Source organism: Patella vulgata, chromosome 9 (assembly GCF_932274485.2).
Source record: "Patella vulgata chromosome 9, xgPatVulg1.2, whole genome shotgun sequence".
In the NCBI taxonomy this organism is placed as follows: Eukaryota; Metazoa; Mollusca; class Gastropoda; family Patellidae; genus Patella; species Patella vulgata.
The window spans coordinates 29,202,604-29,304,184 of record NC_065887.2 but is presented as its reverse complement, the minus strand read 5'-3'; the positions used below and the strand labels follow the sequence as shown (position 1 = coordinate 29,304,184).

The 101,581-nt window shown below is 34.9% G+C and overlaps 8 protein-coding genes and 2 long non-coding RNA genes across 16 annotated transcripts; 5 read left to right on the top strand and 5 right to left on the bottom strand.

Moving 5' to 3' along the window:
- Window positions 1–5,838: 5,838 nt before the first annotated feature.
- LOC126807751 (F-box/LRR-repeat protein 4) lies at window positions 5,839–23,775 on the bottom strand. 2 transcript variants are annotated; one of them, XM_050532525.2, is made up of 15 exons: window positions 23,321–23,775; window positions 21,141–21,231; window positions 20,697–20,826; window positions 20,373–20,465; window positions 19,506–19,824; window positions 18,547–18,617; window positions 17,632–17,701; window positions 16,849–16,964; window positions 15,569–15,678; window positions 14,939–15,068; window positions 12,399–12,491; window positions 10,925–11,032; window positions 10,575–10,661; window positions 9,834–9,938; window positions 5,839–7,492 (listed from the first exon to the last, which is right to left on the bottom strand). In XM_050532525.2, the coding sequence occupies exons 1-15, from the start codon at window positions 23,522–23,524 to the stop codon at window positions 7,363–7,365; spliced, it is 1,857 nt and encodes a 618-aa protein (XP_050388482.1). In that variant the 5' UTR covers window positions 23,525–23,775; the 3' UTR covers window positions 5,839–7,362. The 2 variants fall into 2 exon arrangements, with proteins under 2 accessions (XP_050388482.1, XP_050388483.1); XM_050532526.2 differs by lacking the exons at window positions 21,141–21,231; window positions 23,321–23,775 and having other exon boundaries at window positions 20,702–20,799.
- Window positions 23,776–24,013: 238 nt separating this feature from the next.
- Window positions 24,014–28,262, top strand: LOC126807754 (uncharacterized). 5 transcript variants are annotated; one of them, XM_050532530.2, is made up of 6 exons: window positions 24,038–24,105; window positions 24,139–24,194; window positions 25,539–25,990; window positions 26,660–26,838; window positions 27,465–27,546; window positions 27,843–28,262. In XM_050532530.2, exons 3-6 carry the CDS (start codon window positions 25,552–25,554, stop codon window positions 28,055–28,057), a joined length of 915 nt encoding a protein of 304 aa, XP_050388487.1. In that variant the 5' UTR covers window positions 24,038–24,105; window positions 24,139–24,194; window positions 25,539–25,551; the 3' UTR covers window positions 28,058–28,262. The 5 variants fall into 5 exon arrangements, with proteins under 5 accessions (XP_050388490.1, XP_050388486.1, XP_050388488.1 ...); XM_050532533.1 differs by lacking the exon at window positions 24,139–24,194 and having other exon boundaries at window positions 24,014–24,123; XM_050532529.2 differs by having other exon boundaries at window positions 24,014–24,170.
- An 850-nt stretch (window positions 28,263–29,112) lies between these two features.
- Window positions 29,113–37,872, bottom strand: LOC126807750 (tripartite motif-containing protein 2). Of its 2 annotated transcripts, XM_050532524.1 has the most exons (7): window positions 37,595–37,872; window positions 36,624–36,903; window positions 35,378–35,562; window positions 34,262–34,582; window positions 33,779–33,877; window positions 32,876–33,053; window positions 29,113–32,260 (listed from the first exon to the last, which is right to left on the bottom strand). In XM_050532524.1, exons 1-7 carry the CDS (start codon window positions 37,808–37,810, stop codon window positions 31,947–31,949), a joined length of 1,593 nt encoding a protein of 530 aa, XP_050388481.1. In that variant the 5' UTR covers window positions 37,811–37,872; the 3' UTR covers window positions 29,113–31,946. The 2 variants fall into 2 exon arrangements, with proteins under 2 accessions (XP_050388481.1, XP_050388480.1); XM_050532523.1 differs by having other exon boundaries at window positions 33,779–34,582.
- A 2,478-nt stretch (window positions 37,873–40,350) lies between these two features.
- LOC126807749 (uncharacterized) lies at window positions 40,351–45,482 on the bottom strand. Its single transcript, XR_007674158.2, has 7 exons — window positions 45,270–45,482; window positions 42,990–43,144; window positions 42,392–42,513; window positions 41,493–41,553; window positions 41,286–41,368; window positions 40,760–40,901; window positions 40,351–40,442 (listed from the first exon to the last, which is right to left on the bottom strand). It is a non-coding gene; the product is annotated as an uncharacterized LOC126807749 (long non-coding RNA).
- A 68-nt stretch (window positions 45,483–45,550) lies between these two features.
- Window positions 45,551–60,943, top strand: LOC126807747 (inversin). The gene is made up of 18 exons (XM_050532521.2): window positions 45,551–45,642; window positions 45,834–45,893; window positions 47,245–47,362; window positions 47,760–47,926; window positions 49,074–49,247; window positions 49,558–49,623; window positions 50,378–50,479; window positions 50,908–51,006; window positions 52,216–52,291; window positions 52,881–52,987; window positions 53,162–53,330; window positions 53,967–54,174; window positions 54,779–54,859; window positions 55,157–55,253; window positions 56,011–56,117; window positions 56,773–56,890; window positions 57,396–57,487; window positions 58,094–60,943. Exons 2-18 carry the CDS (start codon window positions 45,846–45,848, stop codon window positions 58,914–58,916), a joined length of 2,652 nt encoding a protein of 883 aa, XP_050388478.1. The 5' UTR covers window positions 45,551–45,642; window positions 45,834–45,845; the 3' UTR covers window positions 58,917–60,943.
- Window positions 60,944–61,742: 799 nt separating this feature from the next.
- Window positions 61,743–66,847, top strand: LOC126807748 (inversin). Its single transcript, XM_050532522.2, has 7 exons — window positions 61,743–61,982; window positions 63,555–63,695; window positions 64,283–64,420; window positions 64,981–65,084; window positions 65,392–65,478; window positions 65,964–66,041; window positions 66,569–66,847. Exons 1-7 carry the CDS (start codon window positions 61,951–61,953, stop codon window positions 66,589–66,591), a joined length of 603 nt encoding a protein of 200 aa, XP_050388479.1. The 5' UTR covers window positions 61,743–61,950; the 3' UTR covers window positions 66,592–66,847.
- Window positions 66,848–68,135: 1,288 nt separating this feature from the next.
- LOC126831775 (acidic mammalian chitinase) lies at window positions 68,136–77,530 on the top strand. The gene is made up of 8 exons (XM_050562418.2): window positions 68,136–68,342; window positions 70,230–70,593; window positions 70,997–71,132; window positions 71,397–71,521; window positions 71,968–72,103; window positions 72,599–72,769; window positions 74,569–74,688; window positions 75,352–77,530. The coding sequence occupies exons 1-8, from the start codon at window positions 68,219–68,221 to the stop codon at window positions 75,484–75,486; spliced, it is 1,311 nt and encodes a 436-aa protein (XP_050418375.1). The 5' UTR covers window positions 68,136–68,218; the 3' UTR covers window positions 75,487–77,530.
- A 1,000-nt stretch (window positions 77,531–78,530) lies between these two features.
- Window positions 78,531–79,709, bottom strand: LOC126831776 (deubiquitinase OTUD6B). Its single transcript, XM_050562419.2, has one exon. It carries the CDS (start codon window positions 79,646–79,648, stop codon window positions 78,740–78,742), a length of 909 nt encoding a protein of 302 aa, XP_050418376.1. The 5' UTR covers window positions 79,649–79,709; the 3' UTR covers window positions 78,531–78,739.
- Window positions 79,710–83,216: 3,507 nt separating this feature from the next.
- On the top strand, window positions 83,217–89,280 carry LOC126832159 (MOB-like protein phocein). The gene is made up of 8 exons (XM_050562864.1): window positions 83,217–83,326; window positions 84,292–84,354; window positions 84,517–84,617; window positions 85,086–85,128; window positions 85,737–85,826; window positions 86,049–86,128; window positions 86,529–86,640; window positions 87,452–89,280. Exons 1-8 carry the CDS (start codon window positions 83,255–83,257, stop codon window positions 87,575–87,577), a joined length of 687 nt encoding a protein of 228 aa, XP_050418821.1. The 5' UTR covers window positions 83,217–83,254; the 3' UTR covers window positions 87,578–89,280.
- Window positions 89,281–98,657: 9,377 nt separating this feature from the next.
- On the bottom strand, window positions 98,658–99,750 carry LOC130014365 (uncharacterized). The gene is made up of 3 exons (XR_008789347.1): window positions 99,587–99,750; window positions 98,845–99,048; window positions 98,658–98,767 (listed from the first exon to the last, which is right to left on the bottom strand). It is a non-coding gene; the product is annotated as an uncharacterized LOC130014365 (long non-coding RNA).
- Window positions 99,751–101,581: the final 1,831 nt, after the last annotated feature.

The following is a 101,581-nucleotide window of genomic DNA, read 5'->3' as shown; positions in this document are numbered from 1 at the left end:
ACCATGTGAAGGGTTTTCCTATGCCGCCACACATATGGTTACTCTTTCTATGGTTAAGTGTGTAATGCTAGACAGTAGAATTTTCCTGTTAAAATACTCAAGCCCAGGAGTGCGCCTCAAGTATTTGCCACTTGTCTATGATTTAAATCAATGAAAACAACCTGAATTTATATTTTCAAACATTTTTAAAGATACATTGTCCCAAAAGTATTTATAGGGTGGTTATTTCCAATAAAAGTATGGCAAATGTGGTACAAATGGAAAGTATAGACGCCCAATTTTTCTAGAAAAATAGGATGGAGGATCTGACAAGGACAACTGTCTAGTTGTTCGGATGGGACGAAAATTGGAATTCAATATAAGACCAGGCCGTAGTGCCACTCTCCAGGCCAAATTTCCCTCATAGCACACTGTATGGCGTATGTCCGTCTTCGTTAGCCAAGTTCGGAGCAGAACAATAGGACATTAAACACCATTTCATTTCTAGAAAAATACTGGATTAACTGAAAAACACCCACAACACAGGCACTGAGCAAAAATGTCAGGGTATCACTAACTGGCAACCCAACTGTTGTCTGCCAGCTTATTGTGTGCTAGTTTGACTGAGGGAGCAGTTGTTATTTCTTGATCAAGTGGTTAGGTGGTTTTGGGGTGTCAACTTACAATTGAAATTAGTGCCGAAATATGCAGAGTATTATGTGAGGGCCTTGATAAGATGTACAGAGTTAAAGCAAGATCAAGCTTTCGATTGAAGATGATTAACTGGCAACCTGACTGTGGTCTGCCAGCTTATTGCATGCTAGCTTGACTGAGGGAGCGATTGTTATTTCTTGATCAAATGGTTAGGCGGTGTTGGGAACAATCAGGGGTTTCAACGTACAAAAGACTCTGCAATTAAAGGTCAGAAAGAGAAGTTGATAGGAAGTAATTAAGAATTTATTAGGCCTCAATATGTATGGTAAATGGACAGTAAGTAATGGATCCTCCCTAAATGAAGTTAGGTGACAAACATCGCATCTAACAGGTGATTTACAGCTTGAGGTATCCCCCCCCCCCCCCCCCACGAATACAAAGTTTTGAGATAGATTTGAAGCAAATTTTTAATTGATTAATTAGTTTGAATATGTTTTTAGTCCAAATATATCATCAAATCACACAGTTTGTACATGTGAAAGTATCTTTAAGTCCACTGTTTCGTTTATTTGGTTGGTATTGAATTATTTTACCTCTCCCAGGTACCTATCAGAATTGTAGAAATTCATTAAATTATCTCTAAGTGGCGGAATGGGTCTAAATTTTTTACCAGACAACTTGTTATAAGACACACTTAATTGCAAAACATAAAGGAATCAAATCTTCTCAAAATCTACACAATATTTTTCAATTTCAGAAATTTCCTGGTATTTGGTCAATACTTTTTCTATTCAATGAGCACAGCATCTGACAGTATTAAAATTTCCAAACAATCAATGATAATTGGTGATCCTAAAGTGTTATTATAATGAATTGACGAACAGGCTGATAACAATATATATTGACCATTAAAAGATGGGGTTATTAGAAAAATCTTATAAAATAGGGCATGAAAGAGGTTTATTTCTACAAAACAAAATGAATAGAATATATAAAATATGAACAGTTGTAAATAATATTATTAAAATATTCACTAGTCTTAAAATAATATCACAGTTTTATTAGTTTATATGCATATCATACAATGTACAATAACAAGGATTATAGGTTACTAGAAATAATAATAATTAATTACTTTTATAAATAAACAAAATCGGTTTAACTCAATAATAATAATACAATAAAAGAAAAAACAATGTTAGTAATTAATATCAAAAGTTGCAGACAACAGAAAATTTGGAATTAAAGTGATAGGTTGAAATTCAGTATATCCAAATGGTATCTAATGTCAGATGCATGTTCCTAGCCACTTACATATAGCTTGGAATTTACAAATATCAGCAAGTCTGTGCGTTCAAAAATATTAGCCAGTTTGATCCTTTTTTTCTTTTATTGCAGTAAATAACACAAAAAATCATGTTCAACTAGAGTCTAAAACAAATTTTGCAAATATCTTTTTAAATTTGATTATGTTTATTTAGTTCAGAATATACATGTATATTTTAACAGCCTCAGAAGATGAAACTTTAAATTAATATTTATACATTTTATGGCAAATTGTACGGTTTGTGGTTTTGGTGAAATAGCATTATTTCAATAAGCGGTAATCAGTATATTTTCAACAGTAACAAATGACAATTGTAGGTAGAAGTCCTAATAAAATCTCAAATATGTGTAACACATCTATTTAAGCCAACATTAGATCACACAAGTACACCAAAATAAAATAAAAACTTTTTCTTTTAATACACAAAAAAAAACCCCAACTCTCCATAACTTAAAATTATCAGAAAAGTAGAATGAAAGAAGTAGAATAGAATGTGAAAACTCTTTTGTATTCTCTTTTATTCTCCGTTAGTCTTTTAATCTCTCTTAATTAGTTCTTACATTTCAAATAGAGTTACCTAATTCTGAAATAACTCAAATCCAAGACAATTGAATTGGTTTTGGATCAAAACTTTGTTACAACTCATGAAGGAAGGTAATTTTATTAAAAGAAATTTCTATTTTTCAAGTAAGATGATATTTTATGGATTGGAGAATGCCTGGTGTAGATCACTCCAGTTTTAATTTTTTCAGCTTTAAATATGTATAGTGTCAAAGGTCATACAGAGATTCTTGTAGATCCTATGATTATTTGAGAGGAAAAGTGATCTTCACTTTGCATTAGGGTCTATTTTAAGGTTTTTTTGGCGAAGCCTGGTTTCCGGTGTTTTGGTGTACCATGAAAATTTCCAGAATTTGACTTTCGATAACACAATATCACACTTACACTTTTATAACCATAATATAACAGAATTAACCTATTTATATTTATAATCCTGTGTCAGTATCATTAACAGTCCGTCGATTCAAAGGAAAACAAAACATCACTGTGACCTGCACCTGACGATGTTTTGCTATGCAATTTTCGTGTTTTAGGTGGTGGTGGGAATACAGAAATCGAAAGTGACCGATGATCATAATGATAGCTAAGTTTCCTCATACAATCGTGCCAGATTCAAAAGACTGCATAGTATTTTTTCAAAGCACAGATTTCAGATTTTCAAAGCACAGATGTTTTATCCAGAGACATGTTCGTGCCTGTAGGCACATTAAAATTGCTAACTGGTGGATTGAGACATTTCCCATAAGTCATTGTGTGAACTGTATATACAACCTACAACCTACAATACCAGACTAATATTTGTTGTAGTGGTTATGAGATAATATAGGCTGAAGTAATTGAAACTACAGAATACTTTACATTTTACATCAGAACTTGGAAGATTCATTCTGATCGTACCGGATTTAGAGTGAATGTAACTTTCCATTGATCATTTCCAGTTTCAACATTTTCAAAAGAATAATTATAATAACATTTCAATTGAAATTTGGCTTTAAGGATCCTATTTTTGTTCTATTTGTTCTATGTATGGTTGGGCAGTTGGACTACACTTCCATAAGAAAGATAATAAAGCATAGATTTGTCTGGACTAGATATGAAGTGACTGTTTCTTTCATGGATTGAAATAAGCAAAATGTCATACAAAAGAATCTAGATTTACAGAAATGATTTTGTACCAGCCAATATTATGTTCAACTGCCTTGTCAATTACATGTCATTTACTGATGATAGACACTGAAAGTGATTAAATTATATATATGCCAATTATAGATCAAACAAGGAATTAAAAGTTAAATGACAGCAAGAGTTTCTACCCCCTTCATTTATACTCACAGATAATATTTACAATGATAACCAAAACAACATCTTTAGTACAACATCCAAATTATTCATCCAATTAAAATATTTAACAACAAAAAAAAAACATAAACAAATTATCGTTGTAAATGAATGTTGACATAATGAATTGTGTTATTTTAAAATTACTCATGTTATCTTAAAGTAACAAAATCTCGGACTTATGCATTAATCTGAATAAAATCATAATAAGTCTCCCTGATAAAATGACCAGAACTCTTTAATTAGAGGCAAAAATTGCTTATTTAGCTCTTCAAAATCATACAGAACTTAAGGTAGGTGAATAATAGTATTTGAAACATTAATACATTTGTGTCTTTTGTGCTTGAGAACGATAAGACAACATTTGTTGAAAGGTGGTGCTCTATGTGTAACAAACCAGTGATTGTATTCCATATATATTGTGTTTTTATTGGCTAAAATGCAATTAAACTAAATGCCATTAAACTAAAAGCCATTAAACATGCATTATGTAAGAGCTAAATCTGCCTATTGCAAGTCTTTCTTTAGGCCTTAAATGTTATATAAACTATTAATTAGACCATAATTAACTCTCGATGCTATCGTTAGCCTGCCATATTTAGTGGATTTGAATACGTTTGGTTGTGGATGAAATAACTGTAAAAATTGATAATTGAGACTGTTTATTGTCGTAACAATGGTAGTAAGGCTAGACTAAAATTGAATCGCTAATATACTATTCAAAAAAAGTAGGGGATATTTGATTTTGGGGGCATAATACTAAAATATGCAAATGACTAAGAAAAAAGTCACTAAAGAACCTAACAGAAGAAACATTTCCAGTTACATGTGACGCCCAAACGCACCAATAGCTACCGCATGGAATGCAGGTGATGCTTGGGATCATCATGGGGGTCCAACCCAAGATTTGCACGACTCTGACTTTGAATGTTACAGTCATTGTGGCATTGAATTCCAGGGTGGAAACATCAGTTTAATTGTTTTAGTGACCAGAAAACAAATTTTGATATGCGTCGGCTTACCCAAAATGAAAGGTTACGTGCCCTTGGCATGCTACAGATCGGCACAACACAGGCGGTTGTGGCACGGACGATGAATGTTTCTCAGTCTGTCATAAGCAGGCTATGGTCCAGATACCGTGATACACAATCTGTACAGGACAGACCACGCTCAGGTCGACCAAGGGCGACAACTCAAGCCCAGGATCGATTTATCCGTACCTTGGCCTTGAGAAATCGTGTCATCACAGCAAATCAGATCAGCGCTCGTCTTCAAACAGACACTGGTGTGAGAGTGAGTGGCCAGACGATTCGGAATCGACTGCATAGGGGTCACCTTCGCGCCCGACGTCCTCGCGTGATCCCTTGTTTGAGAGATCATCACATTCAGGCAAGACGTCGTTGGTGTAGGGATCGTCAACACTGGGATAATCGACGCTGGAGCAATGTGATGTTTTCAGATGAGTCAAGGTTCACTGTTGATTTTTTGGACAGACGTAGGAGGGTGTGGCGTCGTCGAAACGAGCGCTTCCAAGACGTTAACGTCATCAGACATGATCGATTTGGGGGTGGTTCTGTTATGGTGTGGGGAGGCATCACTGTTGCTGGAAGAACGGCTTTACATGTTGTTGCAGGGCGTGTTACAGGCCAGTACTACCGGGACAACATCTTGGCAGTCCATGTTGTGCCGTTCGCACGACGTCATGGCCGCCGTTTCATCTTCCAGGATGACAACGCAAGATGTCACAGGGCCAGGATCGTTACAGGTTACCTCCAACAACAGAACATCACCACATTACGTTGGCCAGCACTGAGTCCCGACCTCTCCCCCATCGAGCATGCCTGGGACATGCTTGGACAGAGGTTACGTCAACGTCAACAACGTCCTGCCAATGTCCAAGAACTTGCTGCTGCGTTGCAACAGGAATGGGACAATCTGGACCAAAATGACCTTAGACGTCTCATTAGGAGTATGCCACGTCGGATCAATGCTTGTTTGGCAAACAGAGGAGGATTTACCCGTTACTGACTTGGTTGTGATGCTGTGGTAACTTTGCTGTTTGACCCCGGGTATCATTTTACCCTTATAATGGTCAGTCTGTGCCTTACTTAGTCTAACGATCATTTGGAATAAATCGATGAATGTGAACTTCATTTCATTTTGTCATTTGTTTCTTCGTCAGTTTCATTAGGTGACTTTAATAACACTTAAAAATCAAATATCCCCTACTTTTTTTGAATAGTATATCTTGGTTCAGAGTGAAGTAATTTGACTGAAATTTTCAGAATATTCTCATTTCATTATCTCTATATTTTAACTATTATAACAAAAACTGTCAGCTCTTTATCTAATCTTACCTAATGCCCCTTTAAAGGATTATCTTCACAAGTTGTTGCCGATCACCGAAAGATCACATGGGTATATTTTACGGTTACAGTCTCAAACTGGTCAGATTGGTCTTTATAAATTTGCCAATATTATCATCCAAAAATAAAATCAATAAATATTCATTTGAGATTTACAAACTGTCCTTAAAACAATCAATTGTTTTATTGAAATAACTGGAATTGATTTTGACTGAATATTGCCATAATGATCGAAGCATCTTGCTAAGTATATTTCACAAACACATTCTTACTTACTTTCCGTCTTGCTCTTTTCTTACAATTAACGCCAGTTTTTAAGTTTGTACTTATGTATACATACATGCCAATCGGAAAAATGAGACCCAGGTGTTTAATTTGGTGAAAATCGTCACACGAATCTTGTGAATTTCTTGACTAAGAATTTAAAACAATCTGTGTGGACTAGAAATAAGGTGATCATAAACAAGCTACTGTTTCATAAAACATTAAATTATGCATAACTAATGGTAGTATTTTGAAATAATTGCATTATCAAGATGAGGAAGAATGATTGTCCAGTATCCTATAATCCAAAAATCAACAGTCAGGACTGGTAACTCTTCTTAAATTTGATGTAAGGATACATCGGAAAAATGAGACCCAGGTGTTTAATTTGGTGAAAATCGTCACACGAATCTTGTGAATTTCTTGACTAAGAATTTAAAACAATCTGTGTGGACTAGAGATAAAATAATCATAAACAAGCTACTGTTTCATAAAACATTAAATTATGCATAACTAATGGTAGTATTTTGAAATAATTGCATTATCAAGAAGAGGAAGAATGATTGTCCAGTATCCTATAATCCAAAAATCAACAGTCAGGCCTGGTAACTCTTCTTAAATTTGATGTAAGGATTCATCGGAAAAATGAGACCCAGGTGTTTAATTTGGTGAAAATCGTCACACGAATCTTGTGAATTTCTTGACTAAGAATTTAAAACAATCTGTGTGGACTAGAAATAAGGTGATCATAAACAAGCTACTGTTTCATAAAACATTAAATTATGCATAACTAATGGTAGTATTTTGAAATAATTGCATTATCAAGATGAGGTAGAATGATTGTCCAGTATCCTATAATCCAAAAATCAACTGTCAGGACTGGTAACTCTTCTTAAATTTGATGTAAGGATATTGTAGTTCCCAGTGTGTTACATGGTTATCTAAAATCCCTCCGCAGAAGGAAACATCAAAGAATTTTAAATTTTTACACTTTTCAAGAACCCTGTAAAAAGAAAGATAGGTTGCCAGGCAACGAAACATACGCCCACAGCAGCTAAATCGTCCGGGCAGTCAACAACAGTTGACGCATATTTTTACTTTTTTCAGTAATGAAACATTTATAATACACTAAAATCTGATTAAGAGCAACAACTCATGAAGTAATTATCAGAAAACCATTAGAATTTATTTGGTTTTTATAAAGTTCTGCCCCATGCTAACGTTTTGTATACAAAACTTTTAATATCATGAATTTGTTAAAGTCATAAAAATTCATTGAAAATCAATATACTTGTTCGTCTCAAGATTTTAAACTCTGTGTATCAATCTGAAGTCAATCGGATAATAACTTTAGCCTTTAGAGCGGAAATCGTTGAAAATCAAGGGCCATAACTCTGGCAGTAATTATCGGAAATCGCTGAAAACCAATAGGCTTCTTCGTCTCATGACCTTAAACACTGTGTATAAATTTAAAGTCAATCGAATATTAACTTTGGCCTCTAGAGCGTCCACAAGATTTTTTGAAGTGATCAAGGGCCATAACTGTGGCAGTAATTATCAGAAATCGCTGAAAATCAATAGGATTCTTCATCCCATAACCTCAAACACTGTGTATAAATTTAAAGTCAATTGGATATTAACTTTAGCTTCTAGAGCATCCATAAGATTTTTTGAAGTGATCAAGGGCCATAAATCTGGTAGTAATTATCGGAAATTGTTGAAAATCTATAGGTTTCTTTGTCTCATGACCTTAAACACTGTGTATAAATTTAAAGTCAATCAGATATTAACTTTGGCCTCTAGAGCGTCCACAAGATTTTTCAAAGTGATCACGGGCCCTAACTCTGGCAGTAATTATCGGAAATCGCTGAAAATCAATAGGATTCTTCGTCTCAAGACCTTAAACACTGTGTATAAATTTAAGGTCAATCGGATATTAACTTTGGCTTCTAGAGCGTCCACAAGATTTTTTGAAGTGATCAAGGGACATAACTCTGGCAGTAGTTATCGGAAATCGCTGAAAATCAATAGGCTTCTTCGTCTCACGACCTTAAACACTGTGTATTAATTTAAGGTCAATCGGATATTAACTTTGGCTTCCAGAGCATCCACAAGATTTTTCAAAGTGATCAAGGGTCATAACTCTGGCAGTAATTATCGGAAACCGCTGAAAATCAATAGGCTTCTTCGTCTCAAGACCTTAAACACTGTGTATAAATTTAAGGTCAATCGGATATTAACTTTGGCCCCTAGAGCGTCCACAAGCAATTGTGGGCGCCGGACCGACGACAATATACGACCACATTTCAATGTGAGCGTATAAAAACAGTTTTTGTAATCATTGAGTCTACTTCACAGAGATTCCTTCTTACGTGTATCCAAATGAAAGGAAATAAATTGAAAGAAAACAAAGGTAGCAAACGAAACAGAAGTGAAATGAATTTGGGTTAAGTGTTTGCTACATTTCTGCACCATCCAGGCTGTTTTCTATGCGTGAAGTTTTGTCCGGACAACTGACTTAACGGTTCTTTTGCGACCAAACCAGCGTTTACACAAGGGACCTTAGCTTTCCGTATCATCAGATCAACTAGATGTTGTTTCTTGCTAGCCCCTCCCCGTCCAGCATCAATGTCAAGGGCAAACCAACCACGAAGATCCCAGGGAACTTTCTTGGTCAGCACCGGGAGCCATTAGGGCTCCCACAAAATGACACGGAATGAAATGAAATAGGATGAAAACAAAAGAATAAATGCCTTATAATTCTGCTACATCACTACACTGTTGCAGACTATATAAACAAGCCAGCATCCCCTATAAATGTTGAGCAAAATTTTACGATTGGCCACTTATTAATCCGATTAAGAGAGAGAGAGAAATGTGGTTTAACGTCCACTCGACACAAACTAAATCATTTCGGGACTAACACATGGTTCAATTTTATTTCACTAATTCGCTTGCGCGTAGGGGGTCTTTTTACCAGTGGGAGGAAACCGGAGGACCCGGAGAAAACCCACGAGGTTGAACAGGCGACTATACTCCTTGTCACGTACAACCGGGGAATCGAAACCCCGCCAGTTGACTCAATGTCAGACCGTATGATACAGCACGCACATGCTAACCATTCGGCCATCCAACCCCCCTATTCCGATTGAATTGAGCTGTCCAATTATCTACCGATGATATACGAAGTTTAACACTATTTCATTATATATTTGGGTTTTCTTTATTAAATATCAAACAATCAATTGGAGTATATTTTATCCTGGATAAAATCATGAAAAAAATTAGACAGTATTAAGAATGGATCAGTGGCTTTAAGTATAAATTGATAAGAATGTTTTTACCTATTAACAGCATCTGGTGTGACTTCTCTAGTACCCAATATATCTATTTGTTCCATATAAGGACAATACTGAGCTATAGCACGTAGATCACCATCACAAACAGTTCTAGAGTTAAAGAGAGAAATGGAGTTTAACATCCACTCGACACAAACTAACATATGGTTCAATTTTATTTCAACAATTCCCATGCGCACAGGGGTCTTTAGTAGTTGGAGGAAACCAGAGAACCCGGAGAAAACCCGCAAAGTTGGACAGAGAGGAACTGAAACCATGCCACTAGACTCAAAGACAGACCTTACGATTTAATGTGCATATGTCAAAAAATTTGCCCCCACCCCAACAGTTCTAAAACAAACCATAGAATAAAATAAAACCATACATATATTTACTAGGGTTTTTAAAGTTAACTGGGTCATTTGTACCTTCTCCAAAATAATTTAAATTGAAAGTATGATATTTTGTACACAAATAACAAGGTTTGAATGTCATAAACAAAAATTCTTCAAACAAGTTCAGGAAAGTGAGAAAAAAAACTTCATAAAACTCTGGTTTGTAGAAAGATTAAAAGGTTTTGATGACAAGGGCAATGACTGAAAATAACTGAAGGCATTCATCAAAAGTTCTTCGAAGACGAAAAATAAATTCAAGAATTGATAATTTTTATTGTTTAATTGGCCCAGTGGTATTAGGTATTAGGAAATTTGTTTCATACAATATATGATAACCTAATAACATACTCACCTATTAGCTGTTAAATATAATTTACGTAAGTTACGACATTCTTGTAACAGTGTTGTAAAACATGATGTTCTAGATCTAAGTTCAGGACTGAAACATACAGTAGATATAAAATATAAACATTAAAGACACAATATCCCAGAAAAATCCTGACTAATAGACAAATATACACTTTCAAACCATACACATTAAAAAGTAGTCTTACCAAAGGAAATATTGGTCCAAACATAAGTTATGGCCATCTAAAGATTACTTTATATCTAATGATTCATTCTTGTGATCTTTTTCCAATCTTAGAATTGAAGTCTGCTATGAAAGAATAAGTCATTTTGATCTTTAAAATATGTACTTACCACCAGCCTAGATCAAGTTCTTGTAGTAGAGGACAACCATGTGCTAGAGCTTTTAATCCTATATCAGATAGTGTACGAGCCTGCCATAAATCTAGTGTTAACAAATTCCTGTAAATAACCAACAGCAAGATGCATATTTTATTTCTTTGTCTCAACAATCCAGTTATTTTACAATGAAATTATCCAGGAGATGGCTACAATTATACATATTTGATAAGTTTATCTGGCTTATGACATCACAATAATTATGGCTAGTGAGACAGACTTCTCGTTTCTTAATCCGTAAGTTATGAACTAGCTCCAAGAACATTTCAGGAACAACCTTGTCTTGGTGAGTATTGCACCGTTTCCTTATTCACATGAGACAAAAACTGGCAGCATGTTAACGATCCCATGAAACGAAAATGAAAATAAGAGTAGGTCATCTAGCATCACTGTAATGGTGTTATTTCTATCATAGCACATTGTTTGGCATATAGCTGTCTTTATTATCCACATTGGGTCACAAAGCCCATCCTATTTATTTTCATGATATTTTATCAAGTCCAATAAAGTATCTGTCAGGGTATCTATTAGAGCTGGCGGAAATAATCGATAATTGCCGATAATCGTCGGTAAGTGTTTTGAAAATCGATTATCGATACAGTTTTAAAATATCGATCGCGCAATTATAGGTACTTCACTTGCAAGAAGAAGTCCATAAAAATAATCCTTATCACTGTATTCTTTGCAATGCGTGCTTGGGCCTAGAACTGTAATTAAACAGAATAGTCATAATAAAACACACGTTTGTTGGTTTTTTTTCACGCGAGACGCAACCAGTGAGAAATGTTGGCCGCTTATGTCATGATGAGAGTCAATGGTTTCACTTAACATCCAGTTGTGTCCCTTATTTTAACTCTTCAGTTCTTTCGTCTTCTCTGTTTCTAAGTCAAAAACGTACTTTCCCTTTATAAAATTTATTAATTTATTAAGAAATTTGCGAAGAAATGTCTGAAGACGAGATTTTTAATTTCCCCAGTGCAAAGAAATCACTGCAAGAAATAAACTGTTATGGCGAACTGAAGAATTCATTTGATGTGATCAAAGGGAAATAACTACATTTTACTCAGTATTATTCAGGTCATAAGCGACAAAGATATGGCGAGCAGTGGCGGGTTCTGTCTTCCAAACGAAGTTGATTGAGTTTTTTTCTACACCTTGGTTTTGCTATGGAATGCTATTATTTTATTGTCAAATGTCAAATTAACGGGAAAAAAAAAATTCTACATGTATACAGAATGATATCACAGCATAAACTCGCATATAATTCGTGTACAAATTATGATTGTTTTCAAACCAATTCAACAAGTCCATTGTAAGTCAAAATAATTTGCCGATATTATCGATTATCCATCGGCGGATGGTCCACGATAATCGATACTTGAAACACGATCGATTGCCAGCCCTAGTATCTATTGTAAAATATACTTACTTGCTACATTGACCTAATTCTATTAGTACATCATCAAAACAATTTATCCTTATACATGATCCGAGATTTAAATGTTCTAACAATGGACATGATCTGAAATTTAATTAAGTTATATTTAGAAAATACACAGGCAATATCTGAAAAATACACAAGGATCAGAAAAATACACATTAAGTATTCTAAAAAATACACAAGTATCCGAAAAATGCACAACCAGTATCAGAAAAATACACAAGTATCCGAAAAACATACAAGTATATGAGAAACAAAAGTATATGAGAAATTCACAACTGGAACAGTAGTTTTGATAGTCTTGCCACAGTAGCAAATAGAATGTTAGTTTTACTTATTCAAAGGTATATCAAAGACTCAAAACGTTTTATATATAATTAAAAATAATTACTGTAATAATGTACCAATAAGTTAACGTATTCGTATGCATTACAATGAATTTTGTAAATAGATGTATATATGTTTATGTTAGTTAAATTAAAAAACAATTCGCCATATTATTTTATATAAAAGTTTGACTGATTTTTTGGGAGAAGATTCATAATTTGTTATAAATTGTTCTTATCCCTTTGTAAAAAAATATTTTTGCAATAAAATATGTTTTGATGAGCAACTAGCATTGTCCTGAAACAACTAATCAGACTTTTTTTCTATTTTTTTTTAATACTTGTATCATACTTCTGTGTTAGATCGCAGTCAGCCTAATATCAAGACAGTGTGATATGGTTGCTATAATATGCACTGAAGAATCATAAATTCAAATATTTACAAAAGAATGTGACAGGTGCGATGTGAAATGAATGTTCGATATATATAATAGTTGATTAAGCCATGAATATGTTGATGATTTTCAAACTGATGCAGACAGTCAGCTTAGAAAAGGGTGACAATGGTAGTAGGACTGAGAAGGTCAGTTTATTGCTTTGAATTACTATACTATTCAAAAAAAGTAGGGGATATTTGATTTTTAAGTGTTATTAAAGTCACCTAATGAAACTGACGAAGAAACAAATGACAAAATGAAATGAAGTTCACATTCATCGATTTATTCCAAATGATCGTTAGACTAAGTAAGGCACAGACTGACCATTATAACGGTAAAATGATACCCGGGGTCAAACAGCAAAGTTACCACAGCATCACAACCAAGTCAGTAACGGGTAAATCCTCCTCTGTTTGCCAAACAAGCATTGATCCGACGTGGCATACTCCTAATGAGACGTCTAAGATCATTTTGGTCCAGATTGTCCCATTCCTGTTGCAACGCAGCAGCAAGTTCTTGGACATTGGCAGGACGTTGTTGACGTTGACGTAACCTCTGTCCAAGCATGTCCCAGACATGCTCGATGGGGGAGAGGTCGGGAATCAGTGCTGGCCAAGGTAATGTGGTGATGTTCTGTTGTTGGAGGTAACCTGTAACGATCCTGGCCCTGTGACATCTTGCGTTGTCATCCTGGAAGATGAAACGGCGGCCATGACGTCGTGCGAACGGCACAACATGGACTGCCAAGATGTTGTCCCGGTAGTACTGGCCTGTAACACGCCCTGCAACAACATGTAAAGCCGTTCTTCCAGCAACAGTGATGCCTCCCCACACCATAACAGAACCACCCCCAAATCGATCATGTCTGATGACGTTAACGTCTTGGAAGCGCTCGTTTCGACGACGCCACACCCTCCTACGTCTGTCCAAAAAATCAACAGTGAACCTTGACTCATCTGAAAACATCACATTGCTCCAGCGTCGATTATCCCAGTGTTGACGATCCCTACACCAACGACGTCTTGCCTGAATGTGATGATCTCTCAAACAAGGGATCACGCGAGGACGTCGGGCGCGAAGGTGACCCCTATGCAGTCGATTCCGAATCGTCTGGCCACTCACTCTCACACCAGTGTCTGTTTGAAGACGAGCGCTGATCTGATTTGCTGTGATGACACGATTTCTCAAGGCCAAGGTACGGATAAATCGATCCTGGGCTTGAGTTGTCGCCCTTGGTCGACCTGAGCGTGGTCTGTCCTGTACAGATTGTGTATCACGGTATCTGGACCATAGCCTGCTTATGACAGACTGAGAAACATTCATCGTCCGCGCCACAACCGCCTGTGTTGTGCCGATCTGTAGCATGCCAAGGGCACGTAACCTTTCATTTTGGGTAAGCCGACGCATATCAAAATTTGTTTTCTGGTCACTAAAACAATTAAACTGATGTTTCCACCCTGGAATTCAATGCCACAATGACTGTAACATTCAAAGTCAGAGTCGTGCAAATCTTGGGTTGGACCCCCATGATGATCCCAAGCATCACCTGCATTCTATGCGGTAGCTATTGGTGCGTTTGGGCGTCACATGTAACTGGAAATGTTTCTTCTGTTAGGTTCTATAGTGACTTTTTTCGTAGTCATTTGCATATTTTAGTATTATGCCCCCAAAATCAAATATCCCCTACTTTTTTTGAATAGTATATTAGATGAGATTAAAGATCATATGATTTAAAAGATAAATATGTCATACAATTTTAACATACCTTATAACTGCTATCAAGGAATGCATATCAACCATAGTTCGATAGAGATTTAATCTTTTTAATTTACTAAATCTTAACAACAATAACATGGCCACATTATCCACCTTACGACAACAACTTAAATCTATCTCTGAAACAAACAAAATGGCAGTAAAAATTATATGCTACATCTGTCACCAATATATATTACACAGAAAAACTACTTCATTTCTTAGAGAAATTAATGCATTCTGTACATCACTGCGACCTTTGACTATTGTTGTTTTTTTTTACCCCTTAGCTTTTTTTGAAAGGGCTTGCCCACAACATTGAAATAGGTTACTCTTAGGGGCATTCTCATACTTAACAGGAAAATAACCATAATTCATTCTCTACCCGCAAAATAAATAACATAATTTAATTACCACTAGAAATTGAACATAATTCATTCTCTACCAGCAAAATAAGTAACATAACTCAATTACCGATAAAAATTGAACATAATTCAATTTCAAAGAGAAAATAAATATGATTCATATACCAAACAAACAGAAACATAGTTCATATATATTCAAAAAAAATAAACATAATTCACCCCCATAAAAAATAAGTTAATTTAATTTAAAAGAAGAACATTTAAGTTATATTTACCTTCAATATTTGGACAATTTTCAGAAACAATTTTTAGAGTTGTAGAATCAACAAACTGACAACAAGCTAGACCAATATAAGTTAACGTATTACTACACACTGGTAGAAAACTAGAAAAAAAAAAGTCATATATTTTGTTGAATACATGTATTTGAGAATAAGAAATACATGCTTCAGAGGTGGGAACAAGTTGCGGGACCTTGAGTCCAAGTTATGTCCGAAGTCACTGACTTCAGTCCCAAGAGTCAGCAATTCATGGCATATAAGTCAAGCTAGAGTTATGTTCCCTCACTACAACTCGAGTCATTAGCCCTTTCAAGTCGCAGGTTGAGTCTCAAGAAATATTTCAAGTTGAGTCACAAGTCAGTTTTTGATTTGAGTCAGACTCGAGTCTGAGTTGTTGGACTCATATTCCCACCTCTTATATACTTACATTTCATTGGCACTAAAAATGATAATTAACATTTGAAATTAACTTTCTATGCTGTTTTTCAGCTTAAAAGAAATAAAACTCTCTGGTTCCATATCCATAATTTGTCAGGTGGGGCCCTATATAGCTGATCAGTGTATCTAAACCGTCTATTCACCATTGATCGGTGTTATTTTTCGATCATTCATTGAACAAGATCTATATGTTTAGACTGTATTAAAACAGAGGTAAGTTTGTTTACTAATTTTAACTTTAATAATTCATACCAACATTTTAACTTTAATAATTCATACCAACATTTTTTTTCTACCGGTATCAAAGAGGTCTTGTCATTTTAATCCTAGCTACTGGAAATAATTTCACACCCCAAACAAAGGTTTATCTAAAAATATTTGACTTTTAAAACTGCATATTGTATGAGATGATATGGACTAATCTTTGAGGGATAAAATGTGCTGCATTCAGGAATGCAGGTCTGTCCTGGATTGGGTGGAGAGAGAGAGAGAGAGAAATGGGGTTTAACGTCCACTCGACACAGACTAGGTCATTTCGGGACTAACATAAGGTTTTAATTTTATTTCAATAATTCACTTGCGCGTAGGTGTCTTTAGCAGTGGGAGGAAACCGGAGGACCCGGAGAAAACCCACGATGTTGGACAGGCAACCCTACTCCTTGTCACGTACAACCGGGGATTCAAAACCACGCCAGTTGACTCAATGACAGGCCTCGTGATACAGCGCGCGCATGCTAACCATTCCGCCATCCAACCCCCCGTCCTGCATTGGAGGTCTGTCCTGGAATGCATGTCTATCTGAATAAAGAGTCATTAAATAAGAAAAAAAACCTTACTTGTTTAAACCACAATTAGTTAATATTCCACCTTTACCACACCATGCTAAGTTTAATCTTTGTAAAAGTTCACACGAACATGTTGACTTCAGACTATTTAAAGTTGAATCTCGAATCTAATTCCATAGAAATAAAACAAAACATAATATTAAATATAGATATGACATGCAATTCAGAATCTTGTCAAATCTGTGAAAGTTAATAACATCATAAAAAGACATCAACAGGGTTTAACATGGTGAGAACCAAGAAGAACTTCAAATTAAAGAACACAGGGACTGTGGTAGACAAGTGGTTACAGCAATGGACTCTCAACTAGACTGCATCAACTTCTGTGGTTAAATGGAAGGCTTAGACAATATGAATAGAATCTTTATTAGTGAAATAGGAAACATGCTTGTTATGTGACAATATCATGAAATCATCCTATCACATGACATATTTAATGGTACTGTGTATGGCACGCAATCATTGCCAAAAGTATTTAATATCAATGTACAATGTAAGCTTTATGCTATTGGGTAAATTCATCACAAAATATCCCAGGTTTTAATATCCCAGAACCTCATATTAAAGAACACATCATCTGGACTGCTGTAGTTGGGTGCTTACTGCTTAGGACACTTGACTCTCAATTAGAATATCTTGGGTGTGAATTCCAGCAAAGATCAATCAAGAAAACTCAGTACTTCTCAAGACTAGCTTAAAATGTTGCCTATTCAATCGGATGGGACAGAAAAAAAACCAAGGTCCACTAGAGAATACTTTGAAATTATTAAATACCTGTGTCCAGTGTGGTTGTAAATTTAATTCTGTATATAATAATGGATCACTACAATGTTTCCGTAGCAACCTAAAAACATAAACAAAATATACTGAAGGAGTTCACACCAAATAGTATCCTGCCTCTAACTTTCCTGATGAGTACACATACATGTACATAATAAGCAAAAATGAAAAACAAAATGTGATGTTAAATAATTATTAATTATCTGATATTTAAACTAGTGTGTGTGTGTGTTAAAATTACCAAAATTTACCCAGTAATATTAATACAAAAGAGGACATATAGCAGATCACATTAATTTCAATATATATACATTCACACCAATCTGATTAAAAGACAGATCTAAATTTCAGTTCTCTTTTTAAAACTTTTCATCCACTTTATGGACATGACTGCTTTGTGACAGGGGGGGTTGGATGGCTGAATGGTTAGCGTGCGCGCGCTGTATCATAAAGTCTGTCATTGAGTCAACTGGCGTGGTTTCGAATCCCCGGTTGTACATGGCAAAGAGTAGGGTCGTCTGTCCAACCTCGTGGGTTTTATTGAAATAAAATTAAACCATATGTTAGTCCCGAAATGACCTAGTTTGTGTCGAGTGGACGTTAAACCCCTTCTCTCTCTCTCTCTTGCTTTGTGACAGAGGACAAACAGATCCTTCCAGATCCTGCTTTTTTTGTGAGGACTAGTAAAAATAAAAATACTTCACGTCAATAAGTCAAATTTCACATATGTGACCCCCCAACATGACCTCTCTCACAAACAAGTCAAATATATGCAATGGGTGCCATAATATGCATAAAAAACAAACACAATTTGGAACTGTATTTTAATTAGACTGATATTGGCCTCGAACAGTGTGGCTATAAATAAAGTTGTGTAGAAGTAACTAATATAAATATTAGTGTTTTTACCTGCAAGTTTGAGCTAGATTACATAAATCTGGTATATCTAGAAACTCTAATATCAGCTGTATTATTTCACCCTATAAAAAACAAGCCAATTCAATTATCAAACAATTTCCAGATTTGAATATACAGTTTCATCAGGCAAGTTCAAATTAGATTATGCGCAAATGAGCCAATCCATTGCTGTAGTCTTGTAAGATAGCATTCATTACATGCAAAAAGACCGATTCCGATCATCTTCATGATCATATCCACAATTTGACCCTTATTCTCAAAACTAGAGCTGTAGTCGATCAGTCAGGGTACTGGTCTCAGGAATGTCCTGGGCTCAAATTATGGTGTGGGGGCAATCGTAGTTATTCACTGCTCAACTCGAAATAAAAAAATAAAACTCACAAGAGAAAATAGACATAATCTCCAGTGGGAATGAGACAATGAAGAAGGGCATACGAGGGAATATTTGCCGGACCAGAAATTGATTTCCAATTTTCAAATATTCTTTTACGTGCATGCCATTGTATACACAGTAGTGCTGGGTATTGCTACAGCAGTCACAATACAATATGTATTGCGTTTCAGGGGCTATGATACGATTCGCATCACGTTTCATAACCAGGTCAATATTTACCAAGAAAACAACAGGATAAATGAATAATTAATATTTTTAGTACTGCTGATATCGAAGAAATAAACTAATGTGGTTCAAAATAAACACCAAAACAATTTAAGAGTGTTTGTGTACCCATGGATAATGTGTGATGTTGATAATTAAGAGTGACAGGTTACTTACTGAAGCCACAAAAGACATAAAAAAAAAGAATCGCAATACATCAATTCAACGATATATCATGCCAGCACTAGTATACAGCACCTCCCTTTTTTTTGACCGACTTGATGCTGATCCTTGCCAGACCTTTCATTCTACACCACTGAAGAATGAGACAATACTATACATGTATACTTACTGGTAAACAGTTAAAAGCACCATTTTCAGTGTATTCAATTTCTTCTTCTTCCTCTACATTAGGTATACTGGAATCTTCATCTGATATTTTAAAGTCTTGAAGTGCTAAAGATATTTTGTCTTCTGGACAGACATCTTCAAGCTCTGGACTATCCAATGTACGTAGCAATCCATTTTCAATTTCATGACTAAAGCCACTTGAATAAGCTTGAACCATTCCTAATCTGTCAGAACTATGTTCCTTGACACCATGAAGTCTAATACTATCTAACTCAGTATAATAATCCACTAAGTCCTGACATATTTCTAGTCGAATGAGACTGAAAAAAAAAAGAATATTTAATTTTTGTGATCATTTTCCATTAAAATTTGTAGAGAATTATTTCCTCTGCTTCGACTGAATAATAGGTTGCTAATAAGCCATTAAATTACCCAATAGCAGCTTGATCTGCCCAGTTTATAAAGGGTTTCGCAGTATGATTCTTTGTTGCACAAGTCGTAAACATTCAATGCAGTTCAGACCATTTTCGTCGATATAGCATTCACAAAACTTATCAAAGTGACCGAGGGCAATAACTTTAGAAGCTACTGGCTGAAATTGTAGAAATTTGATAGTCTTTTATGTATTACCAATCTGGAAAATGAGAGGAAAGTTAACGCCACATTTCATCTTTGCAGCACTGGAAGTTTACAGAATACAGTGGATTAAAGATAAATTTGATGGCCTTTTTGATTTTGATAGCAAAAAAGTTTTGCAATTTTTAATAAATACCAAAGATGTGTGACACAGTTCATTTCATTTCTTTCGTTTGTCAGTACATCGGTAATTGCATGTAGTACTTTCAAAGATATAACTAAATTCACTCACTCAGTCATAAATTTCACTTTCCTCAAAGGTGGAGAAAATATTTTTGCTTCTTTTACTGGAACTTGAGGTTGACCACTCCATAATGTCACCCATCTGAAATATTAATGTTTTTTTAAATGTGAATTTTTTTTATATGAATTTGATGTTGAAATATAAATCTACTACAAATAAGACTCCATCTACTCAGATAAAATCGTATTACAGAAAACTACAGTTTAAATTTATACAAATTAATTTTCACAGGTTTTGTCTTTTCATTAGTAGGATTCAAGTTTAATGAATATTCTTCAGTATTTGTTAAAGAGTTAAAAAAAAATACATTACTGTACTTTTCCGGTATCTACATCAGTACCAGCAGTAGAATCACAAGCGAGGATTTTAACAATACAACCTGGGTTATATGTCTCAAATACTTCAATTTTTGTTGGATATACTTTCTCTTCAAACGATACTTCTAAAATTAAAATTACAATGCAAAATTATGTAGCGATAAACTCTCAGCTTAGTATTATGGGCCTGATACTGGATTTTTTTTTCGAAATTCAGGGGTGGGGAAGTGGGCAAAGCGAGCAACTGGTGCTTGGCAGACGAATGTATATTTATAGTACAGAGAGAGAAATGGGGTTTAAAGTCCACTTAACACAAACTAGGTCTTTGCGGACTAACATGCAGGACTTGCTTGCTTTTTTAGTGTTTACAAGGTTTAAATAGTTTACTGTTATAATAGACAACAGAATTCCTGATTTCAAACAATGTTACAAATCTTACCAATGAAGTCAAAACTACAAAAGTCATCCGGTGTTTTTTTAAACTTTTTAACAGCTGACGGGGCCAGTTTCCACCAGCGTCCATATGTTCTCTGCAGAAAGAAAAAGTGAGACAGCTACACTATGGCCTATGGGCTGTTTTATTTATCGTAAGTACATTAATTAAGAAAAACTTATGATCGTACTGTCGCAGTCCCTTTAATAGACCAGTGCTAGGGTAGTAGAAAACCGAACACTGTTTAACAAGACAGTTGGCTAACATCTCAAAGTCAAAAAATATATCATATTTATTTGAAGAGTGGACTGTTATTATTATTTTATTAAGCACATACACAGTAAGAAACATAAAATGAATGTGTGAAATCAAAAGATAACCTTTAATGCCTAAAGTTAGAACTGGTCAATATGAATACTTTTTGGACTTTTAACAATAAATGTATGACTTTCACTTTCAACTATAATAATATTTAATAATAACCTTCATTCTGACATGTTGGAGCTTTAAACTCTATTTTATAATTACATGTAAAATAATTCATCTGATGATCAATGGGGTAATTGTATTGAACATTACTCATTTGCCTAATGACAAGGAACAGCAGAATAGCACTAACCCGCCGGGTAGGCCTACCAATGTCTATACTTATATGAATATATTCCTTATGTTTAAAGTAGCAATGCCTGTATTAATCAACCTTTTGTCATACTAACTGAATGTCCATTTTAATCTAGAATTTCAAAGAGCTTCAGGTTTAGTGTTTGTAAATATTCTTAAACGATGCTGACTTTTTATCTCTGAATAACATCATTTATTTTATTCATGACTGTAATGTAATACCGTACCGTAAAGTGTTATTTTGGCTGCAAATCAAGTTTTTCAAATGCTGTAATTGATAAATGTAGCGGTTTGCAATTTTATTAAGTTTGTATATAATATAGTCTGTTTAACTCCAGGTAAGCAAAGTATGGTTGTGGTTTGTTTATATGAATTATTTCTATAAAAATGTAGCTTTAGAGATACATTGTCCCGAAAGTATTTATCGGGAGGGTTATTTCAAATAAAAGTATGACAAATTTAGTATAGATGGAAAGTATGGACACCCAATCTTACTAGAAAAATACTCGATTACCCGAAAACCACTCATGGGGCAAGCACTGGGAAAAAATGTCAGGCTATATCTAACTGCATGTTTCTGAAACAATGATGTTGCTAGATTGCCTACAATTCCCAAACTTATAAGTTATGGTCTACGTTATGTCAATTTACTGCAGACACGTGAACAGTAGCATCCAATCAGGGGTTGTGACACAAATCAAATATAGCAACCTCCACGCAGTCCACGTAAACCTTGACATTGAACGAACCTTGAACTTTGCAACACGGTTATCACAGGTAGACATTTCAGCTGGAAAGCGGAAAACGATAATTGTGATAATTGACGAATCTGATAGGCTCTCAAGCTGGGTGAATGCCCAATTGAAATTAGTGCTGAAATAGGCAGAATTGAAGGCCTTGATAAGATGTACAGAGTTAAAGCAAGATCAAGCCTTCGATTGAAGATGATCTAACTGGCAACACAACTGTTGTCGGCCAGCTTATTATGTGCTAGCTTGACTGAGGGAGCGGTTGTTATTTCTTGATCAAATGGTTAGGCAGTGTTGGGAACAATCAGGGGTTTCAACGTACACAATTAAACAACGGAAAGCGAAGTTGACAGAAAATAATTAGGAATTAATTTAGGCCTTAATATGTATGGTAAATGGACAGTAACTTAGTAAGTTTGAGTAAGTAATGAAAAAATTATTGTCACCTCAATGAAGTTAGGTGACAAACATGGGTTCTTACAACAGTTTATTTATAGTGTGAGGTATCTCCCGCAATTACAAAGTTTTGAGAGGGATTTGAAGCAAATTTTGGATAGATTAATTAGTTTGTTGAATATGTTTTTAGTCGGAAAAATTATCAAATATTTGTATGCTGCCTCTATCTCTAATGGGATGTTTAGATACAATAAAATCTTATCTTATCTTAATCTAATCACAGTTTGTATGCGGGAAAGTATCTTTAGTAGGCCTAGATGCAGTATTCACTACAGTACTGCAGGTTATCATACTGAAATCCGGACTAAGATACAGTATTCTGGTCAATAATGATAGCCAACAATTAGCAAGTAAACTTACAAAAACACAAGCTTGTGTGTAATCCCCGTAACCAGGGTAAATAGTTTCTTTTCCTGCTAAATTTGAGGCAGTGTACGAAATACTTCTCTCGCTTCCATACTGAGAGCTAAAATCTACCACTTCTTTTCCAACTTGAACGTAGCAGTCGCCCGTCAAAGTCTTGTCTTGTAACCAAAGACATTTCATTTCTGTTTCCTCGGCCATTTTCCACAACTCAATCAAGGCTAGAAGACATTTCGTCCCAATATATCATTGTGGCGACCGCTCTGTTAATTTCGCACCAGTTTATCACACTTTTTTCTCTCAAGTTATTTTCCAAAGAATAGGACAATTTCTGACGATCTTATCCATTTTACGGATACTTCTACATGGATTAATATTCTCTGATTTAAAAACCGAGGAGATATTATTCGTACATTGCGGCTATCGCTGTGTACACAAATTTCACGCCACATTTCAAGTTTAAATTAATAATCCTGCATTTTTCTAATATTATAAATACTGTGCACACCGTTTCTTGGATCTAATCACTTTCGGGGAATAGAAATCGAAATGGACATCCATCTTCTAAAGCAAAATTTGCTCTAATGTAAGAAAATAATCTCCACGTGTACAGATGTCGAACACTGAAACAACCCAATAAATTGGGCACGAATTAACTGAAAATAAATGAGTCATTTCGTTACATTTTGCGAGACCCTTCAACACGACGGATTCGTAATACGATGCTTTACCCTAAGACGACCCCATATCGGGATAGTAATATTGAAACTTTCCTCGGGAGAATTTTGTGAGCGTGTAAAGTAACAACACAGTTTGTTTTGATAGGATTGCATGAAGCTGAAGTACCGTAACAATCGCTTAGAAATAACAGGTCAAACCCAACTGAACACGTCATTGATCCATAATCCAGCAAACACTATCATTGCATTTGAAGTCCATGATTAGGATTTTCCCTGACATATTTATATTAAGTATTGTTTAATGGTCGAGAGCAAGACATTAAGTAAAATATTTTAACAACAATTAAGAGGACCGTCAGGCCCGATCGAGTGTTTTTACAATATATTATGCAATGTCTTAAAGCTCGAGACCATTAAACAACTTAAAATACAGACACCACGTGCTTTGCAATGAAATACGTCACTTGGGTTCAATATTTTAGCTAGTTACACTTGGCATACCTTATTTGAAATAATGGTACGAAAACATCAAAGGATGACGTCACATCTGTATTTTAAATGCAAATAATATATATATTAATTGCATATATATTAAAGTGGCTAAGTCTCTAACTCAATATCATCCAAAGTGTTCGACATTGAAACACGAATTATTTGTCAATTTAAATCAACATTGATGTTGTGACCTTACCGGGAAAAGGTGGGCTTCTGATATCCAATATATCAGCCAAAATAAACATTTTACCATTACCATGCGTGTAGGCTACCATAATGCGTTTCAGTGCAATTTGTAACAACGGACTCGAAGAACAAGGCTACACATATTTCACAAGTCATGTCAAATGGTGTCTCCATATTCTTATCTCGAGAGCATGCGCAATAAATACTATCAGTGTAGACTGGAATAACCAGACGCTAGAGATTGCCATTCGATTGAGACTTCTGGCGTATGTATTTTGCCGAACATAACTGATCTGAAATTAGAATAAAAACATTCTAGGCCCCAAATGTTAGCGATTTAGCTCCTTAATTCCATGACAAATTCTGTCACAATAATATTAAGATTGCTTATCAGAGTTATGTGTCTAACAAATATAATGAAAATATATTGGCCCTATACATATATCTATCTATAGGCCCTGCTAGCTAGAAAAGTAAATCAATAGAGCCAGATCAGGGATGCATCTTTATAGAAAAGTAAATGATACAGCTTTCTAGCAATGTGTAGTATAAGGTATGCCAGGGTTGGAGTCCACAAGAAACTTCTCAAACCTCCTTTCAACCTCAGTAAAAACCGACAAAAGTCATGCCCTACCTTTCTGACTTCTACCTAGTAGATGTCACTTAAAGCCTTTGAATAGCCATCAAAAAGACTGAGGAAAAGGTCAGATTTAAATTGATGGGGGCTTAATTCTTGGCAACTGAGCTAATATAGACTACAAATCGCAATTTCGATAGCTTGGAGATAAACAAGTAACCTACTCTCAATAGACAATGGATTAAAAAAAAAAATTTATATCATTTTATAATTTCAGATCTAAAGAAAGTATGAACAAAGTATTTACAACTATTCTCCAGTGTGGAAAGAACAAATTATGTCAGTGTTTGTGTGGTAGATTACCAAAGATCTGTGATAATAAAATTGTGAGTCTTGGAAGAAGGGGGGTCATCACATGGAATTTATCCAATCAGTCAAATAATATCAAAACTTATCAACACAGGCATATTTTACGGAACAATCGAAACCTATGTCAGACTCACAAAAGTTATTCAAAACAGGAAGGCAGTAGAAATAATACTATTGAAGACCGATTAAAAGATAAAAACAGACCTTCAGTTACAGGGAATGCAAAAGATGAAATTTTTACAGAGGAATTCAAAGTAAAGTCTTCAGAAATAATAACTGAAGAAATAGAGGATGTTGAAGATTTCACTGATACAGAAGATACTGAGCAGATAGAAAGGATACTACCCATTTCCCTAAATAGTTAAGTCTGGTGATGGTTACGAATAGTTTTCTTAGGGCCATTTTAACTTGTAAAGGAGTATATGGATTTGAAAAATTTACTACCATTGATCATTTGAAATTAAATGATGGCTTATTTAGGATAATGGAATCAGTATTCTATATAATCACCATTTAAAAATCATCCAAATTGGGGTACAACCCACTCAAAACATAATAGGTCGTGTAAAATTCTATGTCGATTCCGAATGCCTAGGATATAATGATGTGTGCGATGGATCACAAGGTCTGTTATTGAGTCAAGTGGCTTGTGTTTGATTCCCCGCTTGTACATGACAAGGAGTAGAGTCGCCTGTCCAAGCTCACAGGTTTTCACCAGGTCCTCCCTTAGCTAAAGACCCCAAATTATTGAAATAAAATATAACCCTGTTAGCCCCGAATGACCTAGTTTGTGTCGAGTGGACGTTAAACCCCATCTCTCCCCCCCCCCCCCACACACACACACACACTCCCAAAATGATAGTTGACTGACTGAAAAATCTGAGCAAATGACGATTGTATCCTTTTGTTAGAAAAACAATGCATTCAGCAAATAGAATACCCTTTGTTCATTTGTTAATGGGTTTAACACCATAAAGGGTGAAATTGCATACAGGTATGCTTTTTATTAAAATCTTTTATCATTTTCAGGAGGTAAAGAAGGTGTATTTGACCTTGATGACTTTGTGACACTGTTGAAGGAATCAAATGTGAAGGATCTGTGTGTTTTGAAAATACCTGAAAATATTCAGTTTATTAATTATATGGTTATTGTATCTGCTTTATCCTACAGACATATGCTGGCCATATCTAATAATATCAACTATGTTGTAAGTAGCAATGACCTCATTTTTATATCCCAAGCTTAAATCCATTAATATTTAGACAGGGACCAGACAACCTAACTGGAAAAGTACCATTTGCATTTCTATTTAAAGATACATTATATAAAATTTAGATAAAGAGCTGGCCGTTCTTGCTACAATAGTTCAAAAGTAGATAATGCAAAATGAATATATTGAAAATTTCACTCAAATTACTTTATTCTTAGCCAAGTTATCACTGTTTGTAGTTTTGACAAGATGTCTACATTGATTGTTTATTTTAACCACGGTACTGGTATATTCAAGCCTTCGCCTCACTTCTCCATTTTGAAATTAAATCATTAAATGGCCGAACCGAAATCTCAAGCATCTGATGGCATTTAGAGTTGATTTTGGTCTTGTCATGTTAATATATGTCTAATTAATATAACATTTAACACTTACAGAAAGAAAGGCAATAGGCAAATTTAGCTCTTAATTAATGTATCTTGAAGTTTGTTTTTTTTAGTATATATTTTGTTACTTTTCGATTTAAATAATTTTAAGAAAGTGCAGATTTTTAGCCTCTGCAATGAAGCAGCCAAATTAAAGAGGTTTAGTCATTTTAAACAATATCTTTTATTTTATTTCAGTATAAGAAAAGAAAGAATCGTAAAGACAGGTTTTTAAATATTGAAGGAATAAATACCAGAAATTGGTTTGCGATTGATATGGGTTAGTAATAGCTTTTATCAAATCAGGGATGCTAGACCATGGTAAATCCAGCACTGGAAAAAACTAGGTGGTGCTCCGCTTCCTTTGGTGTGCTAAGCTATTGCTTATTTTGATTAGTGGTTAATCAGGGGCTAAAAAGGTCTAAGACTTGATCATTTCAATATAACAGTTGAATAGTCAAATGGCATTTGAATAATGACTTAGCATATTTAAATAATATTATGAGTATTCAATTTACCCACTATATATTCTACAATATAATGTAATTTTTGTGATTCCCTTTAATTTATTTTCAGGAAATATATTGTTGCACATATTCATGCCGGAGACGAGAGACGTGTACGATTTAGAAACTTTATGGACAGTTGGAACTCAATTTGATTCCAAGGTGGAGACACAGAATGAACTGGATCTAATTATGTCAAGACTAGGATTAGACATGTCTTTATATAGCCCAGATGACACAAATTTAAAAAATTCTGAGATGGGATTGGACAATAGACCAAAATAGAATTAACATATCTTTATAAGTTAAATTTTGAAAACAAATATAGTCTGTGCAAGCCAACTTATTAATTGACAGCAAGGATAGAAAGTTATATAAATGAAATATTGTTTTGATTTTTAATAGTGGGTTATGTTTAATGTACCCAGCTATTTTTATATTCTGTACATATAGTACACATGCATGAAAGAGAGATGATTTATTCAAGGCAGCAATAGTTTTGTTTTGTTTCAATATATGTCAGTCTTAAAACATGGTACCACACACAATAGCGTTAAATGTGCGTTTATATGTGCCCTGTCCATAGGTTTGTCTTTGTGTAATTGTTTGAGTGCACTTACTATAAGACAGAGTAAGGATGCCACAGTGCCAACAGAACATATATTTCACTAAACTAAATGTCACCCGCCCCTCGCATTAATTACACTAAACTAAGCTGCTCATCTGCTGGTTACATAAATTTCACTATGTCTCTCTCATCCAGGTTACGTTGATTTCACTAAACAATGTAAACATTTCTATTTTTGCACTATGTTCCATATCAGTGTTCACCAAATAGTGAGTAGGGTCCTCCAGTTTCCTCCCACCGCTAAAGACCCCTATGCGCAAATGAATTATTGAAATAAAATTGAACCATATGTTAGTCCCGAAATGACCTAGTTTGGATCGAGTGGACGTTAAACCCCATTTCTCTCTCTCGCCAAATATTGGCAAGGAAAAGTCTGTTTTCAGTCACATCGGACAAATAACCCACGAGGTACCATGTATACCATTGGCAGCACATTAAACATCATCTGACATTTGGAAATAGAAATAAGGCACACCAGGATTTTCAGCAGGGGAGTGGGTCAACAAATTTCAAATCTCTATATTAAGTGATTTGGTGATAATTTGTGAATGCAAAAAGTGCACAACTGGTTTGAAAAAAAAATGGAATGTTGTAGATGCCATTTCTAACTATTTTGGATCCATGGACCCCCTAAAATGAACCAAATCCCCACCTCACAGCAAACTGTATGGCTTATGCCCGTTTCATTAGCCCAGTGTTGAGTGTAGAAAAGTAACATGTTAAACTATATTTATTAAAAAATATAAAATACAATTTTGGTAATTTCAAAATCAACAGCATGGAATTTTTTCACGTTTTTACCGTGATGAGCACTTCACTTCGGCCAGACAGACCAATTCAATGTCTTGTTTTACATATACTGAGCGCCATGGAAAACGCATCACTTTTTTTTTCCCAAATATTTTATTACTAGGTGGTTTTGTGTGTATAATATTATGCAATACTATGAACTATTGTTTCACACAATGCTCCCAAACGCAAAAAATATCGACCTGTGAGCAAAAAAAAAATTGCACGGGATGCACATGAAAAACCCAATATTCACGTGCAGCATTGTGTGTGAGCCCTTTAAAAGCATGTTTTCAACTTAATGTGCAGTACATGAACTGTGAAACGTCAATCTGTCGTAATTTTTTCTTGGACGTGTGAAGGAATTGAGCTAGAGATGCCAAGACTTACTGAAAATCAACGGAATGAAGCCATGGGAATGTCCAGGACTGGCATGTCTACACGTGCTATTGCCAGACACTTCAATTGTCATCAGTCCACTATTGTAAGGTTGGTGGAACGTGTTCGAGTTACTGGATCAACACGTGACCGTCAACGTCCTGGTCCACAACACGTTACAACCCAGGCTCAAGACCGCTACATCCGGGTGTGGGGAGGCTTCACATTTCATCACCGGACCGCCCTAAACATTTGCAGGGGTCGCGTTAATGCTGTAGCCTACCGTGATGATGGCCCGTGGAGGACACATGCGCTACTGACATCTGTGTCGTACTTTTGGTTTTGACCCCTCTGATTTTGTACCCTTGATTACAGATTAAACATCCATAAGTGTACAAATGTTTTGTTATTGATGTGTTCCCATTTGAATATTGTTCACAATAAGAAGCAAAATAAATAAGATATGTTTACAGGATCATTTTGTTATATGAAAAGCTAAGTGATGCGTTTTCCATGGCACTCAGTATATATTTTTTGCAAGGCAGGTCGGAAAAGGATGAAAAGATAGAAAGAACCAGGTATTGAAGATGCACAAAGTATATCTAAATGTTGATATTACTATAATAAATCTCAGGTGTATATCCAAAATACAAAAGGTAAAATATCAATTTTATATCAAAAAAAAAACCTGCTGTCCTACCACATTGGTAATATTGCATTTTATTTCCTGATCACTGTTTAGAAAGTAATCATTATACAGCAATAGTCAATTGAGTTGTTTATTTTTGAACAGTGATCGAGAAATTAAACAGTTGTAAATTGCACGCTTATTATCTATATTGAATGGTCAGCTTTAAACTGGACATAAGTACAAATTAGATATTGAATGAATGTTGAAGAAATCAATGAGAAATACACAAGATTAAATGATACCAAATTCAAACATTCTACCTCAATTAGAAGGAGAGTCATTGTGTCTCAAAAAGTGTGACGGGCAAACAGAACCATTTTAATAGTTTCACTAATTCAAATGATGCATATAATTTTCATACAGATCGAATGATAACTTTTGTTGTTCAAGCATGCACAAGGTCCAACAAAGTAAAACAAGCGCCAGAAGTAATTAAAGGAAATTGCTGAAATTCAATTGGCTTCTTCGTTTCACTAATTTAAATGATACATATAAATTTCGTACAGATTGGATGACAACTTTGTCAATCGAGCATTAACAAGGTTCAACACTTTAAACAAGGGTCATAACTTTAGAAGAAATTAACGGAAATTCAATAGGTTTTTTTGTTTCAATAATCTAAATGATGCAAATAAATTTCATACAGACTGTATGATAACTTTTGTTGTTCAAGCTTTCACAAGGTCCAACAAAGTGAAACAAGGGCCATAACTCTAGTAAACGTAATTAATGGAAATTTCAGAAATTCAATTGTAGGACATTTGTATGATGCCATCTAACCTCTAGGCTCCTCAAACAGGTTTACTTGCACAATGCTTCCTACTGATTTTTGGTGGACCAAGGACTCAACAAGGTATCAATCAGTAATTACGCATGCATGTCCTAGCATATTCAATGAGCCCTCATTGAACAATGATAAAATTCACTGACAAACAAAAGCTGTCCAGTAAACAGGTGTATCCAAAACCATATAAAAATATATAAACTTTGTTGCATGGAATCCTGTTCTGAATTTGAATTTGCTCAAGTCCTACTATCGGCACTCTAGATTATTTTCTGTTTCGTGGTTTGAGGTGATTGTCTGTGATGAATTAAATTAAAAATGACAATTTCGGATAAAGAACAGCATATTATCAAATATTGATATAAATCATTGTGATCTTATTATTACACATTCTATATTGGGGGGGGGGGGAAGCTTGGGAGCTTGGCCTATGATACACCCACCAGTAACAAGGTAGCTCTATGATACACCCACCAGTAACAAGGTAGCTCTCGCTAGCTCTAAAACCGTTTTTATTAAAGGTACTGTGAAACCTGTGCCCAGTAAAATGTGAATTGTGATGACATTAAATGTCCGCATTAAAAATGAGAATATAAAAATGAGTTATAGCCTTAAATCATCATGATGCCTTTACAAAACAGCACAATAATATGACATCTTGAATGATGGAAGTGCAACAAATAATAAAATGTAAATGAATCAGCATTAATTTTCTTAATAATTCACTGTTTATCCGGGACTCTGACAATACTGTGTGACAAGGACATTTTCATGCCATCAATCATTTAGGAATTATGACATCTGCAAACAATAGTGAAAATTATGCTAAACAGCATGAAAATGGCAAATTATTTAAGAAATTTCATAACCTAGGAATAATGGAAATGTCGACCATTTGAGACAATTATAAAATTATCGGGTAATTGTCATCTGAATTAAGTTGGGCAGCAAACCTTCTTTGATCTTCTAGTGAAGAGATCCGAAAATGAATCAAATAGAAACCCCCAAATGAATCAGCAACCCACATTCCATCTTTTGAAAATTGTATAGCTCTTGGTTTACGGATGCCAATAGAACTGATGTGTATTAGGCTGATCAGCCTGCCAGTATTAATATTCAGCTGTAGAATAAAACTGTTGCCTTCATCCGAGACATGTAATTCATTATTAACGGACATAGTCAAACCCTTTGGTACAAAATTCCTTGGTTGATCCAGTCCTGAAAAAAAAATGTAATGCAAAGCTTTACTAATAACTTAATGTATGTCTGATGATGGTGGGGGTGGGGGTGCATTTAAACAGTTGAATGCCAGATATATATATATATATATATATATATATATATATATATATACAGTGAGAGAGATGGAGTTTAACGTCCACTTAACACAAACTAGGTCAATTAGACGCAGAGTTATCATGTTCCAAAATCTCTACAAATCAAATTGCTTATCACTTTGCTTAACCTGAGTACAAGATGTTCTTCATCGAACTTCGTCAAGGTACTGATGATCCATCATTTTACCCTAATTAGAATCAAAGTTATCATGTTCCAAATTATTGATGAATCAAATTGCTTATCTCTACCTTGCTTAAGCAGAAAATGTTCATCATCAACCGTAGTCAAGACATACATTTGAACATTCTACCTCAATTAGAAGCAGAGTTATTGTGTTGCAAAAAATGTGACTGACAGACAGATGGATCAATACATTTCAACAGTTGAACAGACAGGCAATCATATCAAAATATATTAAAATCTGAAAGCCATGATTGGTGTCAGTCCATGCAAACACATCTTTTTAGACATAATTTTCATATTTAACTGAATTACCTTCTCCTTTGTAGATATGTTTTATATAAAAAGTACCACGATTTTCCTGCATGATAATAACTTGTTGACTAACAGGATCACAAATAACAACTGTCAGAAGACCTCCTTCCTTGGTAACCATAAAATCATTTGGTTTCTTCAATCTTAATTCTTGGTTATTTCTAAACAGCCACGTTTTCTTTAAAATAAAAATTATTGGTATAATAATTATAACATTTAAAAGATTGATTTCTATTAACAAGATAATTATATATGTGACGAGTCTTGATGATTCAGCCTATAATCCTAACAGAGTTATCTTCTCTCATCACGTGACTTTAAATCATACATATTGACATTTCTTGCCAGGCCCTCTGTCCTTTACCAATAACAAGAGGATACTAGGCTGGAATATCTAAAGGAACTTTCTTGGTCAACTTCAGTATCGATTCTGGGACCTTCATTAAAAAATTTCTAAATACCTAGATATTATTCAAAAGGAGATAGCTTATTGTGAATGAAACAGGCCTACGGTCAGTGTTTACCACAGAAACTGCTTGATAACTAGGGATACACTTTTAGAACAAAATCGTTAAGAATAGAACAAATAATCAATTTGATCAAGGGCAATAACTCCAACCATAATTCGTTGAAAATAAGACTCTTCATCTTAAGAACACAGACATTGTGTATAAATTTTAAAGTAAAACAGATGTAAACTACATGTAAGTCTCAAGAGCATTACAAGCAATTGTGGACAAAGGATGGGGTTGACAACAATATATGACCATATGGAAAGTTTTAGTCTAGGGTACATGTAAAGCAGTTTTGCTGTTTTGCATGCAGTCAGGTGAGACTGGGTCGTATTTTTAGCGTCAAATTTATTAAATATTTTTTTTTCTTGTTGAAAGTGACAAAAGTTACCTTATCGGTATTCATTACACCTTTTGCTGAACCTTTACCCCAAATCAGCACATAAACTTGACCACCATACTGATAAACTGCTACTGGAGTATCTGGTAACTGAAATCGATGAGACTGTTCAACAGTTGGGTCATAGATGTGCTCCAAATTAAACAAAACCTTTTGACTCGGGCAAGAAATTACCATTTTGTTACTTGGTGCCGGCAATAGTGCCAATCCTGACACATCCTTCCCAGCAATGGCTAGTTTCTTCAACGTAACACCGTTCTTGTTGATCAATTCCAGATTGGGATTGATGGGATCAAAATTTACCCAAACTCGCCCTTGCGACTCTGTGCTAATACATCTAATTATGTATTTATTCATGCCTCGACTCCAAATGGTTCTTACTAATCTGGGATGAATGGGAATGGGAGGTAACTGAGCCATATGATTATTCGAAAAAGGAAAAGCACTTGTTGAGACATCTATTGTGTTACTAACACCATTAGAAACACCATGTTGTTGAGAAATATCCTTAGATACAATTTCTCCCATAAAATTGGAAATCATTTCCCGTGCCTTTCCGTTCTGATTTGCTGCTCGTTCATAAGTTACTTCATTAGTATCAGGGTTAAATTGTGGTGGAGTTGAATCAATGGTCTTCATTTTTTCACTGACTGTTGTCTTTAATTTCAGCAAGGTCTGAACATCATGCTTATTTTGTTCCTTGTTGATCTGTTCAACCAAATCTTTCATTTGTTTGTTGTTTTTTTCTAAAGTTTTCTGGTACTGAATAACTTTATTGGTCTCTTTTCTCTGACTCTGAAAATGGAAAACATAGCAATATGGGATATAACGCCCATAAAAGCCAACAAAGACATTAAAAGACTAATAGTATAGTCAATGCACCATAAAACAATGAATGGATGAAATATGGTTTATTGTCCTACTTTTCTGAACCGATCCGGCTAATGAAATGAAATGAAATGGGGTTTAACATCCTACCCGGGCTAATGAAGGTTGAGATAAAACAATAATATAGGAATATAACCAAACTAGATACAACTGTCCAGATATACAATTCAAACAGGGAAAAAACAACATTTGTTCAGTATACCTTTTCAACATCAATTAAATAGAAATGCAATAGGGTTTAACTTCCACTCGCAACAAACTATGTTGTTTTAGGACTAACATACAATTTTATTCTAATAGTTCATTTGTACGTAAAGGTCTTTAGCAGTAAGAGGAAAGCATTCAAACCTGAAAAAACCCAAAAGCTAAGGCAGGTGAACCTACTCCTTGTCACTCACAAGTGTGGAATCAAATCCACGCCACTGGGCTCAATTACAGTTCTTCTGATCTATAGTGCAGGTGTTAAGCGATTTGGTCACTAAACTCTCAAGAAATGCAATAAATCCAATATTAATAGTACAAGATAATGTACCATATTTCCAACCGGTTGACTAATAATTGGGCGGCGTCGAAATGATGAAAGAAGTATAAAGGTTGGAATGTTAAAGGAAGACTACTCCAGACCATGAAAACTACATTTCTGATGTACAACACTACTGTTTCTGGATTCCTATGTTGATGCCAGTATCTGAAATCACTAACCTTTGTAATCATATCCAATAAAATCTTTTTCCTGTTATCCACCAAATCATGTAGATGTTCTGCATTTCCAATAACCGAAGCTTTCAATTCCTGTAATTTATGGTCCATTTTCTTTTCTATTCCTTCTGCCGATTCCCTTGCTGCCTTGTATTTTAGAATAAATGATTGAATCGTTTCACTCTTCTCTGTAAAATACAAATGCTAAAGAGTGGAAACTATTTGTCAATTAAATAAAATACAAAGATAGAGGTAAATTATAAGCTTTTTGACATTCTCAAACGAGAAATGATATCTTGCAACCTGATTAAAATACAGATCCTATTTCGTTTTGTTTTTTATAGTTCAAAATTTCGTTTTACTTGTCTTTACTACACTAGGATCTGGAAGAGTTGTTATATTACCAGCATTTTGGTTGAAGTGAGGGATAAGCCAATGAAACGGTCTGTTACTGCGACTTCTTGGCGTGCCATGCACAGAACTGTGGGAAAACCACTAGAAACGTCAATGCTGATTGATTAATCAATGTCTGACGTCATAGGGGCAAAAGTCGCTCGTACGACCCCTGACACGACCTTCGAGTACAACTTGTCAGATCTTCATGTAGTGTAGGCCATCGAAAGTATAAAAAAAAAAAGAAAACAAAATATAGATCTGTATTTCAAAGAGATTGGATATCTCATGTTCTAGGTGGGGTAAGTGTATCTTGTCTAGTGCAAAATATTTAATTTTAAAGTGACTTTTTCATTGGTGCGCTATGGATTTGCTCAGCCATAAAATACTTCATTTGTAAACCACCTCACAATGTCTTTCCATTGATCATTATTTGAGGGATTTTGAATCCCTGGCAAATTACAATACTGAGAAATTTGAATCTAGGAATATCAATCATTTAGTATTTCACTTAGTATTAACAATCATCTGATTTTGCAAAATTGATATCCTCTAGCTGTATATGATATTAACAAGCCAGTGCCATCTGTAAAATCTGTTAAAATCTTTTACAAGAGGAGATATTTTGGTTTTCTTTTCTTAATTAAATGTGAAATAACCAATTTGAGTAGGCCTACATCTTTATTCATTTGCGTGGATTAGATATAATTACCTGAAAATTGCAATGATGATCAGAGCCTTTATTGTTCAAAAGCATGGCATAGTATACATAAATTCATAGCCAATCATTCAATACTTGTGGGGTGCGGTTCAAATGGGGAATCATATAAGGGCTGATTTTAACCTCTCATTTTACCTTTTAACTCGTCTTTAGTACAGTGTAATATATCTTCCAAATCTCTCGTATCGTGTCCTTCATGTGAAGTTAGTTTACAGTGTAGGCAAATTGGAATGTCACACTTGGAACAGTAAAACTGTAACATCTGATTCTGTTTGCGGTGTTTTGGACAAGGTTGTTCAAATAAACAGCCATCTTCACCATCTTTGCCACTGTTACTGACAACAGTGCTTATCTCCAAAAGGCGGGATTTCAAAAGCTCCTCTGATGACCTCGCAGCAATAACATAAAAATTTGTCTGAAAAATAAAATTAAGTTTCGGTTGCCAGTCATAACCCTTACAACCACATAAACCAAGTCGCAAATGTAAATTGTCACATTTTTGTTCTTTAGAGGAAAATGGGAGCAATTAAAAGACACTAAAAATTGATCAAGGGCAATAACACATGAAGTAATTTTTAGAAACAATTAAAATTTGACAGGCTTCTGGTTCTTCCTACATCTAGCACTACCATTAACCAAACATACAACTTTCATCCAAAATTGTAGGAGTTCATATACATGTAATATTTTTGTCTTTCGAAACTAGACACTGTGTATGAATTTTAAAGTCCATCGGACAATAACTTTATACCCCCCAAAGCCCGAATCTGTAATCTACTGGATACATACAGGGTTATGTCGAAAGTTCATGTAAATTGTAATTTGTCTTATCCAGTAGGCCATGTGCAGACTGATAAAATTTTAAAATAAGGAAACATGTTATAATTTCTTTGAACATTTTCTTGTAAATGGCAAACTATAATACTGACAGTCAAAAGAAGATGTAAAGAGTTTTTTATTTACACATTTTCATCTGTGTTTTATTGTCTCTGGGAAAAACAGATGTTCTTTGCCAACAACTAACATGCTGACCATAATCTGCAGCACACCATAAGACAATAAAAAAAGCCACAGATAGCTTACTTCATTGCATAATATTAAATCACCTGAAATCCGTCTGCTTCTTTTGGTGGAACTTTAACGTGTGTCCGACAATTTGGACAAGGAAAAACATTTCCTTTCCTTTTGTTCCTTTTGATGTGAGCTGTCAAACATTTCTTACAAAAAGTGTGGAAACAGGGCAGAAGCTTAGGTTCATCAAAAGTTTCCAAACAGATTGTACATTCAAAAAGGCTGTCATCATTAATCGGTGCAGCAGCCATACCTGATACATGTACAAACCAATTAGGATTGTATTTGGATTGGTGTCCTTTCTTCTTTTGTATCTGCCTGAAAGAAAAATATCTTTTAACAAGAATGAGCAAACTATGGACCTGGAATCTATCATGACGTCATCGCCTCCGTCTTGGAATTGTGACTTCATATCAAAAATCGAAGTCTTTTCAATTGATGTGCAATTGTACAAGGAACAACCATGTCAAGTTACATGTTGATTGTACCTGAATTGACGTAGAGCCTTAGGTTTTTTCGAAGTGCGTTGCCCCCAAGAACAAGATGAGTAGTGCTTGAGGCTCAGTTCCTGATCCAAAAATAGACCCTTAATGAAATTTGAAGAATGAGTTAGCGTGATAAAGCCCAGGATTAATTTTTAAAATTAACCAAGCAACAATGAGGTCAATGTACCCCGCCCTAATCCTAAAATAAATAGATGATACTTTTTAATTAAATGAGAGATGTTAAAATATGGAGAAGCTATATCTCAACTTTAGGTAAATTAATATTCATTAAAGAGAATATCGTAAACTCTGGTCATAATATTGTAGATTTCATTTGTCATAATTCAATTAGTGCTCTGAAAGAAATCCTCATTTCAAAGATAGGCAGGTATCGCATATTTTGTCGTGTGTAGATCTTTTGTTAGTAATTTGCAAGTAGGCCTATTTATATACACCATTCACATATTATTTATAAATAGTATTTCAGGAGGATATCTCTCAACATAACTAATTCAAACATCCCAAATTTTCAGATGTTGCCAGTTACAGTATAATAACTCAATAATTAGTAAACCTACAGGTAGTCTATCGATAGTTTCATTAACAGGAGTGCATATTGTGATTGTTTACATAACATCTATTGGAAAAGGGAAATACACATACAAATTCAATAAGTAACCCTGTGGGTTAGTCTGTCATTACCGAGTGCATATTGTGATTGATGGCACAATTATAATTCAGTTTTACTATACATGAATCACCCATTCCAAAAAAAGGGTGTGTCACTGTTGCATTGTGGGAGATCGGTGAGCAAACTCACTCATAGCCGCCATTACTTTGCATTGGATTTCTCTGACCAAATTGTAGTGATGGGGGATATGTCATATGATGTGATAGAGACACAGATGGTTGATGCACATAAAGAATACCTCAGAAAGCACATTTTGAAGTATACAGATCTCAAAAAGGTAAAATTAAAACTTCAAAACAAACAGCTGTCAAAACTTAACCATACAACAAGACTAATAAATAGATAGAACTCAATGACCCTTGAATACCGCTCGGGTTATTCAATGGTTCAAGAGAGTGTATCCCTGCGCAAGTATTCCACGAGCGATAACGAGTGGAATGCGGCAGGGATACACTCGAGTGAACCATTGAATAACCCGAGCGGTATTCAATGGTCATTGAGTTCTGTTTTTATTCTATAACTACATGCAAATCTTAAAATACACTGTACTATCTAGATTACTATCTAAAATTCATCATAGGTTCCGCCCTTTTTTCTTTCTTTTTTACAAAAATTGTGGTTGCCTAGTTGTAACGTCATTACAGTTTGACGTAGTTCTGTAAGTGACGTCATTATGGACAAAAGTAGTACGTTTTCAAGCCATTGAATACAACTATAGGTTATTCAATGGCTGTATTCAATGGCCGTATTCAATGATATTTGCTTGTATTTGCATGTAGTTATAGAATAAATAATAGTAATTAATTTTAAAATATATAAATGAATAATACTGAACGTAATAAGCATTCTTAATGTACCCTGTGCTATTTATTTCTATGCAACACTGTACACTCACAGTTTGAGTATTGACCTGCTAAAAGTGACAGCGATCAGCTGATTGACAGCTGTTTGTTTTGGAGTTTTCATTTTACCTTTTTGCGATCTGTAAACTTCCACACGGAATCAAACACATTTTTTGAAAATACTTGATGAAAATTTGGTTGTCAGTTACCGTAATTCTTGCACTTCTTAAAAAACACAATTGCTAAAGAATTTGGGACATTTAGATCGCAAGATTGATAACTCAGTACATAATTATCCAAACTGTTATAGGATTCACTATTAGTCCAATACAATTATCACCTTAAAATTTTAAACAATAAATATATCTGTTTCAAATGGAAAATAGTACTCACATAAATATTCTAAATCAAACAGTTTTTCAAAACTTTTAAAACCTATTTTTTTGGAATTCATTTTTTGATGTCAATTAAAACTAATTAAAAGAAATAAAATTTTGGTAAGGAAATATTTAAAGGAGCCTTTTGAATTACATGGATGTTGAATGGGATTCATATGATGTGGTATTTTGATGAGTGATGGAGAAAGCTCTAAATGGTTTAACATATCAATAAATAGAAAGCAATCAAATCAAATTTTTTATATTTGACCCTTTAAAAGAGGGAGCACCTTTTAATACTTAATTGATTGAAATTATTATTCGGTACTGTATAGTTTTATACATTTAAGATACCATCATTTATATACATTTACCTGCAACAGAATTGATGTGTTCATCAGGTTCAATATTATGTAGTATATCATATTCTTTAAATATTTTAAATCCAACTTTCCTATGTATACATTCCGGATACTGATTATAAAAGTCTGTAAGTAAATAAGTAAGTAAGTAGGTAAGTAGGTAAGTAAGTAGGTAGGCAGGCAGGCAGGCAGGCAAGTAAGGAAACAAATGTTTCACTTTAATTGAAAATGCATCATTTGTATCATATTTTGAATGTTAAGCTTGAGCAGATGATATAGATGGTCTGAAGTAAAGACAGAAAAAGTTGTGAAATTGTATGTGTATATGATTCATTAAGCTCAACATCTTGTTAACCTAGAAGTCACATTTAACCTGCGTTCATAACCTCAATTTATCAACAATGAAAATTAAACGCAATATTCAAAAAGATGAAGATACATACCAAAACGTGAAGAACAATACTGGTTGGAAGATGATGACATCTGCCTAGACCATGCAGGTTGGCAGCTACACATGACAACCCATGCCGATTCTCTATTTTCAAACATCACAGCTTTTCTTTCAAGAAGAATTAAGCACTCTTTCTAAACAATTTGATAAATGTTTGATATAGTAGTTTTAAAAATACTGCTAATTTAGTAGGTTGATTGTCAGTAATAGCCCCTATATAGCAAGTTCTTATAACATGTGCATGCTTTAGCAGCAAGAAGGATGCTAGTTGTCAACTTTGGTGTTATCTTTAATTTCTAACAATGGGGTAGATAAAATCTATATAATCACTAAATCTAAACACCTATGAGTGAACTTTTTAAAAAATTTTCCTTTTCATTACAGAAATAGATCAACAAGTAAAGAATTTCAATTAGATGTTGAAATTGTTTGCCTCCAAATTACAGATAGACGAAACGAGTCAACATTTGGAACAAAATTCAGTTAAACATATGTTCGATTGATATTATAAAACATACCTTTAATAATGACTTTTCTAAAGTAATATCTGGTAGGACCATAAAAAAGCTTATTCCATCAGCCAGAGTTACAGATTCTTTTTCTGAAAGACACATTATATGCTACATTTTGCAATATTATTGCAGGAAAGGCAATCAATGCTACCCACGTTGTCAAAAGAAGTTAGAACTGCTTCCATTTATTTAAGTGAAATTCATATATCTTACCTGATTCAAGTAAATTCAGATATATCTCCACCTCTGGCAGAAAGGGTTCTTCTTGTATGCCCTTTGAAAATATAAAAAAATTACATAAAAAGTTATCCATGTCTGTAAAAAAAATTGTGAAAACACAGTAATTTATAAATGTGGGAAAGATCTTTAATTATACCTATCGCTCTTTTAAAATACACACAATTTCATTCTTTTCTATCAGAGAGGTAATATTGGCTAATTTGGAAGAGAATATTGTTTAACAAGTACGATAGTACTATATGGACCAGGAACCGATCATGACGTCATCGCCACCATCTTGGAATTGTGACGTCATATTGAAATCGAAGTCTGTCGATCGATGCGCAATTGTCCAATTGCTGATTTTCATGTCGATCAGACTTGAATTGACGGAGCCTTAGGCTTTTTCGAAGATCGACACCCCAAAAACAACAAGAAGAAGAACAAGATGAGTAGCGCTTGAGGCCCAGTTCCTGGTGCAAAAATCTATAATTAGTACCAAATACGTAATAGTAATTAATAATCACATGACCACTGCCTTCTACCCTAGGTGATTACATCACATTACCAAATACCATGTTTGTACATCCTAATATATTAAATGTAGAGTAGTCCATCATCCAAAGTGTGGTAATAAGACTGGAGGGAAATTGGGAAGACATTAAATGGCCAGTAAACATAGCAGTACAGCTGCTAAGAGAGCGGACGTTTTGGTCCTATACTAGAATCTGTGAGATCCTGATATACGATTCTGTAAAAGTAACTTATATTCCTGATAACAATGAAACGACAGCATATGTGAAGATGCCATATCAAAAATTGTTTGACTAAATATATGCAATAATGCATTTTACAATGTACATGAAAATTTAAAACTATGATTAAACACATACATCCTCAAATTGAGCACATCCAATTGGTTCAGTCAATTTTGGGGCAGACTTGGATGTTGATTCAGAATTATTTACTTCCAATGAAGATGATTGACCAATTTCTTTATTTGTCAGGTGAGTTTCTGTAAAAAAAACAAAACAAACGATACTAAATATATTTATAGTTTAGATAGAAATGATGTGAGTAATGTCTATCAACAACACACTTAAAGATCATCGAGTTGCAATAATAAGGTACAATGTGGTCTTGTGTATTAAAGAATCTGGTCTGTTGAATAGATATGGCCTTATGTATTAAAACTGTTAAATAGACCATCAAGACACAACACTGTCTCTTGTGTTATAGGATACGTTAAATAGACCAGGTCTATGTATTATATCATATGGTCTCATGCATTACTTAATTAGGTCTAGGGGTCAATGAGGTAATGCATGAGACCATATGATATAATACATAGACCTGGTCTATTTAAAGGATCAGTTAAAGAGATCATCAAGTTACAATCCATAATATTCCAAAGCATGAAGATCAGTCTTTGTGTGACTTTGATAATAGACATCAAGCAATGATTGTGCCGTTAAAACTAGATAAACAAACCTTGGTTCAAGGCTGATTTTGGTGAACGCTTTGATAACTTTCTTTTAGAAAAATCATAAAATGATTGCCCAGGTCTTTTAAACCTTCGTTTGTGATACTCTAAACTCAATACCTTTGGTGGTTGCATCTCCTTATCAAGTTTCTCATCCATTTAACTAAAAAAAAACATGGATTAGATAATATTAATTTTTTTTTTCCAGAGTTCCACAAAAAAATTAAAACTATCAGTTAATATATTCCAAAACATACATCATCAAATAGAGCACATCTTATTAACACTGTTTTAATGAGGTCTTCTGTATTACAGGGTATGGTCTCATGTAATTAAAACATTCATGAGACCATGATGTGGTATTGTGTATTATAGGGTATGGTCTCTTATGTTATAGGATATGGTCTCATGTAATTAAAACTGTTAAAGAGACCACCAAGTTATCATGTGGTCGTATGTTAAAGGGTATGGTTCCATGTATTAAAACTATTAAAAGGACCATCAAGGTACATTATGGTCTCTTGTGATATATGATATGGTCTCATGTAATTAAAACTGTTAAAGAGACCATCATGTTATCATGTGGTTGTATGTTAAAGGGTATGGTCTCATGTATTAAAACTATTAAAAAAAATCATCAAGGTACATTATGGTCTCTTGCGTTATAGGATATGGTCTCATGTAATTAAAACTGTTAAAGAGACCATCATGTTATCATGTGGTCGTATGTTAAAGGGTATCTTCTCATGTATTAAAACTATTAAAAAGACCATCAAGGTACATTATGGTCTCTTGTGTTATAGGATATGGTCTCATGTAATTAAAACTGTTAAAGAGACCATCATGTTATCATGTGGTCGTATGTTAAAGGGTATGGTCTCATGTATTAAAACTATTAAAAGGACCATCAAGGTACATTATGGTCTCTTGCGTTATAGGATATGGTCTCATGTAATTAAAACTGTTAAATAGACCATCATGTTATCATGTGGTCGTATGTTAAAGGGTATCTTCTCATGTATTAAAACTATTAAAGAGACCATCAAGGTACATTATGGTCTCTTGTGTTATAGGATATGGTCTCATGTAATTAAAACTGTTAAAGAGACCATCATGTTATCATGTGGTCGTATGTTAAAGGGTATGGTCTCATGTATTAAAACTATTAAAAGGACCATCAAGGTACATTGTGGTCTCTTGTGTTAAAGGATATGGTCTCATATTGGGACATATTATTCAGTTACAACAAGAGTGTTATTGGGGCTTTAAAGGGTATGGTCTCATGTATTAAAACTATTAAAAGGACCATCAAGGTACATTATGGTCTCTTGTGTGATTGGATATGGTCTCATGTAATTAAAACTGTTAAAGAGACCATCATGTTATCATGTGGTCGTATGTTAAAGGGTAGCCTCTCATGTATTAAAACTATTAAAAGGACCATCAAGGTACATTATGGTCTCTTGCGATATATGATATGGTCTCATGTAATTAAAACTGCTAAAGAGACCATCATGTTATCATGTGGTCGTATGTTAAAGGGTATGGTCTCATGTATTAAAACTATTAAAAGGACCATCAAGGTACATTATGGTCTCTTGTGTTATAGGATATGGTCTCATGTAATTAAAACTGTTAAAGAGACCATCATGTTATCATGTGGTCGTATGTTAAAGGGTATGGTCTCATGTATTAAAACTATTAAAAGGACCATCAAGGTACATTATGGTCTCTTGCGTTATAGGATATGGTCTCATGTAATTAAAACTGTTAAAGAGACCATCATGTTTTCATGTGGTCGTATGTTAAAGGGTATGGTCTCATGTATTAAAACTATTAAAAAGACCAACCTAGGTACATTATCATTATGGGCTCAAGTGTTATAGGAAAAGGACCCATGTACATTAAAACTGTTCAAGATATCATCAAGGTCTTCTGTTATAGGATGTGGTCTCATGTATTAACACTGAAAGATCTGCAAGGTATTAGGCTATGGTCTGTATATTACACGATATGGTCTCATGTATTAATAAAGAGCAAGAGAAGTTTTGTGTAAATGCATGGTGCGGTCTAATAAAAATTTTCATGCCTGTAAATACAATCTATACTTTTATGTTCTAACATACGTTTATAGGCTTTACCACCATTATGTCTAACTTATAAGTTATAATTGTAGGCTATCCCATTCCCTGTACACTGTGTAACATTTTACTTTTTAGTTGGAGATTTGAGTTCCAGCACGAGCGATTTGTTATTTCAAAATAAGCCAGTAATGTAAAGTCACTCACTGGTTTCACTCTGTTCATTCAGAATAATTAAATATCAGTGCCTTCTTTTCTCGTTGATGTTTAACGTCGGATAAATAGTAAAATATCTCAAATAATACTTATTCATTTATGTTTTGAAACAACCCGCGAGGATCCGCAGATATAACTACTTCTCACATCCGATTGGTTAAAAAGCATAAACCCCGCCCCTTTTCGTCCCTATCGGACCATGGTCTCTGGGCTATTTTTCATTCAGTTTAATACCTCCACGAAGGGCTGGTTATAAAACCGGAACCGGAAATGGATGATAAAAAAAAAAAAAAAGATTAAGCAGATACGTATTCCAGTAAATTCCGCAAGAAAGCCAAGATGAATTTTTATAAGTTAAAAAAAGGTATATACCGGTATTCTTTGAGAGAAGAAAAATAATTGTAGGCATTTCATTTAATTCTTTCATTTCTACCTCATCTTTCGTTTACATTTTACATTTATTTTTGTTCAACTCAATAGACATATCTAAAAGTAAAAGTAGACTTTTAGATTGATCAACTGTCATTCATTCATGCATTTTTATTTTTATTTTAGATCGAGAGTGATATGACAGCCAAAACATCGTTTTCTCCTGACAAACAAGTTACAGATCAGGTATCTAGTTTCATTTATTAATATTAAAAGAATCTTAAATCATTACTATATAAAAGGAGCATTTGGTACAGATTAGATAAAGAGCTGACAGTTCTCGTTATAAATAGTTAAAAAAATAGATAATGAAAAATGAATATGTTGAAAATTTCAGTCAAATTACTTCACTCTAACCTCGATTGTCATTACTACTGTTGTTGCGATAATAAACAAATTCTCGTTTATACATTTTTACGGTAACCGCATATAGTTATCAACCTCAAGACATATTTAAACCTAATTATGGAAGCATCTGATCCGATGACATCAAGAGTTGTAACATCTTAGAAATAATTAAGTTAATTTTATACTGTACTATTAGCACTAATTAAACATACCCGGCCCATTCTAGTGACACAACTTTTGTTTATCTGCAATTATACCGGTATGTCAGTAAAGTTAAAGTTAATCAAGCTCTGTTTTTAACAGAATTGGAATGGCCATTCATAATTACGGTAGGGCCTACATATTAGTCTTATATGCGACCTATAAAGGTTCTCTACTTGCTTTTTTAAATTGTCTAAGTCACATATTTTGATTGGCTGTTGTACACTACATATATCTATCCTGCTTTCATGACATTAACATGTCAAACATGTTTTAGAATGTTGGACGAAGATTTATTAACAGAGTGCATTTTTTTATACGCCATCATTTTGTGAACAAAAATTACATTTTTAGCTTGTGGACTCTTTAGCTAGAGGTCATAAATTTTATTTAATTTTAAAAACTGTTCAAATATGTCACTACTATACGGTAGGCTACCATAAAGATGATCGAGTTCAAAGTTTTTGAAAATTGGACTGAAACTGTCTGACAAAATGGCCACTCCAGTGTATGCAAATAGTGTAAGAGTATGTAATACCAAGGTTGCAGGCCCTCTAGAGGTCACAGTTTTTATCTTTTTTTTGATGAAACTTAAAAAGTATGTTTATATCCCAAAGGTCTCTGTGCCTTTTTATATTAGCACATTTCGGACCGCAACTTTCTGTATTATGACACTGATGGTACGAACAAATTTAATTTTATGGCCCCTTTAGCGTCCAAATCTTTATTTGATTTTAAAAACCATTTAAACGGTTGAGTTTTAGCTTATGAACTTCCTAGAGGTCACAATTTTCATCCAGTTTTGATGAAACCTAAAGTATGTTTACATCCGAAAGATCTCAGTTCCTTTCAATCTTGTAACATCCTGGGTTATTGCCCCTCATAATGATTGTACAAAAAATCGCTTTTTTAGCTTGTTCTCTGTCCATCTCTTGCAAAATGTAGACATGGCACCCGCTTGTTTATTCTATTTCTTTCTTTGTTTCAGAGTGAAAATTCGCCATTGCACCTTGATAATGAAGAAGCTGAAAGTCAAGAGACCTTTACTCAACTTCATGCTGCTGCAGTAAATGGAGATAAACAATATTTAGCCAGACTTCTAACAGGTTTATTTTAAAAATATATTTATTATTTGCCTGGAAATAAAAAACCTGATTATGGTCCATGTAAACCGTATAAATGGCTGCATTGTCTTCTGATGCCTTTATTAAAGTCGCTTGAGATTTATTTGCTTTTTTTCAGAAATTTTCTAATCCAAGTTCAAATGTACCCAAATTTATTATTTAAAACTTTATCGAAAAAAAAATTAAAATATCAATGGCCTATAGTCTCCTGACTTGTATTCAAACAGATAGAAAATAGGCCTATCAAAATATTTAAGCAAGTATAATAAACGGCCATTTCTGTTTATTTTGTCTGCATGTTGGATGTCGAATACTTACGAGCTTTCAATTCTTCATGTGATACTAAATGGAATTAAACTGATTTCTCTATAAATTACAGCATCAAGACATGAGATTGATGCAGGTGATCAGTTTGGAAGAAATCCATTGATGTTTTGTATATTGGCTGATAGAGTTGACTGTGCTGAACTCCTGTTAAAAAATGGTAGTAATATTAAACATAAAGATAATGGTGGTAGAACACCCTTACATTGGGCAGCACACAAGGTAAATAGAGGACATTATGACGTATGGGAAATCCACAATAGGAAAATTGAAGTTGTCACTGTTATTGTATAGTTTTTCCTCATCAGGATATATAAAACATAAATAATCACATTTTGTGAAGTAATCCATGAGCTAAAAACCTTGCTGAATTTTGTCTGCAATATTCAGGTGACATATTTTCTACATAATATTTATAAGAGAGAGAGAAATGGGGTTTAACATCCACTCGACACAAACTAGGTCATTTTAGGACTAACACATGGTTTAACTTTATTTCAATAATTCACTTGCATGTAGGGGTCTTTGGCAGTGGGAGGAAACTGGAGGACCCGGAGAAAACAGATGAGGCTGGACAGACGACCTGACTCCTTGCAATTGTCATGTACAACCAGGGAATCGAAACCACGCCAGTTGACTAAATGACAGATCTTATGATACAACGCGCACATGTTAACCATTCAACATAGTAGAAAAAGATACTAGATGACCATGACAAAACTCTGGCTTTCTTGTTTTTGGAATAGTTTAGTTGTGTGATTGAGTGGTCTAATACATGTACTTTAGATCAGACAGCTAGTCACAAGCAAGTTATTAAAGTAAACTATACCATACCATAGTCCTAAAATGACCTAGTTTGTGTTGAGTGGACATTAAACCCCACTTCTCTCTCTGTCATTTTCATTTGATGCATTAATGTATAGGCAAGTAAGCCAGTAATCACATCATTGGCTGTGCATTGATCCATAGCAGTGGCATCAATGAATCATTCTGCATCTGAGTATCATAGTATGAAAATGACGGTTCTATAATAAATAATCATTTACATTTAAAAGGAAATGAAATGGGGTTTAACAGCTTACTTTTTTGCACCAATCGTACTAACTTGGCAAATTTTTTTTCATTGAATTCTAACTGTCGCTGGTTCATTTATGCTCATGCCAACGAGTACAATGATTTACCTTGGTTTTTCTTTCCATCCAAATCAGTACACTTTTCACTTGTCAAGTCCTCCTTCCTGCATCAATTTCAAGGGGAAATCGGACAGGAAGATCCAGAGGAACTGTCTCTGCCAACACTGGTTATTGAGCCACTGCTTTACATACAAACTTCTGTCTATGTATTATTTTTTACTTTGAACTGTTTTCAGGGGAACTATCGTTTGATGAAGCTATTGTTATCAAAGGGTGCAGGTTGGTTTGAAGAGGACAATGAGGGTCAGACGGCATTACACATGTGCACACGTCATAAACAACCTAAATGTATGTCTTTAATATTACGCAATCTATCTCCAGCTGAAGTTGATGTACCAGATTTCAACAAGGTAATTATTCTCGTGCAATGATATTCAAATCCAGTTCATCATTTTGTGTGGTTTAATGGTTGAGAGTCAGACATTAAGTAATATATTGATACTGCATGGGGATGTTACAGACACTATTCGGCATGTGTATTTCAATGAAATATTTCTTCTAGTATAAATAATATACGATTGGCACATTGCCAGTACCATTATTGAATTAATGATATGCCAACATCAAAGGATGACGTCACATCTGTATTTTAATTGTAGATACTGACAAAAACATATGTATTGCCAGTTTCTTTACCATTACATGTATGTTAAATTTCAGAGAACAGCTCTACACTGGGCAGCATCGTACGGTAATTTTGAACATGTAAAGATGTTAATTAAACAGGTAAGTTTAACGTCTTCAGCTACCTGTATGTTATAATGAATGACATGCAAGAAATTGTCAGTAGTGTAGAAATCTCTTCAATATACACACATCTTTACTAGTGCTGGTACGATATCACCATTTCATGATTCGCGTATTGAATCACAAGACGCTGAATTAATTTTTTACGATTCTGTATTATGGGTATTTTTTGTCGCTTTACTAAGTAACCTTTCACTCTAAATTATCCATGTCACACATTATCCATAGGTACACAAATACTCTTAAATTGTTTTGGTTTTTATTTTGATCCACATCAATTTCGTGATATAAAACAGTTTTGTTTCTTCAAGATCAGCGATTCCCCGGTTGTAAGTGACAAGGAGTAGGGTCGCCTGTCCAACCTTGTGAGATTTCTCCAGGTCCTCCGGTTTCCTCCCGCTGCTAAAGACCCCTACGCGCAAGAGAATTATTGAAATAAAATTAAACCAAATGTTAGTCCCGAAAATACCTAGTTTGTGTTGAGTGGACGTTAAACCCCATTTCTCTCTCTCTCTTCAAGATTGGCAGGATTAAAAATATCAATTATTCATTTATCCTGTTTTTTCCTCTTGTATCACAGTTAGCTAAACAAGAAATGTACAGTTCCTATATAAATAAAATAGAAATATACTTTTGGAAACAGACAGGTAAAATGTTACAAAAGTTAAGAATAAATATGGCTTCTTTAAAATTAATTTTGATTAATTAAATGTGATTAATATCTTTGCTTCAGGATTCTAATATTGGTATACCTGATATTGAAGGTAAAACTCCACTACACTATGCTGCCAGTAGTAAAGATAAACAAGCTCTAAATTGTGTTAAACTTATATTGGTATGTCTGTCGTACTTTATTTTACGGTACTAATTATTAAAAAACGTTATTTCTATCTGCCTAGCAGCCTACCCACCATTGTAATTGTTTTAATGGATGTCTCTTCTTTTTGGTAAGAATGTGCCCCAGCTCAGATCTAATCGTATCTCTCCAGATCTGGACATTAGATTTGTCATTTGTGACCCCTTGCCTGTTGGGTGTCTCACGTTGATTTGAAGTGATAAATTATGAAATTAAAAGCACATGCATGTACAGGTACTTTCAATTCTTAAAGGGAAAGGTTCTGTGTACAAATTAGTAGTGAATGTAATTAGGACTTGGAGTTGGAAGAAGAGTGAATGCATAAGCTACACCTGCCTGTAAAAAATCTTTTTTTGTCCTCAGAATTGCACAAAATCATAAAAATATAATGTATGTATTTTTTGTAGGAAACAACACCTAGTGTTATTAATTGGCAGGATTTTGAAGGTAGAACAGCTTTACATTTAGCAGTAGCAGACGGCAATGAAAGTATAGTTAATGTTTTAGTAAGTACAGAATATGTGATATCAGAGATGGAATCCACACGGATTACAATCTATTTTTCATAGATCTTTAAAGGAGATAGTTCAGCTGTTTCTATATTTAAGCAAAAGATAGAGAATGAAATGAAATGCAGTTTAATGTCCTACTGTTCTGCACCGACTGGGCTAATGAAGATAGGCATACGTTATACAGTTTTCTATGAGCGAAATTTTGTCCCCACAGCGGCACTATGGCCTACTCTTGAATTCCAACTGTCAAGGAATCTTTAATGTGCATGTCAATGAGTACATGGAACCTTGTTTTTTGTCACATACATTTTTGGCCAACGCAGGGATCAAATATGGAACCTCAGGAATAGGGAGCCGTCTTACTCACTGAGCCACCTTGGCTCCCAGATAGATAATGATGACGATTATTGATTCTAGGTGGTATCACACTAGGGCTGCTCTTAATTAAATCTTGATATTTTTGGACCAGGAACCGGTCGCTAACTGCTACTCATCTTCTTATTCTTCATGTTCTTGGGGTTTCGCACTTCGAAAAAGTCTAAGGCTCCATCAATTTAAGTCCGATCGACATCGAAATTGGCATACTTCTTCTTTGAACAATTCTGCATGGATTGGGTGAATTATGTTTTTGAAATTCATCCAACAACATAGTCAGTTCCTGGTCCATTGTATGATTACTCATATCAACTTTATGCAAAGATTCTAGGTGTGCTGCTGAGTGCTCTTAATTAAATATCAATATTCTGTGTGTCGTAAACAACTGTTTGTCACTGTGGAAGGTCATCATACTACAGTCTCAGTAAGAGATCATTTTCCCTCATCACATGTTCACTATCTTGTGTATAATGGCGATCTACACGTCACTTAAATGTAATAAGATACTTTTATAATCCTTTAAGTTGATTTGTTTCAAAAAAGATATCTGGGAGAATGTTCAGGATAATTAAAAGCTGACTTTCAGTTGTTTAGGGATGGTGCTATGGTGCTATCAGGGTAAAATGGTGTTTCTTATTAGTTATATCTTCCCTAGGATTAGAACTATGATGCTATATCTGCAATGAAAGCAATCACCAATTAATTGATACGTAGATGTGGTAATGAACTGTTAATGTTTGTTACCATTACTACAGGGATATGGTTTTAGATATGGATTTGAGAACAGGCTTTGCAAACTTGTGTGAATATCTTTTTGTATATTTTCAGACATCTGTTCAAAAGTGTGATGTGTCAGCTTTAGATAATATGTTTAGAACCCCACTACATTGGGCAGCTGTACTTGGTAAGTCAAATATTGCAGGGAATATGTGCATACAATTGTTAATCCAGAAATTTCCTAGTCGTGGGACAAGTCTCAATCCATCACAGTCACAACAGGCTGTCATACCAACAACTACACCCTGACTCACACAAACCTGTCTGCAAGCAGATTCACCTACCTTCGATAATCACTTAGTGAATTACAAAGGTTAGGCAAGTTTTCCTGGCCAGCTTCACTCTAGCTACTGTCTCCATCAAATCGTGGATTGTGCGAAAGTGCTTGACGACTGGACAAGAAATCAGACTGAACAACCCCCACCATCCCCCTTTGGCAATTAAGATTGTCTGTGATTGTCTGTGTTAACTGCGTTTTTATTGGACGATCAGTGCTATGTTGTCTAATAGGTAGCAGACATGATGTTGGCAGGGGACATAATTCTTAATGGTGTTTTGGACTACACCACCCCTAGTCCTTCAAAAATTGATTGTGAGTGATATTTGCCTTTTAGATTGACCGGTATTTATTTCTAGTTTTTAGTTGCAAACAGTAGTTACTACTAGATTATGACCGTTTTTTTCTGTTTGTGTTTTAAAATTGTTCTATATTTTAGGCCATTCTAAGATTGTTAGAATACTGTTAGAGAAAGGTGCTGATTATACGAATTCAGATTCAAATGGTGCTACACCGCTACATTATGCAGCCCAAAATAATTTTGCAGTAAGTTTTAATAACAAGATTATTAAAAGACTTAAAAAGATTATATTTTAAAATTAAATGTCTTCAATTTGTCTAGAGATTGTGATACAATTGTGATCTCCCAAGATATATAAAATTATCACTAATATGTAATTTATCAAATTAAAATATTTATTATAATATTTTTCTGTACAGGAGACGGTTGATGTTTTTTTGTCGTTTATTAATGTAATGGATGACATGCATGATAATGAGAGAAGAACAGCTTTTATGTGGGCAGCTGGTAAAGGAGCAGACGATGTTATTAAAGTTTTCAATAAATATGGCGTAGATTTACAACAAGTAGATAAAAACGGAGCAACAGGTGATCATGTGTGATAGTTATTGTAATTGACCCCAGGTGTTAATGGCCCAACCCTAAGTAGACAAATATTGTTTATCAGTCCTATCATTGGAATTTTTTACAGAACCTTCTTTTCCAAAAATATCTAAGCAACAAAACACAGAATTTTTAAAGTGAAATGCCCTTAAGTAAGTGAAGCTACCATAAGCAAATGGAGTGACAAAAAAAGTATAAATAAAGAAGTTTGATCAAAATTATTCACTACAGTGAGAAGTTTCCCGATTAAGAATACGGCCAATAATTGCATCTGCATGTCACATAGCCTTACAAGTCATATTTACATAATTTATTTCTTTGATATTAATATTGATGGTTTATCATTGTTGTAAATATTGATATTTACTATAAAAAGTAAATAATATTACATGATATTTGGAATGGAATGTTCTTAATTTCTTTGCCATTATTGATTATTTTTAGTTGTAGGTTTTAATTAGCAATAATCTTGCCTCCTTTCTGGGTAAAATCTTCCTCACGCATAATATGTCTGTTTAAAAATTCAAAGATGTTTGAAATTACTCAAATTTTCAAGAAATGCCAATTGAGAATGGTTTGTCGGAATGAAAATAGTGTATTTCAATTTATTTTGTCTTCTAGCATTACATGCTGCAGCATTAGCTGGACATGAATCAACAGTAAAACTATTGTTGGTACTAGGTGCGGAGATTAATATAGAAGATCATCTACATCATACACCATTATTTCGAGCTTGTGAATTAGGTCATACTGAGGTTGTACAGACATTATTAGATATGAACTGCAAGGTAGATAGTGTGGATCAGGAGGGCAGATCAACATTACATTGGTAAGTAAACTTATAAATTAAGTTCCAAAATACACTAAGTTTAGGGACAGAACAGTAGGACATTAAACCCCATTTCATTTCATTTCACTAAGTTTAGGGAGGATTAAGTGTGCTAAGTGGGTTGCAGCTAATGGCCCCAATATTAAAGGGACTCCTAAATTAGTACCATATGTCACAGTAGAGTTTAAAAAAGGAGGGCAGCTATGGTAAGGCAACCAGGGGCCATTTGCCGGAATAGCCACACATGCCCAGTTGAGGGCATATTCCGCCAGGGGCCCCATGCAAGCTGAATTTAGTTCAGTTCACTAAATATTTCCGTATCAGACTGCCAAAAGGGTTATAGTTCACTCCTTTTGTTTAATGTATAAAGAGTCTTGCTGTATTGGTAATGAACATGTAGTCCAAACTTCAATGCTATAAATCCTAGTGTACAAATTTGTTTTTAAACGATTAAAAATTTACTAAGAGTATATTATGCATGAATCAGTTAAAAAGAATTCATTTTTCACATAATAAACATGTTTTTGTGAAAATTATGAGGTTAGATTCACAATAATTGTTTAAGATGTTAAATAAACTCATTATAAATAATTTCTATTTACAGGGCAGCATTAGGAGGCCATGCTTGTATATGTCAAATTCTTATTGATCATGATGTTGATCCAAATGTTAGAGACTTTTCAGGGTAAAAATTTAATTATTATTCAATACTATAGTTTCAGTATTTTGAACTGTATTTCAATACAGGGTCTGTTTAACATTTCAGGATCTAGCCGATTAATACAAAAAATATTTGAAACAAATACTAAAAGTTTAATGTTCTCTTTTGCTCAGTGAGGCACATGTCCTATATATTTACCATAGTCACCTTTTTAACTTAAATCCTTAAATTGCTTTTTTGGACAATTTTCTAATTTTTCGTATCTTTGCAAATTTAAACATTACGATAATGTGTTTAATAAACCTATCGATTCTTTTACAGACGAACACCACTGCATTGTGCAGCATATGGAGGCTATGTTAATTGTATGTCAGTACTTATTGAATATGATGGGCATCCTAATGCACAGGACAATGAGGTAATATTTGATATTAGGAAGTTCTAATAATGTAGGAACCGTAAGGTGCTGGTGCTGGGTACGATCCCAGTATTGGCCAAGAAAGTTTCCTTGTGGTTTCCTCGTGTCAGTGGTGCAAGGCAGTGTTAAGGAACAGAATTCATTCAGTGTGCACGTAGAAGAACCCTTGAAGTTAGAATTTGAAATCAATCTGATTAAAATACAAATCTATATTTCATTTCTTTTATTTATACTTTCGATGGCCTCCACTACATGAAGATCTGACTGGTCGCATCAGGGTCATATGAGCGGGTTTTGGTCCTATGTCATCAGACATTTGGTTGACCAATCAGCATTGATGTTTCAAGTGGGTATTTGGAAATACAACTGTTGTTTTGTCTGCGCTGTAAATGTCTACTCACGGTTCCGTGCAACACACATCAAGAACTCGCCACAACAGACCTTTTCATTGGCTAATCTCTCACATCAACCAGTATGCGAGTTATATAACAACTCTTCCAGATCCTAGTGTAGGGAAGCCAAGTAAAAACGAAATTTTGAACTATAATAGGATCTGTGTTTTAATCAGATTTAATTTGAAATAAGAGTAGGCTGTAATACCGCTGTCCATGCAAAATTACCATTATTGTACCCTGCATGACATGTGCCCATCTCCATTAATCTGGATGGATCAGAACAGTAGGACCTTAAAGCCTATTTCATTTTTTATATTATTTACATATGGTATATTGTGTTTGTTTATTATTATTATATACAGGGTATGACACCTTTACATTGGGCTTGTAGTAAAGGTGATTTAGATGCTGTTAAATTACTGTTAGAAAATAACGCTTATCCTAATCAGATGAAATATACAGAAGATAGGTATGTTTAATATAATGTGATAAATTTGACCAGCTCTGGTAAAATGAGACACATCAAAATATAACTATGAATATTTTAGTATTAAAAGACATTTAAATTGACGAATATGAATTATCTTTTCTTACCTAATAGTCGAGATATTAAGCTTTGAGTTAATAGACACCATAACATTATTTTTGAGAAAACAGCGATTGAAAATTATTAAAACAAACAAAACCAAGATCTGATAAAGTTTGATCATTTAGGAAATACTAATCAAGTCCTTATTTAAGACAAATATTCTGGAAATGTGGTCAAAGAGTTATTTGCGTTGTACCATATCTAAAGTAAGAGGTCTTAGACATATTATTTAAGCAGAGCAGGTCATAAAACTTCTCATTTGTTAAAGGGATAGCAGTGGGAGATATTCCACTATCTTCGGTTGTACGATCTTATCAAGGGTTTATCTCCCGCTGTACTTACTATTAAGTACTTGACTTGGCTTCAGAATCAGAGTTTAAACACATCTCTACTTCTCAAGTTGTATTTTAAGAATATGTATAATTGATATCAATACTGCTGTTCAGTTTATTTTATAGGTATACAGCTTAACGTAATACTATTGAATTTATTTTTAGTTATATAGCTTTGGTAATACTATTGAATTTATTTGTAGATATACAGCTTTAGATTATGCGTTAATGGGTGAACATCATGATGTAGCTCAGTATATGATAGAACAAGATGCTTTATCTATTACTGGTATACAAGATATAGCTGCTCAAAAAATACAGGTACTTAATATTATAACGATCTTCTTGTCAGGAACCATGCATTGGCTCAGTGAGTACATGGTGTTGGATCATCAACCGGATGATCCTGGATTCAATCCCAGTATTGTTCAAAAAGATTCCTCACGATTCTCAAACAATGTTTCCCCTTGTTCACTGTATGCCATTGACAATTAACATGTTAAGTTAAAGATCTGCTGACAGCTGGAAATCGACACAAGCAGAGACCTTAGGCAAAGTTTTCCTTTTAACACACTGTATGGAGTATGTCTTTCTTCATTAGCTCAGTATGTTGCAGCGGTGAAAAATATTTGCCGACTGTGCAGAATGGTTAAAAATAAATAAAGCCTGAACTTTATACAAATTAGACATTTTCCAGATCCAATCTTTCTATAAAAAGATCCAGTTAACAGTCTACAATCTAGTAATACTGTGTTGAAGTCATAGTGACGATCAGATTTGGCAGTTAAAAATATCAGTAATGAACATGATTATTTTTATCTTCTAGTCTGCATTTCGTGGTTACAGAGTGAGGAAAACATTTACAGAGAGAAAAATTCTCCTGATGAAACATGAAAAATTAAAAAAGGAAGCAGCCAGGTAACATTTTATTTTGTGTATGCCCACATTTCTTGGTGCTTTGCATGTAATCTTTTGAAAGAATTATATGTGTTAAGGGGATGGTTACCGAATGTAGGCTACACATTTTGTTTTGAGTTATTTCAAGTCCTCATTAATTTCACTTATTGTTACATTATACAATTTCTATAGGATAAAAGATGGTTTAAGTTATCCATTGACAGCTTTAGTTTCATTATGTGTGGTTTAATGGTCGAGAGTGCGACATTAAGTAATATATTATAAAAAGCAACACGAGGAGTCCCTCGTGTTTTTTCAATATATTACGCAATGTCTTAAGCTCGAGACCATTAAACAACTATAAATACAGACACTTGCAAGGGCTTTGCAATGAAATACATCACACGGTTCCAAAATTTCCTCTAGTAATGTACGCTTGGCACATTTGAAAAGGATGATGTCACATCTGTATTTTAATTCTACATATAAACCCAGTTTGAATATTCTGTCTACAATGAGTAAAAAAATGCTCTTTATTTTGAGGTCTTGTTCACCTGATGTAAAACGATAATTCCAACAGATTTGAAGTGGAATTTTTTAGATTGAACACTTGATTATATTTTACAGAAAAAGGGCTGTAACGGTAGAAGATGTGAAAAAGAAGGATGAAATTCCATCAAAACATGAAGCTGACAACCATTTAAGCAAAAGATCAGCAGATACAAGTGAAGATTTAACATGTGGTTCTACCTCGGATGTGCAAGATGACAGTAAAGCTGTTAATAAATCTGATGAAGTTTCAAGTAAAATAATAAATGAAAATAAAGACGTTTCAAGTAAACTAGAATATGAAAGTGAAGAAATTTCAAGTAAAATAGAAAGTGAAAGTAAAGAAGTTTCAGGTAAAATAGAAAATGAAAGTAAAAAAGTTTCGAGTAAAATAGAAAATGAAAGTAAAGAAGTTTCAAGTAAAACTGAAAATGAAAATAAAGCAGTTTCAAGTAAAATAAAAAATGAAAGGAGAGTGGATGATAAACTTCTAAAATATAAAGCTGTTGAAAAATCTGGTCGAGGTGTTAATCCATCCAACAACCAATCCGAGCCTACTTTATCAAAAACTGTCAATAAATCAAAATTGCCAAGTAAAGTAAAAAGTGGAAGTAAAGTGGATGATAGACATCTAAAGTACAAAGTAGTTGAAAGTAAATCTAGTCGTGGTCTCAGTCCGTCCACATGTCGATCAGAATCAAGTTCACCAAAAGTAGTCAGTAAAATAAAAACTGAAAGTAGAGTTGATGATAAACTTTTGAAGTGCAAAACTGTTGAAAAATCTAGTCGTGGTAATAGTCCGTCCAAAAATCCATCGGAATCAAGTTCGTCCAAAGCCAAAGCAACTGCCAAACCAACCACTAAGAAAACTAAAAAAGTTGTAGTACCTAAGGGAAAATAGTTGAACAAGACCCTATATTGATGCCAAGATCTTACTATCAAGGGTATGAACTCTCAGGAATTGTTTATAGGCTTTTCAGCGCCTGTAGTTTGAGTAATAACATAACAAGTAGTTAGATTACCCCTGATAGATCAAATGGTGGAAACGGCTAGTAGAAAAACCTTGCTGATTGGTACATGGGTCTATATATTCAATCAATATAGGCCTATATATTCAATCAAATTAGGCCTATACATGTATATTCAATCAAACTAAACATACCTGTAGGTGTAGTCATCCATGATCATAGAATCTGACATGTGCAAATTCTCTTGCTAAACTAAACAACTGAAATCCATGAAGATTCTTGCAAAATATTTTCATGTTTTCACACATATACATGCAACAAAATTTATGGAGAACTCAAGTTGTTGCAGATTTTTAACATTTTATTCATTGTCTAATCTTACTGGTAATACAACCGGTTATGAGGGGAACAGTTTGGGTACTCTATCAACTTGTTGAACTGGCAATAATACAGGTCTGTGTATCCCAAAACTCTGGTAGATTTTTTCCTTTGGTCAATTAATGAAGAGGTAACTTTATTAAATTACCCAGTAACATCCATATCCGTCCTGCATTATGTGATCTATTGAATTACTAGAAAATGTCTAGCAACCAAATTTTTGTCTCTTGAACAAATTATCTTGTTTATAAAGTAGGTCTATGGTTTTGTACAAAATAAGTTCTATCCTTTTAGTGATAAAAATGTCAGTTCATTAAAAGAAAAACTTAATACCTCATTGTGGTTTAAAATCTTTCTGTCAGTGTTAATGAGCGAAACTGCTTGATTTGTGTATGGAATTATTGTTGTTCACCAAATCAAATTAAATTTGGTTGTAATGGATTGTCATATCTACCTGTAAATATCTTTCTGTCAATGTTAATGCTTGAAACTACTTGATTCTGAGGAATTATTGTTAATCACCAAATTAATTTAAATTAAATTTGGCTTTAATGGATTGTCATATTTTTAATACTTTTATACAATGATGAGATATTTTGTTGGATATATCATACCATAGGCCTACAGCTAAATCTAAAGTGGATTACTATTTGATACAAAATGTATTTTAGCATTCTAGAAGAAGTCATTCAAAATCAAAATTTAAAATTTATTTCATTAAAATTGTATGTGAGATACTTACAGTATCAAGCCATAATTCACAAATACAGGTAGTTTGGAATCTCCAAACAATCATCCAGAAATTTCGTGGAAATTTTTCAAAATATCTAATCTTTGTTGCATTATTTGATCAAATTATCTAATCTAGTCATATGATCTAATCTAGTCAAATTATCTAATGTAGTCATATTATCCTGCCAAGTCATTTGTGACCAGCTCTGGCTAAATGAGACATGAGTCAAACACTCAAAAGTCCCTTAAATTGATATGGGACATATGCATTTGACCCAGATATTTAACATTGAATTTGGTCTATGCCTTAATATTCTTATTCGGGAAAAAGTGATTGAAAATTACTGAGACAAAGCAGATCCTCCAAGACAGCAAAATCCAGCAAATTTTTTGCGTTTTTGCCAGAAATGTTGGGAAAATTAAAATAAAGCCCTGTATGAAGACAAATAAGCTGGAAACTCAAAATTGTTAAAACATATTGCAGTTTGTGCTGGATCTAAAATAAGGAACCTGCAACATGGATATCATTTAGCCAAGCCAGGTCATATATTGTCTAATCTAGTTGTTTTATTAAGTCTGATGTTTAATCAGAATTTTTTTGTTTTATTATATCTAATGTTTATATCAGAAACTTTATTTTATTAAGTCTAATGTTTACATCAGAAACTTTGTTTTATTAAGTCTAGTGTTTACATCAGAAATTTTGTTTTATTAAGTCTAATGTTTATATAAGAAACTTTGTTTTATTAAGTCTAATGTTTATATCAGAAACTTTGTTTTATTGAGTCTAATGTTTATATAAGAAACTTTGTATTATTGAGTCTAATGTTTATATCAGAAACTTTGTTTTATTTAGACACTGAAATAGAAAGTTACATGATAATTCTTGGTTATTATATAAGATTGGTTCTTCATGAAAACATTTAAAATATGAAACCGAATAGAAACACAACTGGTTGGGTTCCATCCAATCCTGTGATCAAGCAACCAATCCAAACCTGGTACCAAGTCAATCTGTGTCACATGATAGCAGCATATTTACATGTAGACTTCAAACAGACAAGAAACAGTGTCTAGTCGTTCGGATGTGTACAAATTGGCATGCACGTTAAAGCACCGTGACAGTCAGAATTCGAAATAAGAATAGGGCATAGTGCCGGTGCCTGGTGAAGATTTCCCCTCATCGCCAACTGCATGACGCATGTCCGTCTTCATTAGCATGGATGGAGCAGACAAGTAAGACGTTTAACTTCATTTCATTTATCATAACATTCATTTGACCGGACAAACATCGGGAGAATCCAGGTTGGGTAAGTGACGAGGAGTACAGGGTCGTCTGCATAAATGCGTTTTCAATACATTCTTTGATTTCGCAGATATGCATATATTAGGCCCGAAATGACATTGCATTTAGTGGAACCTGAGATCCTCTCTTTCTGAATCTATACAGAAGACAGGTGTATTGAGTTAGAATTTACATGTATATATATTAGATCATTGGCGCTATTTAACCTAGGGGGAGTCGGTGTTTTTCCTGTTCAATCGACTTTAGTTCTTCTAACACACAACTCGAACCAATCCCTCACTTAGTCAGCCGAATAGGAATGTTTCTATAACTCTCACCAGATAAAGATTATCGTCTGTCTCACACCATGGAGATCAGCTACTTTATGTATAATATACTTATTATCAGGAGATTACAATAGGATTTATAATATCCACAATAGACGGCGACTAATAGATTTATATACATACAACACTGTCCATACACGCATGGTCTATTATTACAGCTATTCATATTTTTGTAACCCTAAAGACCAGTGTAGCTGCAATTGGACACATTTTTAAGTTAACAAAATGCCTGTTACTAGACCAAAAGGAAAATCCGGGTAAGTCAATCAATGTGTTTTAAAGACGCACTGCGATAAACAAAGAGGGAAAAATTGTCTTTAGATGACAGTTAAGGTCAGATACCTTCTTGGCTTCGATGTTCATTATAGAAATGGACTATTGTTAACACTTCGACAGACGAATACACAAAATTAAAGATGGCGGCATTAAAACAATATAACTTTAGATGGGCCCCGACTTTTTCTTTGGTGGATGAATATATATATTTTTTTGACAACATAGGCTTATTATTAAGAATACTTGTTCTTGTGCATTTGGGGGGTTGGATGGCTGAATGGTTAGCACGTGCACGCTGTACCATGAGTCAACTGGCGTAGTTTCGATTCCCCGGTTGTACGTGACAAGGAGTAGGGTCGCCTGTCCAACCTCGAGGGTTTTCTCCGGGTCCTCCGGTTTCCTCCCACGGCTAAAGACCCCTACGCGCAAGCGAATTATTGAAATAAAATTAAACCATATGTTAGTCCCGAAATGACCTAAGTTTGTGTCGAGTGGACGTTAAACCCCCACCTCTCTCTCTCTCTCTCTCTCTCTCTCTCTCTCTTGTGCATTGTATAGCCTTCAAGTATATATTTGGACCTTTAAAAATGATTTATTATGTCACTTCTCGAATTATCAAAGAGGCGATATGGTGTGATTAGAAGATAACCGCCATATAAATGCAATATGTAATTATATAACAATATAGACAGGTTCATATAATATACACAATTATATAAGAACATAACATGAATATGTTGACCTCAACTTTATTATAAATTCGTTGTTTTTTCCTACAAAGAGAGGACAAAAATAGTGTTTAACTTCTGCTTTGTACACTTTGAGACGGTTAATTGAAGGTCATACGTGCAATGCTATGGGGAAGACTTTTGCCCAGTTAGTGGTGCTTTAGTCCCCTCTTCGTCGAATTCCATCTGTCAAGGGTGTAGGCCCTCATTTTTTCGTCCTATCCGAAAGACTGGGTCACACTTTCCTCGCCCTCCCCTCAGACAGCAAGTACCCAAACAGGTGAAAGTCTGGCTTCAAAATCGCAAAAGTAATCCCGTCTGGGGTTCAAACCCGAGAAATTCTATTCAAGAACCCAGGTCTTCTAAGGTATTATTTAAAAAGTGGAAACGATTGTTTATATCGATAGTAAAAACAATAGATTGTAAAAACTATGTACCCATTCTTTTTTAAACTCTAGAAATATAGATGAAAACCTAACCAAAAACAATCACAGTAAACTGTAAAGACATTAGAGTGTCCTAAATGTTATTACAAGACACAAGAAAACCGACTGTCGGGCGATTGAATGTTGGCTACACTTTGGGGATAACTTCGTTGCCTTTCAACCGATTTTAATGCGAAAGATGTTTTTGTAATATTTAAGGGGGGGGGGGGAGCAAACAATTTGTTTTACACGTACTTATACATGGTTACGGGATGCTAGAAATTTGTCAGTGCAGTGCCGAATTACAACCTTGCTTTCCGTACCAACCGAGTTATTTGAAACTACTTTAGACAGAGTATTATTTTGAAATAAATGTACACGTGTATAATGTGTGTTACAGCAAGAAGGAGCAAAATGAAGTCAGGGGTATTCTCTCTGGGAAGAACGAAACACAGAAAATACAAATTGCCGAAAAGAATAGAAGAAAGGACTTTCACAGAAAACAAAATGCTGCCAGTATAATACAGAGAAGTTGGCGAAGGTATAGGCAAATTAAAGGGGAAATCCTAGAAATAATAGTCCGTGTGAACTTATGAAATTTAAGCGCTTTAATATAGAGGAATGGTGTATTGTCTCAAAGTTTCAGCTCAATTTTTTCGTTTGGTACTGATCTTTACTAAATAATCTCAGTCAGTTTTTTTCTGAACACTGAATTAAAAGAAAATATAAAAGATGTCAATATGGCGTATGCACGTCGAAACGTAATACACAGGCGGGGGGGGGGGGGCGCTGTGGAGTAAAAATGTGGTTCTAGGGGCTCGGCACTGTTGTACACATGTTTGACGATTATTGATCGGGAGGGAAGGGGGGATATGTATGAGGGTAAAGGTTTTCCGTTGTCGCAGTCAACGGCTTTATGACATGTCCTTCTAGTCGGAATGGAATGGAATGGAACGACATGTAAATTTGTGCCTGAATACTGGGTTTTCTTTCCATCCACTTTTGGATTCCAGTTGTATCAACTGATGTTTTCGTGGTGCAAGGTAATGGGACAAGGTTTTTAAGGACTTCATGATGACCCCACAAAAGAAGTATCTGTTTTATCAAATTCTATCTATTGATGTTTAGGTATAAAAGACATAAGTTTGAAATGTTAAGTGCTGTTAAAAAATCGGTTATGTTAAAACGTTCACAAAATACAGAAGAAGAATGGGAGGAACAAATAGCTGCTCTTACAATACAGTTAGCATGGAGAAAATATTACAGGTAAGTTAAATACGTGACAATTAAATTAATGAAGTGGGGCATAACGTCCTACTTGTTTGCACAAACGGGATAATGAAGGCGAAACACGTCAAGCAGTCGGCTATGGAGAACTTTTGCAAGGACAGTGGCGGCCTATTAAAATTTCCCATTCTAACTGTCAAGATGATACCACGCCATAAAATCCCAGGTGCACAGCTTTCTCTCCCATCACCGGGGCCGACATTTCCAAAGTCAAATAGTGCAATAGTGCATCTCCTACTCGAACTTTCACATGACCTTCTCCTGAAGGCAACCCAATTTGGGTATATTGCGAAAGTTTCAGCGACCGACCAAACCTATATTCGAATCAAACATTACAAGAGTATATTAGACGATGAGTTGTGCAACTTTTGTCCAAAGAAATTTGCAAGGGTTAATATCTAATTACGTATTATGTTTTTCGTGAAAAATCCGAAAATCTCTTTTACTAGGGTTTTGCGACGGGCGATCCAAGCTGTAGCCGTTCAACCGCTGCAGCCCATTGGTCTGTTATTGGATTGCTTTTACGATTTGTTTTACAGACGCAAGCTTCTCAAGGCACTAAAACCCAACAGGAAGTTATTACGTTCCTGGGATCCTGATGTTATTGCTGCAAAACAACAAGCATTAGTTCATGAGATATATTGTAAGTACGCCAAACGTCTCAGGCGACCACACACGTTTCAATTGACTTGGTGGCCTTTATACAGAATGAAAATTAAAGCAGAAATGTAATACATTTACAAGAATTAATCTGAATAGATTTATACAATTTAAACGGGTTTCGATCTAATTAAAAGTAGGCGCTATTTTTGTTCCGTTTACTCGGCATGAAGAATATTTAACAAAACGAAATATTGGTATACGCATCTAATGTTAATAAGGGCAAGCGAATGGTTATTGATACCATATATTTTTAAAATAATGCGTTTGAAAATTATTTTTGTTTACAGATAGACAATACGAGGCTCCATTTTGGCATCCTATACCCAAGAAAGCCATAAGACCATTATGGTCTTCGTGTATCCCATCACCCGCTGGTAAGTGTTGTTATGTTATTAAGCTACTACTTTGGTCAAAAAGACGTCTTTTATCTCAACCTGATGATTTGCTCGTTCATTCACTTGCTTTTGAAAACTTAAATGAAATGAAATGGTGTTTAACGTCTTACTTTTCAGCACCAACCAGACAGGGCTTTAACGCGCTGCCAATGGTAGGCCTATTCACGGGACCTCGGGTTTTCGTGCACCCGAATGACTAAAGGTTTTTTTCTTGCCAGGCTTATCAAGAACAGACCTTGCTGGAGAATTCGTTCGGTGAATTTTATCGAATAGAAACTATGACTTCGGCATGTGTGAGACATGAGATTCAGAGCTCTCCGGTTATACGAGTGTGACGCCCTCAACAACTACCGTGCCCGGGCCTTCGTCAAGATAACAACATCCCTGACTACTATATCCTTTTAAAACTTAAATTCCATTAGGATAATATACATATTCTTCATTGATTCATTCATTAATTTCAGCTGTATCGTATAATTTTGCCGTAGATCAGTATCATCCTTTAGCTCAAGTAACTTATACTACATCAATAGCTGGTAGTGGTAAGTATAGTTTTAGAGAATCTGTAGAGATATATCAAACATAAGATCCACGGACAGTTCCCCTGGTATTAAGAGAGAAAAAAGTAATGAGGACGATGATCTGAAATAGCCATAACACAGTGCTTCATAATGTATTTTACGTGTAGTGTGCAGTTCGAGAGAGAGGTTTTAGCCAAGACAGTCATGCGATTCTTAACGTGAGATATCAGTTTCTAAATGGTACATCATTTTTTGTCCCATCCTAACGAAAGAGACCAAGCTGTTTTCCTCGCCGTCGTGCGTTCGCTGTCCAAACTGCAAGGCTATACATGTTTCCAATGAGAAATTACCTCACCGACTAGCTTTACAATCTCACCGAAAACGAACTCTGGTATGCGCTCACATTTATTGCAAGAAGTGTAAACAAGTTGATATGTAAGCAATACCCTATGGGTTGTTATTTATTACATTTGTGTAGCATATATCGTTAGTCCACTGCGCAATCTTCTGAATTCTTATAATTTATTTCATGTGTTACACTATTTCAGGAAGTATTGAATATGTAGAGTAACGTCACCAAGATCTGCAAGACTAACGATGTACTGGTGCCGAAAAACACACAACCAAACCATAAAATAACATGCGCGATTGGATTCAAATTTCGACAAAAGCTTCCGTGACATGCAAGATCGCCTATTCAGATTATAAATGTGAATGTATAATTTATATTGTGTATCATCTGGCATAACCATGCGCCGTAACATTTCATTATGTTTACTAGTGCATTTACAACACTTCACCAGATGTATGAATTATGTATATTTGTGAAAGCCATTGGAATATAATAAAGTACTGTACAAAAACAAATTTGTTAGCTATTTACTAAAGAAGATGTCCCCATACCCCTCATTGTCATTGGTACGTATAGTGGGGTAAGGCGGAATTTGGGGACTGGGGGAGATATAAAACTGAAACAGAAATGAAATAAAATGGGGTTAAATATCCTACTTTTCTACACCGACTGGACTAATGAAGACGGGTATACACCATACAGTGTGGTATGGAGGGAAATATTTAGTAATTGTACCGACTAAAAACAAGTCTAATTGAATTTTGTTATTATTAAAAGTGTTTAGTGTTTTGTATCGTCCCCATTACCTACAAAAGAATAAAAATGTGACATCTTTAATGGACGACTGACTCCCCGCCCTTTTCCTTGTCTTGACATGGATTCGTAAATATGAGTAATTTACTCACTGATTTTATTTTTGGCAATAATAAAGTTACATCTTCATTTGGCTTAACCGTCAAAACACTTTTAAAAAAAAAAGAAACCAAAATACCGGCAGTAGATTATGTGGATAATCTCCCGACTTAGATTTAACCAGATTATAGGTAGCTTATGAAATGTTCAAGTCATCATTATCTTTGACTTTCTTTATACTGAACGGAATTGAACGTCCCACTGTTCTGCGCCAACCCGGCTATAAAGACATACATAAGCCATTGGCTACAGTGTTCTATAAGGGATATTCTGCCCTGGACCTCGGCTCCATATAATGATCGGTGTTATTCTTAGAATAACCTAGATGTAAGAGTACACCCCATTCTGTTTCATGAATCTTGTGTGTTTTTCATTGAAGACATACAAAACATTATTTTTAGTTTTATTTTGATTTCATCTGGGAAGCAGGTAGTGGCGTGACATCCATTTCAGATGCGCGTGTGTCTGTGTGTGTGTGTAGTAGTAGTAGTTCAAATGTTTTCTTCTAGGATATCTCATTTGTGGCTCGGACGTGAATTAACGTGGCTGTTTTATAATTAATTTGAACAAATAGTTTATTTCAACTGGTTTTACAAATAAATTGCCCTTCTTTCTGACATTTCTCAGTAGGCCTACTGGGTCCTATGCTTGAGTCTTGGGGCATATGGTCGAAGAATTGGATCCGGTTATCACCAAGCCTCTGCAGGCCACTGGTACCGGACACAATAGCAGTCATTAGCAAGTCCCCGCGCTAGCAAAACGATCAAACATTATGACCCAAATGGTGTTCCATAATTACATGCAGGTTACGACGACGACACGATATGTCTGGATATTCAAGACTACGGGATGACAGGTGCCCAACATTACCTCTCGTCCAATAAACCGTAATAGTAATATTAATAGCAAGAAGGTACGGTATATACATGTCGAAATGTCCTCATGCACAACGGGTCTGTTGTGGCTAGCAGTGCTATTTGTTTATTATGGAGCAACACATGGGTCGGATAAGTTTCTACTAAACGAGAGACTGACTTCAAGTTCAAGCCACAAACTAGGTAAGTAATTTGTTCCCGAATTCAGTTACAAATTGTTAAAAATATACGCACGTGACACTGAGTCAGAGACGACATTTCATAAAAAGCCTATGCATTTTTTTTTTCTAACACTATTTATTCGATAAATACATAGGCTACATTATAGGCCTATAAAGATACTATTATAATTTATATAATTATGGTGCAGAAGAGTAGGACGTTAAACCCCATTTCATTTCATTTATATAATTATGGGATCTAATATAATTATGGGAGCGTATATAATTTTAGTTTCTTTAGGAAGTTTCTAAAGTTAACTAATAATTATAAATTCAGGTCCGTATATGATTGGGCCTGGGGGGTTGGATGGCCGAATGGTTAGCACGCGCGCGCTATATCATACGGTCTGTCATTATTGAGTCAACTGGTGAGTTTTCGATTCCCCGGTTGTAAGTGGCAAGGACTCGAAGGAGTAGGGTCGCCTGTCCAACCTCATGGGTTTTCTCCGGGTCCTCCTGTTTCCTCCCACTGCTAAAGACCCTTACGCGCAAGCGAATTATTGAAATAAAATTGAACCATGTGTTAGTCCCAAAATGACCTAGTCCAACCCCATTGGACGTTTAACCCCATTTCTCTCTCTTTCTCTCTCCCCCTTCCCCCCCTTATATGATTATATTGTTTGAAAATTATAATCATAAATTTAGGGCAATACTAAACAAAACACCGAAATATTCCACAGTGGTCACAGTCGCAAATTTATATAGGTAAGAAAGAAAAAAGAGATGTTTACTCTCAATAATTAATTAATCAGAAGGTTATATTGGATATACATATATGGCAAATGAGTTATACAGAGGGTATATGAACAAAACATGTGAATCCTGATGTCTTTTTGTTCAGGAAACTGTCACTCTTTTTGGAACACTGCTTCTAATCAAGATATAATGTTCAATGATTTCCTTCAAAATACTCAAATAAAAATAAATGATTCAAATCGTCTGAAATTAAACTAGATGAATTATATACAGGTAAGCTTAAATTAGTTACAGCTAAAAGATTAGGGGAAGTATTCTGATAGTCAATTAGTTCAACATTTGATGTCACTATGAGATTTGTATTATTCTATATAATATTGGCCGGCTCCTGATTCTAGTTAATTGAGTAATGGATTAGGCCTACCTATATATTACATGGTAAGATGCTGGCTCGCTAGCCTGGAGGTCGGTTGTTCGATTCCGACGTGATTCCCTCTCGTCAGTGATGCAGAACGGAGGCCCTGACAAGGACAGCTGTCTAGTCCTTCGGATGATATGAAAAAACGAGGTCCCGTGTATGTATTGGAATGCACGTAAAAGATCCCCTGGCAGTTGGAATTCGATATAAGAGTAGGCGATAGAGCCGCTGCCAGGGCAAAATTTCCCTCATAGCACACTGTATGGCGTATGCCCGTCTTCATTAGCCCAGTATAGGAGCAGAACAGTAGGACATTAAACCCCATTTCATTTCATTTATATATTTCATAAATTTCGTTTAGGTAAATTATGAGCCGAGACTTCATCGAGATTAAGAGATGTGTTACTAAACCATGAGATGCCTAGAATCCAGCAAATTTTGGGACCAGGAACTGGTCCATAACCGCTACGCATCTTGCTCTTGTTCTTGGGGTCATTTTTTTTTTTAAAAAGCCCAAGGCTCTGTCAATTTAAGTTCTTGGTCCATGGTATGATCATACTTGTATCATCGGACAAGCTTTCCGCCCCCCACACTACCAGGTACATATACTTGGATGCTGGTCTCAAATTGTGAATACAATCTGATATTGATATTCCCAGTCATATCAAATTGAAAATTATTTATTTACCTCCAAAGCATAAATGCCTCTTTAATGAACTTTTTTCTATTATTTAGATACTGGAAAGATAGGACTATATAAAGAAAACATTCCATTGGATAAAAAGATAGAGTTACATAGAGAAAACATTCCACTGGATAAAATCGGTGAATCTGAAGGCAGTTTTCCTGTTGTCTGCTATCTCTCTATGGGAAATGAATTCCCAGGACCCTTTCCACCAGAAGCTAATGTTACTTTATGCTCACATATTATCCTTCTGGGTACAGGAATTCAAAATGCAGAAGTCGCACCAAGTCAACATTCACAGATATATTGCAAATCAGTTGCGGCCATGAAAAAACTGAATCCTAATCTGAAAGTATTACTCTCTAATGGGGGAGATTTTGGGTCTGTTCTGATTTCAGCAGAAAACAGGACAAGGTATGTATAAAACAACAGAATGGAGGGAGATTTTAATTGTTGTCAAAAAATATACTAAAATTGTTTTTTAAAATGTGTACAATTAATTTAGACTCCTTTTCTATAAGCTAGGACTTGTCACCAGGGAAACAGACAGAAGACGGACTTAATTACTAAATTAAAATACAGCCTAAAATTAATCCCATATAAAAATATATTTGCACAAAAAATTTAATTAGCTTAAAGTTCTGATGTGCCGTACTGGAAAATCCTGTACATGCCACTACTTAGTTACACAATAACAGGAGGGCTTGGATTAAAAGCGTACATACTTTTGATTTTTTAAATATGTGAACCATCCGTCTTGTTGTGCCTTTAAATTATATTCTTGAAGAATTTATATTATTTCTTTTAATTTTGTTAGATTTGCAAACAGTATGATTCCATATTTGACCAATTACCCATTGGATGGTTTTGATCTAGATTGGGAATTCCCGGCATGGCCTATTGGAAAAGAACACCCGGCACAACAACAGCATAATTACAGTCTTTTACTACAAGTAAGAACATTCTGATCAGTATTTTGTGATACATAACTCAGTTTACATACCTGGACCTGGCAAGGAACAGCTCTAGTCATTCGGATGGGATGAAAAACTGAGGTTTGTGCAAATTTTCCTTGCATGCTGTTTGCCGTCTTCATTAGCTCAGTCGGTACAGAGCAGTAGGATGTTAAACCTCATTTCATTTTATTTACGTTGTCTTATGAAATCATTAAAATCTATTACCCAAGTTTGAAATTGTTCTTTTTATCTATTTTGCAGACTGTGAGAGAAACACTTGATAATTATTCAGCAAAAATGAATAGATCTAAATTTTTATTAACAGCAGCAGTAGCATCAACTACTCCACTTATAAACAATTGTTATGAAATACCAGAATTAGCAAAGTGAGTGCCAACTTTTAAGCCCATTAGCAGTTATCTGAAAATGATAGAGGATGGAAGAACTGACAAGGACAGTGCCAAGTCATTTGGATAAGACGAAAGGTCCTGTGTACACATTGGCATGCACTAGAAGAACCCATGACAGTTGGAATTCAAAATAAGTGTATAGTCCGTAGCGCTGCTGTTGAGACAAAATATCCCTTATAGCACATTGTAGGGCTTAGGCCGGTCTTCGTTAGCCCAGTCCATGCAGAAAAGTAGGACGTTAAACGTCATTTCATTTCATTCACAAACGGCTTAATAAACTGGCTAAGCCGGCTATTTCTTCACAATTGGCATTTGATTTGTGTAGCTAGACACAATTTTTGTCAGGAACTCAGTGGGTCTTTCCCTTTATAGTCCATTTTGAAAATAAATGATAACGGACAACAATTATTTTCATGTTTCAGATATTTGGATTTCATCAATTTGATGACGTATGATATTCATGGTTTCGGTCTAACAACACCGTTTACAGGATTTAACAGTCCAATGCACTCAGGAAAAAGTTTTCTAGACAGGACCATATTCTTAAATTATAATTTGGTAATATTTTTATACAACCACATATTCTATTATAATATGGTAATTTTTAAACATCCACTTAGGTCGGATTAAGCTTGGATCCTGGCTGAAAATGTCACTGGAGCAGGGGTTGGGGGGGTGCGGGGAGCAGTGTGAAAGTAGGGCATATTCTAATCATTGTTATTGTCTGTCACACTTTATACAAATGTCAGTATGGTAGATAGATATATTTGGCACAAACACTTACAACATATGGTATGAACTTATTTTTAGAAGTAATTTGGGACCCCTGGCTGCATCCCAGTCAAGCCCCACCCTTAAATCTGCCCTGACATCAACTACTTATTAATGTAGTGTAGTTTTATATTGTGATCACCCGTATCTGCTGGTCCATTCACACTTTCTTGTACACAATATTCAGATTTTCATATAATTTTTTATATGGCCACATATTAAAGTAATTAAACAGTATTCCTTTGTATTGCTTCAGTATAATTTATATCGGTATTGTTTTAGGTTTCGGCAGCAGAAGAATGGGTTAAAAGAGGAATGTCTAAAAAACAGGTTGTAGTTGGAATTCCTGCATATGGCCATACTTTTGAACTGCTTGATAAAAACCTCCATGGTGTATACAGTCTAGCAGTCGGCATTAATAAAACGTTAGGCGATGAAATTAGTTACGATATTGTAAGTATAAAAACAGGTTTATCTGTCAAATTGACCAATAAAATAAAAAAATAGGATTCATTTAACCAGCTATGTATCAACTTTTGCATGTATCCTCCAAAACTATGACAAAAATATCTTTACTTATTTAACTTATTTACTTCTCTCTCTCTAAACATCTGTTGATATCCTGACGTCCAATTTCATGACTACAAAAGACACAGAATGATGGAAATAAAATTATTGCTACGCAACAGGAACTATTATTGGGAGACAGAGAGAGAAATGGGGTTTCATGTCCACTCAACACAAACTATGTTATTTTGGGACTAACATATGGTACAATTTTATTTCAATAATTCACGAGGTTAGGCAGGCGACCAGACCCTACTCAAGGTCAGGAACAAGTCTGGGATCTAAACCATGCCAATCTCAGACCTTATAATCTAAAGTACATGCGTTAGACCATTTGCCACGCCCACCATCCCCTTCCCCTCGTCTACAGTTGAAACATGTACAATTAATGTTCTCATCAATATGGCCTGCTACAAATTCTTAGTGGTCCACTGTGGACAAAATGTATGTTGGAAATTGTTACAAGCAAAATTCTTCTCATTACAAATGGTCTTCTACCAACAATTGACACCCGATTAGATTTTATTACATACTTCGAGAAGGTATTTGTTGAGTAATAAAACCTTCTAGTAGTTTATCGAGGGCTGGCCGTCCTTACCGCACGGTACAAATATTATCACCACTAGAAGCAACAAATTCCAGAACAAGCCAGAACTCATACCAAAATGGCCGCTTTATACAAACGAGTATTTAGGGGAATACTAACCCGAACCCTAACCCTTTTAAGAGAAATAAAAACTAAATTAGACCCAAGTTCAGTCTTTTAAAAAGGGTTAGGGTTAGGGTTCGGGTTAGTTATCCCCAAAATTCTCATTTATATAAAGCGGCCATTTTGGACTCGGGAAGCACCCGAACAGTAGCGGATTATCAGTGAGGTTGATGAGGCTGCAGCCTCAGGCCCAAAGATTTTGTAAAAAAAATTTTTTTAGGCTTTTCTGATACGATTAAAAACACATAGACAATGAATGTTAGGGGGTGGGGTTTAGGCCCAACGGGAATCAACATAGGCCCTCACCCGAAATTAATTAGGCCCACGCCATTTTAAATGGGCCCTATTTTTTGAAGATCTGATCTTATTTTTTAAACGTAGGCCTACAATGTACGTTAAATCCTTGTAAGTTTTCGGTTATGTCTTGCTTAATATATTGTATCCACGTGACGTCATTTATGGGCATATAAAGTTACATTACCAATATCAAACGATTTTGGCTTAAGAAAAAATATCTAGCAAAAGATCTTGAGCTAGTTTCGATGTAAACACCCCATCATGAGGAAATATTATCCTTGAAAATAGGTGTATGTACAGTTGGTTTCCGGTGACGTTTCTGCTGTCAAAGCATTTTGTACTACAAATTTCAATAGTTATAACTAATATTTTAATAATATTATAACCTCAGTAACGAATCCCGTTTTTAATGTTAGCAACTACCTTGGCTCTAACTTTAAAAACTAAATAGGCCCTCCAGCAACTGCCGCCTCAGGCCTTGGTGGAGCTTAATCCGCCACTGCACCCGAACCTCGATAAACTACTAGAAGGTTTTATTTGTACCGTGCGGTAAGGACGGCCAGCCCTCGATAAACTACTAGAAGGTTTTATTACTCAACAAATACCTTCTTGAAGTATGTAATAAAAATTAATCGGGTGCAATTGATTAGGGAATATACATATCTTGTGTTATTTACAGATTTGTGGTCTGTTAAAAAATGGTTACACCGAAGTTTGGGACGAGGATGGTGAAGTACCATACGCTTATGCTGATAAATCATGGATTTCTTATGACAATGAAAAAAGTGTAGCAATAAAGGTAGGCCTAATCAAAGAGTGTGTGACAGAGATGGATGGGGTGTGAATGAATGAGTACTCAACTCAAATGAGGTAATTTCGACTCTTAAATGTTATATCTGTGCATAGAGGGGTTTGAGCAGTGGGTGGAAGCCAGAGAGCCTGAAGCAAACCCACAATAACAGATCACCCACATACCTCTTGATCTGTCAAGCATGTCCAATAAATACTTACACTCCAGTATTTTGCAAGGATAGATCCAAGGAGAGCACCTAGGCAACCTATCTCCCCCCTAAAAAGAAATCAAGTGTCCTTTTTTGTCCACCAGTGGTAGAATTATCTTGAACAAGAAAATGACAAAATTATTACTAAACTCTATCAGTTGAGAATGGCAAGTGGCCCACTTCCTGTGAGTTTTTGATGGTCTAACAATTTTTTCTGTGTATTTTATTCACTTTTAATATTATTAAGAGACAAATTGTTCATTCGTTAAGTCTGTTTTTCAATCCGCTTCACATATCTTGGATTAGATATTGTTAATAAAGAAAAAATTCCCTTTCTAATCTGTGACCAAATGGCAAACTTATGCAGTGTTCATCCAAGCATCCCCCAACCCCCATCCTTATGAATCTGTCAATGGCATTTAATCGATTTTTCAAATTACTAGCAACTTTCCTTTTTTCAGGCAAAATGGATAAAAAGTAATGGTTATGGAGGGGTGATGACCTATTCTTTGAGTGTTGATGATTTTATGGGAAATTGTAATGGAATCAAATGGCCGATTCATTTGGCCATACATAATGCTCTAAAAGAGACCTAGTTTTTGCCTTATTGATTTGAAGAAAAAAAAGCTCAAAAGCTATTATTTTGTATGCAGTTTTAACCTCTACACATTCCAAGAGCACATTCAGTCGGTAAAAATAATATGTCGACCATGTTTATTTTTTTATATATTTTAAATAATTTTGTTTGCATGCAACATAACTCAGGATGCTGTCTTTTGCTCTTTATAATGTTGTCACCTTGTATGACATCAATTTGTCTGTTGTAAACAATTGTTCATATGTACCCAGGGACAAATATCAAGGGCAGCACAAGTTTTACAAATCTTCAACTAATCATAAATCACTAAATGAAATTTTGTTTTGGCTATTCATAAACACCCATCACATTATGGTAAATCAAGAGCTGTATAGTGCTAATGACCAAGCACTACTAGGTGCTGTTACAGACACTTCTGTCTCCTATATCACCCTGGGTGAAATGATTAGTACGTGTATATTGATAGCTTAACCCAACCCACTGAAGGTTGATGAAGCCCACTTGGGCTTTTGAAAATTATTTCATTCCAAAAATAGGGCACTAAATGATTGTAATATATTATATAATAATGGGTAAATGTGGATTTTTAAAGTGTTATATGCAAATCAAACGCCATAATGTCAAGAAACAGCCTAATAAGCTTAAAGTTTCAAATCAAAATATCATTCATGAAAAGTTTTTTTGCCAAGGGGTTACGTACTGGTAACTCATTTTAAGAATTTTAATGACTACTTATTACTTTAACTTTGGTAAGTACTGTATGTATATACAGGCATAGTTATCTTATGGTTAATGTTTGAAAAATGTTAAAGGACAATATTGGTGCCAGTCATTATCACAGCATAGACAATGAATGTTAGGGGGTGGGGTTTAGGCCCAACGGGAATCAACATAGGCCCTCACCCGAAATTAATTAGGCCCACGCCATTTTAAATAGGCCCTATTTTTTGAAGATCTGATCTTATTTTTTAAACGTAGGCCTACAATGTACGTTAAATCCTTGTAAGTTTTCGGTTATGTCTTGCTTAATATATTGTATCCACGTGACGTCACACAACAACTTTTGGTCTTCGAAGGAATTTTTAGTGAGCAGAAATTCAGCCGTGTATCTGTTATCACTCGTCACATCAGTCAGTTATATAGAGAGATGACTCATGTTTTCCTTTGGGGTTCGTCACTTCCGATTCAGGAAACCTGTATTACTCAGCTATCATAGCAATGATCTCTGTGTTAATATTATATTTGGAATATGTTTAACCAGCTCTATCACCTATGGGATAATGACTGGCACCAATATTGTCCTTTAAGAAAATGGTATATATAGAACATATGATTATATTCTAATAAATGATTGTTGTGTTTTAATGTGCATTAATCACTACTTAGAACAATATTATTGGGAACAATGTTTGTAATGCATAAATTATTTTGTTGTGTTTTATTATTGACTTACAGATGTATAAGTTAAGTTTGATATATAGGACTGACAAGGTTGTGTGTAGATACAATATGTGGCATTGCAGGGATGATCCAAGGGCAATAATCAGTTCAGGAACAATCTTATGCTACCTCTTCCTCCAACATAAAACTCACTAAAGCATTCATCAAACTTCTACTATATATTTCTCTATTGTAAATCTATGTGCAAGTCTAAAGATGATAAACAAATTCATATACATGTAGTTGAGTATAAATTATGGGATTGATTGTATATCAACCTCTCACTAACTACAATGTTGGACTAATCAATGGAAGATGTGATTGCTGACAGTCTTGCTCAATTAGTATGATTTCAAATTTAATTGGTTGTTCCAGACCCTGTCTGGCAGATTGAGACCTTGCCTCCTTTCTTAACCTCAATGGCTTGGCAGATGATAACATACATCCCACTCAGGCCGGCACAATATGCACAAAATAATATACAAGATTGAATTGCAAATAAATTGATTTAATATAATATCTATTTTTAATTTTAGACAAAATCATATTGTATATATTTAGTTGATTATTATACATATAGGTTCCTATTGACCATTTGTAGAAGGTTTATTGTAAAGTTTGCTAATAATAAATATTTTTTTAACATAAATAATTTGTGTTTATTTGAGATCCATGTAGACCTATAAACAAAATAACATTTATGAGAGTCATGGGAGTCTTTTGGTGTGTTTATAATTATAATTCAAGTGTTTGATTTGGGAAAAAATACAGTCTTTCAAGGAGAAGTGTAAAAAATAAATGTTTTTTTCACATTTATAACACTGAAAAAAGATCCCACCTTTTTCATATGGAGGGAAATCGGGTTTAATGTTAGTTTGGAACTAAGATGTGACACTGATGTATCATTTTGATTATTCTGGTACCTTGCAAGTGTAATCATCAATAAAAATGTTCTGGTACCTTCCAAGTGTAATCAATAAAATTGTTCTGATCAGATAAATGATGAGCTCCAACAAAGTTTCATTTTGTGACAGAATGGAGAAGTAAATAGTTATTGTCCACCACATCAATTATACTGCATGTACAGATTCTGTAATCCTTTCCTAAAGTACGACCTTCATTAGTCCCTCCATGATTATCATTTATCAAGCCCTATTTGACTCAAGAGGACAAGCGGCATGATTGTATTCCATGTGATCCCTAAGCAAGTCATCCTTTGAAATTGAGGCTTTAGTAATGCCAAGTGGTATTTGTTAGTGCTGGCTATTGCTACTGCAGTCATGATGCAATACGTATATTGCGATTCAAGTGCTACGCAGTTGATTCGTATCACGATTCATAACCAGGTCAATATTTACTAAGAAAACAACAGGATAAATGAATATATTGATATTTCTAGTCCTGCTGATGTCCTACTGATTTTTCATGCATGCCCTCTGAGATCACTGAGAATGATATTGTCATAACCTTTCTCAAATGTACACCTCTCTAGCCTCTTTATTCAGAGAACAAATGAAGAGGAAGAAGACGAAAGCAGTATGCTGGAAAACTGTTTTGTCTGTGATATGTAAAGATCTATCATAATTTTCAGACAACAGTAAGTAGAAAGTTAAGTTTTAATTCTTGTAAACCATATGCCAATCGTAAGTCCACACCAGGGATTTAGACCTGGCAAGCACCTTGAGCAGGTATCAAACTTGTCTGCTCATATGTATAGAGTCTCTAAAATGGACCAGATAACATTCGGTGAGTAGATATTTATCTTGCGATTGTTTTAATATGAAATGTAAACTAGGCAGCTGTATAATGCCCTATAAATTCTCTGCGTCGATCTCTGACTTGGGTTCCACTGAATTGTAATGTTCCCCTAATCCAAAAGCATGTCTATGATAGGCTAACACTATTGGACCGTTACTATTATTGTATTCCTCTCCTAGAATTATTGGTGCACCTTCTGCCTGTATTATTTCTATCCTACATTTTAATATTTTTGAGATGGCTTGAATCTCTAAATGTCCGCCCCATGTAGAAGTGTTAGCTATAGCATCACAATAATACTCATATTCTTCTGGGGTATAACAATCCCCCGTGTCCAATTTAGTCAGAAACGGTAAAAATTCATCTACATTCCCTTTCATATGTTCGGAGGTCTGTCTTCGCAAGCTTTCATTCGTAACCTTCTCATTTTTCATTTGGTGGCTGACAGCATTGTACAGGCAATTTCCATCTGAAGCAATTTCACGTATTTTCAAATTTCTGGCAGCCAGCAGCTGTTTAATTTTCTGGGTCTCTAGGTGGCGTTTTCCTGATAGATTGTCCAACTCCTGCTGCTTGAGCATGGCATCTCTTTCTTTGTTTTTTTCACTCTTTTTATCTCTCCTTTTTTGATTTTTGGCCATTTGTTTCCTGCGCTTTGCAACTTCTGCGCTTTCCTTGGTTTCTCCAGAATTGCCAACATCTAGATTTCCCATTTTCCCCGTCAATTCCTGAACAGTACCACTCCCCTTGGACTCAGCTAATTCTGTTTGATGCCTATCCTTCAATTCATTTTCAAGTTTTGCAATTTGCTCTTGGGCATCTTTCTTTTTCTTTTTGTCATTTTTTGGAACGCTGTGTCGTATCTTTTGTATTTCGGCTAGCATATCCTTTTTCTCATTTCTGTGTTTTTCATGTAGAGATTCTTCCTCCCCAGAGGAATCACTCGCATTTTCGTCGCTCATTTTCCGAGGACAAAGTTCACTCACTTGCTCGACAGCAACACTGGAAATACAAGCATAAGACTGTATTCTTTTCGAAATCTAGACTGTCCTATTTTTTTCTACACCATCAAAATACAATTAACCTGAAAATAAAATCAATTATTTAAAGTAGGACACCTTGAAAACATTAAACAATTTGTGCAACTCGTTTATAATAATAGTAATAATAATAATATCTCTGTTATGGCTTAAAAAAAAAAGGAGCTAAATCGCTAATATTTGGGATCTAGAAATTGACACAAATGGGCCGCAACGCATATAATAATGTAATATGAATGTATTTAAACTGATTTACATTCAATAGTTTCTATTTTTACTCTAATTTCTAATCAGTTATGTTTTGCGAAATACGCCAGAAGTCTCAATCGAATTGAAGTCTCTAGTGTCTGGTTATTCTAGTCTACAACCATAGTTTTTATTGCGCATGCTCTCCAGATAAGAATATGATGTCACCGTTTGACATGACTTGTTGAATATGCTTAGCCTGGTTTTCCGAGTTCCTTGTTACAAATAGCGCTGAAACACAGTATGGTACACGATTCGTGTACCAATGGTAACATGTTTATTTTGTCTTAAATATTAGATATCAGAAGCCCATCTTTTACCGGTAAGATCACAACATCAATGTTGATTTAAATTGACAAATAATTCGCGTTTTGAATGCTGAAGATTTTGGATGATATTGAGTTAGAGACTTAGCTACTTTAATTGGCAGATGTGTCTTAAATTTGGCATACAGTCGAACTTTGAATGTCCCGAATCTAAAGACGGACTAAAGAGTAAAGTACGTTTTTTTTTCTTCGTAGTAAAATCACTTCAAGTTCAAATGGAAAACAACCTTTTACGCAGGCTTATATATCCAGCAAGCTTATTAGCAGGTGCGCCGAAGTCGCCATAATTCTATTGTGTTTATTTATCAGCAAAGGAACGCCGACAAAATTTGCAGTTTTGGGCCCATTTTTCTCTAAGGACTGATTTCGCGCTCTCCGGCTATTTATCATTCCATGGTCAATAATTTAAAGCAATCAAATTTAGGCACTTAGTCCCAGATAATGAATAAAACTCAATTGAAGTTCAGCGCTTTTGGCATCAAGACTGGAAGGATGCCCCTACTAATAGCTAGGGATAGAATACTCAATACAGCTACGAGAACGTGGCTAACAACGTGAGATGTTTTACATAGGGCTACACAAATTTAACAGAAAAACGACTCTAAAATCGAAACCACGGTGGTTCAGTGACTAAGACTAAACGCTGGTTTCTTCGTATCAGTCGGGTGCGGTATCGGGCAAGCAAGTTCAGCCCTGTCATTCGGATTAGTAGGAAACTGACGTTCCGTGTGCACACGCTGTCGTGCACGAAAAAGAACCTTAGCAGTTGAAATTCGATGAAGAATAAGCTGTCCCTGCAATATTTACGGTGTATCACCCTGCATCGATCCATATATTTACTCAATTCAACCTATATTTTGAATAAAACAACACATTTTTTCTTTCTTTTTGTATTCCCTAAACTTTACTCTTATTTTAATGCATGAAGTTCTGAAAGAGAAAACAATAAAAATGTGTTGTTTTCTTCAAAATACAAGTTGTTTTGGTGTAGGCGCAAAAAACCCCAACAAAAAACAAAAAAAACAACGAGCGTTTGGTTTGGCGCTCCCTGCTGCACAGGCGCGGATTTAAGGGGGCCCAGTCCCCTAAAATTAAAAGCTCGGTATACTACATATTATACGTCGCTCGATTCCATGGTGTCATCATTCTTCCGCTCCGCTGTGGTCTTATACTATCTCATCACTATCATGTTCACGGTCATAATTTAACCACCCAGTTAGTACCACTAGTGTGGGGGTCGTGGGGCGACAGACTGTACCAGAGGCGGATTTAAGGGGGGGGGGCGCGAGGGGCGCCCCCCCCCCTAATTTTCGACAGTGCCCTTTCTTACTGCTGAAAGTGCCCTTTCTCAGACCCAAATATGTCCGTTCCCAACCCGTTGCAGGGATCCCAAATGACTCAAACCATCGATTCAAACACACCAGTCTATCTAATTAATGCTTTCACTTTCAAACGAATTCTTGTTGTTTAGCTGACGGTGCCCTAATCCTATAGAGTGGCTATAGACAGACATCTTGTTGAATCGGCGGCGTATACCTTATGCCCATCACCGACGCACATGAGTGCAACTTGATGTAGCATTGTTTCATGTGTGGACAGTACAAAGTACAAGTTACAAGGCTTAAATAGTGAAGTGGCTAGGGAATAGATTCGTAATTTTTCCCATCATAATGCCTCGCTCGCCATGACAATTTTCGAGTCGCATGTTCAACTGGCTTTTTTGCTCTATTTCAAGGCTATTTTTCAACGATTTCTGAACGTTTACTTAGACGAAAATATCAGCCAAATAGCTCTTGGAATGGCTACAGAAGCAAGGAAATGACGAATAATTTTCCTAGGGACCCACCCCCTCCCCCCCCAAAAAAAGAAGAAAAATCGCCTCTCAGCGGCCTGCCCCGTCTCCGCGGTCAGTGCCCTCATTTTGCGGCGCCCCCCTTTTCAAAATTCCTAGATCCGCCCCTGTGTATACAAATTAAATGTTCTGTCTGTCAACTCTCACAAAACAGCAGAATTGACAGGTAGGTCTCGAGATTCTATCTCATTTCTGATTATCTCGTTCACAAGAATTTGCTTCCAAGTTCCATGAACCGCCCAGTTAGTAGTCCCATTAGAGCATGGGGTGACAGACTGTATAAAAAATAAATGTTCTGTGAACTCTCGCAAAACTAGACAGATCTCGAGATTTTATCCCAATCATCTGTACCTCTCGATCACAAGAATTTGCTCCCAGCAATGAACTCAATTGCCAGGAAATTGACTCAAAGTTTCAAAATTATCTCAGGGGAAGGCTATGTCAACTTGCATAAAACAGCTATATAGGCAATACGATCTATGTTTACATTCATTGTGGGGGTGTGATTGGCGGTGGCGCCCAAGATTTGGAACCGCCAGCCGCCCCCCCCCCCCCCCACCACACACACGCCACCATGCACCCAGCCATTGGCCGTTTCTAGATCCGCTACTGTTAATGCAACTACTAAAACCCTAAAACCCACTGGAACGTTCTGCTCCAAACCGACCCTCGATGCGACCGTCCTACCGCGATACTGAGTGAAATAGCTTGTTTGCTCAAAATCTGCAAATTTCCACAAATGATCGTTAAACAGCAGAAAAACAGACAAGGCAGTCATCATTTTTTTAAAAGAATACAGCGGATACTCAGACTTACCTATGGGGCGGTAACTCTAGTTAGAGTGGTAATTTCGGGGTTAGACCACAATTAAATACCTTTCCCCCCAATGATTTAAATATGCAATTGCTCAGGTTTGAAAAGTGGCTAAGAAAACAGATATTTACATTAAATGTCATTAAGTTCCAATCAATGTAAGTCTCATTTTTTTCACTCATAAAAATATATTCTCACCAGGAGAATTCTTTAAAAGACTGTCTGACCGAGACTCGAAGTTCCACGCATGCGCTCTTATGCAAAAACAGATGGCAGTGTTTATTGTTAAAGATGAAAATTAAAATGGCAGAAACAGTCCCGGCTGCGATAATAAGAAGGAATCGGCCTGGAATTAAAGCTCAGGTTGATAAATTATTTATACTGTTTGTATTATATCTAATGAAAACCTTACAATAAAGAAGGAGTCTACCAGCCAACCCCAAATCATAGCGAATCCGACGACCTAATAAGCATCGTTGTATTCTCGCAATCAATTCAATGCCCATAGCAATCTTAGCAAGGCCTATAGCCTATTATAGCCTAGGCTACTGCTGCAGCACTGCTTGATTTTAAATGAAAATCTAAGTCTTGCAGACAATCGTTATCCAATGTATGTATTTGATGCTGCAGATCATTATTTTTAATAATCATTGCAAAGGAAAAAGTGCACTAAAGCCAACCAGGAACTGTTGACAGGATTCTTCTCATTTTGGATCTGGTTGGATTCCCAGGGAATACCACATTTATGATTTAGTTTAGTCACTGGAGACTTTTGGCAAGCGGAAATTCCTAGTCCGTATTGCGTGTCTGTATTGATTTTTTGTATGACATCATCAATTGGTGTGTAGTTCGCATATAGCCCACACTGTATGACGCGGCACACAGACATGTACTATGTAGTTCAGCTCAAAACATAAGTTCTCGTTACACTCGTCCTATACGTTCAGGAACCAGTCTATTGACTCCTTGTCAGTAAATTAAACTGGGCAACTTCTTACTGGTAAACGGTTGCGTGTCAGTCCCTGTGAACACATGTGCAATGTAAAGGAACATTTTAGTGAGAAAATAAGACTTGCTTACCTCTCTAGAGTCACTTGCCAAAAGTCTCTAATTTCAAGGCAGGCTAAAACTTTTTCGATGTAATGAACCCTTGGGTGTGTTTTTTTTTTTCTTAAGAGGAACCAAATAGTCGTATTTCTTACATTGGAGTAGGGCATTCCTTTGGATACATTTTGATGTAGGGCTACAAAAAGCATTTTGTTATAGCTATTTTAATAGGCCAATCAGAATTTTTTTAACTGTACGTTATGATTTGTTTAATATTTTAGGATTGGGGTAACTGGCAAGATGAATCATTTGAAGAAATGGATAGCACCTTAGCTGTTCAACAGGTATTGAATAATTCCTAAATAAAACTAGTTGGAATGTGTTTGCCAATCAGTGGTTCTGTATTTCGGCTCTCGACTGTCAGATATATCTTTAACTGGTGCAAAAGTATACATATTCTGTTCTCTGATCATACATTTGGTCATGGTTGTGTAATTTTTTTTCAATTCATTCAGCAGGCTATTCGAAAAGACTTTACTAATATAGAAGAAATTTTAACACCTCCAGAGGGTCAGGATGAAGGAGTATGGAAATATGAACATCTAAGGTGAGTAGTAGAGACATATAGATAGTACAAACAATAGGTGAATATAACACAAGCAAGGCAAATATAGACAGAACAGACAGCTGACGAATGTAACATTATAGGGTACAGTGGGTGTACTGTATATGCCATTCTAATGCTTATGTTGAGCTGGTTTAAAACTGCTTGAGAATGTTCAGTTAACTTACAGTACAGTCAATGTGTATTCAAAATAAATACTCCAACCACAGTGTTTTTTGTTAATAATAATAATATTCACAGCGAAAGCAACTGTTAAAAATATGCTGTAGGTTAGTCCCGAAATGACCTAGCTAGTGAACCCGAAACCCCATTTCAGTCTCCCTTGTTCTTTTATGGTCATCAGATACCAGTCTCTCCTTGGGTTGTTAATTTGATATTTGATTTTGTTCACTTACTTTTCAATTTTTGAAAAAAAGACTGGTTACACTGGTTTACTGTTTTATTTTTTAGACAATTTTGTATGGAATTAAATGGTTTAGCAGTTAGATTACAGGTCAGTATTTCCATTAATTCACATTAAATGAAAAAAAAAGAGAAGCTTTTCCCTGTTCATACTATAGGCTACACGAGTTTCGATATTTTAATATTGTAGTACCGGGTAATTTAGTAGCAGTAATTCCAGAAATAATCAAATTAGTACGTACTACTTCCCTCCCCCATGTCCTCATTCTCTCTAGTGATAGTATTATTCGGGGGTCTAGGTTCACATCCCAAAATTGGCTGAGATGAATTTTCAGGATTTTTCATCCTCAGTTGTCTGTTCTCTCAGTTGTTCATACTAAACTTAGGCTGTCTGTCTACAGTTAGTTCACTTTAGAACAGACACTGAGCTAGTTGATCGACATTTTAAGTCCTAAATCGATAATTTTAGTTGAAATCACTAAGTATACTTCTCAAATTTTTTTAAGTATTTATTCTGCTTCCATTTAATAAAATTTAAAACGTTTATTTAGTCTTTGAATTTTTGAATATGACAGCCATTTATGTCAGAGATCTATTCTTGAAGTATGAAGTAGATGAATTTTTGTATGCAGAATGTCAGTTGTTAGGGGGTGACAAATTGTTTACATATTGTGATTTTTTGTCTTCTTAAACTTTTAGTGTTCTGAATGTAACCCTGAAACATGTACACAAATGACAGCTACAGAACAATGGATATTCCTTTGTGCTGCTCACAAGACACCTAAAGAGGTAAATATTTATAATTCAAGATGTTTATTGGCCTTTTGGTACATTGCTTCTTTAGTTCCCTAACACAATTATTATATTTTATTGAATGAGGCCCACCGTATTGTCATAGAAATTTGTCTTTCATATAAGACGAAACTGAGTCATGTTTTTTTCTTTGAGGTTATTTCCTTCACCAACAGTTGCTTATGTATTATTAATTTCTATATGATCTTTATGTTTCAGTGTCCAGCTATAGATTATACACGTCATACGTTAGATGGAGCTGCATGTTTATTAAACAGTAATAAATATTTCCCTAGCAGGTAGGTTCACTAAGAGTTTTAAATACTATGATTGTTCTCAACAGCTTTATTACCGACATTATGTATGATAATATGGTATAGTCAGCTGGGTTTTATTTTATGTTATATTGTGAGAAAAGGTGTATTATTTTACGTTGACATAATAAAAAAAATTAGGGGTAGGGTTCAGGTGCAGTACCCACCTCACCCTCATCCCCAAGAAGTTTTTTTCTGAAGGCTGGTTATATTAAATGGTGCAATTTGTCGTATCTTGTATTACTGATTTTGTAGCCATCCCGTTCATATTACAAGTTGTTTCTAAGGAAAATACCGGTAGTCTCTTTTCATTAGCTTGGAATGTTGTGTGTCCTAATTGAAATGTTTACGTATAATTATACTGATATTATGTGTATGTTTTCAGAGTTAGTATAAAAGAATCATCAGTAGCTAAATTAGGATCTGTATGTCGACGAGTATATAGGATTTTCTCACATGCTTATTTCCACCATAGAGCTTTATTTGATGAATATGAGGTAAATAATTTTATCATTGGTTCCTTTGGAATTGATCAGGTGCTTGAAAATCTATAAGAAAAATAGAGAATACACTTCACTCAACCCCAATATTAACCCTGTATAAATCAAACATAGTAATCCTTAATTTATAACAATGGCAAGGTGTAACTTGTTTAGCCTATGATACTGATTATAGAGATGACAGTGTTTCTCTCAGGTTCTTGGTGACGAATAATACTCTTTTCAATCAACAAGCCTATTTTAGACTACACCTTGCCTTACATTTGAGGAAAATAATCAAACGACAATGCTTTATCATATGTGACGAGCTTTGTCCAAAAGAGGCACTATGGTGGATCTTCCTTATTTGAGATGCCACAATTTTAAGTTTCCAGCATACTAGTCTTAAAAAATGACTATATATATTTAATTTGTCAAAGCTCATAGCAATCATTTAACAGAAATGCATTAAATTTGTTGTTTTGGGTAGCTATGAAGTATTGCTTTGTTTGTTTCAGTAATTTTAAATAACTTTTTTCTCAAATTGATATTACGGTTTAAAACATATTCAATGCTAAATATCTCAGACATTTTTTGAGATTGTCATTCCAATTTAAGGGTCTGTAAATACAGAATTTAATTGATGTATATTTATGTTATGATTTATTTACCGGTACCCATGTGTCTCGTTTAATCAAAGTTTACGTCCTGGAGGTTTCCCGGAGTGCACATATATCATTTAGAGATCATTAAGAAACATTGTACACACACCAGCCTATTCTTGTAGTTGTGCCTTTTGCTAATTAGAATTTTTGTCTGTTTATTTCAGAATGAAACTTATTTATGTAAAAGATTTACATCTTTTGTAACCAAGTACAATCTAATGTCTAAAGATAACTTGATAGTGCCAATATTAGAGGACCAACAATCTATAGAAGGCGAGAGTGAAGCTTGAGAGAAAAACAGAACAATTTGTATTTTAAGAATATGAAAGCAAGGAACAGTTAGATATATAAGGTTCCCCTGTTTAACATAGCCTGTATTCGAAACTAATGTTAGCATGACAGAGCAGATATATTCCCAGTCGACCAATAGCAACAATGGAATATGATCACAAAATGGCAGTAACAGACAATTTGTTCTTTGTTGTTATAAATGAAGAGAACAATGTTCTGGATGATCTTAACTACAATTTTTGGTTCCAGAACATCCAGGTTACTTAGAACATAGTTTCGAATATGGCCATAGCATACAGTACGGCCATGTTCAGCATTTCTCTTGACCACAGTGGTCATCAGCGAATTTTGGCGGATAGACCTTTCTTGCTTCGATATGCGTATTTATTGCCGAGCTTCCGGTGATGATCTGGTGATCATGCCTAGAATATGTGGTGTGTAGTGTAGAACGTGGCCATACTCTTCAAATTTTAATCCAACAGATTAGAAAGAAACAACTAATAAAGTCTTACATGTATATCCCTTTATTGTTCTAATTATAATATTATTTGTATTATTATTTATAAATGTAGTCTTATTATTTATGTACTCATTAATTCTGTGCAATCTTGCAACGACAAAAGTTTGAGTGTTTAAATCAAAATATTTGTGCTAGACCCCCTAGACTTTTCAATCCTTCATTTTAAAAGATTATATTTTTTCATCACATTTCAACAATGATGGTTTTAAAACATTTGATCTCAAGTTACGGGTCGGAGGGCTAATTTACTTTGATTCAATTCTTCATCCCAATTCAGTCCTCTCAATCTCCTGAACAGTGAATATGGAGTAAACACAAGTTGAATAAGAAAATCATTACAATTAAGAAACATACTTCTTATTTGATTAAGACACAATTCTACTCCTGCCTCATCTGTTATCAGGACAGACAGACTTTGAGTATATCTTAATTGCAGATCTCTTGAGCATCTCGATATCATAAAATAAATTATTTTGTCTTAATAATGGCCTTACACACAATATCCATCTTGATAATATCCATCTTGATAATATCATGGTGTTATGATATACATCTGATAACTTGATTGTATTATTGCATTAGTCACCTTTTTTTATATTACAGAAGTAACCTGATGATCAACTTCTTAACCCTTTAGCACTTGGACCGCCCCTCCCCATACTGCCTCAAATCATGCGAGTCACAAGAATATCTGTGGACTATTTACTAGTTCTGTGACTCAGGCGGTTTGAGGTGGGTTTAGGTAGCAGTAGTTTTGAAAATGAGCCACAAAACTCAAGGTATTCATTATTTATATGTGTCCAGTAATAAAGGGTTAATGACACACAAAGCTCAATAATTGAATGCACCACGTTACAGTTATCAGTAGAAATCTGTGCATATCTCTCAGATCTATAGCTACTGACCCAATATCTATATATCTGTGTATACAGACATGTTAGTATATTGACCCAATCTAGAATCTGTGAAACATATACTTTTGACCCAATGTATAACTAATGTAGTGATGATATCAGAGGTATGTCATAATGACTTGATATTATGGAGATATTCAAAATCATGAACTATAGTATAAAGATTTTTTAAAAATGATATACTCGACTTACATTAAATGAATACATGTATTTGCAATTAACTATTGCAGATTACTAGTTTTGTTATTAATAAAAACAAACATCCCCATACATTGTTGTTATTTCTTTCAACATTTAATCTAGCTTTATGGCTGAATGACAATTGGGTCAATAAAATGAAACTCAACTGTGTTTGAATTTAAATCCTGTATTGGAGACCTTTGAATTGACATGTGACATTTTTAAACAGGACCGAGATATTTAGATTTGAAGTTGATATACACAATTATATTATTATTAATAATAATTCAGAAAAAAAGCAATTGAAAATTACTAACAGAAAGAATTCAAGAAAACAATACTCAATGGCGACCCAAACCAACTAATTTTTGCAATTCTGAGAAGATTCCACCTGTGAGCTTTAGGGAAATAAAATTAAAGTCACTTATGAAAACAAATGACTGTCAAAAGAGTGGCTTGTGGACCGGGTCCATGGTGGATTCTTTCTATTTTAACCATAGAATTGGCAGATGGTTATGGGTAACTATGGCATATAATCTAAAACATGCAACACAACTGCCCAACAAAAAAAACAAATGACTGTCAAAAGAGTGGCTTCGTGGACTGGGTCCATGGTGGATTCTTTCTATTTATGGGGTAACTATGGCATATAATCTTAAACATGCAACACAACTGCCCAACAAAAACTAAGGATGGAAATGGTTTCAACTTCAGCCATTTTGAGACTGAATACATTTTCAATGACAGTCCCGCAGAACAGACAAAATGTGCTATGGGGAAGCTCATTTTGAATTCCAACTGTCAAGGGTTCTTTTACGTGCACACGGGACCTTATTTTTATGTAGGATCCGAAGCACTGACAAATAGAAATCCTGAGGATCAGGGGATCGAACCCCCCTGGTTAGTGTGAGCCAGCACCCTACTCACAAATCCTTCATGGCTCGCCACAGGACACTGACAACCCAAAATGTCAAGGGCAAAAAAAATAAAAAATTATAATGCACTAAGTTCAAAAGGAAAACCAAACGGTCAGCTGCATGAATCTTAACAAATGGTATCAGATGTTCCAGGAAAAAAGAGTATTTCATCCCTACCCCTTTCCTTGAATTTTATACCGCCAAGAAATTAAAATGTAGTTTAATGTGAGTGAACTAGCTAATTTTCGAACTTTAGCTATCATTTATTGATTGTAGTTATTCCCCTTGGCTTTATCGATTCTTGAGCAACCATCGGTAAAATTAAAAGAAGTGATTAGATGGGGTGCAACGACCCGTCCACTCGATACAAACTAGTTCATTTCGGGACTAACACATGGTTCAATATTATTTCAATAATTCGCTTGCGCGTTGTCTTTAGCAGAGGGAGGAAACTGGGGCCAGAGAAAACCTACAAGCTGGAAAAAAAAAACAAGAGAGAAAAACTAAAGTTATTGGCCTATTTGTACGACTCTTATTGAAAGCTAAAATTTTCAGATTTATTTTAAATTTAGCATAACATTATACATAATATGTGTTTTTATCCGAACTGCGAAGATCCCCTAAAGTACTGTTATTTTTTTTTTTATAAACATATTTTATTCACTATAAATGAATCGGAAATTGGGGAACAGGTAAAATGCCTATGCCAGACCCCTATCCCTTTTTACAATACAAATTATATACTAATAATGAAAAGCAGTATACAATATATACAACCCTTACTTAGTACTGTTATTTAACCTATTATATAGTGAAGTCTGTGTCACTACAGGCCCGGGACTGTACAGCGCAGTGGACGCTCACGGCTATCCCCCGGCCGGATCCATTCACTTGATTTGAATTGTTCGTTTGTTTGTGATTTCGGCGTATAGTGTCTTGTCTATTTGTCTTTGGGTAAATTATTTGTGGTGCACCCCCCCTGCACTTAATATTAAACTAAGGTAAGGCTTATCACAAAACAATCGTGCATCGAAACCGAATAATCTTTTTTATCTGAAAACTGGGCTCCTCAAAAGTAGATTATTAGAGCGTCGTCATCTCAACAATAAAACCAAAAAATCGGAAGACCTATGTACATTATATTATGTAATTTCGATTTTAAGCTAAGGCATTTAAGAAAAGAAAAATTATTTTCTAAAACAACCGACGTCAAATAATTATTGAACGTAATACAATAGAATGACGTCATTACAATCAGATTTACCGTGTATATCGCTACCGGAAAGTCGCGCATCGTTTTTCTGCAAGAAATATTACAATTTTGAAACGAATTTCATCAATTTTACCTTAAATTGCCCCTAACTGTTTATATAAGGTAAGTGACAACAATATTCTGTTATTTTGTGTAAAAGTTGTTCGATTTTATTCAGATTTGAACAAATGTTGTTCAAAATAGATGAATCAGATTTATGATAACGTGTTATAACTTGATTAAAACTACATGCACATGGATTTAAAACAAATAATACAGTAATAATTCAAATTTAAATTCAGAAAACTGTTGTTTAAGAATAGTACGGTACAATTTACATGTTGATTTTTTAAGTTTTAAGAAGAGATACCCCTTTATAAAGATGGGAACAAATAGATGACGTCATTGTCATTTCTTTAAAAACAAAATAACCTTAATAATATGCAAATTAATGTATTTTGATTTTATTAAATGTTTAACAATATGACATGTATTTTATTCTAGACATAAAATGACAGATACTAAAGTATTCAAAGATGAACCCAAGAAAGCAAAACCTAGCAAAACTAAATCAAAAGGTTTGTAAGATATAATTTTGGACCTAGAAATTGACACAGATGGGTCACAACGCATAATAATGTAATATGAATGTATATAAACTGATTTACATTCAATCGTTTCCGTTTTTAGCCTAATTTCAAATCTGTTATGTTCGGCGAAATACGCCCGAAGTCTCAATCAATGGCAATCTCTAGCGTCTGGTTATTCCAGTCTACACCGATAGTATTTATTACCCATGCTCTCCAGATAAGAATATGACATCACAATTTGACATGACTTGTGGAATATGTCTAGCCTCGTTCTTCGAGTTCCGTGTTACAAATGGCGCTAAAGACGCATTATGGTACACGATTCGTGTATCAATGGTAAAATGTTTATTTTGTCTTAAATATTGGATATCAGAAGCTTATCTTTTCCCGGTAAGATCACAACATCAATGTTGATTTAAATTGACCAATAATTCGTGTTTTCAATGTCGAAGACTTTGGATGATATGGAGTTAGAGACTTAGCTACTTTAAGACATTGTTATAATTTTATACGTTGACCTTTCGGAGATTTAAAATTGTTATATTTTTATATATTGACCTTTCGAAGAGAAATTATTTTATAGGTTATGTCTGATCCTAAATCCTTTTCCTATCTTTGTATAAACGAAAAAAAAGCTTTAAGATATCAAGTCCTCGAGGCTAGAAGCCAAAGTTTAGTAATGTTCCAACGAATTTGATTTTCGCGTGCGTAAATCTTATATGAGCTGTGTGTAACCAGCTGGGCCTGATTAAGACCCACGGATACCCTAAGCACCTATGGCGACCAGGCCGTGTACTATATTATTTAACATCTTGTCTCAATATCTCCGATTTATATTCCAAGCCCGGTTAGGTGTGTGTTTAGTGGTTCTAGTCGTTCGGGTGGGAACAAAGCCCACACCTTCAAAGTCGTCTGAACGGTCCTGTGCTTTCATTTGTCCCAAAATCACTCTGATACTGTTTAAAATAACTCCCGGGACAAGGTAATTATTAGTTTCAAAATCACGCAAGTAAATTATCGATGAGACGTGGAAACCTTATTCCACCCCGTCTCCTATTTAGCAGATTAACTACATGCTAAAATGAAATTGAAATACACAAATAGGTACTCCTAAAATATTGACAAATATCTATTGTTTTTAATTTTCAGGGTCTCATCGTTATATTCGATTTAAATTAGACAATTTGGACTTCAGCTTGCAACTAGGAGACATGGATGACTTCAGAATACCACCTTTGTTCTTTAGTATCCTAGATGACTCCAATACTCCTATTAGTTGCTGGAATAATAGACAAGCAACATACAACGTCTTGAAAAAAGTTCGGAATGTTAATAGGAATTTACCTCAGAATATGAAAAATGAGACTGGTGATGGAGACGGTAAAACCATTCCTGGAGATTCTACCACGAAGTTGATTGGTGGAGAGTTTGTTACAGATGCCATTCCAGATAGTGATAACTCGTCTGCTGATGGAACCGTTCACAGAAACTTGAATAAGGAAAGAATAATTTCCGGTACAATTCCAATTCCTATCAAGAGAACTGCTAACAGAGCCATTGATAAAGACGAACAAATTATCGCTGAGGGTCAAATTACATCAAATTTAAGTGCGACCATGCCTGAGATTGCAACCGACAGAAGTCTGTGGATACCAATTCACGAAGAACTGATGTCCAGAAACTGCAGAACGACCAAAGCAAGAGAAGAAGCCTCACTTCTCGAAAGTTTGAATACAACTGTTATAGACGAAACTGTTGCTGTAGGTGTGAAGTCATCGGCTAATGGTTCATCTAAGCCTCAAGCAGATCTAACAGAAAAAATAATGTTACAAATTCTACAAATAGTTGTAACAGACAGACATTTATACAAAACTTTGAAGAATACGCTACTCAGCGAGGAACAAGAAACTGATCTGACCAAACTTCAACAACAAAACGATCTTCTCTTCAGACGTAACGCCATTTTGATCCAGTCCACACGACAATACGCAAGAATTTTCAGACATCGTACTACATCCAGTTTTGATGTAAATGATGCTTTGATAGAATCTAAAAAACTACATGATAAAACCGAGAACAGTTTGACAGAAGTCGATGGCCATGAAACAACTGGGACCAAGAAAGGGCAGAATTTTCTCAAAGTGAGTTTTTATTTCTAAAAGTAGTGCTAAATTGATATTTAATATTTTGATGTTTTGTTAATAGGATTATTTTTAAATAGACAGTCTTAACCTTGGCTGATTAGATATAGAAAATAGTAATAAAGTCTGCAGATAGCAGTTCACATTAATTTTGCCACGTTAATCGTGCATATCCCCCTTTATTTTATTTTTTTTATATCAATTTTAGAAATTATGGAATAGAATTATCCAGAAATCCAACAAAAAGAAGAGTCAAAGAGGTCAGTTTTCATTATTCATTATAAAATTTGACGCAAAACAGATTTTCACCGGATTAAAGATGCATTTTGTAAGAGCTAAATCTGACTATAACAATAAAATGGATAATGGAGACTAAGTCTCGGTTGTCAACTTCTGTTGCTATACGATAATAAACAATCAACGCTACGTCTTCAAACATTTATAACTTCACTCAGAATAAAGTCATTTGTATTCATTTTTCAATATATTCATTTTTCAATATATTCATTTTTCATTTTCTATTTTTGAACTATTATAGCAAGAACAGCTGGCTCTTTATCTCAATCTTGCATAATATATTTTTAAACCCGCTTTAGTTAGTTGACATTCAGGATGTCATTAAAGTATTATAAAAGATTTGTTTTACTAAATTTAAGATTTTCGGTTTATTTGTATCATTTGGGTTCTCTATTTTTAAATTTCAGATGAACAAGCAGTTAAAACTTCAAAGAAATCTTCCAAGCTGACACGAGTAATCTGTTTTGGTCAACCAAAGACACTACACTGTAAAAAATATCCATTTTTTATGTGGCCGAATTCCGTAATTTAACACCTTTTTTCTGTTAATGGATGGATTTTTTGGAGAAATTGTGTTAATAGTGTGGATTATTTCTTCAAATTACGTGTTTTATGTATTTCTGTGGAATATTCAGTTTTTAACAGGAAATTTCCGTGAAATTTAGGGATAAAATGTTTTATTCCCTTCTATAATGGACTTAATTCTGTTATTTTACGGAATAAACGGTGGAATGACAAGGAAGTTCCTTGAAATTTAGGGATAAAATGTTTTATTCCGTTCTGTAATGGATTTAAGTCTGTTATTTTACGGGATAAACGGTGCAACGATAAGTAATCGTATACATATATAACCATTCCTAATAATCATCATGTTATAGTATTCATTTCATTAACCATAATATGAATAATCATATTTTGTAAAGTTTGGTATATTAATTGTCATGTATATCTAATTTCCATTATTTATAAGATCTATAAAGTGTATTGTTATTCATCATACGCAAATCAGATTGTAAGTATTTTCATAAATCTATAAAAGTATGTTTTAATGCTGCGTGCGTTAAGGTTGTAATCAAGCACGCTTAAATCCGGATAGTACAACCGGTTGGCCAGTGTAAGTCGGTTTGTCTCTATTGCAGATTCTACATACCCGCGAATTGATACTATCGCAAACTTACATCTGAAAGCCTCCAACCACTGACAAGTAGCGGTTTGTGATACCTTGCTCTCAATTCATATTATATCGAAAAGAGGTTACGTTTAAAGATTATCTGCGGTATCACTTCGGTGGAAGCGGACGTTAAATAAAGCTATTTCACGCACGCGTATAAAGTCAATGGTTAATTCAATGAAATTTTTATCACCTTCATCGTCAGGAAACAAAATTTACCAGGATTTTTTTTCTGTATTTGAAAATGGAATTTCTGTTAATTGAGGGAATTTCTGTAAATTACAGGAAAACACAAATACGGATAAAATTTTCCTGGTAATTTTTGTTTCCGGAATTTTTTACGTTTTCTCACGGAAATTTTTGTTACAGTGTAGAATAAATAATTTTGAAAAACAATTTTATTAATCATCGTGCCGTTCATGTTATATTGTCACACTAATCTTAATTTTCTCTAAAGTAGTTAGGGGGGTTGGATGGCTGAATGGTTAGCGTGCGCGTTGTATCATAAAGTCTGTCATTGAGTCGACTGGCGTGGTTTCGAATCCCCGGTTGTACCTGGCAAGGAGTAGGGTCGCCTGTCCAACCTCGTGGGTTTTCTCTGGGTCCTCCGGTTTCCTCCCACTGCTAAAGACCCCTACGCGCAAGCGAATTATTGAAATAAAATTAAACCATGTTAGTCCCGAAATGACCTAGTTTGTGTTGAGTGGACGTTAAACCCCATTTCTCCCTCTCTCTAAAGTAGTTTATTAATCTACCCAGTTACAAAATGCCACTGAAAGATTGTTACCAATGGATGTTGGAAAATTTAAAGAATCCAATGCAGTGTTCATAATTTAAAGTTAGATTTCATCGATTTGAATACTTTCTGGACCAAAATGTGTTTGGGTTTGTTTTATATTAAAAGTACTTTTGATTGTACAATTGTACTCTGTAGTCTTAAACTTTGTATTATTTTACTTTTATTCTGACCGTCGAACACCACCTGCGGAAAATAGCACCTAAACAAGCACGTGAATTGCGCCCTTTCTAAACATCTTACACCCATCTGTTTTTTGTTATTTGTTAGGTAATTCATTGTCACGTACAAGCAACTTCCAAGAATATGGTCAATAATTCTGTATGGGATTGGAAGTAATCCATAAAAAACCCAACCCATTCTCTACATAAACAGGCTACCCTAGATTACCTAAATATCTAAAATCCATGGACTTTCTTAGAGGGGGGAATATTATACAAGCGTTCTGTAAACTTCTTGCAAAAAAAAAAGAAGAGAGAAAAACTAAAGTTTTTGGCCTATTTGTACGATTCTTATTGCAAGCTAAAATTTGGCAGGTTTATCTTAGATTTAGCATAACATTATGCATAATATGTGTTTTTATCCGAACGTCGAAGATCCCCTAAAGTACTGTTATTTAGCCTATTATTTAGTGAAGTCTGTGTCACTACAGGCCCGGGACTGTACAGCGCAGTGGACGCTTACGGCTAGCCCCCCAGATCCATTCACTTGATTTGAATTGTTCGTTTGTTTGTGATTTCTGCGTATAGTGTTTTGTAAATTTGTCTTTGTGTAAATTATTTGTGGTGCAGTCCCCCTGCACTTACTATTAAACTAAGGTAGGCTTATCACAAAACAATCGTGCATCGAAACCGAATACTGTTTTGTATCTGAAAACTGGGCTCCTCAAAAGTAGATTATTAGAGCGTCGTCATCTCAACAATAAAACCAAAAATCGGAAGACCTATGTACATTATATTATGTAATTTCGATTTTAATCTAAGGCATTTAAGAAAAGAAAAATTATTTTCTAAAACAACCGACGTCAAATAATTATTGAACGTAATACAATAGAATGACGTCATAACAATCAGATTTACCGTGTATATCGCTACCGGAAAGTCGCGCATCGTTTTTCTGCAAGAAATATTACAATTTTGAAACGAATTTCATCAATTTTACCTTAAATTGCCCCTAACTGTTTATATAAGGTAAGTGACAACAATATTCTGTTATTTTGTGTAAAAAGTTGTTCGATTTTATTCAGATTTGAACAAATGTTGTTCAAAATAGATGAATCAGATTTATGATAACTGTTATAACTTGATTAAAACTACATGCACATGGATTTAAAACAAATAATACAGTAATAATTCAAATTTAAATTCAGAAAACTGTTGTTTAAGAATAGTACGGTACAATTTACATGTTGATTTTTTAAGTTTTAAGAAGAGATGCCCCTTTATAAAGATGGGAACAATTAGATGACGTCATTGTCATTTATTTAAAAACAAAATAACCTTAATAATATGCAAATTAATGTATTTTGATTTTATGAAATGTTTAACAATATGACATGTATTTTATTCTAGACGTAAAATGACAGATATTAAAATATTCAAAGATGAACCCAAGAAAGCAAAACCTAGCAAAACTAAATCAAAAGGTTTGTAAGATATATTTTGAAATTTTTGTGTTAAGAGTAGTATGTGCAGTAGTCTGGAGCAATTTTGGAATTCCAGACATTCCAAAGGTCTGACGTCACACATTCCTAAGGTCTGACGTCAGAGCATTCCACAGGTGTTCTATTTATAGTTTGAATATGGTTATTGTTGACTGAACAATGAGGTTATGAATAATAAAAAAGGTCTGCAGGTGTTATATTCTTTGATCGTGTTTGACTTTTGTAACGAGGGTATGGGGTCCTCGAATTGTTTATTGGAGGGTAGGGGGGGGGGGGGGGGGAAGATATTTCGCTTTATAGGTAGGTGTGCAGAGGTTACATTGAGTTCACGTCACGCGTAGTTATACCTGCATTCAGGGACAATGATCTCCGCTATTAAGCTTGACAGCTGAGCATGTTGTGATTGTTTATCAAAGGCTGTTTATATCCCACAAACCAACCACCCCCCCCCCCCCACCCCGACCCCGACCCTCCCACCACACCCCGTCCTAACCTAAAAAAACCCACTTCACAGGGCTACACTCTTCAATCCGTGTCGATACTAAGAAACCAACAACAGCCTTTTTTTTTTTTTTATAATATTTTATTTAGCCCTCGTGTTATATATATATATTTTTATAATGATGGCATGTTCCAGTCTGTTAGCTCCCTATAAGTGTCGAGAACGTTGATGATGTTCTTGAACGCAGGGTTCGTTCCCTCAACCATCCTCAACCGTGTCAGTATGTAGTCCGTAAAAGCTAACAATCTGCAGAAAAGAACAAATCAGATAGGTATTGGTAAAATAAAACATACCAAGTAGAAAAAAATCACCAAAAAACTTACGTTTCTTTTTCCTGCTCAGGTGATGGACTTATAGGGGTTATATATGGGTGGTGTGTCGCCAGTAAATTATTGGCGTCGAACAGAATACCCCTTAGTTGGATAGCTATAGCGGGTGTTCCAATAGCATTGAGACACGGCGCCAATGTACACAGCATTAGGTTAATTATGCTTTTCAAGTAAGCCTGAACCTGGTCAATACTGTACCTTAAACAACAAAAAATATAATATTATAATTTATATTAAAGATATTTTCAAAGTCAAAATATTAATAGGTTGGTTAATACCAATAAATGTATGCCAATTTTGGTGTGTATGGGTGTGTGTAGCTTGAAAAAGTAGAAACATTCGAGTATGATGAAAAGTACGGTGGACGGATGCCATGGAGGTACAGTGTGTGGTTCTCTTGCACTTACCATTAAGCATTACTTTCAACATAAAGTTCACGGTCTCTACGTATATGCATGGTAATATAGCATCTTAGGCTCCTAACCGGGTTAATATTTGTTGAATATGTTTGACAAATATGGTTGCTTAGATATGAACAGTTTTAAAAATAAGCAAAGCAGACGAAAGTCGTATATTAATCTCAATTGTTAGGAGAGCGATTTAGCTAATTTACGCGTGTCTTTAATTACGCACTACAAAGGTCACCCTACGAGGGTCGAGTGAAAAAGTAAACATGAAACGCTGTTTTAAAAGTAGGTTTCGAATCACAATTTTGAAGAAATAATAAAAAACTTACATTTTGAGACGGTCTTGGTTTTCTTTTTTTACAAAGTCGACGAGAGTTGATAATGCTTATTCGTTCAGAGGCGAGAATAATTTTCACAGACAAACGCTTGGTACTTATAAAGAAAAGTGAATACTTTTATGAGCAACTATAAATCGTAGGGAGGTCCGAGTTGTTCTAAGATATTCCTTTTAAAATATTATACATTAAAACTAGACAATACTCCGTTGTGAATAATTTTAAAATAAATATCTCCACTTAAAAATATTATTCATGAAAACTAGGCAAATGTTCATAAAGTTTAACATTAGGTTTTGGCTGTAAAGGAGGGTCAATTACGCGCCCTGTACTCAGACAACAGCTATAAACTGTCGGTGTTTTTATCAAGTACTAGCCATAACCAATGACGCGAAATAATTGACAGAAAGCCGTGTGATGTCTGTCGGCGATCGAGTCGTTGAAACACCCCCCCCCTACTGACAGCGAGTGGTTTAAAAGACCAACCGTCTAGCTACTTGTCAAAGCAGGTGTCAGTGGCTGGCTGTTTACCTCTAGCCGCGAAGCATGCTACATTGAGTGTGTATATCTCGTAAGACCTTGTCTTTTAGTATACGCCTAGCAATTACTGGGACAAATTCGGAAAATAAGGTCAGTTTTTTTCCTTTAAATATACATTGTTTAAGATTAAGATAATTATTATTATTTTTATTATTCACTCTTTTCGAATTGTTTGGGGTCTCTGAGTACAAGATCTTGTACATATATTTTGTTTTTTATGTAGAATTGTTCAAAGTGTAGATTATAGCCAGGGTTAAAAATTCAGACAATTTCGACAGTTTTATCAAGAAAGTTGTGTTTGAAAAGTAAAATATTATTGTATCCGTAAATCGCAAAACCGGGTGTTGTTAGGGTATCACTCGATGTGAAGATTATTAGACCGGTTGTCAAACCTCACCCCCGATGTTTACATTCACGAGGATTACATTAACGATAGATTATTATTTATTAGCGATAGTATTACATTAATAATAAACGATTGGTCGTTTCTTAAATTAAATTCTTAACAGGTTACGGTGTTAGTTTTGTAAGAGTTTTTGATTGTGAAATTTGAATGTATATAATGTAAGTGTTAGATCTTATGAAGCCGGGCCGTTTTTGCTAGATTCTATAAAGTGAGTCTGAAATATATCTCACAATTCACTTGGCGCATCTATTATTAGAAACAAAATAGATCCGAGGAGAATGAAGCGTGAATCACGATGGAGAATTAAGAAGATTGTGAGAAGCCATACGGCTGATTCATGACGAGAGAAAATTACCATTTCAATTAAAACCTTTACAAACAAAATTTTAGAGAGGGTCATTGTAGACTAGCGAGATGTTTTGATAGATTCAGTACGTGGTAACTTAAAAGACTGGATAATCCAGACAATGACAGGCTTTCCATCAAATTTTGAGGAACCATCCAGACTAATATTCGTAGAATATTTGTTTGGATGATAGAGACAGCTTTACCGATCGTTCAACATGTAAGGGGAGGTAACTACATTCAACATGTAAGGGGAGGTAACTACATTCAACATGTAACAAACCTTGGAATCACACCGGCTATTATGAATTATCTTCAAATTGACATTTTTTCTAAGTTTGACTCTCTCGGTTCCTTGACCCATCAATCATTATGCAATGAGTTAGTAATACTTACCGTCACGTTCAAGGTGTAAGGTCCCTTGTTTTTAACAAATAGACGTCGTTGTTTTTTTAAAAATCACATGATTCTACAGTCATGTTGTCTATATTATATTCCTTCACTTTATCATTTTTGGAATTCCACTCCGTCAAGAATAGATAGGGACCCCCTATTGAATCGAAAAAGCTAAATTCCGATTTCTTAGCCGCCTCGATGCATTCGGTTTTAGATTTGTACAAAACTCTGGAAGTCGCTAGGGTAATCACACTCTGTTTGAAAAATCCTCTGAATTGCCAGCGAAAACCTCCCGACAAACA

Coding starts and splice junctions, on each gene's coding strand:
- LOC126807751 (XM_050532525.2), bottom strand. CDS start 23,524: ATGGCCGAGGAAACAGAAATGAAATGTCTTTGGTTACAAGACAAGACT. Junction 21,232..23,320: donor ACACACAAGCTTGTGTTTTT/GTAAGTTTACTT, acceptor TTCTTTCTGCAG/AGAACATATGGACGCTGGTG. Junction 20,466..20,696: donor GTAGATACCGGAAAAGTACA/GTAATGTATTTT, acceptor TTAATATTTCAG/ATGGGTGACATTATGGAGTG.
- LOC126807754 (XM_050532533.1), top strand. CDS start 25,552: ATGAACAAAGTATTTACAACTATTCTCCAGTGTGGAAAGAACAAATTA. Junction 25,991..26,659: donor ACTACCCATTTCCCTAAATA/GTTAAGTCTGGT, acceptor TATCATTTTCAG/GAGGTAAAGAAGGTGTATTT. Junction 26,839..27,464: donor CTAATAATATCAACTATGTT/GTAAGTAGCAAT, acceptor ATTTTATTTCAG/TATAAGAAAAGAAAGAATCG.
- LOC126807750 (XM_050532523.1), bottom strand. CDS start 37,810: ATGGCTGCTGCACCGATTAATGATGACAGCCTTTTTGAATGTACAATC. Junction 36,904..37,594: donor AAGAAGCAGACGGATTTCAG/GTGATTTAATAT, acceptor TTTATTTTTCAG/ACAAATTTTTATGTTATTGC. Junction 32,261..32,875: donor ACATATCTACAAAGGAGAAG/GTAATTCAGTTA, acceptor TTTTTTTTTCAG/GACTGGATCAACCAAGGAAT.
- LOC126807747 (XM_050532521.2), top strand. CDS start 45,846: ATGACAGCCAAAACATCGTTTTCTCCTGACAAACAAGTTACAGATCAG. Junction 45,894..47,244: donor ACAAACAAGTTACAGATCAG/GTATCTAGTTTC, acceptor TCTTTGTTTCAG/AGTGAAAATTCGCCATTGCA. Junction 52,988..53,161: donor CAGCCCAAAATAATTTTGCA/GTAAGTTTTAAT, acceptor TTTTCTGTACAG/GAGACGGTTGATGTTTTTTT.
- LOC126807748 (XM_050532522.2), top strand. CDS start 61,951: ATGCCTGTTACTAGACCAAAAGGAAAATCCGG. Junction 64,421..64,980: donor GCATGGAGAAAATATTACAG/GTAAGTTAAATA, acceptor TTTGTTTTACAG/ACGCAAGCTTCTCAAGGCAC. Junction 65,479..65,963: donor GTGTATCCCATCACCCGCTG/GTAAGTGTTGTT, acceptor CATTAATTTCAG/CTGTATCGTATAATTTTGCC.
- LOC126831775 (XM_050562418.2), top strand. CDS start 68,219: ATGTCCTCATGCACAACGGGTCTGTTGTGGCTAGCAGTGCTATTTGTT. Junction 71,522..71,967: donor GAAATACCAGAATTAGCAAA/GTGAGTGCCAAC, acceptor TTCATGTTTCAG/ATATTTGGATTTCATCAATT. Junction 72,770..74,568: donor ATGAAATTAGTTACGATATT/GTAAGTATAAAA, acceptor TGTTATTTACAG/ATTTGTGGTCTGTTAAAAAA.
- LOC126831776 (XM_050562419.2), bottom strand. CDS start 79,648: ATGAGCGACGAAAATGCGAGTGATTCCTCTGGGGAGGAAGAATCTCTA.
- LOC126832159 (XM_050562864.1), top strand. CDS start 83,255: ATGAAAATTAAAATGGCAGAAACAGTCCCGGCTGCGATAATAAGAAGG. Junction 85,827..86,048: donor CTCACAAGACACCTAAAGAG/GTAAATATTTAT, acceptor TTTATGTTTCAG/TGTCCAGCTATAGATTATAC. Junction 86,129..86,528: donor AATAAATATTTCCCTAGCAG/GTAGGTTCACTA, acceptor GTATGTTTTCAG/AGTTAGTATAAAAGAATCAT.